At 41.9% G+C, this 144,179-nt stretch overlaps 1 protein-coding gene across 1 annotated transcript; it reads left to right on the top strand.

Annotated features, from left to right (window-relative positions):
• Nucleotides 1-54,207: 54,207 nt before the first annotated feature.
• pcsk1 (proprotein convertase subtilisin/kexin type 1) lies at nt 54,208-120,247 on the top strand. Its single transcript, XM_073067608.1, has 14 exons — nt 54,208-55,096; nt 72,268-72,372; nt 73,386-73,508; nt 75,558-75,704; nt 79,716-79,792; nt 85,311-85,399; nt 101,563-101,735; nt 103,037-103,249; nt 104,426-104,526; nt 109,032-109,265; nt 111,771-111,928; nt 114,581-114,714; nt 116,725-116,886; nt 119,021-120,247. Exons 1-14 carry the CDS (start codon nt 54,917-54,919, stop codon nt 119,390-119,392), a joined length of 2,268 nt encoding a protein of 755 aa, XP_072923709.1. The 5' UTR covers nt 54,208-54,916; the 3' UTR covers nt 119,393-120,247.
• Nucleotides 120,248-144,179: the final 23,932 nt, after the last annotated feature.

Raw genomic sequence — 144,179 nt, 5'->3', positions numbered from 1 at the left:
TTTCTATAGTTTCCACATCCTTCCTGTAGTGAGGTGACCAGAACTGAGCACGGTACTCCAAATGGGGTCTGACCAGGGTCCAAGATAGCTAAAACATTACTTCTTGGCTTTTAAACTCAATCTCACAGTTGATGAAGGCCAATGCACCTTATGCCTTCTTAACCACAGTGTCAACCTGCACAGCAGCTTTGAGTGTCCTAGGGCCTAGGACTCAGACCCCAAGATCCCTCTGATCCTCCACACTGCCAAGAGTCTTGCAATAAAACTAACCCATTAATACTATATTCTGCCATCATACCAAAATGAACCACTTCACATTTATCTGGGTTGAATCCCCATCTGCCACTTCTCAGCCCAGTTTCGCATCCCATCAATGTCCCACCGTAACCTCTGACAGCCCTCCACACTATCCACAACACCTCCAACCTTTGTGTCATCAGCAAATTTACTAACCCATCCATCCACTTCCTCATCCAGGTCATTAATAAAAGTCATAAAGAGAAGGGGTCCCAGAACAGATCCCTGAGTCACACCACTTGTCACTGACCTCCATGTAGAATATGACCCATCTACAACCACTTTTTGTCTTCTTTGGGCAAGCCAATTCTGGATCCACAAAGCAACATCCCCTTGGATCCTATGCCTCCTTACTTTCTCAATAAGCCTTACATGGGGTACCTTATCAAATGCCTTGCTGAAATCCATATACACTACATCTACAGTTCTACCTTCATCAACGTGTTTAGTCACATCCTCAAAAAACTTCAGTCAGGCTCATAAGGCATGACCTGCCTTTGACAAAGCCATGCTGGCTATTCCTAATTATATTATGCTTCACCAAATGTTCATAAATCCTGCCTCTCAGGATCTTTTCCATCAGCTTACCAACCACTGAAGTAAGACTCACTGGTCTATAATTTCCTGGGCTATCTCTACTCCCTTTCTTGAATAAGGGAACAACATCCTCAACCCTCCAATCCTCTGGAACCTCTCCCGTCCCCATTGATGATGCAAAGATCATTGCCAGAAGCTCAGTAATCTCCTCCCTCGCCTCCCACAGTAGCCTGGGGTATATCTCTTTTGGTCCCAGAGATTATCCAACTTGATGCTTCCAAAAGCTCCAGCACATCCTCTTTCTTAACGTCTATATGCTCAAGCTTTTCAATCCACTGTAAGTCATCCCTACAATCGCTAAGATCCTTTTCAATGGTGAATACTGAAGCGAAGTATTCATTAAGTACCTCTGCTATCTCCTCCGGTTCCATACACACTTTTCCACTGTCACACTTGATTGGTCCTGTTCTCTTATATCTTATCCTCTTGCTCTTCACATACTTGTAGACTGCCTTGGGGTTTTCTTTAGTCCTATTCGCCAAGGCCTTCTCATGGCCCCTTCTGGCTCTCCTAACTTCATTCTTAAGCTCCTTCCTGCTAGCTTATAATCTTCTAGATCTCTATCATTACCTAGTTTTTTGAACCTTTTGTAAGCTTTTCTTTTCTTCATGTCAAGATTTTCAACAGCCTTTGTACACCACGGTTCCTGTACCCTACCATCCTTTCCCTGTCTCATTGGAAGGTGCCTATGCAGAACACCATCAAATATCCCTGAACATTTGCCACAATTCTGCCGTACGTTTCCCTGGGAACATCTGTTCCCAATTTATGCTTCCATGTTCCTGCCTGATAGCTTCATATTTCCCCTTACTCCAATTAAACACTTTCCTAACTTATCTGTTCCTATCTCTCTCCAATGCAAGTCTGTGTCTTTATTGATGCTTTGCTGCATGCTTAAGTGCTCGGTGAAGGGTGGGAAATGCTTTTATTTTGCTGGTGGGAGGCTTTGGGGTTCTAACATTTTAACTGTCATTCATTCCTTCGGGCACTCCTCTGTGTTTCGTGGATGTTTGTGAAGAAAAAGAATTTCAGGATGAATATTGTATACATTTCTCTGACAGTAAATGTACCTATTGAAATCTAAAATGCACTTTCTTTGTTCTAATTGTGTTTTTTCTTGTAAAATTTATGTATAATTTATATTTAATCTGCTTTTTTCTCGTGAATGCTGTTTATATGATGCTGTATGATTCTGATATTGCTACAAGAAAGCTTTTCATTGTATCTGTGCATATGTATTTGTGGTTGTGCATTTGGCAATGAACTGAACTTTAACCTGACTTTAAGAGAATAAAGAGTCAGACAGTTCAATGCTTTCCATTATAGACAGCAGCCTTGACAGAATATTGGTGAAGAATCAGCTCAGATTATGTGTTTGATTGAGCTTCTCAACTGCTGTTAGAAACCACATGGCTTGCTTGGCTTAAAGGCAAGGGTGTTGCTATTAAGCCAAGTCTGACATCAAATAATGGTTAGAAAACTGTGTTACTGCTTGCTGAAGTATTCAATATATGGCCTTGTTTTGAGGTGGTGGGGTGGAGATACATCTCTACCAAAGGAGGTGTAAGGTGCTCCTTCCCTCAATTAGCCTGCAGGCCACCCATGGGCAAGATGTATGACCTACTTAGCCCCCATGTCCCCGGATTAGAGTTACGTAAAGCCATGGCAGCAGGTAGTGGATGGTCATATGAGTAGCCGGCGCATATCACAACGCCTGGTTATGTGACCACTGACGCCAGGCAGGCAATCTCTGAAGAGTATTGACAATGGCCGGGATCACCCGTCTTGTAAAGACACTGCCCGGAAGAAGGCAATGGAAAATCATTCCTGTCAAAATATTTGCTAGGAAGAATCACGGTCACGGAATCATGATCACCTCCGTCATATGAAACAGCGCATAATGATGATGATGGTCTTACTTTATACCTTGAATTTCTGTGGGCTGTCCTATGAATGAAAGGTTTGGCTTTCACCTAGTTTCTACGCAAAAAAAAATTAAGTGTAGAAGACAATCTGAGTGAGTAGGTTTCCAGCCTTTCATACAAGGAGAACTTTGGCAAAGTGCTCACGGAGCACAAAGTCAGGAGTACTTTAGTTCGGTCTTCCAACTAGACAGAGATGAAATATCAGTAATATTTAATATTTTCAATTTATTTCACAATTACCTTAGGCTAAGATAAAAAGTATCTGTTGTGTGCTGTTTTCAAATGGCTTCATTTGTAGAACAGTGTAAATCAGGCAGATTTATTATCCTTCTCTTCCCCATTCTCCTGCCTTCTGCCCACAACTGTTGATGTCCTGACAATCCACAGCATTAAATAAAAAGTATATATTTTTAGCAAAATGCCTTCGGATCAGAAGAGATGCTCTGCTTGTTTGCTTTCGAGTGGAGAAGACTGTGGTATTCAAAAATATGAGGCTGCTTTAGAATAAATAGTGAGAAATGTTTCCACTTAACAAGATCATCTAAAGCCAGAGGCAATGGTTGCAGATAAGGATATGAAATTGTTAGGGGATGTGAGGAAGATTTTTTTTCACTAAGTTGACATTTGGAAAATACAACCTAAGAGGGAGGAATAGGCAGGTATTCTTACAACATTGAATGGGTTTTTTTTTGGATTATCAATTTATGCCATTGTACAGGCTATGGGCTAAGTGCTGGGAAATGGGATTAGTACAGACAGCTGCTTGATAATCAAACATGGACATAGTGGATTATATGTCCTACTATTGCACTGCATGACTATGACTCCACATTGGAAACTGAAATATAGTGGAAAATGCTGAAATACTTAGCAAGACAGGCAGCTACTGTGGAGAGAAAATGAGTTAATGCTTCAGTTTAGCATCTTTTCATCAGAACTTGGATAGGCCAAGTTTGAACACAATTCTTTTTCTAACTCCTGCTATCTATTTTGACGAATTTTGTTCCTTACACCTACCATAATTTCTAGCAGTCACGTTAACCTTTATGTTGTGTTGGTTGCTTAATTCTTCAGTTGCATGCGTGAGGCGACAGGCAGAGGGTTGTAGACTCAACCATCTCCTTCACAGGCATAATCCTGCCCCTCATTAAGGTCACTTTCAAGTGGCAGTGCCTCAAGATGAAAGCATTCACAATAAGGACTCTTGCCACTCAGGGATGCAGAGTCCTCTTCTCATTAGTACCTTCAGGGACAAGGTACAGGATACTGAATGCCCACACTCAGTGGTCTAGGAACTGCTTCTTACCCTCCGCTATTAAATTACTGAATGATCTATGAACACTACCTTATTATTCCTGCATTTTGTACTAATAATTTATTTTTGTAAGTTATGTATTTTTATGTCTTCGCACTATACCACCACAAAGTAATAATTTCCATGTCATGTCAGTGATAATAATTCTGGTTCTGATTGTGATTCAGATCTATCATATTATGCTGTCCCTCTTCTTGGCCATTTTAGAAAGCTTGCTGCACCAATGTGCAGTGGCCGGCAGTCTGGAGCTCTTCAGATAGCTGTTAACCCAAAAGTCAGAAGTAACATATTTATTTTACCAAATGCATGCAGTCGATCTGTGGAAATTCTCATCCTTCTTCTCAGCTAGGGTTCCCTTACTCAATGCACATCAATCCGCATCTGATACCAGCCTCGTGCCCAGCACAAACTCATCAGATAGTCTTCTTAAAGTTTAAAAAGTTCAAAATAAAGTTATTATCAATGTGTACAATATAATGCATGCTACGCTGTATTACCTTGAGATTCATTTTCTTGCATGCTTTCGCAGTAGAACAGAGAAATACAACGGAATCAATGAAAAACTGCACACAAAGACTGACAAACAACCAATGTGCAAAAGATGATAAACAATGCAAATAAAAAGATAAATAAGAAAATGAATAATACTGAGAACATGAGTTGTAGTCCTTTAAAGGGAGTTCATCAGATTCTTAGAGCTCTCTTATGTTCTCTCATTTTATTACACGTAGCAATGTGGTAAGATCATAAGACATTGGAGCAGATATAAGCCATTCAGCCCATTGAGTCTGCTCCACCATTTGATTATGGCTGATCCACTTCCCTCTCAACCCCATTCTCCTGCCTTCACCCTGTAACCTTTCATGCCTTAATCTCCACCTTAAATACACTTAATGAGCCGGCCTCCACAGCCATCAGTGGCAACGAATTCCACAGGTTCACTACCTTCTGGCTAAAGAAATTGCTCCTCATCTGCATTCGAAATAGATGTCCCTTTATTCTGAGGTTGTGCCCTCTGGTCCTACACTCTCCCAGTATAGGAAACATTCTCTGCATGTCCATTCTATCTGGTCAATATGTTTCAAAGAAATCCCCCTCACTCTTCTAAATTTCAGTGAGTAGAGGCCCAGTGCCATCAAAGACTCCTCTTATTACAAGCCTTTCAATCCCAGAATCATTTTCCTGAACCTCCTTTGAACTCTCTCCAATGGCAACGCATCCTTTCTTGCTACCTGGGGGAAGCAACTGTGGCTGCGCCTCTGGCACAGAGTCCGGCCCTTTGGCTCAGAAGGGTAGGGAATGGAAGAGGATGGCAGCAGTGATCCTCTATAGTTAGGGGGTCAGACAGGTGATTCTGTAAATGCAGGAAAGAAGCATGGATGCTAGTTGCCTCCCAGGTGCCAGGGTCTGGGATTTTTCTGATTGTGTCCAAGATATCCTGAAGTGGGAAAGAGAACAGCCAGAGGTTGTGGAACATATTGGTACCAACGACATAGGCAGGAAAAGGGAGAAGGTCCTGAAAGCAAATTACATGGAGTTAGGAAGGAAGTTGAGAAGCAGGACCGCAAAGGTAGTCATCTTGGGATTACTGCCTGTGTCATGCGACAGTGAGAATAGGAATAGACAGGATTAAGGAAAACTCCAAGGCATTCTACAGGTATGTTAAGAGAAAGAGGATAAGACATGACAGAATAGGACCAATCAAGTGTGATGGTGGAAAAGTGTGTATGGAACTGGAGGAGTTAGTAGAGGTACTAAATGAGTACTTTGCTTCAGTATTCACTACGGAAAAGGATCTTGGCAATTGTAGGGATGACTTACAGCAGACTGAAAGCTTGAACATGTAGATCGGACAAGAGGTACTCTAGGCTACTGTGAGAGGTGAGGGAGGAGATTGCTGAGCCTCTGGCGATGATCTGCATTATCGATGAGGACGGGAGAGGTTCCGGAGGATTGGAGATTTGCGGATGTTGTTACATTATTCAAGAAAGGGAGTAGAAATAGCCCAGGAAATTATAGACCAGTGAGTCTTACTTCAGTGGTTGGTAAATTGATGGAGAAGATCCTGAGAGGCAGGATTTCTGAACATTTGGAGAGGCATAATATAATTAGGAATAGTCAGCATGGCTTTGTCAAAGGCAGGTCATGCCTTATGAGCCTGACTGAAGTTTTTTAAGGATGTGACTAAACATGTTGATGAAGGTAGAACAGTAGATATAGTGTATATGAATGTCAGCAAGGCATTTGACAAGATACCCCATGCAAGGCTTATTGAGAAAGTAAGGAGGCATGGGATCCAAGGGGACATTGCTTTGTTGATCCAGAACTGGCTTGCCCACAGAAGGCAAAGAGTGATTGTAGATGGGTCATATTCTGCATGGAGGTCGGTCACCAGTGGTGTGTCTCAGGGATCTGTTCTGGGACCCTTACTCTTTGTGATTTTTATAAATGACCTGGATGAAGAAGTGGAGCAATGGATAGTAAATTTGCTGATGGCACAAAGTTTGAAGGTGTTGTAGGTAGTGTGGAGGGCTGTCAGAGGTTACAGCGGGACACTGATAGGATGCAAAACTGGGCTGAGAAGTGGTAGCTGGAGTTCAATCCAGATAAGTGTGAGGTAGTTCATTTTGGTAGGTCAAATATGATGGCAGAATATTGTATTAATTGTAAGACTCTTGGCAGTGTGGAGGATCAGAGGGATCTTGGGGTCTGAGTCCACAGGACGCTCAAAGCAGTTGCGCAGGTTGACTCTGTTGTTAAGAAGGTGTATGGTGTATTGGCCTTCATCAATCATGGAGTTGAGTTCAAGAGCTGAGAGGTAATATTGCAGCTACATATATAGGACCCTGGTCAGACCCCACTTGGAGTACAGTGCTCAGTGCTGGACGCCTCACTACAGGAAGGATGTGGAAGCTATAGAAAGGGTGCAGAGGAGATTTACAAGGATGTTCAAACAACACACACAAAATGCTGGTAGAACACAGCAGGCTAGGCAGCATCTATAGGGAGAAGCACTGTCGACATTTCGGGCCGAGACGTCGACACTGCTTTTCCCTATAGATGCTGCCTAGCCTGCTGTGTTCTACCAGCATTTTGTGTGTGTTGTTTGAATTTCCAGCATCTGCAGATTTCCTCGTGTTTACAAGGATGTTGCCTGGATTGGGGAGCATACCTTATGAAAATATGTTGAGTGAACTCGGCCTTTTTTCCTTTAAGCAACGGAGGATGAGAGGTGACCTAATAGAGGTGTATAAGATGATGAGAGGCATTAATCATGTGGATAGTCAGTGGCTTTTTCCCAGGGCTGAAATGGCTGGCACGAGAGGGCAGAGTTTTAAGTTGCTTGGAAGTAGGTACAGAGGAGATATCAGGGGAACGTCTTTTACACAGAAAGTGGTGAGTGCGTGGAATGGGCTGCCGGTGATGGTGGTGGAGGTGGATATGATAGGGTCTTTTAAGTGACTGCTGGACAGGTATATGGAGCTCAGAAAAATAGAGGGTCATGGATAACCCTTGGTAACTTCTCAGGTAAGGACATGTTCGGCACAACATTGTGAGCCAAAGGGCCTGTATTGTGCTGTGGGTTTTCTATGTTTCTATAAAGGGCCCAAAGCTGCTCTCAATACTCCAGGTAAGGCATCATCAATGCCTTTTAAAGTCTCAACATTACATCCTTGTTCTTATATTAAAATCCTCTTGAAATGAATGTTAACATTGCATTTGGCTTAATGAAAAATATTTCAGGACAAAAGTGTTGCAGGAGTCAGAATATCAATACCTTGGGAACATGGACTCTCTTATTCTCCGTGTTGAACTTTTGCTTGTTAACTGAAGCATGAACAAATTAATTGAACACACAATGGAAATAGACTTCATTTCTAAGACTCATTTTCAAATCCTTATATAAGATCTTTGCTTGTAAATTGAAGAAGTGACATTGTGGATTGTCAAAAGGTCTTAAAAGATGAGCTATTGTGCAGAGAATATTAGAATAGAAAGAAATGAGATATGTTTTGGGTGACATAATTTGTGACCTACATATTTGAATTACATGAGGTGGACTCGTTTAAAATTCAAGTTGAATGCTTTGACTTTTGAGACTACTGCTGATTACTAAAATTTGTTTTAATGTAACTTATTTAAGCAAATAGATGGAATAGTTGAAAATCTAATGGTTTGTGTTTAAAATGTTAGTAATCAATATGCAAAAAATAGAGGATGGCATTGCTCATTAAAGACCTTCATCATCTAGAACACACCCTCTTTGTATTTCTGCCCTGGGGGAGGAAGTACAGGAACCTGAAGACCCACATTCGCCATTTTAATACCAGCATCCTCCTTTTTGCCATCAGATTTCTGAACTGACCATGAACCAATGAACGCTACCTCATTATTCGTCTTTTGCCCTATTATTTATTTTGTACTTAAAGTAACTTTAATTCTTGCACTCTACTGCTGCCACAAAACAACAAATTTTGCAATATATGACTATGACATGATAATGTTAACCAGAAGGTAGGAACAAAGGGGGAGCAAAGAAAAGGGGCAAACTCCTACGGTATAGGAACCTAACTGCATAAACCCTTCTCCATTCATACATTGATCAGAATCAGAATAAAGTTTATTAAGACTGCCAAGTTAAATTAATCAATCAGACAATAAGTAGATAGATATATAACTAGATGAAAAAATACTGTGGAATAGGAGTAGTAAGGTAATGTGGACTCATGGACCTTTCATAAATTTTATGGCGGTAGGGAAGAAGCTGTTTCTAAAACATTGAGTGTGGATCTTTAGGTTCCTGTTGGTAGTAATGAGAAGGGGGCATATCTTGGATGGTGGAGGTCCTTAATGATAGATGCCACCTTCTTGAAGCACTGTTTTTTTTGAAGATGTCCTCAATGGAGGGGATATTGTGCACATGGTGTTGGCTGTGTCTACAACTGATTGCATATTGCAGTCTCCATACCACACAGTGATATAACCAGTCAGAATGCTCTCCACCATACCATATAAGCAAATAACCATATAACAATTACAGCACGGAAACAGGCCAACTCGGCCCTTCTAGTCTGTGCCGAACACTTACTCTCACCTAGTCCCACTGAGCTATATAACCATATAACAATTACAGCACAGAAACATTTGTAGAAATTTGCAAGCATCTTTGGTAACATACCAAATCTCCCCAAGTTCTCATGGTATCTGCCTTATTTGTATTTATTGGGATTCTTGCCCAAAGTCAAAGTAAATTTATTATCGAAATATATATATGTTGCCATACACGGTAGCATCTTGACATTCAGTTTTGCAGGCACTTGCATGGAAAAAAAATTACAATAGAATTTATGAAAAAATACACATAAGCAAAAACTGACAAACAACCAGTGTATAAAAGACAACCTGGGCAAATAAAAAGATCAATAATACTGAGAACATGAGATATAATGAATCCCTGAAAGTACTTGTCCCTTAAAACCAGCTCCAAATCCTTGCGATTTTTCATTCTGCAACTACACATAGTGGCCACTTTACTGGGTACAGGAATGGTCATTTTTTTTGCTGCAGACCATCCACTTCAAGGTTCTATGTGCTGTGCATTCAGAGATGCTCTTCTGCACACCACTGTCGTAATGTGTGGTTATTTGGGTTACTGTCATCTTCCTGTCAGCTTCAAACAGTCTAGCCATTTTCCTCATTAACGAGGAGTTTCGCCCACAGAACAACAGTTCACAGGATGTTTTTTTTTAAACACACACTGTTCTCTGTAAACTCTCGAAACTGCCGTGAATGGAAATCCCAGCAGACCGGCAGTTTCTGAATTACTCAAATCAACCTGTTCGGCACCAACAATCATTCCATGGTCAAAGTCACTTAGATCACCTTTCTTCCCTGTTCTGATGTTTCATCTGAACAACAACTGAACACGTTGACCATGTCAGTGTAACAGGGGTGGTTGCCAGGCTGGATTTGAACTGTGGTTATTATTGGTGAAGTTCTGTATCTTTAATCAGTGGACCACCAGGAGAGACCTTGGCCAGGGGACCCAAGTGTAGAGAAGATCAGAGATGAGAATGGAATTGAACAAAGAATCCCCACTTATGGATTGTTTAGTAGTGAATGCTGAGACTGAGCAAAGACAAACAAAACAGAGGGACCTTACATAGAGAAACCAAACAAAGTACAGGTACACTGATAACTAAAATGAAACACAGATAAAAATATTCAACTAATAAACAGAGGAGGAGCATCAGAGCCTAGAAGAGTTTGACACTCCCTGATGATTGAAGCATGACAGCCTGAATGCTTTTATGTACCGAATCGCTGCCCTATGATTGGCTAATTATATATTTGCATTAATGAGCAGATGTACAGGTGTTCCTAATAAAGTGACCACTGAGCTTATTTGTGTGTTTCTTAATGTTTTAATCTTATTCTTTCTATGTTTCTAATTTTAAGTTCATAGCTTTTGCTTTCAATAGGTAGCTCTTAAACCCACTCAAGTTTGAGCTTTGTTAGTTTTGGTCCCGGTACTTATTTTTATTTCTGCTGTTTCCAATGTTTCTGTTTTCTTTGCTGCCACTCCCAGATTTTCCAAATAAACTGCACACAGCTTTCCCTTTTTACCTTCATGTGGTCAGAAGCTCTATTTCTTTTCTCTTACTGCCTTCCTGCCATTTTCCTTCCTCAGTATTTGTCATTTTAAACCACTGACACTTTCTAAAAGCTTATTGCTCTTGGTTCCATCTAAAACCAGCCTGGAGTTTTATACGTTTTATAATGAACAGCTGCAATAAATCACTCATAAACTCAAATCCCCACTGCTTATAAAAATATTAGCCCATAAAATTCCCGGCAGAACTTGGTCTCTTCCCAGTTTCCTTCCCCTGCCAAGATTGTATCAGTAAGTGAATTCTAATCTATTTTTCAGCTTTCCTCCCTAAATTCTCCTTTTATTATAATACAAAAAAACCAGTTTCATTGGAGAGAGTCTCTGACCTGAACTATTAACTGTTTCTCCTTTCACAGATGCTGCCTGATTTGCTGAATTTTTCTGATATTTGCTGGTTTAATATTAGATTTCCAGCATCTGTAATTTTTTGAAGTTCTCTTCCTTTCTCTTTAGTCTGGCCTTCCTTGTGTTAGCTGCTGATCTGTCTCTGACCACGGCCGGGTTCTCAGAGCTAATAATCAGTGCTGGATGAGGTGGAAAAGGGAAAGAGGGAAAAAGGAATGTCTCAAATGAGTCCTAGAATTCAATTCTAATGTTCCCTTAATAAGAGCGCCAATCATCTGGCAGCCTGAATAACAGCAAGATGACATTTTGGATAGGAAATCTGCTTTACGTGGTTGAAACTGTTTCTGTGTCGTGTGGCTCTATAACTCTTTCACAGCAGGGAAGGGAAGGATGAGAACTTAACTTTGTAGCTTATTTGACCTTTTATTGGTTTACTGGTAAATCTATAAAGGCAACCCCAAGGATATAGTCCTTTCCACCTCTATTCACCTTTTAAGTTTCATGTGCTAGAAAATCTTGTTGATTAGAATGACTGGAAACTGAAGTCAGCCATCTTCAATCCCCTCACGAGAATTTTGATTTCCCATTCTTTGGTGACTCCTGTTAAAATTTGATCGCCTCTCTTTTGGCCAGATGTGCGGTCCTTCTTAAGAGGCGAGATGCTGCCCCACCCACTCATGCTCAATGGCTTAGAGACATTATGTCCTGCTTAGACCTTTAGAAGATTAATTATTCACTTCTTAATTTAGATATAAAGGTCCAAAAGGTGTGGGGACCTTCTCTTGAATATTTTCATAATTCCCATTTAGATTAAGGGTGCAATCCTCCCTTTTTTTCTTTTGCATTTTAATCCCTTACTCCCAGCTTCTTACGGTTAAGATCTATGTTTTTTTTAATGTGTAAACATATTATAGTTTAGGTAGTAGACAATATTCCTTCTTTTTATAAATACAGCTCTGTGGTGATATAGTTCTGATTAACTTTTTTATATATCGTAAGGTTTGCTTGGAGCTGGGTAATGGGAGGATGGGGTGGTAACTAACTTTATATGATTCTACTATGGGTGCTTTGCTTAATTGTTATGAATTGTACTTTAATATATTTGTTCTGCACTGTATAAACCTCTTTTTTATTTTTTTTTGTTTTGTTGCATTGTAAAAACACATAAGAAAAATTAATTTAAAAAAACTCGAAATGAGTAGCTTGGGTTCCTGTTTGAGATATTTTGAATTTTAGTCTCTCAGGTGACATTAACTTGACTGTTTTTGCCTTATAAAGAAAGGTTGAGTGAGCCAGGGCTCGTTAGACTGAGTCTGATGTAGCTGAACACTGGACTCACCTCCATGGGCTCCCACCAATGATAGTTACGGATTTTGTTTGGCCTGCCTAATTAAATAACCTTTAATGCACAATAGAAGTAAGTCTCCAATAAATGTACTATGCAATGAATCACACGTAATAGTGAACAAAATTTTAGTCTCCTTTCAACCTGTTCATTTTTTTCTTGATAGCGTGAAAGTGAGCGAAATGGCTGAGGTAAGCATTTGAACATAGAACACTGAATATAAAGCAGTGAACATCTTACTGCACATGACCATACCCTCAATTCCCTGCCTGCTCATGAGTTTGTCTAAATCAGGGGTTCCCAACCTTCATTTTATGCCATGGATCAATATCATTTAGCAAGGGACCACTGGTTGGGAACCCCCTCTAATGCTTCTTCAAACATTGCTATCATATCTACTTCTACCCCTCCCCTGGTAGTGTGTTGCAGACACCAAACACACTTTTGTGTTAAAATATTAACTTGCAAATCTCCCTTGAACTTTCCCATACTTTTTACCTTTGCCCTCTATTGAAGAAAAAGACTCTCACTATCTACCCTATCTAAACCTCCAGAATTTAATATACTTCTATCAGTTTGGCTTTCATCATCTGATGCGCTAGAGAGATCAATCCACATTTGTTCAACATCTCCTTATTGTGAAACGCTCCAATCTAGTGACTATCTTCTGCACCCTCTCCTAAACCTCTACATTCTTCCTATAATGTGCAATCAGAACTACAAATAACACTCTACATGTGGCCTAACGAAAGTTTCACGCACCTCCATCATGGCCTCCCAACTTTATACAAGATGCTCCATCTGATGAACACGAGCATGTTGCATGCCCGCTTTACAACCTTGTGTTACCACTTCCAGGGAGCTGTGGACTTGCACCCCAAGATTCTTCAGTATATCAACGCTCCCCAAGGACCCTGCGGTTTACTGTAAACTTTCCTCATGTATTTGACCTCCAAAAGTGCATCACCTCACACTTGTCTGAATTAAACTCCATCCTTCAATCGTTGGTCCAATTTTCCAACTCAGAATCAGGCTTAGCATCACTGACTTAGGTCACGAAATTTGTTGTTCTGCAGCAGCAGTACAGTGTAATACATTTTAAAAAACCTATAGTTTATAACTTTAAGTAAGTAGTGCTAAAAGAGAGCAAAAAATGGTGAGACAGTGTTCATGGTTTGTCTCATTATCCATTCAGAAATATGAAGGCGGAGGGGAAGAAGCTGCTCCTAAAACATTGAGCGTGTGTCTTCAGGTTCCTATACATCCTCTCTGGTAGCAATGAGAAGATGGTAGGTCATGGGTGATGGAGGTCCTTAATGATGAATGCCACCTTTTTGAGTCAACGCCTTTTGAAAATGTTGCCAGTGCTGGGGAGACTAGTGCCCATGATGGAGCTGGCTGCGTTTGAAACCCTCTGCAGCCTTTTTCACCTGATCTCTATCACATTGTATCCTCTGGCAACCTTCTTCACTGTCCAGAAATCCTCCAATTTTCCTGTTACCTGAAGACCTACTTAGATCACCTACATTTTCCTCCAAATCATATCTATTAAAAACATTAAAGATTCCAGCACGAATCCTTGTGGAACATCATTGGTCATAGAGCTCCAGTCAGAAAACAGCCCCGCCCACCATTACCTTCTGTCCAACACCATTGTTGGATCTTCTTCATCACCCCTTGAAAAAGTTCAAACAAATTCAGAACATAGAACATTATAGCATGTTACAGGCCCTTCGGCCCATGATGTTGTGCCAACATTTTAACCTTCACTCTGATCAATCTAACCCTTCCCTGCTACATAATCCTCCTTTTTCCTTTTATTTTTATGCCTTTCCAAGGGTCTCTTAAATGTCCCTAATGCATTGGTATCTACCATGACCCCTGGCAGTGCACTTGACATGCCGAGCACTCTCTATATAAAAACATTCACCTCCGACAAGCCCCCTATACTTTCCTCCAATCACAGTTTAAGAATTTGTGAGACGGAACCTCCCTGACAAAAAGCCATGCTGACAATCTCTAATAAGCCCATATTTTTGTAAATGCAAGTAAATTCTTGGATCCCTAACTAAGAGTCTCTTCCAATAATTTTCATTCAACTAATGTAAGGCTCACCAGCCCATAATTTCTTGGACTATCCTTCTTAAGAATAACATTAATGATTGAACATCTGCCAAAACCCCAGCAACCTTCCTCCTTGTCTCTCTCAGTATCCAGTGACAGATTCCAGCAGACCATGAGGACTTGTGCACCTTAATGTTTTTCAAGACATCCAACACCTCCTTCTTTTTAAAATCAACATGCCCAAGAATATCGACATCCACATCACCGATCTCACATTCTTTCAGCATCCTTTTCCCTAGTGAGTGTGGATGAAAAGTACTCATTTAGGAACTTGCCCATTGCTTCTAGCTCCATGCATAAATTCCGTCTGTCGAGCTTGAGGAAACCTTTGCTACCCTATTGCTCCTATTGTATATAAAATACCTTGGCTTCTACAAGCAATAGAGATACTGCAGCTGAAGCTATTATGGGTACATAAGCATATGTAACCACTGTTACTGTCAAGAGGACCAAACCACATGGTTTGGAGGCTTGCTTACCTCAATGACCTGGAGAGCTATGTCGGCTGGAGTCAGGGCTTTATGCTTTGGCTCTTGGTAGGGTCACCCAGGCCAAACCGGTCAAAGGGTAGAGGACAGACTAAGAGTGATCCATCAGTCCTCCAAATCTGGGGGTTCAGCTCAGGGCTAACAACCCTGACTGGTAAGACAAATTTGCTACAGAAACAGCAATGAAGGATCCTTTTAAATCTGATTGCGACAGTATTCCTGAGTCTCCAGCCAGGACTTGCGTGACTGACAATTGTGAATATTGAGCAGAAGCTATTGACACAATGAAGGAAGCCCTGAACACCCCCAGAGATGGAGGAGCTTCATTGCTGCAGTAAACACCAGCAGCATATTAGGCAGTAAGAAACATATATAACTGGTTGCTCTTTGGTACTGAAACTTTAAAATGTGTTATTCAAAAATGGACACATTATTTAATACAATTGCCAATGCCAAATTAATGTCATATGATAATATACCTTTCACATTTTAGAAATAAGATACATTAGGAAGCATATATTTTTATTCCTCAAAGTGCAGTTTGCAACGATATAATTTGTGGCTCTTTATTAGGTACACCTGTACACCTGCTTGTTAATGCAAATATCTAATCAGCCAATCATGTGACAGCAACTCAATGCATAAAAGCATGCAGACATGGTCAAGAGGTTCAGTTATTGTTCTGACCAAAACATCAGAATGGGGGAAGAAATGTGATCTAAGTGAATTGTGACCATGTACAGATTGTTGGTGCCAGACAGGTGGTTTGAGTATCACAGGAACTGCTGATCATTTTCACGCACAGCATTCTCTAGAGTTTATAGACAATGGTGCAAGGAACAAAAAATAACATCCAGTGAACAGTTGGTCTGCCGGTAAAATTGCCTTGTTCATGAGAGAGGTCTGAGGAGAATGGCCAGACTGGTTCAAGCTGACGGGAAGGTGACAGTCATGCATTTTGACAGTGGTGTGCAGAAAAGCATCTCTGAACGCACAATGTATTGAACCTTGAAGTGGATGGGCTACAGCAGCAGAAGGCTATAAACATACACTCAATGGCTGCTTAATTGGGCACATGAGGTACTTAATAAAGTAGCCACTGAGCAAATAAATAGTGGGTCAAATCTGTAAGGAAAGAAATTAACTTTAAACTCGTCTGTGGAGCTTATTGTGAGTTATAAACCTGCACACCAAAGCATTCAGAATCACGTGTCGTGAAACTTGTTGCCTTTAAAATAAAATAAGTAGAGCAAAAGTAGAAATAAAAATGTAGTGAGGTAGAGTTCATGGGTTCAATGTCCATTCAGAAATCAGAGGGCAGAGGGGAAGAAGCTGTTGCTGAATCACTGAGTGTGTGCCTTCAGGCTTCTGTACCCTCTTCCCCATGGTAGCAATGAGAACAGGGCATGACCTGGGTGACGGGGGTCCTTCATGATAGATGCCGCCTTTCTGAGGCATCGCTCCTTGAAGATGTCCTGGATACTACGGAAACTACTGCGCAGGATGGAGTTGACTGAGTTTATAACTCTCTGCAGATTATTTTGATCCTATACAGTAGCTCCCCACACCCACCCCCCATACCAGACGGTGATGCAGCCAATTACTGAGTAGCTGCCGTTCACTGTGCATAAAATGAAAGACCAGCCTTTCCTATTTGATTTACTTTATGCCCAGTGAAATATGAGCTCTAGGTTACCTGGGTAATCTTACACAATGTAAATAAGTGCAGCTGCATTATTAGAATATTTTAAATGTCATATTCCACAGCAACCGATTTGATCAAAAATTTATTGTTTCAGTGTGATAACATGAGAGGCACTCAAGGAGCATGTATTAGAAAATGAGAGCTTAATTATTCCTGCAAATTAAATCATTAGGCAGATAGGAAGAATAGATTCATTTTATTCCAAAGGGGAGACAAGGAATGAATAGCTAAAGCCAGCACTCATCATACCAATATTACTAGAATAGTACAAAGAGCTTAATAAACTGATATATTCAGATCAAGGTTAGACAATCGCAGAAAATATATTATGTAATTTTAAATGTTGATAGGTTATTTCCAATAGCAAGGATTTTTCAAGATTATAAACTTAAATAGATTTTTTTTAAATTATTTTTCCACTTTTGAAGTCACTAACGATCATTGGCGGCTGCCTTTCTCGATTTGTAATTCCTTGTCTAAAATGTCATTTTTGATGCTGCACGTCATGGCAGTATGTGTTGGCAGCTGATTAACTTGTGGTCACGTTGCAGTTAAGCCAAACCCCGTTCCCAGCCAGTATCCACGCAAGCACTCAGCACATTGTATTTAATGGAAACAGAATCCTTAACTTCTCTCTTTTCTCCCCAGCCGAGGCACACATTCCAAGTGTACAATTAATACTCCGACTGAGATCAGCTAACTTACTCACAGCCTGGGTTGTGAGTCAACTCTGTAATGCACAGTGCAGTGATTTAGACTTCTTGGGGCAACTGGAATTCTTTGACCTATAATTCAATAAGATAGCTCTTTCTGATAGATCAGATAATTAAGGTAGGGAGGTACAGGCCCTTCAGCCCACAATGTTGTGCTGACCTTTTAACCTGGATGTCGAACACGTCTTATGAGGATAGGCTGAGCAAGCGAGAGCTTTTCTCTTTGGTTGGATAAGGATGAGAGGTGTACGAGGTAAGAAGAGGTTTAGCTTGAATGGGTAGCCAGCGACTTCTTTGCCGGGGTGGAGATGGTTAATATAAGGGGTAATAACTGTGGATAGAGCTAAGGAACTGCAAGGATAAAAAGACCTTGATGGGAGTTGTATACAGACTCTCAAGCAGTAGTAAGGATGTGGTCTACAATTACAACAGGAGATAGAAAATGCATGTCAAAAGGGCAATGTTACAACAGTCACGAGGGATTTTAATACACAGGTAGATTGGGAAAATCAGGTGGTGCTGGACACCAAGAGGGGAATTTCTAGAGTGCCTGTGAGATGGCTTTTTAGAGCAGCTCATGGTTAAGCCCACTGGAGGATCAGCTATTCTGGATGAGGGTTGTGCAATGAACCAGAATCAATTTGAGAGCTTAAGGTAAAAGAACCCTTAGGGGAGAGTGATCATAACATGATCAAGTTCACCCTGAAATTTGAGAAGGAGAAACTAAAGTCTGATGTATCAGTGGAGTAAAGAGAATTACAGGAGCATGAGAGAATTGATTGGAAAAGGACACTGACAGGGATAATGGCAGAGCAGCAATGGCTGGAATTTCAGGAAGCAATTCAGAAGGCACAGGATATATACATCCCAAAGAGGAAAAGAGTATTCTAAAGGAAAGATGACATGACCATGGCTAACAAGGGAAATCAAAGCCAACATAAAAGCCAAAGAGAGGGCATACAATAGACCAAAAATTAGAGCGAAGTTAGTGGATTGGGCAGCTTTTCACTGGCAACTAAACAATTCATTAGAAGGTAAAGGTTGAATATGAAAGTAAGTTAGACAACAGGATTGAGTGGCTTGTCATTTGAAGAGCGTTTGATAGCTCTGGGCCTATATTCGTTGTAATTTAGAAGTATGAGGGGTGACCTAATTGAAACCTATCAAATGGTGAAAAATCTTGAGAGAGTGGGTGTGGAGAGAATGTTTCCTATAGTGGGAGCGTCTAAGACCAGATGACACAGCCTCTGAATAAAGTGTGTCCCTTTAGAACAAAGATGGGGATGAATTTCTTTCGCCAGTGAACAGTGAATCTGTGGAATTCTTTGCCACAGGCAGCTGAGGAGGCCAAGTCTTTATGTATATTTAAGTCAGAGGTTGATAGATTCTTGATTGGTCTGAGCATGACGGGATATGGGGAGAAAGCAGGAGACCGGGGCTGAGAGGAAAATTGGATCAGCCACAATGAAATGGCAGAGCAGACCTGATGGGCCAAATGGCCTAACTCTGCTCCTCTGTCTGATGGTCTTATGGTTTTTGGAATGTGGGAGGAAACTGGAGCACCCAGGAGAAATGCACGGGAAGAACATGCAAATTCCTTATAGACAGAAGTGGAAATTGTACGTGGGTCATTGGTATTACCCTAACCACTACACTACCATGGTGGCAATCCGCTCAGGAGTGAGGACATGCTATTTTCAGTGCTTTAATAGGTATTAGAGCTCAGATTAGGTTTAATTTCAACATAAATCATCAAGCAACTACTTGGGAAGAGAGAAGGAATGCTTGTCCAATCATAGAAATAAATGTGACATCACCCCTTCACCGATTGCAAAAGAAGCATATTAAACCGGCTGTATCAATAAGTAGAAAATTATTACGTAGGAATGGGTAGATGTGAGAGAAAGGCCTCACCCTTGTGTTAATCTTCTCAGTATATTTGAATTCATCCAAATCTGGTCTCCAGGCCATCTCTGAATTTAATTGCTCCAACATTATTGGCTGCCTCACAACTCTTGGAATTCACATCCAACACTTCCCTGACTCACACACATCCTCTCCCTCTCCCCCTCCCACTCCCCACTCCCGCCTCTCATCCCCTCTCTCTCTCAATTTCATGCCCTCTCTCTCTCACTTTCTCTCTCTCTGACTTTCTCATTCTTTCTCTTCATGTCTGTGGTCTAGCAACATTATCTTCAAGTAACAGATCTTGCAGCCAGAGCAATCAGAATCAGGTTTATTATTGCTTCTTATATGACATGAAATTTGTTGGTTTGTAGCAGCAATGTAGTGCAAAGGCATTTAAAAATTGCATAAATCATAAAAGAAATAAATAGTGTAAAAATAATAATATCACCAGGTACAGGAACAGTTATTAGCCCACAACCAGGCTGCTGAACCACCTCAACTGAACTGATTCCATCATCTATGGACTCACTTTCAAAGACTCTACAACTCATGTTCTCAGCCTTATTTATTTACCTTTTTATTTATTATTTGTATTATTTATCTTTTTTATATTTGCACAGTTCATCTTATTTTGCACATTAGTTGTTTGTCCGTCTGTCTGTGTAGTTCTTCATTGATTCTATCGTACTTCTTTGTTCTGCTGTGAAATGCCTGCAGGAAAATGAATTTCGGTTGACATATACGTACTTTGATTATAAATACTTTGAACTTCTGTGTTCAGTGATCATTCAAATCTAATGGTGGGGGAAAAGAAACTCAAGAAGAGTCGTTGAGCAGGGGTCCTCAGGCTTCTGTAGCTCCTCTGTGACGGTAGTAACAAGAAGAGGGATTGTCCTGGGTGGCAAGGGCCCATAATGGTGAATGTGACCTTCTTGAGGCAATACCTTTGGAAGGTTGATGGTGGGGAAGGTTATGCATGAGATAGGGCTGCCTGACTCTTGGCAGTCTCTTGTGATCCTGTGCATTGGAGACTCCATACCATGTTGGAAGGCTCTCCACTGTACACCTGTAGAAATTTTTAAGTCTTTGGTGACCTACTCAGAGCCAATAGCATTTCACCTTTGTGATTGCATCAGTATGATGGGCCCAGCATTGATGCTCTGAGATGCTGACACAAAACAATAGAAAGATGCATTCCATGTCCACCGTTGACCCTTTGATAAGCACTGGTGTGTCTTCCCCTCCCTGAAGACGACAATCAATTCCTTGGTCTTGCTGATATTGAGTGGAAGGTGGATTTTTTTTAAAATTCTAGTCTTAGTAATTGTAACTCGGAAATTGTCAAAGTCTATCTCCTTCACTATTTCCCTCATGGAAAGGAATCTGCCATCCTTACTTGGTCTCGCTTCCAGATTCACTAATACAGTTGACCTATGGGGAGAAGGCAGGAGAACAGGGTTGAGAGGGTTAATAAATCAAGCATGGTGGAATGGTAGAGCAGACTTGAAGGACCAAATGGTCTTATTGTCTTCAACTACCTCTTTAATTCAAGGGGAATTACCACAACCCACAATCACGATTAGTACAGGCTGCATGATCAACCCCCTGCTCTAGTCTCTTTATACTTATGATTGTGAGGCTAAGCACAGCTCCAATGCCAATGTTGTTTGCTGACAACACCACTGTCATTGGCTGAATCAAAGCAGGTCATAAATCAGCTTATCGGAGGGAGATTGAAAATTTGGCTGATTGGTGCCACAACAACAATCTCTCACTCAACATCAGCAAAAGCAAAAAGCTGATTATTAACTACAGGAGAAGGAAAACAAAGGTCCACGAGCCAATCCTCAACAAGGGATCGGATTCAGAGAGGGTCGGCAACTTTAAATGCTCGGTGTTATTTCAGAGGACTGGTCCTGGTTCTAGCACAAAATTGCCATCACAAAGAAGGCACAACAGTGCTTCTACTTCCTTAGAAGTTTGCAAAGATTTGGGATGCTATCTAAAACTTTGACAAACTTCTATAGATGTACAGTGGAGAGTATACTGCCTGGTTGTATCACAGCCTGGTATGGAAGCACCTGATGCCCTTAAATGAAAAAGCTTACAAAGAGTAATGTGTACTGCTGTCCACCATGGGTAAAGCCCTCCCCACCATTGAGCATGTCTACATGAAATGCTGTTGCAGGAAAGCAGCATCCATCATCAAGGAGCTGTACCATTCATGCCATGCTCTCTTCTCACTACTGCCATCAGTAAGGAGGTACAAGAGCAGTTATTACCCCTCAACGATCAGGCTCTTTAATCGAAGGGGATAACTTCGCTCACCCCCCACTAACCCCAACTCGGAACTTTCCTACAACCTATGGACTCATCTTTGAGGACTCTTCATCTCATGTCCTCGATATTCATTGCTTCTTTATTTATTATTATTATTTATTATTTTGTTCATTTTTTTTTCTCTTTGTCCTTTGCACATTAGTTGTTTGACCATCTTGTTGTGCATGGGGTTTTCATTAATTCTATTGTATTTCTTTGCATTTACTGTGAATGCCCACGAAAATGAATTTCTGTGTAGTATATGGTGACATATATGTACTTTGATAATAAATTTACTTTGAACTTGAAATTTTGAATGAGGAATAATCAATTAATGTCTTCAGTACCTATATTCCTTGAACAAATAAACACTCCTTAATACGAATAATGCGGCCACATTTTTTATCATAGCACTCATCACTTGAAGTGGTTTGTCACCAGATTGTTTGTTTCAAGCCTTTTGGTTAATTTTTATTATATTAAGGCATCAAGCAAAACAGCATTCATTGTACTGTTGTTGAACGTATGCCAGTTAAAATGAGCACAAGAGATTCTGCAGATGCTGGAAATCCAGAGGAACACACACAAAATGCTGGTAGAACTCAGCAGGTCAAGCAACATTTAAGGAGAGGAATAAAGAGCCGACAGTTCATCATGGTTTTATCATCAGGAAAAATGAATTTTATCTTGAGTAACAACAAATTTAATGCTTTTCCGATAGATATCTGCTTATCTGGTTTAATGAGCTTTAGTCTAAGGCAAGGCTTTTACAGGGAAAGATTAAAATTCAGACTGTTTGCTTTCGTCTACAGAAGGGGTTCCCAACACGGGGTCCACGGACCCCCTGCTTAACAGTGTTGGTCCATGGCATAGAAAAGGTTGGGAACCTCTGCTCTACAGTATGTTTATCTGTTTTAGATTGCTTTATTGAAGTAATATTGAAATTTCCATCTGCTTCTGAGACTGTTAGTACTGGTTTGCATATAGCTATGCCCATGATTTTACATATGTTTCAATATTTAAATGTGTTTGCTTCATCGTTGGAAGGAGCTGGATAGCAGTTTATGGTACTGTACTCAGCTTAGCGCTTCCATATGACTCAGGAATGTAAACTACAGCCTGAGCCGCAAGAAGACCTCTCTGTGACTCATTGACTTCTGGGCTATTCAGAACGTTGACATGAAGTGCCTTCTTTCGCTTGCCAGCTGGCGTGATGACATCACCGGCTTGTGCAGAAATATAAGGGGCTTCAGTATAACCCTGAGTGCCATTTGCTAGTTCAAATTACATGTTCCAGTCACGTAGGAGACCCATAATGGCTTATATTTATTTTCAGCTATAAAGCAATAGAATCAGCAATAAACTAGCTGCGAATTGAAGCCCATGAGATGTAAGAAACATTAGCAGCAGGGGAGAAATTAGATGAAAAGGAGCCATGAGTGATTGTATTTCAGACTGTAGTGAACATTACATGGCAGACTGATAATAAACATGACTCAGTTTCTGTGTGCATGTCTGACAGATGATCTGAGATACCAAAATGTGGTAATGACTAGAGCTGGATGTCATCTTGCATATGGAAACTATGTGTTTCAGATGATGTAACTCAACAGTTACAAAGCAAGTACCAGAACAAATATAAAGACAATGAGACCATAAGACATAGAAGCAGAATTAGGCCATTTGGCCCATCAAATCTGTTCTCCCATTCAAACATGGCTGATATACTTTCCCATTCTCCTGCCTTCTTCCTGCATGATTCCGGAAATGAAAGGGTTATCATACGAGTAATGTTTGATCATTCTGGGTCTCACTTGCCAAAATTTAGAAAGATGAGGGGGGGATCTCATTGAAACCTTTCGAATGTTGAAAGGCCTAGACAGAGTAGATGTGGAAAGGATGTTTCCCATGGTGGGAGAGTCTAGGATAAGAGGGCACAGCCTCTGGATAGAGGGGTGTCCCTTTAAAACAGAGATTTAGCCAGAGGGTGGTGAACTTGTGGAATTTGTTACCACAGGCAGCTGTGGAGGCCAGATCGCTGGGTGTATTTAAGGCAGACCTTGACAGGTTCTTGATTGGACACGGCATCAAAGGTTACAGGAAAAAGGCTGGGGAGTAGAGCCGAGAAGGGGGGAGAAAAACAGCCATGACTGAAAGGCAGAGCAGACTCAATGGGTCAAATGGCCTAATTATGCTCCTTTGTCTTATGGTCTTATAACCTTTGTCCCATTTACTTATTCAAGAACCTCTGCTCTAAATATACCCAATGACTTGGCCTCTGTGGTAATGAGTTCCACGGATTCAACAACCTCCAGCTTAAGAAATTCCTCCTCATCTCTGTTCTAAAGAGACCTCCTCCTAATGTGAGGCTGCACCCTCTGGTCCTAGACTGTCCCATTATTGGAAAGTAGGAGATTGGCTATTGCTGAAGAAGAGTACGAAAATGAAAAGTGAATTTGGAATGGCTTATCCTATTTTACAGTCAACACTAAAAGTTGATTCTCTTCCCACCTCTGCAAGGATTCTCTGCCAAACTAGAAACGTAAGCATAGAACAGAGAATATACTGCTACATAAGGTATTGTCATAGATGGACAAATGAGGAATACACTGAGGCTCTCCGGGAGTGGTCTTGTGGTTTGATACCAGGCCACAGGCTTTTGGCAAGATGTCTGCTGTGGTTGGAGAGGGTGATTGGTCAATATTGAATGCTGGAAATCTTGAATGGCCCTGAAGATGCTGAGTGATAGCAATGGGTCTGCAGTCTCATTGTCTGGAGGAGCACGAGCAGCCAGCAGACAGAGAGTGGAAAATCATCAACATGAGATTCTGCAGATCCTGGGAATCCAGAGTAATACTTTTGATTGTATTTATTAATTAAAGGGTTTAATGAATACAGTACAACAAAGAAAATCTTTAGCAATATACACATATTGGTGGTGAACGCAAAAGATCAGGCAGCATCTATGGAGAGGAATAAGCAGTTGACTTTCCAGGCCAAGGGCCCTCTTCAGGACTGGAAAGGAAAGGTGCAGAAGCCAGCAACATCTGTGGAGGGAAAGGAATTGTGGATGTTTCGTGTGAAGACCTTGCCTCAGTATGGAATGATTGGTGTCCCCAGGATTGTCTTATACCATGAGTTTTTTGAAAATGCAGTTCCTAGGTCGGGGGCTCCCAACTTGCTTAATGGTATTGGGCCATGGTATAAAAAACATTGGGAATTCTTGACCTAGGCCCTCATGTTAATGCATACCATATGCAGAAAATCTGAATGTTTGAACATTTCTGTCTATTCTGGACTAATTAGCAGATAACCATTCCTTTGATTAATGAATAAGTCCATTCACAAGACCTCATGGACTACAGGAGGACAAGGAGAGTGAAACTTGGAGAAACTTGGAGATGGAATTTAATGTGGTAAAATGAGACGGTTTTCATTTTCATAGAGAAAAGAGAAACACTATAGGCAAAGTAATGAAAATCAAAAAGTCTGGATAGAGTGAATGTGGAAAAGATGTTTCCTATGGTGGTGGAGTCTAGGAGAAGAGGGCACATCCTCAGAATTGAGGGACATCCATTTAGAACAGAGATGGGGAAACATTTCTTTAGCTGGAGGGTGGTGAATCTGTGGAATTCATTGCAACAGATGGCTGTCGAGATCAGGTCATTAGATATATTTAAGGTAAAACATAGAAACATAGAAAATAGGTGTAGGAGTAGGCCATTCAGCCCTTCGAGCCTGCACCGCCATTCTGTATGATCATGGCTGATCATCCAACTCAGAACCCTGTACCTGCTTTCTCTCCATACCCCCTTTCTCTCCACACCCCCGATCCCTTTAGCCACAAGGGCCATATCTAACTTCCTCTTAAATATAGCCAATGAACCGGCCTCAACTGTTTCCTGTGGCAGAGAATTCCACAGATTCACCACTCTCTGTGTGAAGAAGTTTTTCCTCATCTCAGTCCTAAAAGGCTTCCCCTTTATCCTTAAACTGTGACCCCTCGTTCTGGACTTCTCCAACATCGGAAACAATCTTCCTGCATCTAGCCTGTCCAATCCCTTTAGAATTTTATATGTTTCAATAAGATCCCCCCTCAATCTTCTAAATTCCAGTGAGTATAAGCCTAGTCGATCCAGTCTTTCTTCATATGAAAGTCCTGCCATCCCAGGAATCAGTCTGGTGAACCTTCTCTGTACTCCCTCTATGGCAAGAATGTCTTTCCTCAGATTAGGGGACCAAAACTGCACATTCTAGGTGCGGTCTCACCAAGGCCTTGTACAACTGCAGTAGAACCTCCCTGCTCCTGTACTCAAATCCTTTTGCTATGAATGCCAACATACCATTTGCCTTTTTCACCGCCTGCTGTACCTGCATGCCCACCTTCAATGACTGGTGTACAATTACACCCAGGTCTCGTTGCATCTCCCCTTTTCCTAATCGGCTACCGTTCAGATAATAATCTGTTTCCCTGTTCTTGCAACCAGAGTGGATAACCTCACAATTATCCACATTAAATTGCATCTGCCATGAATTTGCCCACTCACCTAACCTATCCGAGTCACCCTGCATCCTCTTAGCATCCTCCTCACAGCTAACACTGCCGCCCAGCTTCGTGTCATCCGCAAACTTGGACATGCTGCATTTAATTCCCTCGTCTAAATCATTAATATATATTGTAAACAACTGGGGTCCCAGCACTGAGCCTTGCGGTACCCCACTAGTCACTGCCTGCCATTCTATGTTTCTGTGTTTCTATATTTAAGGTAGAGGTTGATAGGTTCTTGGATAGTCAGGGTGTCAAATGTTACGAGGAGAAGGGGGTCGAGAGGGATAATAAATCAGTTGTGATGGAATGGTGGAGCAGACTCGATGGGTTGAATGGTCTAATTCTGCTCCTAGGTCTTATGGTCAATATAATTTTAAAAGGGGTGCAGGAATCCATAGAGGTATGTGTACACAGGGATATAGGTGTACAAATTGATGACGATGGCAGTTCAAGTGTAGGAGGCAAAAACTAAAGTGTGTCCATGGCTTGTAAATAGAGGAGCTGAGTACAAAAACAAGAACTTCTTTTTTAATATAGATTGCTAGTTAGGTCCCTCCTGGGTCAAGGTAGCCAAATCTTTATCTTATTTTTCATTTTATTGAGATACAGTGCGGATTTCGAGCCACATCACCCAGCAACGCCCTATTTAACCCCAGCCTAATCACTGGACAATTTACAATGACCAATTAACCTACCAACTGGTACGTCTTTGGATAGTGGGAGGGAACAGGAGCACCCAGAGGAAACCCACACAGTCACGGGGAGAACATACAAACTCCTCACAGGCAGCAGCAGGAATTGAACCGGGGTCGCTGGTACTCTGAAGTGTTCTGCTAACCACTACGCTACCGTGCCACACTTTTCTAAGTGTGATTTGGGCATCACATTTCAGAAAAGATAACATGGCTTTGAAGAAGGTACAGTGCAGACTGTACTCATTAGACTATCAGATATGTGAGATTGCATTTACAGTGAAGAATGAAAAAATAGGTTTCACCTCTTCTAGCTAGAAGGTCTGTAGCATTTATTAGATCCAGTGCAAGATGCATTCAAATCTCTTGTTCACAGTTATAGCATTTGTCCAGTACCTATCTCATGTGCATTGTAATCATGCAAATCTATGGAAATTTGGTGCCAATTAACACCTAATTGAAACTATGAATGTTCCTCACTGAAAGCCAAACCAACATTTTGAGAGCTCCTTCGAAATGATGCTGTAGCGTTAAACATGCTGGAATTCTGATTTTCAGATATAATCCTCTTGTATATTCATGGATTAAATGGAGGTAAGTACATCCATATCTATATTTGAGCAGAGTGGGCAGGAAGGTAGCGTAGCAGTTCGTGTGACACTTTACAGCACCAGCTTTAAGACTGGGGTTCAATTCCTGTCACAGCCTGTCAGGTGTTTGTACGTTCTCCCCATGACTGTATGGGTTTCCACCCGGTGCTCTGGTTTCCTCCCACATTCCAAAGACCAGTAGGGCTAGTAACCTGTGGCCATGCCATGTAGGTGTTAGAATCATGGCGACAGCTGCGGGCTTCTTAGCTTCATCCGCACTGATTTGATTTGGGGTCTTTTGGCGGGAGCTGTGGAGCAGGACAGAAGGGAAGATGCCACAGAATGTCATTGGAAGGAGAGTCCCTGTTGCAAGAAGTGCTTTGTGCAGATAAATGGCTCCCAGGAGGAAGGGCCTGAGAGATAGCCAGTTTGTTGGAGATGGACTTGGAGGGAAGTTTGGGCTGTGGTGGGTTCAGCACTGTGAGTAACAGTTATACCCAATTCTGAAAGAGATGGTCTCCAACAGTCATGTGCACATTTAGCCCGTAAGGGGTCCTTTTTTCCTTTCTTTTAATAACTGTTTAACAAAGCTGAAATTGGTAACTATACTTTCTTTATAATTTTATGCAGTGTACAATCTGTTATCTCTTGCTGAGTGATAATTGTGTCTGGGCAGTAGTTACACAGCATTTGTTCAATTCAAGGTTTCTTTAATCGGTACATCATGATGGTATTATTTGGCAGAATCCGAAATCATACCAACCCTAGACGTATATTGTTCGTGAAAGGTGGCCTTCTCACCACTGAGTCATGTAGCTGTTAGTAGAGTTAGCTCCTGAGCTGAGTTTGTATACGAGCCCAGTGAGAGGGTTACACTTGTATAGAATAATATTTGGATATTGATTTGGATGGGAAAGTTGTGAAGGACTGTGGTCCAGGAGAGGTTGATAGGACAAGGCAAATTAATAGGCCAGCATGGCTAGATGGGCCAAATGGCCTGCTTCTGTGCTATAGTGTTCTATGACTCTATGATGGTTATTTGACAATTATCAATGCCATCCTGAATGTTTTCCAACTCTTTCTGCTTTGAGGGATTGTGATTCATTGGCTCACAAAGCTTTGGCTTCATGCAACTTGGCAAATAGGGCACTTGCCTATGCCTTCCTTCATATTATTCTACCTCTTCCTCCTCCTGCTCCTCCCATTCCCCTTTGTCCGTACACTCCTCCATTCACCTTATTTCCTAATGACTTTGTATGATGCCATTTGTCCCTTTAAGCTCAACCTGGATCACAGATCCATCCCATTTCCCCACTAATTTTTCCAGTAAACTATTGTCTTGGCATTTCCATCAGCTCCTCAGGTGCAGTGCTATAATAAAACCATAAGATATACAGTAGGTGCACAATTAGGCCATTCAGCCCATTGATTCTTCTTTACCTTTCCAACTTGGCTGAATTATTATTCGTCTCAACCCTATTCTCCTGACTTCTCCCCATAACCTTTGCCATCCTGACTAATCAAGAAATTATCAACCTCTGCTTTAAGTATACCTAATGACTTGGCTCCTATGGCTGCCTGTGGCAATGAATTCCACAGATTTAGCAGCCTCTGGATAAAGAAATTCCTCCTCATCTCCATTCTAAAGAGGATTCCTATACACTGCCCCTAGACTCCCCCCACTATAAGAAATATCCACACCACATCAACTTGATCTGAGTCTTGCTACAAGCAAGATAATACTGGCATGGTCAGCAAATTGTTTAGAATGGAGCTAGCGATGGCAAACATGAGACTCTAATGAGTAAGCTTCCAGATGAGTCAAGAACGTCTAAATCTTTGTTTGAGCCTCAGCGGTCATGGTCTTCAATTTATTTCTCGTGATTGTGTGGTTCTTAGTTTTAAAACCATCTCCTTGTGCTTGGACTCCTGACTGAAGTTTGGATCCAGATAAAGTATATCAGCAAGCATGTAGCAAATAGAGTTGACAATGACAAGAGAAAGAATTGATCTAATTCCCCAGGATTCTTGTATAGAGTGATAGAGTCCTAGAGTACTGAGCACAGAAACAGGACTTTTGGTCTGTCTAGTTCATGCCGACCCAATCTTCTTCCTAATACCTGCTTCCAGACCACAACATCCAAACACCCCCCCCCCATCCATGTACAGTACCTATACAAAATTCTCTTACGCATTACAGATAAACCCACATCTCCACTTCTGCTGACAGCTTGTTCAACTCTCACACAAAAAGTTTCCCTTCTGTTTTCCCATGAATATTTTACATTTCTCTCTTAACCCTTCACCTAGTCTCACCCAACTTCACTGGAAAAAGCCTGCTTCCATTTACCCTATCTATACACCCCTCATAATTTTGTATACCTCCCCCTCATTCTCCTGTGTTCCAGGGAATAAAGTACTAACCTGTTCATCCTTTCCCTATAACTCAGGTGCTGGCCATTTTATCTTTCTGAGCACACTTTCTACCTCAAGCAACTGAAGCACCTTGTGGTTATAATGAAGCCTTTAGTGCAAAGTGGACACAATCTATCATGATCTGCACCACTAACTCTCCATACCCAGAGTCAAGAGAGTGGCTGGGTGGGAGTGAGCGACGAAAGGGGCTAGTTTTGCTGTTGTGGTTTTGCTGCTGTTGCTCTGCTATGCTGCTGAATGCCATGGACATGGCTATTTTGGTGCTAGAATGTGTGGTGACACTTGTGGGCTGCCCTCGGTATACCCTTGGATTGTGCTGGTTGTTTAGATGGAATTACTTACTGGCCATTGTGCCACTGGCATTTGAGGGCAGCAATGAAGGTCCTCCATCCCTCTCTCTCTCTCCTTGGCCAATTTAGATCTTAGTCTTGGCATTGTCAGGGTTTCCTTCATCATGCCAATAGCATCCTTTTTGTTTTTACTGTCAGCCATGCAAATCCCGGGTGGAGACTCAGGAATACCATCTCACACTCAGATGCAGAAGGATTCTTCAAAGGTTTCAGAGGTACATTTAATGTCAGAGAAATGTATACAATATACATCTTGAAATGCTTTATCTTCACAACCATCCACAAAAACAGAGGAGCGTCCCAAAGAACGAACAACAGTCAAATGTTAGAACCCCAAAGTCTCTGCCCCCCCAACAGCTCCCCCCCCCACCCCGTGCATAAGCAGCAGCAAGCAACAATCCCCCCCCCCACCAGCAAAAAAAAGCATCAGCACCCACCACTGAGCACTCAAGCATGAGCAAAGCAACAGCAAAGACACAGAACACAAAAATACAACTGCAGATGCTGTGGATCAAAGAATACGCACATGACGCTGGAAGAACTCAGCAGGTCAGGCAGCATCCGTGAGAAAAGAATAGCCAACGTTTCGGGCCGAGACCCTTCATCAGGAAACCTGACAAACCCTTCCTGATGAAGGGTCTCGGCCCGAAACGTTGGCTACTCTTTTCTCACGGATGCTGCCTGACCTGCTGAGTTCTTCCAGCATCGTGTACGTAGCAAAGACACAGACTTTGCAGTTACCCCAAAGACTTTGCGTTTCACCCAGTATTCAACATACCACAGGTTCTCTCTCTCCCTAACAAGGGAGAAAGAGGTGTTTCCGTTTTCCCATTGATGTTTCCGTAACAGTTTTGGTTAACCAGTCAGGGTTGTTAGCCCTGAGCTTAACTCCCAAACCTGGAGGACCGGTGGACCACTCTTAGACTGTCCTCCACCCTTTGACCTGTTTGGCATGGGTGACCCTACCAAGACCCAAAGCATAAAGCCCTGACTCCAGCCACAAAGTTCTCCATCTCATAGAGGCATGCAAGCCTCCAAACCCTACGACATGGTTGTGGTCCTCTTGATGTACATGCAATAAATAAATCTGACTCTGAATTTGAATCTTCTGCTCAGTACCTGAAGGAACGAAGATGAATTCCCTTACACAAAAGAATAGTGAGTCTCAGCCTTAACACCACAAAGCATTTCCTAAATGAGAGAGATAATTAGTGCCTATTAATTAACGATGTAGTAGGGAGACCACTTTGGTGAACACCTATACTCCGTCCGCCAGAAAAAGCGAGATCTCCCAGTGGCTACCCATTTTAATTTCACTTCCCATTTCCATTATGACATGTCACTCCATGACCTCCTCTACTGTCGTGATGAGGCCACACTCAGGTTGGAAGAGTAACACCTTATATTAGCCTCCAACCTGATGGCATGAACATTAATTTCTCTAACTTCTAGTAATGCCCCCCTTTCACCACTCCCCATCACCTTGTCTCTCTTTCACCTTATCTCCTTACCTGCCCAACACCTCCCTCTGGTGCTGTTCCCCCTTTTCTTACTTCCAGGGCCTTCTGTCCTTTCCTATTAGATATCCCCTTCTACAGCCCTGTATCTCTTTATCCAATCAACTTCCCAGCTCTTTACTTCACCCTTTCCCCTCCCCCAGTTTCACCAATCACCCTGTGTTTCTTCCTACCCTCCCCCACCTTCTAACTCTGATTCCTCATCTTTTTCCCCAGTCCTGATGGATCTTGGTCCGAAACGTTGACTGGCCTGCTGACTTCCTCCAGCATTGTGTGTGTGTTGCTTGGCTTTCCAGCATCTGCAGATTTTCTCTTGTTTGTAATTAATGCCTGCTGCTTCTGCCTGAAAAGAGCCAAATGTCAAAATAAAGGGCTTAAGGCCCCTGTTACTGGCAAAGCTGCTCAGTCCCATCACTGGGTCAGCAGCCGTTCCAACAACATGTGGCACGTCTCGGTGACTAACTAGCTGGAAGCTATTTGGCCCAGTTTTACAGCTTATGTGCTTTACTCACTTAAACTACATCCCTAATCCAAGGGCAACTCTGAACTTTGTACAACGCTGATGAAATTTTTCATGGCGCACATTATCAAAACCACTTCATGTCACGGTATTAAGCGTCATTAATTTAAGAAAAGAAGCAATCTTTGTAGTGCAATTTGCTCGGTTAAATAAATGACAAAGTCTATAAATAGCTTAGAGTCATAGACAACTAAGCACAAAAACAGGCCCTTTGGCCCATCCAGTCTGCGCCAAACCATTTAAACTGCCTAGTCCCATCAACCTACATAAAAATAAATAAAGTGTTACGGTAATTTTAAAACAACTTCGTGATGAGTATTATTGATACAATTCACAACATGAATAAAGAAGCAGCCAGGTGTATGAAATAATTTGCAGAAATGGTTAAAATTGCAATGAGATATTTATAAATTACAGTGAAATATTCAATAAGAATGGAATAAATTAGGGGGACAATACAAGATGCACATTGTAACGTATTCTATTTTTATACCCATTTCAGCAGTGTCTAACTCATTTTTCATCCAAATCCCTTTATTATAAGTGATCTGCAGTTTCTATGGATACTGTCTCCACAAACCAGATGAAATCCTGCGAGCAAGTCAATTTAATTGAAAACAGAATGATGCCATCCACTTTCATTAATGGTCTAAACTTTTCTTAACACCCTGGATTAAATAGATTTCGTTGTGCTATGAGGCATTCAAACTGCTGACAGAACAGAATGCGTACACACACTCTGTGGACACTTTATTAGGTACCTCCTGTGACTAATAATGTGGTCTCTGGGTGTGTGCTTGTGGTCTTCTGCTGCTGCAGCCCATCCACATCAAGATTCAACATGCCGTGTGTTCAGAGATGCTTTACTGCATGTCACTGGTGGAACTGGTGTATATTTAAATTACTGTTTCCTTCCTGTCAGCCTGAAACAGTCTGACCATTTTCCTCTAACCTCTCTCATTGACAAGGTGTTTTCACCCACAGAACTGCTGCTCACTAAATGTTTTTTTTTGTTTTTCACGTCACTCTCTGTAGACTCTTGAGGCTGTTGTGCGTGAATATCCCTGGAAATCAACAGTTTCTGAGATACTCAGATCACCCCATCTGGTACCAACAATCATCCCACAGTCAAAGTCACTTAGATCACATATCTTCCCCATTCTGATACTTGACCTGAACAACAACTTGCCCTCTTGACCATGTCTGCATGCTTTTATGCATTGATTTGCTGTCACATGATTGGCTGATTAGCTATTTGCATTAACAAGCTGATATACAGGTGTTCTTAATAAAGACACCGCTGAGTAGATTTAGTTCTTTCCTAAGTTGAATGTTAAGATTTCCCCATTGGATTTACAGATAAATATTGGGTAAAGATTGAATGTATTTGTCACATGTACATCAAAACATACCGTGTAATGCATTGTTCGCATTGAATCAAATCAGTGAAGGTTGTGCTAGGCAGCCCACGAGTGTCACAATGCTTCCAATGCAGCGTGCCCATAACTCACTAACCCCAAGCATACATCTATGAAATGCAGGAGGAAACTGGAGCACATGGCCACAGTGAGAAGATACAAACTCCTTCCAGATAGTTGGCGGTGTCGTGGCATTAGGCTAACCATTACACCACCATGCCACTGATTTAAAAAACATATTAACACACTTGCAATCTCTATTTTAATTGTTTTAAGCGCATGCTTGTAACTGTAAAAACTAGTGCAAATTTTGTCTGTACAACATGGTTATGCGATAGTCCAACTTTTCTTCTCAGAATACTGAGCAAGACATTCCTCCTACTTTCATTTTACTTTGGTCAATGTTTTGCTGAGTTATCTTCCCCCCGGACCAACTTTCTTTTGTATGAAGAAAAAAATACATCTTCATATCATCATTTTCAAAGAATTATTTCGATTGAATAGATGATCTCTAAATTACCTTCTTAACCACCTGGGCATCTGCTGACACTAAAGTTTAGCCCTTACAATCTCATCTCTGCCTCTGACCTCCGGCCCTATTCCAGTGAAGCCCAATGCAAGCTTAAGGAAGAACTCCTCATCTTTCAACTGGACAAGTACAGCCTTCATGACTCAACACTGAATTTAGTGATTTCAGACAGCCAGTTTATTTCAGAACTGACAACCTCGAGTGAAAGGTCATCTACATGTAATGCGAATTTTGTTATTCCTCTTTCTACAATCCTAGCTCACCTGCCAGTTGTTTCCAGCAATCTGTTTTGTTTCAGATGTCTGTCATTTGCAGTGTTTTTGCATCTTACAGTTCCTTTGATTGTATTTCTTCTCTGTTCTTCATTATCTTCTCTGTTTGATTCTCCCAACCTGCTGCACCACCATGTGTGTCATTCATTCTCTCCTGCTCTCCACCCTATCATAAACATCCTTGTGCTCTCTCTACCTCTCAACCCCACACCCTACTTTGCATGTTAAACCATCTGTGGTTTCTAACCTTTTCTGGTTGACCTGAAAAGTCAACTCTTTCATTCTCCAAAAGTACTGTCTGGACTGCAGAGTGTTTTGAGCTTTCACAGGCACTATTATTGGTCCTTGATCTCTCTACATTTGCCACTTCTAATTGTATAAAAGCCAGTAGTCTTCACATTTATTAAAGCAACCAAAAAACGATAAGACTTGGGAGCAGACTTAGGCCATTTGGCCCATCAAGTCTGCTCCATCATTTCATCATGTCTGATCCGTTTCCCTCTCAGCCCCAACCTCCTGCCTTCTCCCCAATTCCCTTCAATTAAGAATCTATCAATCTCTGCATTACAAATACTTAGAGACTTGGCCTCAAGATTAAGGATTAGCTTTATTTGTAACATGTACGATACATCAAAGCATATAGTGAAATGCACAATTTACATCAACGACCAACAGTCGCCCCTCAATCTTCTATGTTCCAAGGAATAAACTCCTAACCTATTCAATCTTGCCCTATAACTCAGGTCCTACAGTCCCAGCAAAATCCTTGAAAATTTGCTCTGTGCTCTTTAAACGTTATTTACATCTTTCCTGTAGGTAGGTGACCAAAACGGCACTCAATACTCCAAATTAGGCCTTACCAATGTCAATTTCAACACAACATCTCATCTCCTGTACTCAGAACTTTGATTTATGAAGGCCAGTGTGCCAAAAGACAGTTATCACCCTATCTACCTGTGACGCCACTTTAAATGAATTATGGACTTGTAATCCCAGATCCCATTGGATGTCCCCACATTAGAAATCTTTCCAAATCCACCCCTGGCCTCGCCAGCTCTGGACATCACCATACTGATGACGCTACCATCACCAACACTGGCCAATAGTGGGTCCAAACTGAGCAGCCTGAAAACGAACCTGGAAGCCATGTGACATGAGATGGCGGCAAAGACAAGTTCTTCTCGTGGCTGGAGTAGCTGGTCAGGGTGAGCACATGGTCAAAGAGCCAGAGAACAGTGGAGATCGCCAAGGAGGAACAGTGAGAGAGTATTTCACTGAACAGCCATCGAAGGGAAGATTTAAACTTCTTCAGAGAAGGCATCCCTGGATGAGTCTTCACAGAGGAACAGTAAATCACAAAATGAGAAAATCTGCAGATACTGGAAATCCAAAGCAATGCACACAACATTTCACTTTTGAAGTGAAATTCCCACTTACCAAGTACATGTTTAACAGAAAACAGCCTCCCCCAATCCACACTTGCCAGACCCTTTCTGATATGATCAAAACTGGCCTTTCTCTAATTTAGTACCTCATCCCATGGACCAAACCTATCTCTTTGCAAATTTACTTTGAAACTAATGGCATTGTGATCTACGATCTCTCTACAAATTTGTTCCTCTATACCCCTCAGACTGTTGGCTGGTCTGTAATACAGCCCTGTTAATGTAGTCATACCTTTCTTATTACTCAGTTCCACCCATCGTGCCTCACTAGATGAGTTCTCCATCCTGTCCTGACTGAGCACTGCTGTGACATGTTCCCTGACTAGAAACACCACCCCTCCTCCTTTAATCTGTCCCACTCTGCCGCATCTAAAACAGAACCCGGAACGTTGAGCTGACAGTCCCTGCCCCTCCTGCAACCAAGTCTGACTAGTAACTACAATATCATAATTCCAGGTGTGGATCCATGCCCTGAGCTCAACTGTCTCTGCCACGATGCTTCTTATATTGAAATATACACAGCTCAGGACACTGGGCACATTATGCTCAATCTATTGATTCCTGGCTGTCTCAGGTCTTACCAACATTTATCTCCACAACCTCTCCACCATCTGTTCTGGCACTCTGGTTCCCATCCCCCTGCAAATCTAGTTTAAATCCCCCTCCCCTACTGTGCAGCACTAGCAAACATTCCCACTAAGGTATTAGTCCCCCACCCCCAATTCAGGTGCAAACTGCCTCTTCTGTGCAGGTCCTACCTTCCCTGGATGAGAGATGCTCCTTCTCCTTGGAGTGACGGAGGATGAGAGGTGACCTGATAGAGGTGTATAAGATGATGAGAGGCGTTGATCGTGTGGATAGTCAGAGGCTTTTTCCTAGGGCTGAAATGGCTGCCATAAGTGGACACAGGTTTAAGGTGCTGGGGAGCAGGTACAGAGGAGATGTCAGGGGTAAGTTTTTTTACTCAGAGAGTGGTGAGTGCGTGGAATGGGCTGCCAGCAACGGTGGTGGAGGCTGATATGATAGGGTCTTTTAAGAAACTTTTGGATAGGTACATGGAGCTTAGAAAAATAGAGGGCTATGGGTAACCCTAGTGATTTCTAAGGTAAGGACATGTTCGGCACAGCTTTGTGGGCTGAAGGGTCTGTATGGTGCTGTAGGTTTTCTATGTTTCTATGTTATGTTTCAATGAGAGTCTAATGATCCAAAAATCTGATGCTCTCTCTCCTACACCAACTCCTTGGCCACATGTTAAACACTATAATCTTCCTATCTCTGGCTTGTATTTTACCATCGAAAAGTAGTCACTGGGCAGCACCCCACCATCTTAATCCGGAAACCCTCTCAGCCTCCCAAATTATCCGGAGTTCATCTAGTTCCAGCTCCATCTCCTTAGTGCGAAGTGTTGGAAGCTGCAGCTAGATGCATTTCTTGCAGGTGAAGATATCAGGGACACTGGAGGTCTCCCTGCATTCCCACATCCCATCAGAGGAACATTCAACCATCCTGCTTGGAATTACAAGAGGAGCGTTCAATTATCCGGCCTAGTGTCTGTAATCCAAGTGGTCATTTTTTTTTTACCTTGTTCGATTAATTTCAATGGAAGCAATGTCGTATTTTGTATACTGATGGTTTACATTAAGATTTATCTTCAACCACCAGCTATCAGTGTGTCATGAAGTGCTTTTCTCTCTGAATCATATACTTCCCGATGTTTACCAGTGTCTTTTTAATACCCCTCTGATGCACTTTCCACTGCCATGGCTGCCTGAGCCAAAGATCTCAGTAAACAATTTTCAGGCTGGTTGCTAGGATAAAAGATTAGAGCTTCTCTTCCAACTGCTTCCTGTTTGCAGATGGTATACAAAAAGGAATGAATTTAATCTGCGCAATCCACTTCTACTCAATTGCACGTTTTCCTGTAAGTGCATATTTGCGTTCATTTCACCTAGATACTAATAGGCTGAGTTGTCTCTTTGAGAAGGGGCCTAAATTGAAAATGCATCACAGATATATCAGACTGCAAATGTAATGTCCGGAAGCACCTGAAGACCATTAGGTAGTAAGAGAATTCTGTATAACACGCTGCGTTTGCTCTATATTAGAAATGCATAATAAAACTAATCCACTTTACCTCCACTCACCTTTTTCGCTCTACGTGCAGTGCTGTGCCAGAGTCTTATTTATTTATTAAGATTCACACGGATAGTCCCTTATGGTCCTTTGAATCGCACTGCCCAGTAACCCCTGATTTAACCCGAACCTAACCAAGGGACAATTTACAATGACCAATTAACCCACCAAGCTGTACGTCTTTGGACTGTGGGAGGAAGCCAGAGCAGCCGGAGGAAACACACACGGTCACGGGGAGAACGTACAAACTCCTTACAGGCAGCTATAGGAATTGAGCCCTTTTGCTGGAACTGTGAAGTGTTGTGCTTACCACTACACTATTGTGTCATCGGCGCATATATAGAGCTAGGGTACCTAAGACTTTTACACAGTACTGTAGGAGTTTTATGCATTGCATTGTACAGCTGCTGCCTAAAAAAAAGCAAATTTCATGACACATGATTCTGATGTGGGTCTCTATTGTGAACTAAGAGTGGGAAGGGGGTAGGGAGAAGGGTACCATGTTTAAGAAAAGGGGAAGGGAGAACTGGGGGAGTGGGAAGCACCAGAGAGACATTCTGTAATGATCAATAAACCAATTGTTTGGAATCAAATCACCATGCCTGGTGTCTCAGGGCCGCCTGTATCTGCACCTGCGCCACCCCACCCCCTCCCCCGGCACTCCTTCTTTGCCATCTGTCCCACATCCCTCCCAAGGCACTCCACCCTTGCCATTCCCAACAATGGCACTAGATTTACAAATTTGCTCTCTACTCCACATTGTCAAATACAGTATTGTGCAAAATAGCTGTGTGTGTGTGTGTGTGTGTGTGTGTGTGTGTGTGTGTGTGTGTGTGTGTGTGTGTGTGTGTGTGTGTGTGTGCGCGCGTGCGCGTGTGTGTGACCTAAGACTTTTGGACAGTCCTGTAAGTGATGATAAACCGGATTCTGATATGGGTCTCTATTGTGGACTGAGAGTTGGGAAAAGGAGAAGGGAGAGGGGAAGGAGTGGGAAGCACCAGAGAGAATTAGTTATATAACAGTGCCAAAGACTTTTGTACAGTACTGTACTTTATTGCTATTTTCCACTTTTTCTTCTGAAAAATTAAAGAGCCAGAAGCTCATGATCCATTGTAATTTCAGCTGTGTATATTAGTGAGTGCAGTAAAAAATTTTAAATCATCTTGATTTAATGGTATAAACTCAGTAGCCACTTTATTAAGTACATCTGTGCACCTTCTCACTAATGTAAATATCTAAGCAGTACTGATAAAGGACCTCAGCCCAAAATGTTGACTATTTATTCCTTTCCACAGATGCTGCCTGAGGTGCTGAGTTTGTCCAGCATTTTGTGTGAGTTCCTATTTGCAGGTAGCTGTAGACTTCCTCAGGTAATGAAGCTCTCCTTGCCTACATGCAGCAAGATCTAGAAAACAGCCAGACTTGGTTAATAAATAGTAAATTGTTTATTACAGATTGAGCTCCTCTTATCCAAAATTCCCAAACTTGAAAACCTCCAAAATTAAAAGTTTTTGAGTGCTGACATGAAGTCACAAATGGAAAATTCCACAAGGTTCCTGGGCAATGTGTAGATCTCTGCATACCATAGACAGTTCTGAGAAGTGACCTGACATATGTAATGAACAGAAGTTAATGAAAAATAGAAAAAAAACTGCATGGAGTGAAACATGAAGATCTCAACTGTGTTTTGAAAGAGTGGACTCTTCAGTGTCAGAGTGAACATCAACTGTTTAGTGGCACGTTGATCATGAAACAGGCAAAGATCTAACACGATGAACTGAAAATTAAAGGTAATTGTGAACATTCAGCAGGCTGGTAGCAGAAATTTAAGAAAACACATGGCATCTTTTTTAAGATTTGTGTGATAAAGCTTCCGCTGAACGCAATGCAGCAGAGAAATTCATTGATGAATTCGCCAAGATTGTCGCTGATGAAAATCTAACACACTGAACAGCTACATCAGTGCGTATGTGTGGTGAATAGGCGTAAGACAAGGACCGCTTACCAGTAGCACATAAATTCAGAGTCAGGAATGATGGCGATGTCGAACAGTCACTGACTGTCAACCTGGTGACACCAAGGTAGTGATAACTTACTTTTCTGATAGTTCAATGTACACATTATGGTTTCATTCACAAAATTATTAAAAATATTATATAAAACTACCTTCAGGGTCTATGTATAAGCTGTATGTGTGATGTAAATGGATTTCATGTTTAGACTTGGGTTCCATCCCCAAAGTATCTCATTATATAGAGATGCAAAAATTCCAAAATCCAAAACACTTCTGGCCCCAACCATTTCAGATAAGGGGGCCTCGAACTGTAAATTGTTAATTTGTGTTTATGGATGACAATAAATAACGATCAATAAGAGTTAATCTATTCATCTCTGTTGTTGTTTAATGGTATTATTATTGCTGAGATCCTGTGGTGTCAGCTCAGAAATGTCACGACTGACTAACCACATACACGCACCAAAAATCATACCTATTCATGAGCTGGCTGTTCTGCTCCAAGTCACTCATCTCTCGTCATGACAAAGGCTCCCCATAATTTACAAGTGTGGAGTGAAATCAAATATTCTGCTCTTAAGCCTGAATGGTTTCAGCCACAACAATAATGAACACATCAAAGTGTTCCATTTGATTACTATGTCATAACATACGGTAAATCTCCATCTACAGGTGTGGACTAAATACAGGATTCATCAAATGTCGGGAGTACCCTGCTTCTCTCTGTATAATTGAGTGTGAAAACTGCTAATATTGATAGGTAGGGGATGAAATGGTCATGTGATCTATTTGCCACCCTTCAGACAGGACATCGTGAGTTAATTGTTCATTATCCTTCCTCTAACGAGTAAACAATACTTGAGACAGAACTCACCAGAATCAGGATCAGGTATAATATCACTGGTTGATGTCGTGAAATCTGTTGTTTTGTGGCAGCAGTACATCCCAATACACAATAATAAAAACTGTACATTACTGTAAGTATATTTATTTATTTATTTTATTGGCATACAACATGGAATAGGCCCTCTCGGCCCTTCAAGCCATGCTATCCCAGCCTAATATTGGGAGCAATTTACAATGACTAATTAACCTACCAACCAATAATCACCAGTAGTGCAAAAAAGGAAAAAAAATGGTGAGGTACTGTTCATGGGTTCAATGTCCATTCGAAATCTGATCAGTGGTAAACGTTGAATGAGACGTTCAGGGTTCTAAATAAACAAAGTTGTGATGCAGACAATAATAACAGAAACTGCTCAAGTTGCCAGCTGTAACTCAGTTAAATCTAATAAGATCTTTATGCTATGCATATGTCTGTCATAAATCAACTTCAATAAGAACCCTAAGAACAGGATGCTTCTGGTGGCTTATTGAAATGTGCATATTTGTTGTAGCATATGACAAAATGTTCTGGGGATAGTTCTTCACAGCAGCAGTTATTTTGGACTGCATAGCAAGTAAATATTGAGGTGAAGTTTTCTATCCCCTCTTAGAGCAGCACAACACAGTACAGGCCATTCAGCCCACAATAGGGGCAGGAAGAAACCTAAAATCATACAGGGCTACACACTTTCCTTCAGACATGCAACAGGACCAATTTGGAAGCTAATTGGCTGGTACTAAATGGATCATTTCGGAGAAGAGACATAAATTAACAATAGTCATGGAAAAAATATCAGAAATGCTTCTTCCAGAACCTATAGGAAATAACTGCTTTAACAAATGTACTTCTTGACATTATATTTCAGTTCAAGATGAAAATTCCCTACTAATGATCCACATTATTTTTGCTGAACACACATCTTAATTATGTATGTATCAATTTGAAGTAAAAAAAATTTGCAGCTTATTCATTCCTGTTTGCTTCTGACTCATGTGTTCAAATATGACTATTGCCATTTCTGTTCCCCTGCCTCTGAGCTCACCATGGGTTAGTAACACGGTCTCTATGGCTACTGAGCTAAAAACAGTGTTATGCTAACATCGACAGCAGGAGCAGTGTTTCATTTATTTTATAAAATATTTAAAGGTATAGTGCAAAATTTGTTTTTTACAGATAACTGACAGTTTAACAATTTGTTCTTAGTACTTTCCTTCACCTCGGAGCTGGAGTCATAAAGATTGCAGTGTGGGCAGGACAAATCTCAGTAGCCATGCTCCGTGCAGAATTTCACAAAATAATTATCTTATTCTCATAAGAAATGCCTCAGTATTTGTAGCAGACTGAAACTTACACACAGTAGCCACTTCATTAGATACCTCCTGTACCTAGTAAAGTGGCCACTGAGTGTATATCTGTGGTCTTCTGCTGCTGTAGCTCATCCACTTCAAGTTTCGATGTGTTGTGTGTTCTTCTACACGTAGTTAATTGAGTTACAGTCAGCTTCCTATCAGCTTGAACCAGTCTGGCCATTCTCCTCTGACCTCTCTCATTAACAAGGCATTTTTGCTCACAGAACTGCTACTCACTGGATGTTTTTTGTTTCTCGCACCATTCTCTGCAAACTCTAGAGACTGTTGTGCATGAAAATCCCAGGAGATCAGCAATAGTTTCTGAGATACTCAAACCATCCCATCTGGCACCAACAATCACTCCACAGTCAAAGTCACTTCGATAACGTTTTTTCTCCAATATGGCATTTGGTCTGAGCAACAACTGAACCTCGATGAAACCTATTGAATGGTGAAAGGCTTTAATAGAGTGGATGTGGAGAGGATGTTTCCTATGGTGGAATAGTCTAAGACAAGAGGACACAGCCTCAGAATATAGGGGAACCCTTTTAGAACGGAGATGAGGAGTAATTTCTTTAGCCAGAGGGTGGTGGATATGTGGAATTCGCTGCCACAGACAGCTGTGGAGGCCAAGTCTTTATGTATATTTAAGGCAGAGGTTGATAGATTCTTGATTGGCCAGGGCATAAAGTGATGTGGGGAGAAGACAGGAGATTGGGGCTGAAAGGAAAATTGGATCAAACATGATGAAATGGTGGAGCAGACTTGAAGGACCAAATGGCCTAATTCTGCTCCTGTACCTTATGGTCTTAACCGTATCTGTGTGTTTTTATACGTTCATTTGCTGCCACGCCACTGGCCGAAGAGGTATTTGCATTTACAAGCAGGCAATTGTTTTAGTGATCATTACAGATGTCTCTCTTGTGCTTCCTGCTCCCTTCCCTGTCCCTTTCCCCTTTCCCAATTATGATTCTCCTTTTCTTTCCCCCTTCCCACTCTCAGTCCTCAATAGAAACCCAAATAAGTTTCGGGTTTATCATCACTCACATATGTCATGATTTGTTTTCTTTTTTGCAACAGTAGTATAGTGCAATACACAACATTTCTGCAGTACTGTGCAAAAGTCTTGGGCACTCTAGCTATATATAAGTGTGTGTGTGTGTGTGTGTGTGTGTGTGTGTGTGTGTGTGTGTGTGTGTGTGTGTGTGTGTGTGTGTGTGTGTGTGTGTGTGTGTGTGTGTGTGTGTGTGTGTGTGTGTGTGTGTGTGTGTGTGTGTGTGTAAGATCTTGGCACAGTACTGTAATTTCTGTTGAGCAATGGAACAGGGGTCACCTCAAAGGTCTGGACCCTTCTGTTTGACTTTCAAGATCACATTTCCTGCACTCTTCGCAATAACTAGATACATTTGGGATCAAGAGGCCTCATCTGCCAAACAGTCCACAGGAGAAAGAACAATGAAACACCTGAACTATATTACGTCACTATTGTTTCAAAGTTTTGGAGTTGCCAATTGTCATTTTGTACTGCAACAATTAGCTAGTTATCTAAACTTTTTTTTATTGTGGCAAAAGCATTGCAGAGAGTCCAGAGGAGATTTGTGAGAGTGATCCGGGGCTGAAATGGTTAACATATGAGAAATGTTTGATGGCTCTGGGCCTGTACTCATTGGAGTTTAGAAGAATGAGGGGTAACCTCAATGAAACCTATTGAATACTGAAAGGCCTAGATAGAGTGGACATGGTAACAATGTTTCCTGTAGTGGAGAAGATGAGGAACAGAGGACACAGCTTCAGGATGTCCTGTTAAAACAGAGATGAAGAAGAATTTAGCTAGAGGGTGGTGAATCCATGGAATTCATTTCTGCAGATGAGATGGCTGTTAAGACCAAGTCATGGGATATATTTAAAATGGAAGTTGATAAGTTCTTAATTCTTCAGTGCATCAAAGGTTACAAAGTTAAGGCAGCCTTAATGGAATGGCAAAGCAGACTTGATGGACTGAATGGCCAAATTTTGCTTCTTTTTCTTCTAGTCTTATGGAAAAACAGTGTATTAACAGATATGTGTTAAAATTTGGACATAATAAAACATAATGTATTCTGAAAATTAATAATATGGTTGGAAATTCTGAATTAGATTGTACAAGTTTATTTTATGAGGATATTTTCAGACAGCAGTCACACCATTCAATCTGAAACAGAGAGTGCAGTACTATAAAATGATTTATATACACTCAGTGGCCAATTTATTAGTTACTCCCTTACATCTGCTCATTAATGTAAATATCTAATCAGCCAATCATGCGTCAGCAACTCAATGCATAAAAGCATACAGACATGGTCAAGAGCTTCAGTAGTTGTTCAGACCAGACATCAGAATGGGGAAGAAATGTGATCGAAGTTGGTGCCAACTGGGGTGGTTTGAATGTCTTAGATGCTGCTCATCCCCTGGGATCTTCATGCACAACAGGCTCTAGCATTTACAAAGAAAGGTGTGAAAAACAAAAAAATAACATTCAGTGAGTGGTGGTTCTTTGGGTGAAAATGCCTTGTTAATGAGAGAGGTTAGAGGAGAATGGCCAGACTGGTTCAAGCTGACAGGAAGGTAACAATAACTCAAATAACCATGTGTGCAGAAGAGCATCTCTGAATGTAAAACATGTCAAACCTTGAAGTGGATGGGCTACAGCAGCAAAAGATCATGAGTGTACAGGAGGCACCTAATAAAATGCCCACTGAGTGTAGATCTATAACTCCAGAAAATGCAGTATGGTTTCAGTATATCTGCATCTAATTCTGCTCCTATGTCTTTTTTAAACTAGCTCCTCATAGAAAGAGATGCCTCAAGTATGGTAGAGCTAATATTCAGCAGAAACAACGAAGCAAAATTCCTAAATGCCAAAAAAACCCACCTCAGGCAGCATTTCACTCTTCCTGACCTGAAATGGAGATTTGGTTTATCTCTCCATCTACAGCACCTGACCTTCTGGCTCTGACATACTCGGTTTGCATTCACTACTGATTTTCAGCATCAGCAGTTTTTAAAACTTGAATATTCAGCTGAAGTTGTGTAATTTCCTTCCAGCAGTGGGAGATTTGGGCAGGTGAAACGTATTTACACTCCTCAATGTCAGACTTAGTAAAGTGGTTGATTCAGGAGTAAATTGTGTGGAAGTAGATGTTCCATGACATAAATGGAACCTAAAGCACTTGAGAAGTTAATTGGCAATGGTAATGGAAATAATCATATATATGGTTCTCCGTGTTTACTCACTACTTACCGTACAATGGCCTAGTGGTTAGCACATAAGATTTCCCATGTCATTAATCAGGGTTCAATTCCCAGCACTGTCTGTCAGGAGTTTTGTACGTTCTCCCTGTGATCAAATGAGTTATCTGGGTGCTCCTTCCACATTTCAAAGGGGTTGGAGTTTAGAAACAGAGAAGAGTGTTGTTAGAATTTGGGTGGTGGGGTGGAGGTACATCTCTACCAATCTCTACCAAAGGGGGGTGTAAGGCGCACCTGCCCTCCACTAGCCTGCAGGTCACCCTTAGGCAAGGTGTAGCACCTGCTTAGCCCTCATCCCACCTCCCCAATCAGGGTCACGTGAAGCCATGGGAGCAGGTGTGGATAGTTGTATGAATGCATATCACAAGTCCTGGTTTTGCACGGACTGATGCCAAGCAGACAATCTCTGAAGAGTATTGATAATGGCTGGGATCACACGTTTTGTAAAGATACTGCCTAGAAGAAGGCAATGAGCAACCACATCTATAGAAAAATTTGCCAAGAACAATTATGGTCATGGGACCATGATCACTCACATCATATGACATGGCACATAGTGATGATGACGACTGTTAGAACTGAAAGGAGAGTTGATGAGGCAACACACTTTGGTCACCTTAGTTAAGAAATAGGCAATCCAGAAGAGATTTACTAGAATAGTTCTTTGGATAAGGGGGTTATTCTACCCAAAAGGGCACCATAAGGTCGTGGGCATAGTGTGTTGGTTGCAGGATTGTTGCAGCACTTGTGGACTGCCCCCAGCACATCCTTGGACTGTGCTAGTCATTGACGCAAATGAAGGGTTTTGCTGTCTGGTTCAATGTTTTGATGTTCTTGTGACAAATAAGCTAAACTTCAATCTTTTATTATAATTTAAGAATCATTGGGCATAAATTTATTTTCCAAGTACAAAAGTACCAGTGGACAATGTGAGGATTTGACAATTCATGAATAAAGAGATTAAAGGTTTCCTAACATTCTGACAAGAGTTATTGTAAGGCAAGTTTAATATGCTGAAAATTCAATTCATCTGGACCAGAGGGATAAACCAATACTACATGTATACACTAACTTTTGATTTATATTTATTACCTAATATTGGGATGAGATCAAATTAGCTAAGCTACTGGTTATTGTCCATACTTAATGGTCTTTGATGACTTGTCATTTGGAGCCTCATATATCAATGTGTGAAAGCTATGGTTAGTTAGGAGATCTGAAGTGTTGAATGCATTACATTGTAAGAATGATGTACATTCACATCAGGATGTCCTGTGGATCCTGTGGACTGATGATGGATTACTTTTTTCACTTTTCACTTCCAGCCTTTCATGCTTTCCTTTAACATAGATTCCATTATATTTCCTGCCTCTGACTGGTCCTTGAACATCTTTTATTGCCCTTCTTAAATGTAGGTTTTACATGAGCTGTCAGCCAGTTTTCTGATAGTACACCTTGTTCTAATGAATTATTGATCATATATAATACTCCCTCAGGTACACCTTCTTTAGAATCTCTTAACATGAATGGAAATAATACATCTAGACCAGCAGTTTTATCCTCTTTAGGTTTTAATAGCTTATTTAGCACTTAATGTATGTCTTTTCTTTATCCTCAACTATTCTTTTCTGTCTTTATTTCATAATGTATGAAATCTTATAAAACTTTAGTCTGCTCCTTCCTTCTAGCAGAACATACTCTTCGCTGCCGCCCGGTGAATTACATTTTAAATGTTTCAAAATTGGCTTTACTCCAATCTAGTATTCTGATCTTCATCGACAAGTGTGAAGGTTGTGAATTTACAGATGTGCTTTGAGGGCTAGATTTAACATGGACTTCAGCAACAAAACATGAGCCTGCTGAATTCCCCTGAACTCCTGCAGTTATGCATTTGAATGAAGATTTTCAGCTGCAAGGAAGATGGATAAGGATTTTTTAAAAGTATTTTTAGATTTCCTTCTCTATGCTTGTTCTATGGATTCTAACTATTTTAAATGTCTTATTATTGCTTTCTATCATTTTAGATTTTTTAAAAATATACAGTCATTGTTCATTGACTTTTAATAGTTTATGAATATTGTGATAGTGAAGAACATTCAGAAGCATTTAAAATACTTGATAACCTTAACAAATGGTAAAGCTGGGAGCATATTTTTCCATCAAATAAAGATTGTTTGATCCATTGCATGAACAGTCAAGGCACTGATTTGAATAAATGGACTGGACCATAGTCAGGGATTTTTCTTCAGATTTGAATGGTCATTACAGACTTCATCAAGGCCTACCTGGAGTAGGGTGTGCCTTCAAGAACATGCCAAGTTCATCCAAAGCAGAAGCCCTGGATGCACTAGAAGATTTGCAGCTTGCCAAGGGCTAGATCTGTGGGCATTCAAGAGCATCAATCTAGAATCCTGTAAGCCCAAACACAATCTAAGAAAGGCCATCTTGAGAGTGATAAGGCAGTTCTGCATGAAATTAGAGACGTGATCCAAGCACAGCAGCTGTGGCAGGATTTGGATGTCATTACTTCCCACATGGTGAAACATAACAGCATAAATGGCAGTGAAGTTCCACTCCCTGATGAGCTCAATGCTTTTTTTGCACTACACGTTCAAATCCCCACAGCATCCGGCAACCCTGTCATCTTTGTCTCTGAGGCTGATGTCAGAACATCCTTCAAGGGGGTAAACCCTCGCAAGGCATCAGATACTGATAGTATACCTGTCCATGTACTGAAAATCTATGGCAACCAATTGGCTGGAGCTTTCAAGGACATGTTCAGTCTCAGTAGGTTGTGGTCTGAGGATCCCGCCTGCTTCCGAAGAGCAGCAAACATACTAGTGTTAGGAAACAGTCCCTGGGTGCCCATTCAATCTATGCCCATTATCATCTCATACACCTCTATCAAGTCACTTCTCATTTTCCTTTGCTCTAACAAGACAAGCCTTAGTTCATTCAACCTATCCCCATAAGACATGCTCTCTAATCCAGGCAGCATCCTGGTATTCTCCTCTGCACCCTCTCTAAAACATTCCCATCCTTCCTATAATGAGGCAACCAGAACTGAACACAATACTCCAAGTGTGGTCTAACTAGAGTTTTATAGAACTGCAGCATTACCTCATGGCTCTTGAACTCAATCCCCTGATTAATGAAGACCAACACACCATATGCCTTCTTAACCACCCTATCAATTTGCATTGCAACTTTGAGGGATCTCTAGATGTGGATCCCTGGGATCCCTGTGTTCCTCCACACTGCTAAGAATCCTGCCTTTAACTCTGTATTCTGTCTTCAAATTTGACCTTCCAAAGTGAATCGCTTCACACATTTCCAAATTTAACTCCATCTGCCACTTCTCAGCCCAGCTTGGCATCCTGTCTCTGTCCTATTGTAATATATGACAACATTCTACACTATGCACAACACCACCAGTCTTTGTGTCATTTGCAAACTTACTAACACACCCTTCCATGTCCTCGTCAAAGTCATTTATAAAAATCACAAAGAGGAAGGGTCCCAGAACTGGTTGCTGCAGAACATCACTGGTCACTGACCTCCGGGCAGAATTAGCTATTAGGAGGGGTTGAAGAGACTTGGATTATTCTCTCTGGAGCAATGGGGGCTTAGAGGAGACCTATTAGAAGTTTATAGTCTTCTGAAAAGCATAGATATAGTAAATAGTCAGAGTCCTCTTTCAAATATTGGAGGATATAGCTTTAATGTGAAAGGCAGAAAGTAAAGGAAGATGTGCAGTGCACATTTTTACCTAGAGGGTGCTAGGTACCTGGACTGTACTACTCAGGTTGGTGGTGGATGCAGACACAGCAATGGCACTTAACCAGCATTCAGACAGAAGGGAATGGAGGAACATAAACTCGGTGGCCACTTTATTAGGTACACCTGTACGCCTGCTGGTTAATGCAATATCCAGTCAGCCAGTCATGGGGCAGCATTAAACATGCAGATACGGACAAAGTTCAGTTGGATTTTCTGTTCAAAGGTATTAGTGTTTCCGTACCAGGATGTGGTGCTGCCGGTTATTATACCTTCCACTAGTCATCTATAGAAGTTTGTCAAAGTTTTAGACATCATGCTGCAACTCCGCAAACTCTTAAGGAAACAGAGACACCACCGTGCTTTCTTCATAATTGCACTAATGTGCTGGGTCCAAGACAGCAATAATCAAAAAATTACTGCTAGACCTGTAGATAATCATTTTACCCTGTAATCGGGATCTAATCTGTAACTTAATTAAGTCTTCCTGTTGCCCCATTCTGAAATATAGTTGTACTGGTGAGCTCGGCAACTGAGAAAATAAAGTAAAAGCTGCACCATGTTCATAAACAGGTAGATCAGCTTTGACTGGTTCCTGGTGCACACCTATTTTTAATAAATTGCCTGTTCTTCAAACATCATCTCTGAATAATCATTCCATTTGCTCCTACAAAACATATTGCAGTCTAGACATTTTTTCTAAAAAATAACAACTGTATTTATAATGCCAAAGTAAAATGGAAATGATGAATAAATAATAGATAAAGCAAGCACTGCTGTGTTGTTCATTGTAGATCTGTCTCTCATCGACAGTAACACACGGAAAATACTAGACAAACTCAGCAGATCAGGCAGTATCTATGGAGGGAGATAAAGAGTCAACATTTCAGGCTGAGACCCTTCATCAGGATTGGAAAGGAAGGGAAAATCAGGAGGTATGTCGTCTGCTGAAGGCTAGATCTGTGGCATTCAAGTCTGGCAAACCAGGCCTGTACCAGAAAGTCAGGTATGATATGCGAAGGGCTATTTCAAGGGCAAAGAGACAATTTCGAACAAGGTTGAAGGTGATATCAGATGCGCAGCAACTCCCGCAGGGTCTGCAAGATATTACTTCCCGCAAGGCGAAACCCAATAGTATGAATGGCAGCGATGCTTCACTACCAGATGAACTCAATGTCTTCTATTCAAACTTTGAAAGGGAGAACACAACTAGAGCTGTCAAGCTCCCTGCTACACCTGACGACCCTGTGATCTCTGTCTCAGAAGCCGATGTTAGGCTGCCTTTGAAGAGAGTGAACCCTTGTAAAGCAGAAGATCCCGATGGAGTATCTGGTAAGGCTCTGAAAACCTGTGCCAACCAACTAGCAGGAGTATTCAAGGACATTTGCAACCTCTCACTGCTACGGGCAGAAGTTCCCACTTGCTTCAAAAGGCAACAATTACACCAGTGCCTAAGAAGAATAATGTGAGCTGCCTTAATGACTATCACCCGGTAGCACTCACATCGACAGTGATGAAATGCTTTGAGAGGTTGGTCATGACTAGACTGAACTCCTGCCTCAGCAAGGAACTGGACACATTGCAATTGCCTATCGCCACAATCAGTCAATGGTAGACACAATCTTAATGGCTCTCCACACAGTTTTAGACCACCTGGACAACACAAACACCTATGTCAGGATGCAGTTCATTGACTATAGCTCAGCATTTAATACCATCATTCCCACAATCCTGATTGAGAAGTTGCAGAACCTGGGCCTCTGTACCTCCCTCTGCAATTGGATCCTTGACTTCCTAACTGGAAGACCACAGTCTGTACGGATTGGCGATAACATATCCTCCTCACTGACGATCAACACTGGCGCACCTCAGGGGTGTGTGCTTAGCCCACTGCTCTACTCTCTGTATACACATGACTGTGTGGCTAGGCATAGCTCAAATACCATCTATAAACTTGCTGATGATACAACCATTGTTGGTAGAATCTCAGGTGGTGACAAGAGGGTGTACAGGAGGGAGATACGCCAACTAGTGCAGTGGTGCCACAACAACAACCTGGCACTAAACGTCAGTAAGACGAAAGAGCTGATTGTGGACTTCAGGAAGGATAAGATGAAGGAACACATACCAATCCTCATAGAGGGATTAGAAGTGGAGAGAGTGAGCAGCTTCAAGTTCCTCAATGTTAAAATCTCTGAGGATCTAGCCTGGTCCCAACATATCGATGTAGTTATAAAGAAGGCAAGACAGCGGCTATACTTTATAAGGAGCTTGAAGAGATTTGGCATGTCAACAAATACACTCAAAAGCTTCTATAGTTGCACCGTGGAGAGCATTCTGACAGGCTGCATCACTGTCTGGTATGGAGGGGCTACTGCACAGGACCAAAAGAAGCTGCAGAAGGTTGTAAATCTAGTCAGCTCCATCTTGGGCACTAGCCTACAAAGTACCCAGGACATCTTTAGGGAGCGGTGTCTCAGAAAGGCGGCATCCATTATTAAAGATGTCCAGCACCCAGGGCATGCCCTTTTCTCACTGTTACCATCAGGTAGGAGATACAGAAGCCTGAAGGCACACACTCAGTGATTCAGGAACAGCTTCTTCCCCTCTGCCATCCGATTCCTAAATGGATATTGAAGCTTCGGACACTACCTCACTTTTTTAGTACACAGTATTTCTGTTTTGCGCATTTAAAAAAATCTGTTCAATACACCTAATTGATCTACTTGTTTATTTATTATTATGTTTTATTTTATTCATTATTATTATATTTTTTCTCTCTCTGCTTAATTATGTATTGCATTGAACTGCTGCTGCTAAGTTAACAAATTTCACGTCACAAACCAGTGATAATAAACCTGATTCTGATTCAGAAGACCCCATCTCTGGTCTCCTGGTATGGTTTGTGAATTTGAAGTTTGGATAGTGTGTAAAAAAGAGCCACTAGGTTGTCCTAGTGCTGTCTTGTTTAAACCATTGCTTATTATATTATACATTTATGGGATGGCAGGGTGGAGGTACGTCTCCACCAAAGGAGGCGTAAGGTGCTCATTCCATCCGCTAGCCTACAGGTCACCTTGGGAAAGGTGTAGCACCTCCCCCTCTCCCACTGATCAGGGTCACATGAAGCCATGGGAGCAGGGGGTACATATGCGACTGCCAGTGCCAGGCAGACAATCTCTAAACAGGACTGATAATGGTTGGGGGGTCACTCATCTTGTAAAGACACTGCCCAAAAGAAGGCAATGGCAAACCACTTCTGTAAATTTTGCCATGAGCAATCATGGTCATGGATAAGTCCATGATTACCTACGTCATACAACATGGCACATAATTATGGTAAAGATGATTATTATATTAGCTACCAAGATAAGTTAAAAAAACTGAATTTTACTCTTTAGAGGAATGAAGATCTATTAATCAAATTGAAAGATCTCATGGAACCCAAAAATTAGAAGGATATCCTTAAAATACCTGTGGGGGAAAAATGTACTGCAAATTTAAGGAAGAGTCTTAAATTGGACAGGTTAACTCTGATTGTCTTTCTGCAGAGGCTGCCTGATGTGCTGAGTGTTCCCAAGAAGTTTTGGTTCTGTTTCAAGTTATGGAACAAAGTGATATCAGATTAGGAAGGAATTGCCTGTTTGGCTTTGTGGGATCAAATGTTAGATTAAAAAGGGTAGTTCTGTAGTAAAGTAAATCTCGTTCAGCTATTTGACTAAACAATGATTGGTATTTTGTATAAGTCAATTGGACATATGATTCGTTTGGATTAAACTTCATTGAGCCACAAATGGAAATCTATAAAATACATTTCCGAAGAAAACACTGACAATGGAAATAAAATCTGCTGGGAAACGGTTTTTTTTTAAAGAGAAAACGCTAAAAAGTACTTTAAATCAGAGCAATATTTTAGATCAGATCATAAGATCATGAGACCCTAAGACAGAATCAGAAGTAGGACATTTGGCCAATTGCGTCTGCTCCGCCATTCCATCATAGATAATTTATTATCTTGTTAACAAAATCACGTTCTATATTTTGTTAAAAGTGTGGTTACATATGGTTTATTAGCATTTAACTTTCTAAATGCCCCAAAGATACATTTTAAGTATGAGCCGGGTGGATATATCTTAAATTTATAATTAAAATAAAAGACCGGTTAAACTTCACGACGGCAGATATATATATTTTCCCTAAGGGTGTATCAATATGAAGGAACGGTGTAACAGAAATGGGTATCACACTGGTGTCTCGTTTAAGTTACAACAGTGAAATAAACTTTTGAAGGTTATCGTATGGTCTGTTTAGTGCCAATCGGCTGCAAGTTTCATTCTCGCGCAAATAAAGGCCACGAAGAGTTTAATTCGTGAAACTGCCTGTGATTGCCTCGGCTGAATTCACCAAAAATGCTCCCTATTACAGCGAACAGTCTGCTGGAGGAACTCAGCGGCTCGAGCAGCATCGGGAGGCGGGAGGAATTGTCGACGTTCTGGGGACAAAAGCCTTGCATCCGGCCGCTCGACCGCGAGTTTCTCCTCCAAACAGACCAGACTCCGGCGTCTGTTACCCCATGTCTCCGCGCTCACTGTTACATCTCTTAATCTGTGCAACCATCCGACTGAGCCGAATGCTTAAATCACCCCGGCTGCTCATCATTCTGACACCCCCTCCCCCCGGTTTTAGTGAAACTAAATGCAACGTTAACACTGGTCACTGTGTTCATTCCAATTATTTGGCGAGTAACGATATCCAGTTTATAGGAAGGCCCTAAGATCTTTCAATGTCGATCCCTTATCTGGCCATTCAAGGCTGGCGAAGAGCTGTAAGCGTTGTTTGATGTCAAACTGAACCAGCAAAAACAACTGTGGCATCGTTTTCCGGAAGCGACCTTTCTCTGGAGATGTTTTTTTTTAACGGTATTTTATTTGCAGGGTACTCACTCCTCAAAGGCATATCTTCCCGAAATTGGTAACCAAGCTGGTGTTGTATGGGTGATGTCGGTCCGCTAACTCTACCCTGTGAGAGCTGTCATGCTCTAATTTCAGCAGTGGACAGTTCCCGTTGGAGATGCGTCACAACACTTGGCAAAAATGAATTCCTCCGACCGCTTTTAGCAATTCCCCCTTGGGAGCATTTGATCGATATTGTTGTGGAAGGTACAGCGATTTGACGTCAGGACGATGCCCTGCGTAGCATTTGGTGCGTAGACACTGTTTTCTATTCATGCTCAGAGGTACCGCTTTCATTTCGCCTGACAGCATCCAGCCCATTGGAAACGCAGTTTACCGTCTTCGCACCTACTACAGGACCAGCCTGAAGTCCCCGCACTTCTAGCCACCACCCTACGGCGTCCTGTTTCTCCAAGCCCCTCTGTCGTGCGGTGTCAACACAGCGATGAAACGGGCATGTCTTTGGCGGAGATTTGCAGCTTTCCTGGTGTTGCTGGCGTGCACCATCCCGGACACTGCCAATGCAGACAGACAATATGTTAATGAATGGGCAGTGGAAGTGGTCGGAGGACCCGAGGTGGCGAGAGCTCTCGCTGAAGAATTAGAATATGATTTTGTGGGCCAGGTGCGTATTCTTTCGTTGTACTAACACTTATACTGAGAAATCTAATTCCTTAAATGCGCCGAATCGCTTGTGGGGTTGGTTTACTACATGATCACTCTCTCAGCCAGGAAACAATAGAATTCCTTTCAAAATGTATTAGCGGGGATAACGGACATTATGTGCGCCTTTAATGAATGTGGAGCGGAAGCAACAGTGACGGGCGAAACAACATAGAGTTCTCTGGGACATTTACTCTTAATCATCAATCGTTTTCCTTTTACTTTTTAATTTGTTACGACGTGAAGTCTCGTTCTCAACAAATGACTGTTTTAGATGTTGGTCGCAAGTGGATATATTAAGAGCCAAACACAGTTGCAATTTTGAGTAAAAAAAAAGTTGGAAGAACTCAGCCGGTCAAGCAGCATCTATGGAGGCAAACTGGAGTTAGATTCCAGCACCTGTAGAATCTGATGAAGTCCTGGTGAACGGGTTCGACCAGAAAAGCCGACTCTATTCATCTCCATAGATGCTACCTGACCTGCTGAGTTCCTCCAGCATTGTGTGTGTGTGTGTGTGTGTGTGTGTGTGTGTGTGTGTGAGAGAGAGAGAGAGAGAGAGAGAGAGAGAGAGAGAGAGAGAGAGAGAGAGAGAGAGAGAGAGAGAGAGAGAGAGAGAGAGAGAGAGAGAGAGAGAGAGAGAGAGAGAGACAGACAGACAGACAGACAGAGACACTTCGGATTTCCAGCACTTGCGGAATCTCTTGTGTTTATGATCGGTATCTCAATAATTAGGTTTTTCTGCTGCGTGACAATGCGGTCGGGTGCTCTACTTAGTTTGCATGCGCGCTAAGGTATTTTGGTCTATCCTTAATCATTAATATAATGAATATTTCCGATTTTAATCCATTTAAAATAGGATATATATTGACCCACTCGTGCGTTGTGTTCATAATAATGTAATCAGTTTCCAGCACACTTGGGTAACAGAACACAATCATTTAAATGGATGTTTGGGGTAGCGTGAATGAACTGATCAACTACAGCGATGTGGGTGGCAGAGAGGGCAAAGCGCTTCAAAACTGAAAGGGCATTATAATCTGCATCACACATTCATTTTTAAATTAATGCAAGGGAATTTTAGAAACTTGTGCCTCTTCTGCGCTGCTATTAACTTCAGTCACCCAAAACGATGGAATAGTGAAGAGGTCTGCGCACATTTTTCTTGAACAGAGAATAACAGAACACAAATTTCAGGTGTTGCGAGGAGACTTTAATGAAGGTGTGTGCTGGGTAATACGGTTGCAGAGTATATCCTGTTCCTAAATACGATTATTCTCAACGGGGATCCATCCGATTGTAGATATGAATGCAATTTAGAATTACTTTTTAAAAAACATTTAAATTACTAAGCACAAGTGATGGAGAAACCCTATTCGGTACGGTTAAAAAAAAGAGCGACTTAAGAAACACCGACAATGCACAGCTGATTAGTCAGCAGCTGAGAGAGTGCTGGGTACATACTATTGATAGAACGAAGATTGATGTATTAAACTAAATGAATAAGACTTCACTGTCTACTTGTCGTAAGTACAGCTCTTTAAATTGTCGGGCGATAGATATATCGCGCACCATATTTTTAAAAACTCCCAGTTGGTAGGGATCAAAAGAATTCCAATTCCTCAGTATATCAGAATTTTTATACCAATAAAAACTTGATCAATAAATATCAAGTCTTTAAAACGAAAGAAAGCAGTATTTAAATGACTCAACAACTTGAGTCCGTTGGCATTTTGAACTATCCACTCATACGATTTGATATTTAATCCTGATCCTATTGATCGGATAAATCTAGTCCAGTAATCTGTTTCATCGCTCTACAATATTGACAAATACAAGGCTACCTGTAACTGTTTCACTCTTGGTAGGATATGGTTGTAGCCATTCAAAGGAAAGATTTATTTGAAAGTGGCGTCTCCCTTCACTCAGTGGTGGCTCTTTACATACAAGTCTGGACACAATATTTAGGGTCCTGTTGTGGAGGTTAATTGTTGGGGGGTGCGATTGCACAGCAGAACAGGTTAGTGAAGGACCATTGTTTTGGTGATGTTGAGAATAAGGTCCATCTAGCCATTCACCATTTGGTTCATACCTTCTGGTCAATTTGTTAACAAAAAAACTTGAGACTCAGCCTTTAAACACATGCAAATATAAACATTATCTCTGAACTGCAGTTGGATTTAGGAGGTTGGGGGGGTGAAAATGTCCTTGAGTGCAGGTCATCATACTAGAACATGTTCCTGTTAGTCCTGTAAGTTAGCTTGGTCTACTGTGAAATTGGAGATGAGGTATAACATTGCGATGATGCAGGCTTGTTTGATGTCACTGTTCACTGAGGTTTGCGAAAATGATCCTGGGAATGAAAGGGATAATGTATGAGGAGTGTTTGAGGAGTACTGACTGGAATTTAGAAGAATGGGGGAGAAGAATCTCATTGAACCTACCAAATATTGAAAGACCTACATGAAGTGGACATGGAGAGGATGGTTCCAGTAGTGGGAGGAATCTAGGACCAGTCAATAGGACATCCCATTGGAACAGAGAAGAGGGGGAGTTTCTTTAGCCAGAGGCTGCTGAATCTGTGGAATTCATTGCCACAGACAGTTGTAGAGGCCAGGTCATTGGGTATACATAAATAAGAGGTTAATAGGCTCTTGATTAGTAAGTGTGTCAAAGATTGTAGGAAAAGGCAGGAGAATGGGGTAAAGAAGAACAATCAATCAGCCATGGCCAAATGGCAGAGCAGACTAAACGGGCCAAATGACCTGGTTTGCTCTTATGGTTTTATGGTCTTATGGTGTGAGTCAATATGTGGGTCAGTTGTTGAGAATCAAAGCTCACCTGCCAACATGAAGCAAATGTAAAAAGGGTGCTCCAACCAGTCTATTATTGACCAGCACAATTGACAAAGATGTGTATATGGCTATTCTGAACCTAAGTTCCTGTCTTGATGGTTTTGAAAGCTATTATCCTATTTTATATTGATTATTGATCGTAAGTCTCTTTTTGAATCTTTCAGTTCATTCTATTCAATGAAAGACCATAAGACATAGGAGCAGAATTAGTTCATTCAGTGTTTCAAGTTTGCTCTGCCAATCCATAATGGCTGATTTACTATTCCTCTCAAACCCATTCTCCTACCTTCTCTCCATATCTTTGTCATCCTGAATCTACCAAAAATCTATCAACCTCCGCCTGATCTACAGAGGGTGTGCCCTCTGATCTTAGACTCACTCAATATAGGAAACATCCTCCACCCATCCACTCTATCAAGGCCTTTCAATATTTAATAAGTTTCAAAGACATCCCCTTCATTCTTGTAAATTCCAGCAAGCACAGGCAAAGAGCCATCAAACGCTCCTCAAATGTTAAATCCTTAATTCCCGAGGATTATTCCAATGAGCCTCCTCTGGACCCTCTCCAATACCAGCACATCATTTCTTAGATAAGCAGTCCAAAACTGCTCACAATACTCCAAGTGCAGTCTGACCAAAGCCTTATAAAGCCTGAGCATTACATCCTTGTATATATTCCAGTGCTCTCAAAATGAATGCTAACATTGCATTTGCCTTCCTTACCCCTGAGTCAGCCTACAGTTTTAAGGGAATCCTGTACAAGAACTCTCAAGTCCATGTGCACCTCAGATTTTTGAATTTTCTCCTCATTTAGAAAACAGTCCATGCCTTTATTCATTCCACCAAAGTGCATGACCATGCACTTCCTGACACCATATTCCATCTGCCACTTCTTTGCCCGTTCTCCTGACCCATCTACATCCTTCTGAAGACACCCCGCTTCCTCAGTACTACTTGCCCCTTTGCCTATATTGTCCACAAACATGGCCACAAAGCAATAAATTCCTTCATCCAAATCATTGACATATAACATGAACAGAAGCAGTCCCAACACCAACCAGAAAAGGTCCACTTTATTCCCATTCTTTGCCTCCTGCCAGTCAGCCAATTTTCTATACATGCTAATATCTTCCTGTAATTCCATGGGCTCTTATTATGTTAAACAGACTCATGTGCAGCATCTTGTCAAAGGCTTTCTGAAAATCCAAATAAACAACATCTACTGACTCTCTTTTGCCTATCCTGCCTACTATTTCCTCAAAGAATTCCAACAGATTTTTTTCAGATAAGATTTCTACTTAAGGAAACCATGTTGATTTTGGGCTGTTGTGTCTTGTGCCTCCAAGTACCCTGAAACCTCATCCTTAATAATCGACTCCAACATCTTTCCAACCGCTGAAGTCAGGCTAACTGGTCTATAGTTTCCTTTCATCTGCTTCCCTCCCTTCTTTAAAAGTGGAGTAACATTTGCAATTTCCCAGTCCTCTGGAAACATTTCAAAATCTAGAAATCATTACTAAAGCTTGCACAATCTCTTCAGCTACCTCTTTTATTACCCTGGAGTGTAGTCCATCAGTTCAGATGACCTATCTACTTTCAGACTTTACAGCTTCCCAAGCACCTTCTCCTTCATAATAGCAGTGACACTCACGTCTTCCCCTGACAATCTGCTGGTATCTTCCAGAATGAAGACTGATGCACAATACTTATTAAGTTCATCCACCATTTCTTTGTCCCCCATTACTACCTCTCCAGCATCATTTTCTAGTGATCCTATAATCCATTCTCATCTCTCTTATGCTCTTTATTTATCTGAATTTGTTCTCTTTTATATTGTTGGCTAGCTTACTTTCTTATTTCATCTTTTCTCTCTTTATGGCTTTTTAATTTGTCTTCTGTTGGTTTTTAAAAGCTTCCCAATCCTCTACCTTCCACTAATTATTGCTATATTTTATGCTCTCTCTTTTGTTTTCATGCTGTCTTTGACTTCTTCATCTTTGGGATGTATCTTTTCTGAATTATTCCCAGAAGCTCCAGCCATTTCATTCTGCCATCATCCCTGCTAGTGTCCCTTCCAATCAATTTGGCCAGCTCCTCTCTCAAGCCTCTATAATTTCCTTTACTCTGCAATTCCTTTTAATACTGATGCATCTGGTTTTCGGTTCTCCTTCTTAAACTGTAGGGTAAATTCTGTCTTATTATGATCATTGCCTCCTAAGGACCCCTTTCCCTTAAACTCCCAAATTGAATTATTACATTACACCCAATCTGGAATTGCAGTTCCCCTAATGGCCTTGACCACAAGCTGCTCTAAAAAGCCATCTCATAGGTATTCTACAAATTCCCTCTCTTAGGAAACTCCAACTCGAAAATTTCCACAATCTACCTCCATATTGAAATCCCCATAACTATCAAAACATTGCCCTTTTTAAATGCCTTTTCTATTTCCCATTGTAATCCATAGCTCTCATCCTGATTACCGTTCGGAGGTGTTATATAACTCCCATCAGGTTCTTTTTACCCTTGCAGTTTCTTAATTGTACCCACAAGAATTCTATATCTATTGATCATATGTCACCTCTTTCTTTCATCTACCTTCTTTCGTGTATGACATACATTCAAATATAGCAGCTTTAGTCTGGTATTCATCACACCTATCAATTTTGACCCATCTGTTACACTTAAACTCATTCCACTAAATGCAATTTTGCCCTATCATTTCCTGTCCTTCCTGACAGTCTCATTACACACTGCATCTAGTTGTATATCATCTGCCCCATCTTCAGCACTATCACTCTAGTTCCCATGCCCCGGCCAAATTAATTATAATTTCCCCAACACCTCAAGAAAATCAGACCACAAAGATGTTAATGCCCCTTGAATTCAGGTGTCACCCATCCTTTTTGTACAGGTAAGAGCTCCCATTGAAAAGATCCCAATGATGCAGAAATCTGAAACCCAGCACCCTGCCGACATTAGCTGATATCCTTTGCAGGGAACTCTGAATCTAATACAAGGAATCTGGCAGAGGGCAGAAGGAACCTTTTTCAGCAGAGGACCTGAAGAAAGAGCCTTCCCCCTCAACAGTCTTTCTTTTTTGCTTTTCTGTACAGAACTTCCCCCACATTGCATAGAGGTTGTGGGAAGGAACCCCAATTACCTGCTCCTCCAGAACTGCAGTTTTAAGCAATGCTAAGAACATTTCTTTACGAGGTATGCAGGATCCCCCCACTCCCCGACACTTACATAACTTGTGTAACTGTCTACGCACACCTCTTCTACATACTCGAAATCTTGTAACAATGGAATCGCTGTACTTATAGAATGACCAACAGCCGGTGCTATTAAACAGCATTATTCCTTTTATTTGGAAAGCTGCCGCCATAACCATGTGTCCTAACATTCTAGAAGTTAATTCAATATCCTCTGATGGGCTACCACTATGGCGGTTTATTTCTGTGGTAATAGCCCACTGGCGAGGAACTATAGAAGCCTCCTCTACTGAGTTCCACTTCACTTGGCTTTTAAATTTCATTCAGTAAGAGTTTAACTGCAGCTTTTTCTTGAATAGTCATTCATTACACTCAGGAGAAGCAGACGGTGTTCTACGGGCATTATTGATCATGTGTTGGGATGATTGGCTCCCTGTGGAACCCCTCTCTCTCTTAGGATCACTCCAGTACCTTGTCATCTCATATACTCAATAACTATGTGGCCAAGGACTCCCCAGCCTTTTGTCCGTCCCTATTCCCCTAAACTTGCTAATTCCTTAATGGAGAATCCCCTGAGCTCTGTTGTGTCGGAGGTGTCCATTACACCATCTTCTTAAAATTCCTGAGCCTCTTCCCCCTCCCCCTCCTGAGAGGAATAAGCTGAAGGCCCATGCCCCCACGTCAGGTTAGAGAAAGTTTAATCATTGGCCTTGCCTAGACTGTTTCGGACACACAAGGGGGAGGGCAATCATCTCAAGGGTTAGACCAAGGGGTCCACTCTACTCTCTCTCCTTCATATTCGTCATCCAGCCAGATATCCCCATCTCCCAGCCCCACAGTAGGATCATTGCTCCGTCTCAACGTGGCTTGAACCTTAACAGGATAAGGTTCCCAACAGGCCCTTCGAGCCACCTCTAAATTCTGTACTTTCATTAGCCGACAAGTTATCTGTATATTTGTATCTTCTAACCTCCTAGCCTTACTCTGAGCCATCAATAGTGATTCACTCAGAATAATATAGCGCTGACTAAGATCTTCCACTTCATTCTTAAAACTTGCTGTCATTCTGTACTGATGCCTTATAATTGCTGCCAGAGCTGGAAAACATATTGCCGGCAATCTTTCTTCCTGGGAGCTAATTATGGAAACCTAGTGAGTTAAGCATGGAAACAACGTGAAGTTCCATTTCAACCCAGGTGAAATCTAACTGGTCTGACCAATCTACCGGCATTCCTTATCCCATCAGTAAGTTAGCGAGAACTTCCAAAGCCTGCGCTATTATTTGTCCAGCCTGGGACCCTGCATCGCTCAAACGGAGCGTCCTCTCTTATAAATGACCTCTTAAAGAAATGCATTTCTGCTCAAAAAGCAGAACATTTCTCCTCAAAAATTTCTGCTCACTGTAGCTTTTCCCGGTAGGTTATCCCCTCAACCTACCGGGAAAACATATACTTATTATTGAGGGGAACAACCAGTGTGGTACTCTGCACTGGCTGTCTATACCCTTTCTTCTTCCTGACAGTCACCCATGCGTCTGATTCCTAGTACTTAGGGGTGACTACCTCACTGAAGCTCCTACCTGTCAACTCTTCTTTTTCCCAAAGGGCACCAAGTTGCAGCTCCAGTCCTTAACACGATCTCTAAGGTGCTGCAGCTCGATGCACTTCAGGCAGATGCAGTTATCAGGGAGACTGGAGGTCTCCCAAAGTTCCCACATCTTACATAAGGACCATACCACTAACTCTGTACCCACTCTCTGTGCACTAGCTATGTACTAACAGAAAATTAAACTTACTAGAAACTTACATAGAACCTCCATCTGTGCTTGCCCAAGCCTGTTCTTGCATAAGCCCCTTGACCCAAAGCCTGACCACTCTAAAACTGTCACTCCGATTACACCTTGCTCCTTTGTATTGGCCCCTGCTGAGTGCCTGAGAGATCGATATGATTGCAGCCCATCAAACGTCCCTGAAGCACCCGCGCCATTTTTAAACCTAGTACTGCGTCACCAGCAAACGTCCTGTTGCGCTGATTGCAGCCCACCATTGTCTATCCACCAACTCCTCACTTTTCCATGTGTGATTAACGTTAACGGCACAGCTAGTGGATGAACAGCTCAGTGCTTCAAGTTCAGTCCTGCCCTCCAGTGCAGCCTTTATGGTATTTGTATATTCTCCTTAGAGTCATAGAGCACTGTAGCACCGGAACAGGCTCTCTGGCCCTTTGGCCCATCCAGTCCATGCTGAACTATTAATCCACCTAGTCCCATTGATCTGCACCTGGAGATTGCCCTCCGCACCACACCCACCCAACTACTTAGCTAACCTTCTCTTAAGTGTTGAAATTGAATCCACGTCCATGATTTCCACTGGCAGCTTGTTCCACACTCTCACCACCCTCTAAGTGGAGTTCCCCCTCATGTTCCCCTCAAATATTTCACCTTTCATCTTAGCCTACGACCTCCAGTCTCCCTCTATGTGCTCCAGTCTTCTCCCACATCTCAAAGATGCGTGGGTTGGTAGGTTAATGCAGGTGAGTGGCACAATACAGGGGGAAGTTGATGGGAACATGGGACTGAAAAGGGATTAGTGTAGGATTAGTTTAATTGAGGATTTTACATTCAGTGCAGACTCATTGGGGTGAAGGATCTGTTTCTATTTTGTTCGGCTGAATTTCTATCCATGTCTAATATTATGTAGAATTATCTAATGCTTAGGTACACAACTTTAATGGGTCTTTGTCTAGTAACGGAGATAATTGGAATGGGGCATTCTCATACTGGTGGAGGAGTGAGGAGTAAGGTTGCAGTTAGAAGCTGTGGTGGATTATACAGAACTCCAGAAAGGCTCATTTGAGTTGAAAGGGTACCATCCAGTGTATAGTGGTGATATTAAGTTATAGTTAAATTATCAGATTAATAATCCAAAAATTGTGGACTACCAATGATCTGAGAGCGAATCTCAGCAAATGACCAATGACATTTAAGTTCAGTTAGTTATCTGAAATTTAAGGGAAAAAAACAGAACCAGTCATTGGTTAAATTGACCACAAAAGCACTGGATTGGTGTAAAAAGTTGTGTAGTTTATTAATGTCCCTCAGGGAACGAAATGTCCTGTCCTAACTGGTCTGGTCAAAATGTGCTTTCAGACACATTGTATTTGCCTTCTGAAGTGGGCTGGAGAAGCATTCAGTTTTAGGTGTCTCACCATCATCCCCTTTAGGGATGGTTAATAAATACTTACCGTACCTTATCTCTGATTCCCAGCACATGAAAAATAAAACAAGTGTGAGCTTAAATGGACCTGTAGTCCGAAAACAAATGCACATGAAATTGGTGTGAGAAGCAAATTAGTCAAATCCTGAAGGAAAAAAGATGAAGGGAAGCTACTGAATGATTTGAGAACATTCACAAGTATGTAGAAATGACAAGTGCAAACTATAAATAATTATGGGCTAGGAAACTACCGGAAGAAATGTTCACAGTATTTTAACAATGTGAGTGTCATTAATGAAGAAGTTAGATCTTTAAAGATGTGCCTCAGAATAGCTAAGTATAGTTTACATGCTGTTTCTGGGGTGTGGAAGACTCTGTTCAAGTTAGATTAATTGTTGTATTATTGGGCAGTTTGCTCCGCTGCCTCATGCCATATTAATTCCAGGAAAAGTGCATTAAAATACAGTTATAACTTTTATGTAGTATATTTTAAGTTGTTTGACTCTATGTGGAGTCAAAAAAGCTAAAAATTAACACATTCCCATTAACAAGTAAAATGCTGTATATGTAAATTAATGACAGAAATTTTGGTACCTGCGCTGATCCGGGGCATAGGAGAAAAGTGGATTTCAGAAAGAAAGTGGAGTTTCTACTGTATTTCAAACAAATCCAAAAGAGGGAACAAAATGAACTTGGGTAATTGTAGATCTAGAAGTTTATTCCAATAATTTGTAGCATCATGGAGTGGATGAGTAGGTAGACAATGTCCAGTGTGTTTTCAAGAGAGGGATATTGGTTTCATGTCTTGTTGATATTTGGAGAATGTGATGACATTATGAAACTTGCCAATGTAGAGCACGTGATGTCCAGTTAACTCATATCAAATTCACCTTTGAAGTTACAGCAATGGGAATTCAAGGTAAAACTTGTCATTGTACAAAACAATTTGCTGAATCTTGGGTATTGAAGTGCATAGAAAGTGGCAAGGATGGGTGTCGGACAGCTTACCGTTTCCAAGATCTCGAAGTGATCTGAATTTAAAAATAAAATTCTGGCTGATTTAATTTGCAGATTATTTAAATTGCAGGTGAAGAAGAGGAGGGAATATGAGTCTAGTAATACAGTGAAACAACTCCAGTGGAATCTAGAGAAAACTAATAAAATATGGAATTATTGAAGGAGTAGGTGTAAAGTGTTGCAAAATAGAAAAGTAAAAGGAAAACAATAAGGATGTTTGAAGCTGATTGAACCCAGCATGTATAGACTGAACTTGGGATTGTAGAAATCACAAATGGACCTTCAATCCCTAGAGCTTCACTATTATAACAGAGCTAATGTAACCTCATTGCTCCACAATTCTCCAAAGATGTATTTACCTAGATTGTGAGTCACAGGGATGCTTTGTATAGACAGAATATTTTACCCAGTGTGTATCAATAGTAATTGTTTAGACCACATATAAAATGCCAGTCAGGGTGATTATCTTGTTCTGAATGATGCTGAGCTTGTTGATTATTTTTACAGCCAGTCAAGGAATCAAATGATCTCATATAGCAGGGGTCCCCAACCTGGGGTCCACGGACCCCTTACTTAATGGTATTGGTCCCAGGCATAAAAAAGGTTGGGACCCCCTGTCATATAACATATTCAATGAAATGTCTAATGAGACAGACATATCAGAAACTTTAACTGTCAGAAGCAAATGCTGTAAAGAAACCAGTTATTAACATTCAATATCATGAACTTTAAATGAGGAAGCTCTGATCGGATTTTATAGTCTGAACAGGTTATATTTTAATAGTTAAATATTAACTGTCCATTTGTAGCAGAACACACTTCATAGCAATGTCAGTTTCCTTTGTGCTGGAACCAATCATTCTACAACCATGAGCAATCAAACCACAACTGAAATCCCATTGCAGAAGGAGGTAAGAGGTCCAGGTTGATTGTAACCGATGATTATATCATCACAAATTATGCCGAAATAAAAACTGTGACAGCAATGCAGCTTCTATGATGATATTCTGAAACCTCGTACTGGCTCATTTTGTTGGTGTGCTTCAGACTGCTGCATTGCACATATGTCAAGGTGCTGTTCATTGGCTATAACTCAGTGTTTAACACCATCGTTCCCACAATATTGATCGATAAGCTATAGAACCTGGACCTCTTACCACCTTCTGCAATTGGATCCTTGACTTCCTAATCGGAAGACCATTATCTGAGTGGATTGGTGATAATATCTCCTCCTCGCTGACATCAACACCGGCGCATCTCAGAGGTGTGTGCTTAGCCCACTGCTCTACTCTCTCTATACTCATGACTGTGTGGCTTAGTATACCTCAAATACCATCTATAAATTTGTTGATGATACAACCATTGTCGGTAGAATCTCATATGGAGATGAGAGGGCGTACAAGAGTGAGATATACCAGTTGGTTGAATGGTGTTGCAGCAACAACCTTGCACTCAATGTCAGTAAGATGAAAGAGCTGATGGTGGATTTCAGGAAGGGTAAGACAGGTGAATCCTCATAGAGGGATCAGAAGTGGAGAGAGCGAGCAGTTTCAAGTTCCTGGCTGTCAAGATCTCTGAGGATCTAACCTGGTCCCAACATATCAATGCAGCTATAAAGAAGGCAAGATAATGGCTATATTTCATTAGCAATTTGATAAGTTTTGGTTTGTCAACTAAAATACTCAAAAGCTTCTATAGATGTATCGTGGAGAGCACATGACAGGCTGCATCACTGTCTGGTTTGGGGGGGTGGGCGGCACGCTACTGCACAGGACTGAAGAAGCTACAGAATGTTAGTCAGCTCCGTCTTGGGTACGAGCCTCTGTAGTACCCAAGACATCTTCAAGGAGCAGCACCTCAGTGAGGCAACGTCCTTTATTAAAGACCCCCATCACCCAGGGCATGCCCTTTTCTCACTGTTGCCATTGGGAAGGAGGTATAGAAGCCCGATTCAGGAACAGCTTCTTCCCCAATTCCTAAATGGATTTTGAACCCATAAACACTACCTCACTTTTTTTTAATATATATTATTTCTGTTTTTTGCACTATTTTTAATCTATTCAATATACTACAAGGGGCGATTGATAAGTTCATGGCCTAGGGTAGAAGGAGTCAATTTTAGAAAACCTAGCACATTTATTTTTCAACATAGTCCCCTCCTACATGTACACACTTAGTCCAGCAGTCGTGGAGCATACGGATCTTGGACTTTCAGAAAGTGTCCACAGCAGGGGTGATTGATAAGTTCATGGCCTAAGGTAGAAGGAGATGAGTTACACAGCTCTCGTTACATGTGCATGCAGGTCAACTCTTTGAGCGATTATGCAGAAAGCTTGAAATTAATAACATCTCTTTCTACCTTAAGCCAGGAACTTATCAATCACCCCCCCCCCCCGATGAGTTATTAACTTCAAACTTTCTGCATAATCACTCAACGAATTGAACTGCATGTGCATGTAATGAAAGCTGTATAACTCATCTCCTTCTACCTTAGGCCACGAACTTATCAATCACCCCTGCTGTGGACACTTTCCGGAGGCCCAAGATCCGTATGCTCCATGACCACTGGACTAAGTGTGTAAATGTAGGAGGGGACTATGCTGAAAAATAAATGTGCTAGGTTTTCTAAAATTGACTCCTTCTACCTTAGACCACAAACTCATCAATCATGCCTTGTATACTGTAATTTATTTACTTATTTATTTATTATTTCTTTAGATATTATTATGTATTGTAATGAACTGCTGCTGCTAATTTAACAGATTTCACGAGATATGCCAGTGATAATAAGCCTGATTCTGATTGTAAGGCATTTCTGCTGTGAGGGGTTTTCTGACAGCCTCGATTTATGTTTATTGCAGATGATAATGTCAAGGACCAAATAGCCAGAAGAAAGATGTCCAGATTAGTTGTCAGAGTCTGGATCAGAGTATTTCAGTGAACAGTGATCCAAAATCTGCATTCTGAAATAATCAGCATTACGTACATTTACAATTCAGAGACGTGTTGGAAAGGTCTCTCTAGTGAAGGAAAGAAATGGATGTAAATAGGTAAATAATGCAGGTTTTTAATAAAATACACAGTAGCTATGCAAATAAGGAAATGCATATTTTTGGCCAAAGGATTCAAAGTACATTTATTATCAAAGTGTGTATGCAGTATACAACCCTGAGGTGCATCTTCCCACAGACGGACATAAAACAAAGCAAAACCATGGAATCTGTTCAAAGAAAGAACAATAAACCACCTCACCTCCCACACAAAAAAATCAAATCTCACAAATGGCAACAAAATATAACACAGAATATAAAACGCAACATCAAAAAGCGTATTTCATTTCAGCTCAGTGTTCATTATCTGCAGGCTGCTCTGATTCAATATAGATAAACTAATCTGGCTGGAGGGAGGGAGGGAGGGAGGGAGGGAGGGAGAGAGAGAGAGAGAGAGAGAGAGAGAGAGAGAGAGAGAGAGAGAGAGAGAGAGAGAGAGAGAGAGAGAGAGAGAGAGAGAGAGAGAGAGAGAGAGAGATGCAAAATCATTCAGTTAGTAATGTCTCCAGAATTTGAATATACTTGGAAGCTAATGATGCTTTTAGTGGAAGCTTGAAAACAGAAACACTAAAGGATATTGGACCAAGATGGAAGAAACACTTATGATGTTTATAAAAAGAAAATTGATCTGAAGATTCTCTACCCTGGGCATGCTCGTTGTTTGATGAAAGATATGAAGGACAGAAGTTTTACACACGTTCATAATTTGGAAATGCACTGGTAAAATACAAAGATCAAAGCTCAAAGTAAGTTTATTATCAAAGTACACATGGACTGTATCACCATGTACTAGCATGAGATTCATTTTCTTGCTGGCATTCACAGTTATCATCATCATCATCATCATCATCATCATGTGATGTGTCATATGATGTTGGCGATCATGGTTTTATGACTTTGCTTGTTCTTGGCAAATTTTTCCACAGAGTGGTTTGCCATTACCTTCTTCTGTAAAACAGAGAAATACAATAGAATCGATGAAAAACTGCACAAAGACTGGCAAACAACCAATGAGCAAAAGAAGACAAACTGTGCAAAAAAAAGTAAATAAATAATACCGAGAACGTGAGTTGTAGATCCTTGAAAGTGAGTCCACAGGTTGTGGAATCTGTTCAGAGCTGAGGTGATCACTCACATCTATTTAGTGTTGACTTCAAGGTAACTTGCCACTGCATGTGTTGGCTGTTACAATTCTACTACGCTGCTAAGTTCACCGCATTTCAAGTTTGTGAGGCAGGATCTCCCTGCACAAAGCAGGATGGACAGATTGGAGAACTCCTTCAATGGACCAGTATCAATTGTTGGGCCAAATGGCCCCTGTATGCCTTTATGATTCTGTATTTCTCAGTCCCACTTTCTCTAATTCCAGGCAGACTTATTTTCCTTAATAACATATTGATCAAAACATGAACAAATGTATTCACAAAGTTGAACTTGAAAGCAGCATTCATCATCAGGGACCCCACCATCCAGGGCATGCTGTCCCCTCACTGCTGCCATCAGGAAGGAGGCAGAGGAGACTCAGGACTCACACCACCAGGTTCAGAACCAGTTATAACTCCACATCCACCAGGCTCTGTGTAGCTTTGCTCACCCCAACATGAACTGACTCCACAACCAATGCACCCACTTTCAAGGACTCTTCCACAACACATAGTCTCAATATTTGTTATTTATTTATTATTATTTTGTTTTTATTCTTTTTGTGTTGCACAATTTGTTGTCATTCGCACATTGGTTATTTGTCCATCAGCGTGTAGTTATTTTTCATTGATTGTAGTGTGTTTCTTGCACTTACAGTGTATGCCTGCAAGAAAAAGAATCTCAGGGTAGTATATGGTGACATATATATGTATTTTGATAATAAATGTATTATAAATTTACTTTGACATGGACAACACTCTCTAGGTCTGCCCTACCTCACTATGCCTCATTAGGTTGAACTAAATTAGACAGATGTAAACTCCTCCACACAAACTGCTCTGATTTTTTAAATATTTGCAGTCGCTGTGGTCTGGATGCTCACTCCTTTTTGGGGGTAGATTGGGAGCAATCAGACACTAAATGCATTGAGTATACAGCATTCAGGAAGCCGCCCCCAAACCAATGACATATACATTTAACCCAAATGTGTCAGTTTGCCTGCAAGCAACACCCTTGGGAGAGGCAGCTCGCCAACTCTAATGGGCTAGCAGCTCTTAGCAGGGACATTAACAGGAGTTTTGAACTTTAAATCTATGTGCACAAGTGCCAATGAAAATACAACAAGGGTGCTGAGGGGACTGAAGATTTTACAGCCAAACTTTTTCAGTCCATAAATTAACCTCAGCATAACTTTCTTGAGTGACTGTCTGAAACGTTCACTTTGCAGAATATATCAGAAGAAGTTGTGTAAAAATCTTCGAAGCCAAGTATGTGAACTTTGTTGCTTAATTCAAAAGCTTTAGTGACTATTACTTGTGAATTGCATACAGTAGGTCACAAAGGGTGGATCAAAGTGCTTTAAGAGTAATATTTTATGATTCAAAGCAGGACTAGAATGAACCTCAATTTCAACAGTACACTCTTCCTGATTCTACCTTTAGTTCTATAGATCAGTGGAGGTGATCTTAGAGATTGATTCATTTATTGCATTACATCAAAACATACAGTGAAATGTGTCATACATACATAGATACTTATTGTAATGCATTTTGGAAGGACAAACCAGAAGACTGAGTACAGGATTAATTGTCAGTTACTTAAGAGTGTGGATGAACAAAGGGACCTTGGGGTTCAAATCTGTACATCCCTCAAGGTCGCTGCACAGGTTGATAGGATAGTTAAGAAGGCCTATGGGATGCTAGGCTTCATTAATAGGGGGACTGAGTTCAAGAGTAGAGAGGTCATGTTGCAACTCTACAAATCTCTGGTGAGACCACACTTAGAGTATTGTGTTCAGTTCTGGTCACCTCATTATAGGAAGGATGTAGAAGCTATGGAGAGGGTGCAGAGGAGACTTACCAGGATGTTGCCTGGACTGGAAAACAAGTCTTATGAGGCAAGGTTAGCAGAGATGGGACTTTTCTCTTTGGAGCATAGAAGAATGAGAGGGGACTTGATAGCGGTCTACAAGATTATGAGAGGCATAGATAGGGTGGATAGCCAGGACTTGTTTCCCAGGGCACCAATAGCAAACGCCAGAGGGCATATGTACAAAATTAAGGGAGGGACGTTTAGGGGAGACATCAGGGGTAAGTTTTTTACACAGAGGGTTGTAGGTGCCTGGAATGACTTGCCAGGGATGGTGGTGGAGGCTAAAACATTAGGGGTATTTAAGAGCATCTTGGACAGGCACATGGATGAAAGAAAAATAAAGGGTTAGGGGGTAGTGTGGGTTTAGCACTTTTTTTTAAGGAATATATGGGTCGGCACAACATCAAGGGCTGAAGGGCCTGTACTGTGCTGTAGTATTCTAGTGTTCTAGTATAAGTCACAGTTCTGTTCATGTATTGCATTGTACTGCTGCCAGAAAGTTAAACAAATTTCACAACATATCATGGTAATCCACCCTTGCTCACTTCTAATGTGAGATTCTCCACCTGAAAATACGATTGTTCTCAGCAGTTGACTCCTGAAGGGTGACACCTCAAGCTTACTCAGAAGGAGAAAGAATCAACCATTTACATGAGTTGTGAACCTAGAGAGATCAGCAGTAAAATCAGTAGCAAAGCTACACGAGTGGAATCCTATGTTACTGCTTGATGTAATCTAAATCAATCATTCTCTTCCATCTTTACCCCCTTAGATCGGAGAACTTAAAAATCATTATCTACTTCGACACAAAGTTCATCCAAGAAGATCTCGAAGGAGCGCTGACCACATTACAAAACGATTATCTCAAGATGAACGGGTATAATTAATCTTCTTAAATATTAAAATAAAGCATAACAGATTATATGTCATAGTGGTTGTATGAAAATACAGATGATTGATATTAAGATCACAAAAATGGTCCTGTATGTTTGAGTAATGCCAAATTTGCAATTATGTGATCTAGTTTTGTATTCACCTTTTGGAGACTCATTTTCAGAGCTAATCCTTTGAGGTGAATGGACCATTCACTTAGAACAGGGATTCCAAACCTGCTTAATGTAATTGGTCCATGGCATAAAAAGAGTTGGGAGCCTCTGACTTAGAATACATTTGATTGTTTTTCCATTGGAATCGAAGAAGTTGGCTGCTTCTAACCAGGAAGAAATAACTTAGCTTACCACTTACCACTATAATGGAAGCCCAAATGTGTGGACAGCTAGGTAGTAGTTGATCAAGTTCTGTCATGTCAGCCCCTCCACCCACCATTGTGCATTTTCAGCTTGGATACTAATTAAAAAGGATTATGAGTTTGTTATAGGATAACTCAAAGGGAAATTCTGAGGAGATACCCAAATCAAGTGAATATTTGCACAACTACCCTTAATTGCTTATGTCTGCATGTGGTCTGCTGGAATTATGCACCATCAAGTACTTCTACCTTTAACTTATGAAGTGTGAGAAGATCAGAGGGAGAATTGAAGAAGATCAAAATCAAAGCATTTTGACAGACCTGGTTTATATTAATTATTGGTGGTGTTTTGAAGCCCTGATTCATGCATATTAAAATAATATAAACCAAAACTTCTTTCCACTCACAGAGATTCTGTTTCAGTTGAAATGCAAACATACAGATGAACGTTTTTCCAAAGCCCTCACAGTGGGGCTTTGCTGAGGAAGTTCCCAGTACATGTATTTTTGTCATTATCAGCAATACCAACAACAAAGGAGGAAGTTTTAAACAAAAGTGAATTGTGCTCCACCTCCTTTGTGAACAGTAACATAATTAACCGTCACGCCCATGTTCTGTTTGTGTTCCTTATCTCTCTCTAGGTGTCTTGGGCAGAACAACAATACCAGAAGCAACGAAGTAAGCGTTCTCCACTAAGGGACTGTGCAGACTGCACGGCAGAGAAACTGTTTAGTGATCCCATGTGGAATCAACAATGGTACCTCGTGAGTGCTTTGATTAGTATCAGTAAAAATGTAAGGTATAGGAATACTTTAAGTCACAGCTTAAGGTAATTCTTTAACATTCTATTTCCCTGAAAAATTCCTCAGTTTCATCCCGCCTTCTGATTTTCCAGTGTTTGAGGATGAAACAAAATGGTTCTTAGCCCTTGATTTTGTTTCTGGAATAACAGAGAGATGGCATGGTGGCATTGAGTTACTTGAGAAAATGAATAGAAAATCATGTTTGATCGGTTGGCATGAACAACAGAAGGTGCAATATTTTTGTTGTGTCTTATTGGTTGTGTAGGAATAGGAGGAGGTCCCTTAAGTTATGTGAGATATGTAAACATTAGCTCCTCCATCCTTCTTCTATCAACCCATGAGTGCAACCAAACGTTTTTCGATTCCCATTACCGTTCTTGTGCAAAGCGGAGGCCACCCTCAGAACAGAGGAGCAACACCTTTCATTCCTTTCCTTTCCACAGCCAGTTTCACCCATGGTCTACCAGACCCTCCCTCAACACTCCCTCTCACCTCTTTATACCAGTTATCTTCCCTCAACACACAAAGTCCTGAGGCAGAGTCTCGACCCAAACCATCGAATATCCCTTTATCTCTACAGATGCAGCTCGACCTGCAGAGTTCCTTCAGCACTTTGTTTTTTTGTGGCTACAGATTCTAGCATCTGCAGCCTTGTACGCCTCCAGCTTAATTTACAAACTCCATTTCAGAGAAGGTCGCTAGTTCGAGCCTCGCTCAGGCAGCGTGTTGTGTCCTTGAGCGAGGCACTTAACCACACATTGCTCTGCAACGGCACCGGTGTCAAGCTGTATCAGCTCTCGCCCTTCCCTTGGACAACATCGGTGGCGTGGAGAGGGGAGACTTGCAGCATGGGCAACTGCTGGTCTCCCATACTACCCTGCCCAGACCTGCGCCCTGGAAACTTTCCAAGACACAAATCCATGGTCTCTCGAGACTAACGGATGCCTAAAAAAAATTTCAGAGATATTGGCACCAGTCATTGATAAATGATGTCTTGCTTGCCAAAGGGTCTCAGCCCAAATCGTCGACTGTACTATTTTCCATAGATGCTGCCTGGCCTGCTGAGTTCCTTCTGTGTTTTGTATGTGTTGCTTGGAGATCCGCCATCTGCAGATTTTCTTTCGTCTGTGATGTTGTCCATGTTGTTGATTATATTCATCAGGTTTTCTCTGAAATTGAGCAGCAAAGCACCAAAATGAAGTTAAGAGCATCTATTTTGTCATATCTGCTGATGTTTTTTGAATCATCTAGTAGTGATCCATATTTGGAGAACATGTGATGCATTCTGTTTTGCCAATATATTTCAAATCTTTCTCGACTGAGCAATTATCACACACCGGTGTTATATTTCCATTTCCCCGGCAGGCAATAATGTGTTTTCTGATCGTCCGTGCTTTATTTCTTGTCACTTCGCAGGATATTTGGCTGTGCTTTGGGCCTCTTGTTGAAACAAGGCTGAGATTACAAACTCGTCATTTGGAGTCACTGACTCACCCAAAGTGATGAAAAATTAAGCAAATAGGAAGGGTTGTGCGGATTAGCTTTGGGCTTTGTTTATGTACCTCAATATATTTTACTCACCGAGGATTAGCAGTTGCACCGATTTCAGTCAATTGCATGAAACGGTTCCAATAATACAGTGCACAGATCGGCAATGACAGAAGAATTGATTTGTTATTGCAAAAAAAAAAGAGGCTTAGAATATTCTTGAATGTGAAATTGGGAAGGAAATGATCCTATATCTTTGTAAATCCATCTGACAGCAGAGCAGAGACTGATGAGTCATTCTTCCTGGTAATTTCTGCAGAGATCAAGGTACATTTTTGTAAGCTATGATTCAACGAGCTCTCAACATCCACCCACAACTCTCAATTATTTGTCTACAAATAAATTGCATGCTGCTCAAAGGTGTTAACTTAAAAGAGAACTCACCTTGAGAGAAGGTACTTGTTATAAAAGCTAAAAGTAAACGGCAAATATATAATATTTTACATATCCTTGTTCCTAAAGCAAGATACAAGGACTTCATCGTCCCTCCCAAAATTGGACCTTCATGTAATCCCAGTGTGGAAAAAAGGCATAACTGGGAAAGGAATTGTGCTTACCGTGCTGGATGATGGATTGGAATGGAACCATACAGATATCAAAGCAAATTATGTGAGTCAAACTGAAAGTTTTGTATTTAAAAATAAAAGATCTTAAAGATTAGCTTTATTTGTCACATGTACATCAAAACATACTGCATGTCATTTGCTTCAAATCAAATCAGTGAGAATTGTGCTGGGCAGCCTGCTTCCGGTCACCAGCATCGCATGTCCACAACTTAATAACTCTAACCCGGCATTGATATACAGTGCTGTGCACTCTTGATTTTTTAAAATATAGTTTCAGATGGTATGGCCTCCGCAGGGCCCTGATCTCAACGTCATCGAGGCTGTCTGGGATTTCCTGGAGAGAAGGAAGCAGGCAAGACAGCCAAAGATTGCAGAACTGTTGCAGGTTCTCCAAGATGCTTGGAACAACCTACCAGACGATTTTCTTATAAAACTGCATGACTGTGTAATTTTAAAGGCAAAGGGAGGTCACACCAAATATTGATTTAATTTAGTTTTTATTCTGTTTACTACTCTTTATTGTAATTGTTTTAATATTTAGAAACTTTTCATATCATTATTTTGGAAAGCATCTTCACTTTACAGAATTTTTACATGTGCATAAGAATTTTACACAGTACTGTATATACCTTCTTTACTTATATGGGAAGTAAATTTTGAGGAACTCACTTTTAATTGCATTTTATTTTTTCAGTGTGTTAAAAGATCTAGAGCAATAATGAACAGTTTAACATGTATTAATAATGTATAGATAACTATAATATTAAATGGTTTTGATATTGATATTTGTCATAAACTAAGTTATTTTAACATTTCAAATACAATTGAGGCAATAATAATTACAAAGTTATTGTATTGATCTTTCCATGTCTATTACTCCATTTTGAAAATGCATTAGGTTAGATAAGCTATGTTTAAAATTATCTGTCAGAAGCAAAGTCTAAAGGTATAAACACAAGGAACATGTGGGGTTTTTTCAGCAAGTTTATTGTAATCCACATCCACATCATCATTATTATGTGCCACGTCGAATGACGTAGGCGATCATGGTTTCCATGACCATGATTGTCCTTGGCAAATTTTTCTACAGAAGTTGTTTGCCATTGCCATCTTCTGGGCAGTGTCCTTACAAGACGGGTGACCCCAGTCATCATCAATACTCTTCAGTGATTGTCTGAGTGGCTTCAGAGATCGCATAAGCAGGTCTTGCGATATGTACCAGCTGCTCATGTGAGCATCCACCATCTGCTTCATTGGCTTTCTGCTACACCTTGCCCATTGATGACCTAAAGGCTAGTGGAGGGAAGGAGAAGTCAAGGGAAAACACACCAGTCCTCGTCAAGAGATCAGGGGTGGAAAGGATGAGTGGTTTCAAGTCCCTGGCTGTTACTATCTCTGCAAACCTGTCCAGGGCAATGACAAAGAAGGCACGACAGCAGCAATATTTCACTAGGAGTTTGAGGACATTTGGTATGTCACCAAAGATTCTTCTGCAGATGTACCTTGGAGAGCATTCTAACTGGCCACTGAGGGGCCACTGCACAGGATCAGAAAAAGCTGCAGAAAGTTGTAAACTCTGTCAGCTCCATCATGGACATCAGCCTCCCTAGCACTGAGAACATCTTCAAAGGCTGATGCCTCAAAAAGGTGGAGAGCCAGAAGCTGAGTAACCTGAAGTAGAACACTTGGCCTCCAACCTGCTTGTCCTGCTGAGAGGTTTATTCAGCAGCTCCCGTTAATGTTGTGGTGATTGCCGGTAGGGGCCTAACTGGTCGTGCTGCTAAATATTAAAGGGAGGTGGCTAGACTCTCTCTTGTTGGAAGTAATCATTCCCTGGCCCTCTTATGACAGGCCAGCAACTTGTGGCCACTCACAAGATCTGTGCCAAGTTCAGCCATTGCTAGTTAAGGGTCTGAAAGTTATCGGGGGGGTCAGGACAGCAGGAACGAGGTCTGATGAACCCCTGGGTTTGGGAATTAGGTGGATCAGAGTTTGAGGCCTCGTGTTTGGGGTCGCATCACCAACGTGTATGGAGCTTGAGGCCCAATATTCAGTGATCGGCAGGTCACCGGGTTGATGACGAGGGTTGAATTAGAAGCTGAGGCTCATTGGTCGCAACCCCGAGTCTGTGAATCCCTGTGAGTCCACTGGGGTAATCGAAGGCCCAATGTCTGCCAATCTGAGTACACTGAAGGCTGGAGACCAAAGAAGGAAATTGGACGACTGTGAATGTGGGTGGGTGGGATGGAGGAGTGCGGCTTGTCTTGCTGTTGTTGTTTTGTTGCTTGTTGTCTTCTGTGTTGTTCTGCCAAGCATTGTGGGCAGGCTATGTTGGCACTAGAATACGTGTTGACACTTGCAAGCAGCCCTCAGGTATGTTGGTGTACGTTTTGATGTCCAAGTGAAAGATAAATTTGAATCTTGAATCAGCCTAAGCTAAGTGCAGTCCAAGTTTTGCCACGGTTTGCGACAATCTGCTTTTATTTGAATGGAGCAAACGGAACAAAGATTTATGATAGAGGAAACGAATAAAAACTATTCACAACTGTACTTTTTAAGGTCCTCTCTAGGCCTGGGCTAAGATATTTCACCCTGATGGGAGAGGTGTGTGATGACCCGTGGGTTAAGGCAAGTTTTGTGCATGATGCCCAATGCAAACTGGAGTGAGGATGGACTGGCAATCGATCCAGCAGGTCTGAACGTCAGAGCAGAAGGTGAAGCATCGGTGGACTAGGTTTTGTTGGACCTCTCCATTGATGCAATCACGAAGAAGGCATGTCACCTCTCCACTTCATGGGAAGCTTAAGAAGATCTAGTATGCCACCAAAGACTCTTGCACGTTTCTGCAGATGTACCGTGGAGAATATTCTGAATGGGTACATCACTGCCAAGTATGGAGGGACCAACGTACAGGGTTGAAAGAGGCTAACGGGGCTGTAGACTCAGCCAGCTCCATCATTGCCTCTATTAAGGACGTCTTCAAAAGGTGGAGTCTCAAGATGATGGCATCCATCACATACCCTCTTCTCACTACCACCTTGGTTTGGGGAGTAGGTACAGGAGCCAGAAGACCCACACTCACCATTTCAAGAACAGTTCCCTTCCCTCTGCCATCAGATTTCAGAATGGCCCACGAGTGCCACCTCTCTATTACTCTTTTGCACTATTTATTGAAAGTAATTTTACTGTCTTGCACAGTACTGCTGCCACTAAACAACAGATTTCATGACATTTGCCAGTGCTAATAACTGATTCTGAATCTGAGATCATGACTATTGGTCAGCGGAGCAAGTGAAGTTACAGTCGGTGGAATTTGCAATGGGGTACGTGGCCAAGGGAATCACGGCAAGAAACATGTTTATAATTTGAAGGTACACCCACACCCAGTTGCTCAGGCAGCAGATAAGCTCACATTCATGAGCAGCACAGAGGTGCGATCGCTTTACAGCCCTGGCAATCACCTTTCGGGGTTTGATTCCTGTAAGGAGATCGCATGTTCTCTCCATGGACGTGTGGGGTGCCGCTGGGTGCTCTGGTGTCCTCTCACATTCCCAAGATGGGCGGTTAGGGTTAGGGTTCGTGAGCTGTGGGCATGTTAAGCTGGCACCAGAAGCATGGCAACACTTGAAAGCTGCTCCCCACCCAACACATCCTCAGACTGGATTAATCATCGAGACAAAACAACACATTTCAGATAAATGAAGCTAGTCTTATCTTTAATCTTCAGCAAGGCTGCACCATAGATATGGAATTTAATCTGGTGGAGGTATCTTCAGGCTTGTGTGGCCTGTACATTTCTCAGTGCCTGTGTTTGTGAATATGCAAAGTAATTGATGCTGTGACACATAATAAATGATTGCCGTGTGATTCAGTTTTCTGAAGAAATTTTATGTATTTCCCACAGAAATAGTGCAGCTTTCTAAATAGATCTTCTGGGCCCTGAACTTGAAATCTAAGCAATAAGCTACGTCAAATATATAAAATTCCAAAATTGAGCAACAACTGGTGATAACTGATGACTAATGAATTTATTCTCCTCTTTTTCTTTCTATAGGATCCAGAAGCAAGCTATGACTTTAACGACAACGACCCAGATCCCTTTCCTAGATATGACCCAACTAACGAGAATAAGTAAGTTTGCCAGTATAAGAACTCTGAAGTTACCCAAATGCCAAGATGCTGAGATAGTCTGAAATGAGATTAATTTGAAAGAGATTCAAAGTTCGCTGGAACATAAAACACAAAGTTATTGCAGTTCCGAGAAACTCCCGAAGCATTTGTTTTTGCCTATTGACCATAACCATAGAGGGACATTTCTTTCGTAAATGGGGGAAAATGTTGTTGTTAGCACTAAATGAAATCTTTCTCTCATCTTCATATTAAAAATATATTTAATCTTTTAGCAGGAGAAAATTTAAATTCATTTGAATTACACAATGTTCTCCAAATGAAAAGATAAATCCTATTATATTTTATTTTTTATTGAGATACAGTGTGAAGTAAGCCCTTCTGGCCCTTAGAGTCGTGTCACCCAGCAATCCCCCAATTTAATTCTAGCCTAATCATGGGACAATTTACAATGATCAATTAACCTACCAACCGTTACGTCTTTGGGTTGTGGGAGGAAACCCGAGCACCCAGAGGAAACCCACGCAGAGAGCGTACAAACTCCTTACAGGCAGTGGCAGGAATTGAACCTGAGTCACCTGTTACTATAAAGAATTGTGCTAACCACGACGCTACTATGCTCAGTAGCCACTTTACTACGCATGTCCTTTACTTAATAAAGAGGCTGCTGAGTGTAAGGGGTTCTGCTCCTGCAGCCCATCCACTTCAAGGTTCAACGTGTTGTGCATTCAAAGATGCTCTTACCACCATTGTAATGCATGGTTCTTTGAGTTGCTGTTTACTTTCTGTCAGCCTGAACCAGTCTGGCCATTCTCCTCTGACCGCTCTCATTAACAAGGCATTTTCACCCACAGAATTGCTGCCCACTGTATCTCTTTTTGTTTATCACACCATACTCTGTAAGCTCTAGAGACTGTTGTGCGTGAACATCCCTGGAGCTCAGAGGTTTCTGAGATACTCAAACTAGCCAGTACGGCACCAATGATCATTCCAGGGTCAAAGTCACTCACATCACATTTCTTCCCCATTCTGATGTTCAGTCTGAACAACAGTTGAACCTCCTGCCCTTGTCTGCATGCTTTTACACATTGAGTTGCTGCCACATGATTGACTGACCAGATACTTGCATTAATGAGCAAGTGTACCTAGTAAAGTGTCTATGTCAAGAATCAGAAGTACAGGTTTCCCCCGCTATCCGAAGGTAGAGCGTTCCTATGAAATGGTCCGTAAGCCGGAATGACATAAAGTGAAGAAGCAATTACCATTTATTTATATGGGAAAAATCTGCAAGCATTCGCAGACCCAAATAATAACGTACAAAATCATGCCAAATAACACATAAAACTTAAAATAACAGTAATATATAGTAAAAGCAGGAATGATATGATAAATACACAGCCTACATAAAGTAGAAATACTTTTCTGTAATCATTGCAGCCACTGTCCACCATAGTGAAAATCTCACACAGGGGCTCTTGGTACAAGTGCTCTCGGCAGAAGCACTCTCTCCAGTAATCTTTAATCTATGAAGCTGCCAAATTATACCAAATAACACATCAAAATACACAGCCTATATAAAGTAGAAATAATGTATGTACAGTGTAGGTTCACTTACCGGAATCGGGGAGACAGCAAGCACACTGATGATGGTGTGTTAGGCTGAGTCATTGGAGTTTGGGGTGGTGGGAGGTAGAGGAGACTGGGGTGTCATCTCATCGTCGTCTGTTTCCATCAGGGCAGGCAGGTCACCTTCTTCTATGTCTGCCTGCCACGATGTCGAAGGTTGAGGTTCATCATCTGCTGTAGCTGATGTGAAAATCTTGAAAAGTGACAGTATGCTTGACTGCTTAGCCTCGTGCATTTTTCTATCATACATTTCTTTGTAAGCACTCAAACCATCCTGCAAATATGCCCTAAACCTACGTACCCTTTCAAAATTAAAGTCATACTTTTCTGCAATCTTTGCAGCGTTGTCAATCGCAGCGAAAATCTCACGCAGTTGCTTCACGTTCAGTTTCTGGACAACTTCACTTTCAGGCCGTTCGCTACTGCGTTCGGTTTCGATTGTTATCCTTTCCTCTTGCAATTGCATCAGCTCTTCATCTGTCAGTTCTTGGTCATGGAATGCCAAAACCTCTTCAACATCATCTTCATCAACTTCCACAAACCCTTAGCCAAACTCATTATGTCCTTACTTCATTGACCACGATCGAAACGCTTAATTATGTCTAGTTTTACGCTAAGTGTAACACCCTTGTGAGCTCTTTTAGGCTTTTCCGATACCTTAGAACTCATCTTGCTAAGGGATGCACAAAATAAATCGACATAAAGCGCAGATGCTCACAGGCACGTGTTTAAGCAATGGCAGCTAGAATGAAGTTCCAGGGGAGGAGTTTGGCTGCTCGGCGCGCGCACTGCCTTTTCTCGTGTGCTACCTTTTTTCGTAACAGTGAAAACACCTTCTGTTAGTGAAAACAGGTAACTAATGTAGGTCTTTCGTAACAGCGAGGTGTCGTAAATTAATCTACTACTCAGCGTGTGTGTGTGTGTGTGTGTGTGTGTGTGTGTGTGTGTGTGTGTGTGTGTGTGTGTGTGTGTGTGTGTGTGTGTGTGTGTGTGTGTGTGTGTGTGTGCACCCTTAAATCCTGGTGGAGTCATCGTGGTGTCATCATGACAAGCTTTGCACCGATCGTTTCGGTGTGCTCATCGTACGGCGAGTCTTGGGCATCTGAAACCTGGCGGAGACCATCCCTCTCCAGGTTTTTTTTACGAGGTCGACTTGCTAGCTCGACACTCAACGCAGGCATGGATGGAGAGTGTGCAAGGGAGCCGGCCGGATTCGAACTCGGGACCTCTCGCCCCGGAGTCCAGCGCTGATGCTATCAGCTGGCTACTCAGCAAGTATTCATGCCCAAATACATAATGGTGTGGTAGCAGAATTATTCATATCTCACTTGAACCGTTTCTTGTATCAGACAGAGACAATTAGATTCACTGCAGGGCTTTCTAACTCCCACAGTGAATCTCTGGACCTGCTGCCAGCGGTATGCAAACAACCAGTAATATCGCTATTTCCTTGGGCTTTTAACCACAGCCTTGTTTGCTTCCTGTTACAAGACAGAGTGTTCTCGGCAACAGTGATGTTTGTTGAGTTTTGCATCATTTGTATGGGCATTGATAAACTTTAAACAGGTGCTTGTCCCACTTGCAGTCTAACTAGATGAACCCTCCCCCCCCCCCCCCCCCCAGCCCCCTTCCTCGGATCAGTTGGGTGAAGGAGTAGCCCTCTGCTACACCACCAGGAGTCAAGTTAGGCCATGCAAAGATTTAGAGAATTTGCCAGGACCTGCCTGGGTTAGAATATCGCACGCACAAAATGCCGGAGGAACTTAGTGGGTCAGGCAGCATCCAAAGAGAGGAATAAAGAGTTAAGTCTTGAGCACAGACCCTTCATTGGGACTGAGAAACCCAGACTGCATCACCATCTGCTGCCCCTCCTCCTTTTCTTTCTCCCAGGGTCCACTCTCCCCTCCTATAAGATTCCTACTTCTTGAGAGCTTTACCTCTTACACCAATCACCTCCCAGCTTCTTACTTCATTTTCCCTCTCCCACCCACCTACCTTCCCCCTCATCTGGCTTCTCCTATCAGCTGCCAGTTTGTACTCCTTCTGCTCCCCGCCACCTTGCTCTGGCTCCTACACCTTCCTATCCAGCCCTGATGAAGGGACTCGGCCCAAATGTCAGCTGTTCATTCACCTCCATAGATGCTGCCTGACCTGCTGAGTTCCTCCAGCATTTTGTGTGTGTTGCTCTGGATTTCCTGCATCTGCAGAATCTCTTGTGTTTAGAATGTCACAGTTGTCCCACTTCAATTTCAGCTGTTAGGAAAATAAACTTCTAGTTCCTCTCTAAAGCTCTTGGCATTGCTGAATGCCAGAAATGCTCAACTATATTTTCTGCCTGCAGCATTGGTAGTAAACAGAGGACATGCTGGAAACAGGTTCTGTTTGCCTCTCTTCATGTGGGATGATGTTAACTTGCCTATATGAAGGACAAATGCATAATGTCCACATCCTGATTCCAGAAATCCACCAAAGCCGTTCTCACAAGGCACCTCAGTGCAGTGATCTCTGTGAGGAGGTGAATGAATACCATCTTAGAGAATGATTGATGATTCAGTCAGCCATTGTACATTTGAGGAGAAGGAAATTTTTTTAAAATTTACTTACATAAAGTTCTTTTCTAACACACAGCACTGAAGGGTTTTAGATTCTGGTCACCTACCTACAGGAAAGATATCAGTAGATCTGAGAGAGTACAGAGAAGATTTACCAATGTGTTGGTGGGACTTGAGGACCTGAATTAGAGAGAAAAAAATGAACAGGTTAGGATTTTATTCCCTGGAGTTTAGGAGAATGAGGGCAGGTTTGATAGAGGTATACAAAATTATGAGGTCATGGGGCAGGAGTGAAGGGTGGAATGTTTAAGGGGAACGTGAGGGGGACCTCTTCACACAGAGGGTGGTGAGAGTATGGAACGAGCTGCCAGCGGAAGTGGTGGACATGGACCTGTTTGCATAAGAACGTATATGGGAGGGCTATGCTTCAGGTGCCAATCAAAGGGACTTAGCAGAATAAGAGTTTGGCATGGACTAGATGGGCCAAAGGGTCTGTCTCCATGCTGTAGTGTCCTACAACTCTGTGATTCTATAGCTCGGAGGAAACTAAATAATCTTTTATCGCCATGAGGTGAAAAACTTCTACAAAGATCCAGAGGCAAATAATGGAAACTCCTCATTCATTTTCCTTGATTGTTTGAGGAAAGAAGGCTTTCCTTGTTCCTTATTCTTTCTTATCTTCCTTTATACAAACATTGCCACAATCTGAAGGCTTCAGCTGCTCGTTCAGGTTTACCTGGGGCATAGAATTTCGTGCCCATGCAAAACCTTTGAAGACATTTCCATGACATTCATGTAAAAAGATGAAAGATGCCAGCTTAAGTGTTGGACCCAACTTCAGCAATGCCACTGGTTACCTGCCCGTCAGCAAATGTTCTTGACGCCAACCACAAGGGCGGCTCGGCAGTGAAGCATTTTTCAGCGACTGCGGCTTGGGTTCAATTCCCGCCACTGTTTGTAAGGAATCTGTACCTTCTCCCCGTGACTGCGTGGATTACCTCTGGGTACTCCAGATCGCGTCCACTTTCCAAAGGCGTACGGATCAGTGGGTTGTTTGGTCACATGGGTACAATTGGGCTCATTAGATCCGAAGGGCCTGTCACTGTGCTATATGTCTCTTTAAAAAAAAGTTAGCTGTACTTTTGCTGCCAGAGCGTTGTTTCTGTTGGCTCACAATCAAGAGAAGCATTTTACATTTCTGCGTTGAACTTTATGTAAATATGTGCGGCGTTACCCTCGAGTACATTTTGTGCCCTAAGCTGCGTATAACACAGTGACAAAATTAACCGGCTACCATTTCTTTTCCAGATTTGACTGATTCCGATCTGCTTTATTTGTTGCAGGCATGGCACCAGATGTGCTGGGGAAATCGCAATGCAGGCCAACAACAAGAAATGCGGAGTAGGGGTGGCGTTCAATTCCAAAGTTGGAGGTACAAAGTTGGAGAAATACTCCTGGTCCAAGAACCTGTGTACATAACTCCATGACTCTATTTGTAAATGGAGAAAAATATGTAGATTTTCTTTACTCTTGGACTCTCGTCTAAAATTAATATTTACTTGCTCGAATTCCACTCAGTTCTGCTGGTGACACACTTTTTTAATAACTGTACAGCCCAATCATCCTGTGTGCACTTTGGAATGTAAAGTCCAGAGTGTTAGATCCTGCGCCAGGTCAGGATGGGTTACCCAATTGTTTGCAATGGGAATTAGAGGCCTATGGATTAGGAAGTAAAGGAACAAATGAGTTTTGGTAAACACGAGAAAGTCTGCAAATGCTGGAAATCCAAAGCAACACACACAAAATGCTGGAGGAACTCAGCAGGCCAGGCAGCATCTGTGGGAAAGAGTAAACAGTCGACGTTCCGGGCCATGAGCCTTCATCAGGACTGGAAAGGAAGGGGGAAGACACCAGAATAGTAAGGCAGGGGTAGGGAAGGAGGATCGCTAGAAGGTGATGGATGAAGCCAGATGCGTGGGAAAGGCAAAGGTCTGGAGAAGAAGGAACCTGATAGGAGAGGAGAGTGGACAGTAGGAGAAAGTGAAGGAGGAGGGACCCGGGGGAGGTAACAGGCAAGTGAGAAAGGGTAAGAGGCCAGAGTGTGAAATAGTAGAAGAGGGGAGAGGGAGGGAAGAAAATAAGTTTTGAATTAATTTTGGTTTAGCCTTCTGCTTTTGGTAAGTATTCATATATGTTCCTTTGAATGTTTAAATTAAATGATGCATATCTCATTGAAAATCTGTCAGGCAGTTCAATACTTACACCCATTAACACACCCAGCCACCCCTATATACACCACCTAAAATCACTTTACATACGTACATACAATCAGTCTATGTATAAAAGTTAGTCATTTTTTATGTTTCATATGATTGCCTTTATTGTGTTTTTTTGTTTTTTTATTGTGTTTTTATGTTCACTGTGTTTTAATGCTGCTTTGGGCCCTGATTAACAATCATTTCATTCTCCCTACACTCGTGTACTACAGAACAACAATAAACAATCTTGAATCCTGAATCAAACATTTAAATTGCTTAATCATTTACAGATATATTTTCTTAGTTTTTAAATATCTTTGAATATGGGGGATATTTTAAAACTTTTAAAATTCATTTACAGCTCTTTCCCTGATTTTTGCCATCTGTTAGGGTCACAGATTATGCACTTTGCCACCAGCAACTTGTGTCATTATTTGGCCTTGCCTTGAGGGTGTGGAGGACCAGTGGGATATCCCATCTGCCTTTGCTCCAGGGAAGTTCAGACTGGCATGAATCACATTTGGTAAATCTGGGCCTAGGGCCTAGACAGCACAAAACTTTATTGACCATCCAAGCCTATTCAAGATGGTTGTCTTTATAATAAGTACTTACAATAAGGACTCCATTGTTTTCTCCAGTAATAATTAGTTACTTGTCTCCCATTTGAGTGAGCCCTAGCTAAAGAAATTAATTAAATAGCTTCATCCAAAATGGATTAATTGGTCACTTCCAATTTGATGTCCATGAGTGGGTTTTTTAAAATGCAGCTCAGAGTTGCACTCACTCACACTACTACCATAGAGACGACACTTCAAAATAAGCTTTTTGGCAGAAATTTTTAATAACCCTGTTTTAATTTCCTCTTCCCAGAACTAATCCAAGAAGTTTGCCCATATAGGTAAATATCTGTAGTTTCCTTCCTGAAAATTATAGGAATGATGATGTAAAAACTCATTTAATTTGATTGATTTTGTGGTTTTAATAAGAAACTTCAGCATTCCAAATGTCAGAATTAATTTATTATCGAAGTACAGATATGTCACTATATACTACCCTGAGATTCAGTTTTTGCATGCAATCACAGTAGGACAAAGAAAATATAGCAGAATCAATGAAAAAATTAAACATAAGCAAACACTGACAAGCAACCCATGTGCAAAAGACACATGGTGCAAACAAAAAAATTTAATAAATAATAAGTAAATAATACTGAGACATGAGTTGTAGAGTCCTTGAAAGTGAGTCCATAGGTTATGGAATCGGTTCAGTGTTGAGGTGACTACCCTCTTCAAAGTCTCATCATATTTTTGAACATCGCTGTCAAATTTCCCGTTCTCTGTTTTCAATATAATTAATTCCTGGCATTGTCCTATGGAACTACTCTTTGGCTACTCCAAAAATCAGTCCAGTTGCCACTGTTGGTCACTGCCATATAACCATATAACAATCACAGCACGGAAACAGGCCATCTCGGCCCTCCTAGTCCGTGCCGAACTTTTAATCTCACCTAGTCCCACCTACCCGCACTCAGCCCATAACCCTCCACTCCTTTCCTGTCCATATACCTATCCAATTTTACCTTAAATGACACAACTGAACTGGCCTCTACTACTTCTACAGGAAGCTCATTCCACACAGCTATCACTCTCTGAGTAAAGAAATACCCCCTCGTGTTTCCCTTAAACTTTTGCCCCCTACCTCTCAAATCATGTCCTCTCGTTTGAATCTCCCCTACTCTCAATGGAAACAGCCTATTCACGTCAACTCTATCTATCCCTCTCAAAATTTTAAATACCTCGATCAAATCCCCCCTCAACCTTCTATGCTCCAATGAATAGAGACCTAACTTGTTCAACCTTTCTTTGTAACTTAAATGCTGAAACCCAGGTAACATCCTAGTAAATTGTCTCTGCACTCTCTCTAATTTATTGATATCTTTCCTATAATTCGGTGACCAGAACTGTACACAATATTCCAAATTTGGCCTTACCAATGCCTTGTACAATTTTAACATTACATCCCAACTTCTATACTCAATGCTCTGATTTATAAAGGCCAGCGTTCCAAAAGCCTTCTTCACCACCCTATCTACGTGAGACTCCACCTTCAGGGAACTATGCACTGTTATTCCTAGATCTCTCTGTTCCACTGCATTCCTCAATGCCCTACCATTTACCCTGTATGTTCTATTTGGATTATTCCTGCCAAAATGTAGAACCTCACACTTCTCAGCATTAAACTCCATCTGCCAACGTTCAGCCCATTCTTCTAACCGGCATAAATCTCCCTGCAAGCTTTGAAAACCCACCTCATTATCCACAACACCTCCTACCTTAGTATCATCGGCATACTTACTAATCCAATTTACCATCCCATCATCCAGATCATGTATGTATATTACAAACAACATTGGGCCCAAAACAGATCCCTGAGGCACCCCGCTAGTCACCGGCCTTCATCCCGATAAACAATTATCCACCACTACTCTCTGGCATCTCCCATCTAGCCACTGTTGAATCCATTGTGTTACTCCAGCATTAATACCTAACGACTGAACCTTCTTAACTAACCTTCCATGTGGAACTTTGTCAAAGGCCTTGCTGAAGTCCATATAGACTACATCCACTGCCTTACCCTTGTCAACATTCCTCGTAACTTCTTCAAAAAATTCAATAAATTCAATAAGGTTTTATTGAAAGATGAGTGAAAGATGCCCTGAAAGGTGAGTGGAAGATCTTGAGAAGGGAAAAGTTGGGTTCAGCTGAGTTAACCTCTAGTGTGCAGTCATGTGGTAATGTCTACAGAGGATGCCTTTTTAAGCCAAGACACACGTGCAACCAAGCACATTCATTCCTGCCACTGTAACCGGCAGGCAGTTGTCTGAGATTACAAGAAAAGGAAAGAAATTAGGAAAGTGAAAAATATCAATAACCAAAATGATTAAGGTGGCACAGAGGCACAGTGGTTCCTCCTGATGCCATCCTGATTTGATGCTACTTCTGTGTGTGTGTGAGAGAGAGAGAGAGAGAGAGAGAGAGAAGTGTAGAGAGAGAGTTGTAGAGAGAGAGAGAGAGAGAGAGAGAGTTGTTGTAGAGAGAGAGAGAGAGAATTGTAGAGAGAGAGAGAGAGAGAGTTGTAGAGAGAGAGAGTTGTAGAGAGAGAGAGAGAGTTGTAGAGAGAGAGAGAGAATTGTAGAGAGAGAGAGAGAGGGAGAGAGAGAGAGAGAGAATTGCTCTGGATTTCCACTATTTTCAGAATTTCTTTTGTTTAAAAATCAAAGGGGAGCTGATGGATATGCACAGTACTGTGTAGAAGTCTTAATCATGCAGAATATTTGTAATCCATTATGTGCAAAAGTCTCAGGCACAGATATATATAGCTAGGATGCCTAAGACTTTTGCACAACACTATGTTTAACAATGTTCAGAGAATGAGTTTGTAAATCTGGTGGGAGCCAAGGATGTTGGGAATGGTGAGGGTGGAGGGGTGCTGGACAGGTGGCAGAGAAGGAGTGCCGGGGCACAATGCTAGAGAGACTCAGCAACCATGGAAAGAAATTTATGGTTGTGATGAAGGGTCTCGGCCTGAAATGTTGACTCTTTATTCCTTTCCATTGATCCTTCCTGACCTGCTGATTCCCTCCAGCATTTTGTGTGCATTTCCCTTTGATTTTTTTTTTTTTGCTTTTAACTTATACTGGTACTAATTTACAGTCACAATTAAATCCATCAGTAAATATTTGTACTGAAGGCCACAGGGAGAAATTGGGGGCTCCACACAAGTAGCATCAAATCAGGATGGCATCAGGAGGAGCCACTGTGCCTCTGTGGCAGCCCTGAGACACCAGGCAGGGTTGTTTGATTCCAAACAATTGGTGTATTGATCATTACAGAATGTCTCTCTGGTGCTTCCTGCTCCCTCCCCTCTCCATTCCCCTTTTCCCAACCATAAGACCATAAGACATTGGAGCAGAATTAGGCCATTCAGCCCATTGAGTCTGTTCCGCCATTCCATCATGGCTGATCCCAGATTCCACTCAACCCCAAACATCTGCCTTCCCGCCATAACCTTTGATGCCCTGACCCCTCAGGAAACTATCAATGTTTGCTTTGAGTTTACCCACGGACTTGGCCTCCACCACAGTCTGTGGCAGAGCATTTAACAGATTGACTACTCTCTGGCTAAAAAAATTCCTCCTTAACTCTGTTCCAAAAGGTCACCCCTCAATTTTAAGGCAATGCCCTCGAGTTCCTCTCCACATCCACCTTATCTAGTCCTTTCAACACTCAGTAGCTTTCAATGAAATCCTCCTACGTTCTTCTAAATTCCAGTGAGTACAGGCCCAAAGCTGCCAAACGCTCCTCATATGTTAACCCCTTCATTACTGGAATCAACCTAGTGAACCTCATCTGGATTGTCTCCAAAGACAACACATCCCTTCTAGCACTTTTTCCTTTGTAATAGCAATAGTATTCACTCCTGCTCCCTGACACTTATGGATCTCTCACACACTGCTAATGTATTCCACAGTGAAAACTGATGCAAAGTACTTACTAAATTCATCCACCATTTCTTTGTTCCCCATTACTACCTCACCAACATCATTTTCCAGTGGTCCAATATCAACTCTCAGTCCCCTTTTACTCTTTATATAACTGAAAAACCTTTTGCTATCCTGTTTTATACTATTGGGCTAATTGCCCTCATATTTCATCTTTTTCTTTCTCATGGCTTTTTAGTTGCCTTTTGTTGGATTTTAAAAACTTCTCAATCATCCATCTTCCCGGTCACATTTGCTACCTTATATCCACTTTCCTTGGCTTTTATGTAGACCTTAACTTCCTTTGTCAGCCACGGTTGCCTAGCCCTGCCATTTGAGAACTACTTTTCCTGTTGGACATATCTATCCTGCGCCTTGTGAACTATTCCCAGGAACTTCAGTCATCTCTGATCTGCCTTATTCCCCGCCAGTAGCCCCCTCCAATCCACCTGGGCAAGTTTCTTTCTCACGCCTCTGTAGTCCCTGTATTCCATTGTGATACTGACAGATGTGACTTATGCTTCTCCTCTCAAATTGCAGTATGAATTCAATCATATTATGATCACTGCCTCCTAAGGGATCCTTTACATTAAGCTCCCTATTAAAATCTGGATTATTACACAACACCCAATATACGATAGCCTTTCCCCGAGTAGGCTCAAAGCACAAGCTGCTCTAAAGAGCCATCTCATAGGCAATCAACAAAAACCCTCTCTCGTGATCCAGCACCAACCTGATTTTCCCAATCTCCTTGCATATTGAAGTTCTTCATTACAATTGTGACATCACCCTTATTACATGCCCTTTCCAGCTCCTTTTGCAATCTCAACCATTCATCTTGACTACTACTTGGAGGCCTATATATGATTCCCATAATGGTTTTTTTTATCCTTGTAGTTTCTTAACTCCACGCACAGATATTTGACGTTCTCTGACTTTATGTCACCCCTTTCTAAAAATGTAATTCCATTTCTTACCAACAGAACAGCACCACTGCCTATGCCTTCCTGCCTGTTCTTTTGATATTAATCTCCCAACTATGACCTTTTTTTAGCCATGACTCAGTGATGCCCACAACATCTAATTGCGCCACGAGTTTGTCCACCTTATTCCAAATGCTACATGTATTTAAATACAACACCTTCAGTCCTGCATTCTTTGACCTTTTGAATTTTGCCTCTGTGGTACAACTTAACTCTTTGCTCTGACTGCAGTTATACCCAATCATTGGCCTGTCCTTCCTTACATTCATATTACATATTACATCTTCTACTTGTAAACCTGTTGGCTCCTCCTCAGCTCCATTATACAGGTTCCCATCCCCCTGCCATATTAGATTAAACCACTCCCTGTGGCTCTAGTAAACCTGCCCGCAAGAATATTGGTCCCCCTCAGATTCAAGTGCACCCTGCCCCTTTTGTACAGCACACCTGGCCCAGAAGAGGTCCCAATGATCCAGGAGTTTGAATCCCTGCCCCCTGTTACAAATCTTCAGTCACACTTTTAGCTGCCACCTCATTCTATTCCTAGCCTCACTGTCATGTGGCTCAGACGGCAGTCCCAAGATCACTACCCTTGAGGTCCTGCTTCTCAACTTCCTTCCAAACTCCCTGTATTCTGCTTTCCGGATCTCCTCCCTTTTTCTACCTATGTCGTTGGTACCAATATGTACCACGACTTCTGACTGCTCACCCTCCTTTTCCAGGATATTGTGGACACGTTCAGAAACACCTCGGACCCTGGCACCCAGGAGGCAAACTACCATCCGTGTTTCTTTTTTGCATCACAAAATCACCTATCTGTCTTGCTAACTATAAATATTCCCTATTACTGCTACCATCCTCTTCAGTTCCCTAACCTTCTGAGCCAGAGGGCGAGACTCGGTGCCAGAGGCACAGCCGCTGTTGCTTCCCCCAGGTAGGTCGACCCCCCCCCCCAACAGTACTCAAAATGGAGTGCTTATTGTTCACGGGGATGGACCAAGAGTGCTTTCCATTATCTGGCGTTTTCCCTTCCCTCTCTTGACAGTCATCCATTTCTCTGTCTCCTGTAGCCTTGGGGCAACTACCTCCCTGTAGCTTCTGTTTATCACCTCAATAAGCTGAGAGTCATCAAGCCACAGCTCCAGTTCCCTAACACAGCTTCTAAGGAGCTACAGTTTGATTCACCCGCTGCAAATGTGGCCATTGGGGAGGCTGGAAGTTTCCTGGAAATCCCATATCTGACACCCAGAACAGAGCACTGGTCCTGCAGGTATACTCCCTATTCTTTCAAGAGTTAAATAAGAAAAAGAAATAAGAAATAAACCTACCTTCTTACTTTGCCTCCACCTGTTTTTGCCAAAGTCTGTTGAGCCAAAGCCTTAGCACTCTGACTCAACCCACTCTCACGACGACCGCTCCGCTAGATGGTACTTTTCTTTTATGGAGACTGGGCTTTTCAAGCTCCGCGTTGAACCTGCACAGGAATGCCCCTACTGCATCTATGCCACTGTCCAATCAAAGACCCCCGCTGAAGAGCGGCTGCTTTTTAAAGCTCCTCTCTGGACCTGTGCAGGAACACCTCTACCGCTTCTGCGCTGCTGTCCAATCCATGATTCCCTTCTCTCTGCCCCCTTCCCACTCTCAGCTCACAATAGAGACCCATATAGAGTTCGCTGATGACACGGCCATAGTGGGGTGTGTCAGGAATGGACAGGAGGAGGAGTATAGGAAACTGATACAGGACTTTGTGATATGGTGCAACTCAAACTACCTGCGTCTCAATATCACCAAGACCAAGGAGATGGTGGTGGACTTTAGGAGATCTAGGCCTCATATGGAGCCAGTGATCATTAATGGAGAATGTGTGGAGCAGGTTAAGACCTACAAGTATCTGGGAGTACAGTTAGACGAGAAGCTAGACTGGACTGCCAACACAGATGCCTTGTGCAGGAAGGCACAGAGTCGACTGTACTTCCTAAGAAGGTTGGCGTCATTCAATGTCTGTAGTGAGATGCTGAAGATGTTCTATAGGTCAGTTGTGGAGAGCGCCCTCTTCTTTGTGGTGGCGTGTTGGGGAGGAAGCATTAAGAAGAGGGACGCCTCACGTCTTAATAAGCTGGTAAGGAAGGCGGGCTCTGTCGTGGGCAAAGTACTGGAGAGTTTAACATCGGTAGCTGAGCGAAGGGCGCTGAGTAGGCTACGGTCAATTATGGATAACTCTGAACATCCTCTACATAGCACCATCCAGAGACAGAGAAGCAGTTTCAGCGACAGGTTACTATTGGTGCAATGCTCCTCAGACAGGATGAAGAGGTCAATACTCCCCAATGCCATTAGGCTTTACAATTCAACCGCCAGGACTTAAGAACTTTTTAAAAGCTATTATTAATGCTTTTTGAGATAGTGATTTAGATGCATATCATATTTTTTTACTGAGTTAAGTATTGTATGTAATTAGTTTTGCTACAACAAGTGTATGGGACATTGGAAAAAAAGTTGAATTTCCCCATGGGGATGAATAAAGTATCTATCTATCTATCTATCTATCTATCTATCTATATCAGATCAGATTTTTCATCACTTGTATATGTCACAAAATATGTTTTTTTTGTGGCAGCGGTTCAGTGAAATACATAAAATTATTAAAGTTTTGTGCAAAAGAAAACAAACAGCAAAGCTATAGGGAAATAAGCGAGAGATGGCTCTGATGGGTGCTGGCATGAGACCAATGGGCCAAGTAGCCTCTTCTGAGACATTGTAAATATATCATTGCATTAATCATTCCAATATATTAACAATATTCAGCTGTTATTTTGCAAGGTTTTTTTTAACTTTGCCCTCTTTTTGCAATGTCATTACCAGACCAGATGTAGCTAGCAATTACATGTTACTGGAATCATTAAAGAGCAAACAGGAGCTGGTCCTGTCATATAACAGATGGAGATATAAAAGGGAAACACTCACCCTGGATAAGGATCAAATTGATTTACATGGATGATTTAATATGGGGAGTCATAGCACCTGTTCGATTTATCCAGACAGCAGTGGAAAGAGCGAAAACAGCTCATAATCTGGGAGCACTGCCTATGTGCATTTCTTACTCTCTTTATGAAAGTCTTGTGTGAATGCCGAAATCCCATTAAATGCTCCATTTAATGCAGATATCAGGTCTACCATCTCTCTAAGTACTTCCAGACAAGGGCAAGGAAGGGAATAACATCACTCCGAATTACTTTTCTTGCTGCTAAGCTTCATTTGAAAAGCTCTGTACATGGAATGGTTGCCTTTCAGATGATATATGCCTAATCATGTCTTAAAATAGTCAAGGCATCCCTCCAAGGTGGGTTAATATTTGTAAGTCAGCATTGCTCTGGCTTCAGCCAGTGTACTGAATTGTGATTCTTTTCTGTTGAAGATTAGCTTTAATTGTCACATGTACATTGAAACACACAGCGAAATGCATTGTTTGCATCAGCGCCCAACACATTCTGACAAGTTTCCAGTGGCAATGTAGTGTGCCCACAAAGTAATATCATTAACCAGTATGTTTTCTTTTACAATGTGGGAAGGAATCAGAACATGTGGAGGAAGCCCATGCAGTCATGGGGAGAACATACAAACTCCTTAACCCAGACCAAACTTCAAAGTAAATTTATTATCAAAGTAATGTACACACTGTTCTGTGCAAAAGTCTTAGGCGACAGTGTCGAGGCTGTCTGGGATTACCTGGAGAGACAGAAGCAGGCAAGACAGCCAAAGACTGCGGAAAAACTGTGACAAGTTCTCCAAGATGCTTGGAACAACTTACCAGTTGATTTTCTTATAAAACCGCACAACAGTGTACTGAAAGAATTGATGTCGTTTTAAAGGCACTTTTGGAGCTTATGCCAATTATTCATTTGATTTAGTTTTTTTTCACTGTTTCCTCCTCTTTATAGTAATTTTTTTTGATATTTAGAAAACTTTTCATCATTTTGGAAAGCAACGTCGCTTTACAGAATTTTTTTACATGTGCCTAAAAACTCTGCACAGTACTGTATACATCATCGTATTAGAGATTAATTTTTTGCGGGCATTCACAGTAAATACAAAACAGAATAGAATTAATGAAAGACCAGCTGCAACAGGCCAGACATGCAATCAACGTGATTCTTGATCTGCAGTTTGTTTGTTGGTTTGACGAAAGTGGTGGAAGACTAATTTTGATGGCAAAAGGCAGGAACTTGCAACGGTTAATTGGGAGAGGCTATTTGCAATTGGGGTGGCAGCGGGGGGGGGGGTGGAATGCATCTCCACCAGAGGAGGTGGATGGCGCTCCATCCCTCTGCTAGCCCGCAGGTCACCCTCGGGCAAGGTGTAGCACCTGCTTAGCCCCCAACCAGGGTCACGTGAAGCCATGGGAGCGGGTGGTGGATGGCCGTATGAGCAGCCGGTGCACATCACAAGTCCTGGTTATGCGACCACCGTTGGGATTAGGGAACCAAATGCTGATGGAGAATATTAAGGCTCAAGTCAACAAAAAGAAAGAGGCAAAAGTGAGGAATAGGTAGCTGGGATTGAGCGAAGAATATAAAAAGAGGAAGAGTGACCAGGGAGCGAGGAGGGTCATTACTGACCATTGTGGTTTCCATTTCTCTGTAGCTTTATTCTGAATTGTCATTGTTTACCCTTGTACTAACTTAATGATCTGATCTGTATGCAAGTAAAAGTTTTCACTGTATCTCAGTACATGTGACAATAATATACCAGTACCAATACTGGAATCCCTCTGAGTCCATGTCAATGATAAAGAACATAAATGTTCTAATCCTGCACTTTACAAGTTAAACTGTTGTACAGTTTGGTAGCTTAGCGGTTAGCGCAATTGCTTTACAGTACCCGCTGTCATCAATCTCCATCGCTGTCTGTAAGGAATTTGTTCATTCTCCCTGCTTACGCGTGTGTTTCCTCTGGGTGCTCTGGGTTCCTCCCACAGTCCAAAAGCATACGTGTTAGTGAGCTGTGGCGAGCTACGTCGTTGGCGCCAGAGCACAGCAATGCTCCCAGGCTGCCCCTGGAATGCTCGGACTGTGTTGGTCGTTGATAGAAATGACACGTTTCACTGTATGTTGCAAATTTTCAATATACATGTGACAAATGAAGCTAATCTTTATCTTCACTCTCAGCTTGTAATCAGCCTCATCAGCCCACTGGCTCGATACTGAACATCTCATGCCCAATTACACCCATTTACACTCATTCCATTTTATTCCCTTACATTCCCATCAGCTTCTTCCTGATTCCAAAATTCACCTGCATACTAAGTTTAATTTACTTAAATAACTGCACCCAGTTTCCATTTTATTAAGTACACCTAATAATGTTAATACAAATATCGAAGCAGCCAATCATGTGGCAGCAATTCAATGTATAAAAGCATACAGACATGGTCAAGAGGTTCATTTGTTGTTCAGAACAAACATCAGAAAGTGGAACGAGTTGTGATCTAAGTGACTTTGACAGTGCAAAGATTGTTGGTGCCAGACGGGGTGGTTTGAGTATCTCAGAAACTGCTGATCTCCTGGGATTTTCACGCACAACGGTCTCCTGAGTTTACTGAGATTGGTGTGAAAAACAAAAAGCATCCGGTGAGTAGCAGTTCTGCAGGCGAACATGCCTTGTTAATGGGAGGGGTCAGAGAAGAGTGGCCAGACTGGTTCAAATTGGCAGGAAGGCGCCAGCAACTCAAATAAATAAATGTTGCAACAGTGCTGTGCAGAAGAGCATCTCTGAACGCACAACACATCGAACCTTGAAGTGGAAGGGCTACAGCAGCAGAAGACCATGAATGTACACTCAGTGGCCACTTTAATATGTACAGGAGGTACCTAATAGAGTGGCCACTGAGTGTAAGCATCAACCAGCAATTTCTTTTGGTTTAGGAGGAAACCTGAGACCTGGATGTGGCACATGCTGTCATGGGAAGATCATACCTATTCCACACACTAAGCAGCAGAGGTCAGCATTGAACCCAGGCCACTGGAGCTGTGGGCACCAGGTCCACAAACTGCATCATTACGTCAACATTTTATTTTCTACATTTCATTTGGCAGACTTCAATTTCATCACAAAACTATTGATAGATTATTTTCCACACAAATATGTAATTCTAACTTTATATTATTGGAAAATGTGATGACTACTGTGCAGAAGTCTTTAGGACATGTATGTAGCTAGAGTGCTGAAGACTGTTGCGCAGTACTGTGTTTGTCATTGCGGAATGGGGAGCGAGTTTGTAAATCAGGTGGGAGCAAAGGATGTTGGGTATGGTGACAGTAGAGCACTGTGGGAGGGGTGTGGGACAGGTGGCAGAGAAGGAGTGCCAAGGTTGGAGGGGGATGGCGTGGGTGCAGGCACGCCCAGCCCTGAGACACCAGGCAGGGCAATTTGATCCCAAACCATTGTTTATTGATCATCACAGAATGTTGCTCTGGTACTTCCCGCTCCCTCCCCTCTCCCTTCCCCTTTTCCCAACCATGATTCCCCTCTCCCTGCCCCCTTCCCACTCTCAGTCCACAATAGAGACCCATATCAGAATCAGGTTTATCATCACTTACATATGTCATGAAATCTGTTTTTTTTTTGCTGTAGGAATACAGTGAAATTATTACAGTACTGTGCACAAGATTTAGGCACCCGAGCTATATATATGCCCAAAACTTTTGCATAGTATTTCCAGTGGAATGACATTTAGATAGGTCTAATGAGGTTGATTGTTATACAGTAGTGAAAATGGAAATTGGTTTCATCATACTAGAAAGGGCTGATATAATTAAATCCAGAGCATTTGTCAAATTACACACTAATTACACACATTTCATCCTCCTAAGAAGAAAATTATCTGTTATTTAATAATCTGCAACACATGGCAACACCACGGGCTCTTGTAGACTGAGAAGTGTGTACTTTATCTCTTTTCCAGCTTATTATCTACAACTGTCATGCAGAGTTTGATATCCGTGCTGCTGTGGCAACCTGTAACATTTAATTTTCCATGTTTTAACACAGCGAGGAAAGGCACATGCTCATTGTGTCAAAAAATGCAATCTTTATTTGTTATGGTAACAGTTGAGATAATGACCTCAACTGTGGACGTGGAGAGGGTTTCCTGTAGTGGGGGAGTCTAGGACCAGAGGGCACAACCTCAGAACAGAAGGACGTGCCTTTAGGACAGAGCCGAGGAGAAATTTCTTTAACCAGAGACGGGAGAATCTATGAGTTCATTGCCACAGGCTGCTGTGGAGGCCAAGTCATTGGGCGTATTTAAAGTGGAGGTTGATAGGTTCTTGATTAGTAAAGGTGTGAAAGGGTATGCGAAGAAGGCAGGAGAATGGGGTTGAGAGGGATAATAAATCAGCCATGATGGAAAGGCAGAACAGGCTCAAGGGGATGAATGGCCTAATTCTGGTCTTATGGTCTTACAAATATAGAGTCCAATGTTTCAATATACTGCTATTGGTATAGCAATGATTCATAACAGACATTGTAATTAGTATAGAAAACTGATACATACATGAAATGTCACTTTGTGGATTAACAGTTGTTCCTACTAAACAATGCTAAGAAGGACTTCAAATATATCACTTCAGACTAATCAGTCATTCAGTGGTACAAAATGTAGGGAAGTCTGTGAGGATTTTACCTGTAGAACCCATATGTGCTGTTCTAACAGTCCCAACAGTTCACGGAGATAAATAAACCAGCTAATTATTTCAAATGTGTTGTCTGTATTTATTTAGTGAAGAGGAAAAAATTATTACAAACAACAACTTGCATTTATACTATAGCCTGGTAAACAGGCACAGGCAGTTAATTTTTACAGTAGAACCAAGGATCAACATTTATTTGCAGTCTAATAGTGAGTGATTGTCCTCGTCACTTTTCTTTTGATTGCAAGGCCTTGTTGGCCATTGTCAATGTGGAATGCTGCAAGTCCGATCCACTCCATTGGCGGACAGCAGGGGAGCTGCAGGGTTTCGGAAGGACTAGGCCTCAAGCTGTGGTATCGTCTATTTACAGCCGCCCAGGGGAGAGTATGGGCAGTGCCACGGACAATGTGGCGTGGTGTCCAAGCTAAATTTGGTGTTGCCCCCTAGTGTTTGTTTGGCAGAAGACAAGCTATATTGTGTTTGACTGCCGACTGCAGCAGCATTCACGGACTCAGGGCCTTGGACTGCTATTTTCGTATGATGGTATTTCACCGATATCTTATAAGTGCTTGCTGTTTTATATGTGTCTTGCACTGTGTGTGACTGCTGGACTGTGCTTTGCACTTTGGCCCAAGAGAAACACTCTTTCATTTGGCTGCACAGTATTCACAAATGGTTGAATGTCAATTCAACTTGAACTTGAATATTTGCATGTATTAGAAATTTACTTAGGTAGGTTAATGTTAAAATTAGGTGTAATGTTAAAATTGTACAAGGCAATTTTAGGGGGCAAAAGTTTAAGGGTAACACGAGGGGGAATTTCTTTACTCAGAGCGTGGTAGCTGTGTGGAATGAGCTTCCAGTAGAAATGGTAGGGGCAGGTTCGGTATTGTCATTTAAAGTAAAATTGGATAGGTATATGGACAGGAAAGGAATGGAGGGTTATGGGCTGAGTGCAGGTTGGTGGGACTAGGTGAGAGTAAGCGTTGGCACGGACTAGAAGGGCCGAGATGGCCTGTTTCCGTGCTGTAATTGTTATATGGTTGGTCACGGCACGACATGCAACAAAAAATAACATTCAACAATTAGGGAGAATAAAGAGTTATATAAAAACGTTAGAGGTAAAGGTACAGATTTGGAATAAAATATTTATAAAATTGTTAGGTATTTATAATTTAATAGACGAGAGCATTCCACTTGTAGCTTTGCATATCCTCTTCCACCTCTACCCTTGCCTAGTCCCTCTACTGCTCCCTGAATGAAAGATCAGTTACCTGTTCCCTGGCTTTTGATTTTAATTTAGTATAATGATGGGGTCTGGAGGGACTCATTTTCTTTGAGGGAAAATACCAAACAGCATGTGACAGAGGACAGGAGTTTGTTATTTATGGAACTATAACCACAAGTGTATAATTATCACCCAATTATTACAATATGTTGAAGGTACAATGTTCTTTATTGCTCATAGCTGGTTAATTAGATTGAAACAGGTTGGTAAGCAGTACTGTGCAAGTGTCTTAGACACATCTGTATAGCTAGGGTATGTAACACTTCCGCATGGTACTTAGCAATTTTATGTTTTGCACTGTATTGCTGCCACAAAAGAAAAAACCATTTTCTTACATATGGGTGATCTGATATGGGTCTCTATTGTGGACTGAGAGTAGGAAGGGGGCAAGGAGAAGGGGAACATGGTTGGAAAAAGGGGAATGGAGAGGGGAGGGAGCGGAAAGCACCAGAGGGACATTCTGTAATGATCAATAAACCAATTGTTTGGAAACAGCTGCGCTCGCTCCCCCCACCCCGGCTCTTCTTCTCTGCCACCTGTCCCAACCCCTCCTGCGGCGCTCCACCCTCGCCATTCCCAACATTCTTGGCTCCTGCCAGATTTACAAACTTGCTCTCCGCGTTGACAGATACCATGCGGAGAGAAGGTCTTAGGTACCCTAAGTGCATAAGAATAAGACTTTGGCACAATACTATACCTTGAAATTATTTTAGCCAAATATTATCCTCTGTTCTCTGTTCAGACAATTTTAACACATTAACAAACACAATCTGATTGAAGTGAAATCTCAGACCAATGCCACCAGCTAGTTTATTCAGACATCTGGATTTTCCTCTAGGTATCAGGATGCTGGATGGCATAGTAACAGACGCAATTGAAGCTACTTCCATTGGATTCAACCCACAGCACGTGGACATTTATAGTGCAAGCTGGGGACCAAATGATGACGGGAAGACTGTGGAAGGTCCTGGACGGCTTGCACAAAAAGCATTTGAATATGGCATTCAGAAGGTGAGAACATCATTGGAGATTTAAAAGTTTGTCCTTCTAGATTTTAAAATTTCTGGTAGTCTTTACTCTGGAATGTGAATAAGAATAATTATTAAATAGCAGACAGTGTAGATTCAATCCTTCTCAGAAGAAATGAGGAAATGATGTTACCTTTATTAAAGCAGCAGGTTTAAACACATTACTTACTAGATATTTTAAGAGCTCAAATAATCAGATTATTAACGAGTAAGTACAGACATGAAGGGGAATTCCCAACTGGGGAAGATATGACAGCAGTATCAAGAGGTTATGAGGAAATATGAGGCTTCTGAAATGAAGCGGTGGAGGTTATGAAGAGATTTAATACTCTATTATAACAAGTTTTAATAGTGCGTGCAAACTTGATAATGATGGGTTATCAATTTGAAGTTTTGATGAAGATGTGTAGAATTGTTTGCAGGCAGAGGATTGTTAAATGTGGAATGTTGAATATGGAACAAAGGGGAAGTTGTGCCAGAGTGTTTTTGTGAATATTCAGTACTGTGCAAAGACTTTTGCACATATATATATATATACATATATATAGCTCGGGTGCCTAAGACTTTTGCACAGTACTGTAGTAATTTTACGTATTGCACTGTACTGCTGCCACAAAAATAAAACAAATTTCATGACGTGTGAGTGATGATGATAAACCTAATTTTGATTTGGGTCAGCAACAAGAGAAAATCTGCAGATGCTGGAAATCCAAGCAACACCCACAAAATGCTGGAGGAAGTCAGCAGGCCAGGCAGCATCTACGGAAAAGAATAAATAGTCAACGTTTCGGGCCAAGACCCTTCATCAGGACGCATGATATGGTCCCCATTGTGGACTGAGAGTGGGAAGGGGACAGAGAGAGGGGAATCATGGTTAGGAAGAGGAGAAGGTGGGGTAGAGGGAGAAGGGAAGAATCAGGGGCATTCTGTACTGATCAATCAACCATTTGTTTGGAAATAAAGGACCTTGCTTGGTGTTTCGGGGCTGGGTGTGTCCGCTCCTCCCCAGCAATCCTTCTCTCTCACCTGTTCCTCATCCCTCTCGCTGTGCCCCACCCTCACCAACATCCTTTTCTTCCGCCAGATTTACCAACTTGTTCTCCGCTCTCCATTGACAAATACTGGAATAGTGGATAAATATTCTGATGTGAGGAAGGTATAAGTCTAAAGATTGATTCATTGACATGTAAGGTGTCAACACAGACTTCATGGATTAGCTTAAATAATTGCCATGGTTCTGCGATATATTAATGATAAAATTGACTTTAAATTATGCTTTTCCAGGGTAGAGGAGGAAAAGGGTCTGTTTTTGTCTGGGCTTCCGGGAATGGAGGTCGTCAAGGTGATAACTGTGACTGCGATGGATATACAGACAGTATTTACACAGTGTCCATAAGCAGTGCTTCACAACAAGGGCTGTCTCCATGGTATGCAGAAAAGTGTTCCTCGACACTGGCTACAGCCTACAGCAGTGGAGACTACACCGATCAAAGAATTGTACGTATCTCGCTCAGCTGACAACTTGTTTTTTTGTGATATAAGAATAGTTATGTTATTATTAATGCAAAATCTATCTTTTTATGTAGGAATAGTTATGTTATTACTAATGAAAATTTTATATTTTTAGCTCTCTTTATTACTGATTTGAAGTTTGTAAGGATCTCTACATTATAAAGTGATAGAACTTTTCAGAATTCATAAGAAAAAACTGTAGATCTTATCATTAGTGATATTGTATACAGGAAAGGATGGATCTAATTAAACTTCAGGGAGACCTCAACTGGAGCAGTGTCAGGGCAATATTGATGCTTTACAGTGGGGATCATTGAGACCCAACCTGTAATATTGATGCTTTACAGTGGGGATCATTGAGACCCAACCTGTAATATTGATGTTCTACAGTGGGGATCATTGAGCTCCTACCTGCAATGGGAGATGTTTAAGATATTAATGTACAGAAGAAGGACTTGGGAAAATAGATTTTGTTTCTAATTATTGTAGATTTGAAGATTAACATCTTTTCAGCTGATGATATTCAAAATATGTTAGAGCACACAATTATGCCAAGGTTTCCACCATAATTAGTCAATTTCATGTATATTGGTGTTAATGAGGAACTGAAGAAACGATATGAACCCTCATTGTTACAGATAACCACATTGAACATGAAACATTACAGCGTAGATCAGGCCCTTCGGCCTGCGATGTTGTGTCAACCTTTTAACCTACTCTAAGATTAATCTAAACTTTCCATCCATTATTCTACCATCCATGTGCCTATCACAGAGTTTCTTAAAAGGCCCTAATGTATTTGCCCTCTACCACCACCCTGGCAGTGCATTCACACACCCACCACTCATTGAGTATAGAATTTATCTCTGACATTCCCCATGTACTTTCCTACAAGCACCTTAAAATTACACCCCCTTGTATTAACCATATTAAATGTCTTCCCTCATGACAGCAGAGTCAAACCTCAGTCCCTTTTCAACATGTTAGTAACTAGGTGCTTTTAAGAACTAGTAATGATACATTTTTGAAAAATATAGTATGTATTTCACAAACTGAGGGCTGTATATATTTAATCTGCTTTATCATATAAATTTCTTTAAGAATTCAGCATGGTTCAAATCTGCAACCATGGCAAATGTGCTTCTTTCCAATGTGTTTCAGACAAGTGCCGATCTTCACAATGACTGCACCGAGACTCACACTGGCACCTCAGCTTCCGCTCCGCTGGCCGCTGGGATCATCGCCCTTGCTCTGGAACAGAAGTACGTCAGTACTCAGTAAAATAATACCTTTGAAGTGGGAAACTTGATTATCTTAAAAGTCACAATAAGTACATTGAGATTGAGCTAACACACACAAAATGGTGGAGGAACTCAGCAGACCGGGCTGTGGAAAGGAATAAACAGTCGACATTTCGGGCTGAGGACACTTTATCGGGTCTGGAGAGGAAGGGGGAAGATGCAGCTAGGGGAGGGCAAGGAGTACTAACTGATGGGTGATAGGAGAAGACAGGTGAGGGGATGGTGGGTGAGTGGGGGAGGGGGATGATGAAGTGAGAAGCTGAGGGGTGATAGGTGGAACAGGTAAAGAGCTGAAGAAGGAGGAATCTGATAGGAGAGGACAGTGGACCATGAGGGAAAGAGAAGAAGGAGGGGCAACAGAGTGAGGTATATTCTGGCTTCTTTCCACTTCCCTTCCAGTCACGATGAATGGTCTCAGGCCAAAGAATTGACTGTTTATTCCTCTCCACAGATGCTGCCTGACTTGCTGATTTCCATCTGCATTCTGTGTGTGTTACTCTGGATTTCCAGCATTTGCAGAATCTCTTGTGTTTTCAATTGAACTGTTGCCCGATGGAAAGGCAGTTTTAAACAAAGCATGAGCTCAGTGTAGATACTATCCTCATCCAACCATATGAGAAAAATCATTCAAAGTGTTGAAAGGGAGCTAATGGAAAAACTTTGCAAATTACAGTGACTTTGGCAAATATGGCTCAGTTGTAGAATACAAATCTGTATACAGGAATTTAGTGAACTCAACAAATACTGATGCTGTTGCAAGAAGGATCTTTTCCAAAAAAAATCAAAGTGAATAATTTGTAACATAATTAATCAAAATAAAAGATATTCGATTTAATAATGGAGTTTGAGATCAATTAGAAAGCCCACGTTATTGACAAAGTGGTCAAGTTTTGACATGTTTTAAGGAATTAAATTTTTTGACCTTGTTAAGTATTGTCACCAAATGGTGTGGCTTCAGTTATATCTTGGTAGCTGTAAGTACCTCAGAATAAGTGTCAGATATTTCCTGGAAAATGTAGAAAAGAGTAAGATAATCATAGTAAAGCAAGGGAAATAATGAAATACTGTAATCGCACTGTCAAATGAATAGAAGGATGTTCCCTTAGAACAGAGATTAGGAGGAATTTCTTTCGTCGAACCGTGATGAACCTATGGAATTCATTGCCACAGATAGCGTGGAGGCCAAGTCATTGAGTGTATTTAAAGTGGAGGTTGATAGTTTTTATTATTAGTAAGGATGTGAAGAGTTACAGGGAGAAGGCAGGAGAACAGGCTTGGGGGGGGGGGAAGTAAATCAGCCACGATGCAGTGGCAGAACAGACTCAATGGGCCGAATGGACTAATTCTGCTACTATGTTTTCATGATATTGTGGAATGGAAGTTATAGTGGCATATTTTATATTGTTGAAGACAAGATGTATATTGAATGGTTGGACAAGGAATGAAATAGATGGTACATCAGCAAAGAATATACAATTCACCAGAATATGAGCTGTGTGTGATATTGTTAGTTGAAAGGCTCCCAGCCTTCCAGGTACATGGATAAAATATTTATAGCATGTGACTATCCCACCAATATTGATGTTTTATAGTATATCTATTAGAAATAATTCAGCCATGGACAAATGGTAGAGCAGACTTGATGGGCCAAATGGACTAAATCTGTTGCTATAGGTCTTATATTTTAAAACAAAATTTAAAACTTCAAAACTTCAAATATTTGTGTGCTCTCTCTGCACTAATAGTGTCTGACTTGCTGAATATTTCCAATTTTTTCTATGTCTATTTCAAATTTCAGCTTTTACAGATTCCTCACCTTCCCATAACTAACTTCATGCTTTCTACTTCATCTGGATTTAAAACAGTTAACACACAATCATCTTTCCAAGTGCAGTGATTTGAAGTCTGCCTGCCGATAGGTGGAAGATGATGTGTGACATTACAATGAATGTGTGACAGAAGGCAATCCATTGAAATATTTATATTTTTTTCCCTACTGGAAACTGTCCCGGCCCCCAACCATTTCAGCAGATAAGCATCAGAATTTCATGAATTCTGTTTGTTATGTGCCTGTCAGCCTGCTGTCAATTTGTCATTGCAGCTGACCCAGCATGGATAACTTCACTCACCTCAGCACTGAACTTCATCTACAACCTATGGACTCACTCAATTACTCTAATCTCAGGTCCTCGGCATTATTTATTTATTTATTTATCTATCTATCTATCTATTTATTTTGGTGCTTGCGCAGTTTATCTTCTTTTGCACATTAGTTGTCGGTCTTTGTGTGTAGCTTTTCATTGATTCAATGTGTTTTTTGTTCTACTGTAAATATGAATGAATGAATTAAATTAATTTATTTTGCTCAGTACAAACATAACAAAAAGCATTATTTACAACAATGATTTCATAACGATGATTTCATAGGACAAAATTACAACAAAAAAAACATAGATATTCTTTAAAACAGGGTGTAGGCTGAAGCTACAGCTTATTACGCCTACCCCGTTTACTTACACAACAACATGTTTGGCATCAATCATCACATCGAAAACAAAAATTTTCATAGTCTTTTAACACAAAATCCAATTCCAAATATCATTTATTTACAATACTCCTATTCATTTAAAATCATGTATTTTATATTTGTTCATTAAATAATTTTTTAAACTTGTTAAGTATGGTGCATGTTTTTAAACTGTCACTACAACTGTTCCATAGATTCACCCCTCTGACTGAAATACAATGATTTTTTACATTTGTTCTTATCCTTTGTTTTTGAAATATACACATTCCTCTCAAATCATGTTGACTTTCTCTCATTTTAAGCCACCCTTGGATACTTTGTGGTAGCTGTCCATTGTTTACTTTATACATAATTTGTATTATTTTAAAATCTACAAAATCTCTGGATTTTAAAGAATACTTACTTACTGCCCGTTACGCTGCTGGCAGTTAAGGCAGCAATGAAGGTCCTCCATTCCTGGGGGCGTTCAGGGCTTCCTTCGCCATGTAGTAGCTTCATCTCGGTTTTCACTACTGTCAGTCATGCACGTCCCGGGTGGAGACTCAGGAATACCGTCGCACTCAGATGTGGAAGGATTCTTCATTGCTGTTTCATACAATTTTGTTTTACCAGTCAGGGTAGTTAGCCCTGAGCTGAACCCCAAACCTGGACCACTCTTAGTCTAGCCTATACCCTTTGACCTGTTTGGCATGGGTGACCCTACCAAGAGCCAAAGCGTAAAGCGCTGGCTCTAGCTAACTTAGCTCTCTGGATCACTAAGGTACACAAGTCTCCAAGCCACAATAAGGTTGTGGTCCTCTTGGGGGGGGGTTACTGTAAATTCCTGTAAGAAAATGAATCTCTGGGTAGTACATGGTGACATATACGTACTTTGAACTTTGAGCTTACATGTACCTTTACATTTAACAATAAACATGAATAAACTAATTTAAATATTATGCAAGTAATGGGGCATCTTTGTGCACTTTAAAATATAAAAGATCAAGATAAATGTGCTGGAGTTCAGGACACAAACTGTAGTTTATAGGACACTGAAAATCTGAGTGCATTTCATTTCAAGTACTGATGTAGGTTGAGCCATCAATTAGTGTAACACATACAAAATGCTGAAGGAACTCAGCAGGTCAACACTTCGGGCCGAGACACTTCATCAGGAATCCACCCAGTCCTGATGAAGGGTCTTGGCCCAAAACATTGACTGCTTATTTGTTTCCATAGATGCTGCCTGACCTGCTGAGTTCCTCCAGCATGTTGTGTATGTGTTACTCTGGATTTCCAGCAGCTGTGGAATCTCTTATGTTGATGAGCCATCATTAACTGCCTATCATTATGGCTTTGAACTAGATGATCCTCAGGGCTGTATTGGAGAACAGGTAATAGTTGACATTCATTGAATTAGAGTCATAAGTAGACCAAACCCTGAAAGGATAGAAGAGTTCTTTCCCTGAGGACATTCATGAACTAGATGGATTTTAATTACATGATTACCATTATTGATGTTAGATGTTTATTTCCAGATTTACTTAATTACTCAAGTATAAATATCCTGGCTGCCATGATCAATAATCTTGTGTTCTGAAAATTAGTGCAGTAGAACTGTTAATAAATTCCATAATAATATGCGTCAGTGAAAATCAAACAAGAAGCTGCAAATGTTGGAAGTCTAATAAAGGGTCTTTGACCTGAAACAGTATTACTATTTCTCTTTCCACAGATGCTGCCTGGCCTGCTGAGTGTTTTCTGCTGTTATTTTGGGTTTAAATAGGGTCAGGTTCACAGTTTTATGTGGACTGAGAAGGAAGATTTTGAGGGAATTTGACTGGAAGGACCATCCAGATCAGTAGTAATGCTATATAAAAATTAAGTGATAGGGTTTAACAATGGTTATTTCATGACCATAACATATTTAAATTATTCATATTAATGTTTTTTACAACAGTCCAAATCTCACTTGGAGGGAATTGCAGCATTTAATTGTCTGGACGTCCGAATATGATCCGTTGGCCAACAACTTGGGCTGGAAGAAGAACGGAGCTGGTTTAATGGTGAACAGCAGGTTTGGGTTTGGCTTGCTCAATGCCAAGGCCTTGGTTGACATGGCAGACCCTAAAACGTGGAAGGGTGTTCCAGAGAAGAAGCAGTGCATTGTCAAAGATAATACTTTTGAATCCAGGTCAGTAAATACGTTTTCCTTTCATTCCACTTAAACAATTATTGTCGGCGGCATAGTAGCTTAGCAGTTAACACAATTGCTTTACAGCGTCGGTAATAGCCAATAAGTTCGATTCCTGGTGCTGTGGTTTCTACGTTCTCCCCATGACCACATGGGTTTCCTCCAGATGCTCCACTTTCCTCCCACATTCCAAAGATGCATTTCACTGTATGTTTCAATGTTTCGATGCACATGTGATAACTTAAGTTTTAAAGTTCATCTTTAACTCTTTATTTTATCAAAAATAATACTTAATTTCAGTCTTCAATGATCTCAGTAATAGGGATGTTGGATTATATATATACAATATATACATCAAGTGTTCGGAGAAATTGAAAGAAGATGGATTGACCAAAGGCCAAACAATTTTTAATCAGTACCTTCTTCCTGAGTGGGCATTCGTTAGCCAGATAGTGATGGATCTGTGGAATTCATTGCTACAGATGGCTGTGGAGACCAAGTCATTGAGTACATTTAATGCAGAGATTTATAGGTTCTTGATTGGTAAATGCATCTAAGGTTACAGGGTAGTAAGGAGACAGTAGACAGGAGAATGGGGTTGAGATAACATGGCAGAGCAGACTTGATGGGTCAGGTGGCCTAATTCTGCTCCTATGTCCAATGGTCTTACACTGAAGATCTACATTTTGTTACATTTGCTTCCTCCAAGTGAGTTTACACAGTTTCAGGCTCAACTCTGAGTTCAACAATTTGGGATCATTATCACTGTTGCTTTTGTTTCCCACCTGATAACATTAGAGAATCATTCCATTTGTTTCAACTTTTTTTTTGCAGTTTATTTAATTATCATTGCTTAATTCGCATTTGCCTATCTTTATTAATCCATTTTTGGATGTGATTACCACTCATGATATTTATTGACCATCTCTAACTGTCCTTGAGAAGGTGGTCATTGTTACATACCAGAGGGCTTGCTTTGAAGGTGAGAGGGGATAGGTTTAATGGGGGATGTGAGGGTGTCAAAGAATTTTGCACAGTACTGTATTTGTCAATGTGGATCAGTGAGCGAGTTTGTAAATCTGGGTGGAGCAAAGGATGTTGGGAAACGCAAGGGTGGAGCATCTTGGGAGGGGTGTAGGGCAGATGGTAGAGAAGGCGTGTCAGGGGAGGGGGTGACATGAGTGCAGACACACCCAGCCCTGAGACACCAGGCAAGATCATTTGATTCCAATCAATTGGTTTATTGATCATTACAGAATGTCTCTCTGGTGCTTCCCACTCCCTCCCCATTCCCTTCCCCCATTTCCCAACCATGATATCCCTTTCCCTGACCCCTTCCCACTCTCCGTCCACAATAGAGACACATATCAGAATCAGGCTTATCATTACTCACATGTCATGAAATTAGTTTTTTTTTGCAGCAGCAGTACAGTGCAATACATAAAATGACTACAATACTGTGCAGAAGCCTTAGGCAGCCTAGCTATATATATGTGCCTACGACCATAACACCATAGGATATAGGAGTAGAATTAGGCCACTTGTCCCATCGAGGTTTCTCTGCCATTTCATCATGGCCGATCCATTTTTCCTCTCAACATCTTCCCAACTACTGACGTCAGACTAGCTGACTTATAATTTCCCTTCTTCTGCCTCTCTCCCTTCATGAACAGTGGAGTGACATTTGTGATTTTCCAGTTCTCTAGAACCATTCCAGAATCTAGTGACTCTTGAAAGACCAGTTCTAATGCCTCCACAATCTCAAATTGGCCAAATTTGGGGAAATGGCACAAAAAACATCAACAATCCAACTGTGTGAAATAACAATTTTAGCACAATGTGCCAAACAAATCAATTTTTGTTGTCATTCCATTATTTCAACAATGTCATTTGCTTGACATTTGCAATGATCAGTACAAAGTTATTACAGCTTGGGCCTTCTGGAGTTTGGAGGTGATTTCTGATGCTGTCTGTAAGGGGTTTGTACATTGTCCCTGTGAACCGTGTGGGATTCCTCCCATGGTCCAAAGACGTACCAGTTAGTAGGCTAATTGGTCATTGTAAATTGTCCTATGATTAGCCTAGGGTTAAATAGGTGGGCTGTTGGGCAGTCCAGCTTGCTGGGTCAGAAGGGTCTGTTCCACACTGCATCTCTAAATAAATGAACAGAACTACTCAGTTGAAGGTCAAAACATGTAGTAATATATGCTCATAAATATTTAATTAATAAGTGGACAATCTTTCAACAACCTACCTGCTCTTCGAAACTGGTGCTATTGATTCAGTGGCTCAGAAGATTGGTCACAGACATAAACAAAGGAGAGTGACAGCTTTGTAAGAAGGTGCCATGATTACGTCTCTGTTAGCTTACTTCACATCGAAAATTGTATCCGTGCCTCAGATTCGGAAAATGTTTCAGAGTAAAGAAATGGCATGGCAAGTGGGAATCGCAGATCAAACATGTGGATCATTGTCTTATCTCAGTTATTTAATACATTTCCGCAGGCCTTTGAGAGCTGGTGGAGAAATTACAGTGGAAATCCCTACGAAAGCTTGCGAAGGCCAGGATGATCACATTAAAGCTTTGGAGCACGTACAGCTGGAGGCGACCATTGAGTACACCCGGAGAGGAGACCTTCACATCACACTTACATCTCCAGCAGGTACGTCAGCCCTGCGGACTTGGCCAGCTCAATCCAGCATCGAGGTGATACCTCAAAAAGGCATCATCCATCATTAGGGACCTCATCACCGAGGCCACGCCTTTCTCTCATTGCTACTATCAAAGAGGGAGTACAAGAGGCTGACAAAACATACTCAACGTTTTAGGAAGAGCTTCTTCTCCTCCACCATGAGACTTCTGAATGGACAATGAATCCATAAATACCGCCTCACTATTTTTTGCTCTCTTTTCGCTCGACTCATTTAATTTAATTTAAAATATATATATTTCTTATTGCAGCTTATAGTATTTTTATGTATTCCCCTGTACTCCTGCTGCTAAACAACAACTATCATGATATTTCAGAAGAGAAAGAGGAGAAATTGCTTAAGCCAGCGTGTGGTGAATCTGTGGAATTCATTGCTTCAAATGGCGGTGGAGGCCAAGCCATTTGGCATATTTAAAGCGGAGGTTGATAGGTTCTTGATTAGTAAGGGTATCAAAGATTATGGGCAGAAGACGGGAAAATAGGGTTGAGAGGGATAATAAATTAGCCGTTAAATGGCAGAGCAGACGATGGGCTGAATGGCCTAACGCTGCTCCTACTATGTCTTGAGGTCTTATATGTCAATGATAATAAACCTGATTCTGATCCGATTCACTCTATATAACCATATAACAATTACAGCACGGAAACAGGCCATCTCGGCCCTTCTAGTCCGTGCCAAATGCTTACTATCACCTAATCCCACTGACCCGCACTCAGCCCATAACCCTCCATTCCTTTCCTGTCCACATACCTATCCAATTTTTTTTTTTAATGACAATACCGAACCTGCCTCCACCACTTCTACTGGAAGCTCATTCCACACACCTACCACTCTCTGAGTAAAGAAGCTCCCCCTCGTGTTACCCCTAAACTTTTGCCCCTTAACTCTCAACTCATGTCCTCTTGTTTGAATCTCCCCTACTCTCAGTGGAAAAAGCCTATCCACGTCAACTCTATATATCCCTCTCATAATTTTAAATATCTCTATCAAGTCCCCCCTCAACCTTCTATGCTCCAAAGAATAAAGACCTAACTGTTACTGAAACTAAGATCAAAACAAGTTGTGTGGTAATGGTGGGGTATCTGAAAAGAGCATTAATGGGTCTCACTGGAAGTGGCAACACAGGTAGTTAAGGTTGCGGGCTCACAGGAGTTGGGATCCTATTACTCCTGGGGAAGGTGGATGGTGGAAGACACTAGAAGAGGTGTTAATATATTAGTGAATAGATTACAAGGAGATAAATGTGAGGAAGTGGATTGCTCTGAGAGCTGGCATTAGAACAAGGACAGAAACAAGAGTTTATTCATCGGAACTCCAACTGAACTTCAGCGGCTTGACCGAGTGACACCGCGAGACCAATCATTCTTGATACACATGCGAGGACCCACAACGGGCGCCAATCAAGAGTCTGCTTTAAGTAGTGACAGAGTGCTGAAAATCCGTGCCAGTCACAAGTAACGATGAGATTAAGCAGAAAGCACAAGTGCTGAACAACTCTAGTTAAGACAACAACTTGAAAACGCAGGTGCTCGAAAAATCTGGAGGCCTGGCACCCTGAGACCTGCCGTAGGGGCCTGCAGGGCTCGTGACAATACATTTTAAAAACACATTGGCGAGGTTTGCCATTCTGTGAACTGGAAGTCACATTCCCTTTCTCTTTTTAGTTTAGATTAGATTAGCTTTATTTGTCGCATGCACATCGACGCATACAGTGAAAGTGCCCTTTGCATCAAATCGAATCAGTGATGATTGCAGCCTGCAAGTGTCCCCATGCTCCCAGTGCCATCAAAGCATACCCACAACTTACTCACCATAACCTGGATGTCTGGAATGTAGGAGGGAGCCAGTGCACCCGGAGGAAACGCATGCGATCACGGGGAGAAAGTACAAACTCCTTACAGACCCCAATCAGTGATTGCTGGAGCTCTAGAGTGTTACACTAAACACTACCTGTAGGAAAGGTCACCTACCTACAGGAAAGATGTAAGTGAGGTTGAAAGAGTGCAAGGATATTGCTAGGTCAGGAGGACCTGAGTTACAAGGAAAGATTGAATAGGTTCGGATTTCATTCCTTGGAATGTAGAAAACTGAGGATAGAGTTGATAGTGGCATACAAAATTATTAAGGGTATAGATAAGGGTAAACACAAGCAGGCTTTTTCCACTGAAGTTGGGTGGGACTACAACTAGAAGTCATAGGTTAAGGGTGAAAGGTGAAAAGTTTAAGGGGGGAACATGAGGGGACTCAGAGGGTCGTGAGCGTGTGGAATGAGCTGCCCGCACAAGTGGTCAATGCGAGCTCAATTACAACATTTAAGAGAAGTTTGGTTAGGTACATGGGTAGTAAGGGTGTGGAGGGCTATGGTTCCGGTGCAGGTCAATGGGAGTAGGCAGTTTAAATAGTTCATCATGGAATAGATGGGCTGAATGGCCTGTTTCTGTGCTGTACTTTTCTATGGCTGCCCAGTTCATCTTGTTCATGAGGCAAAATGTCCAATGAATATATGAGATTTTATCTTCCTTGTGCTTTTCTTCCATTTTGCTTCCTGTTAATCTTAGAACAGAGCCTCTGTAATGCCGTCTTGTTCTTTTTATTAAATTCAGGAACCAACACTGTTCTGTTGGCTGAACGTGAGAGGGACTCCTCGCCTAATGGTTTTAAAAGCTGGGCCTTTATGTCAGTGCACACTTGGGGAGAGGATCCAAGAGGCACGTGGCTTCTCACCATCACTGACATGGTATGTACGGCCGTTCACTTCCATCATGAACCTCTCAATCTATTGTGTTAATTGTTTAGTGAGCTCAAAGGCAATGGAGATGGAGTGTCATTAAAAAGAAGACCATACATGACGCATCATCTTGTTAGTATTATGTTACTTTCATAAAATGATTAACAAACGATAGTTATAATCAAAGTACAGATACGTCACCAACAACAACTCTGAGATTCATTTACTTGTGAGTATACTCAACAAACCTATGGAATAATAACTATGACAGAATCAAAGAAAGGCCGCCCAACTTGTGTGTTCAACCCAAGTGAAGAAGAAAACAAACTGTGCAAATGCAACAAGAGAAACAACAATAATAAATTGCCGCTTCTTTCTTGTTCCTTTTCACGCCTCATGGTGCATTGGGCGGCATTCTTTGCCCTTTCCTGTTTTTTTATGAGGCCGAGTAGCTAGCTCGATGCTCAGCCCAACACGGATGGAAAGCGTGCAAGAGGCCTGCTGAATTCAAACCCAGGACCATTGGTCTTGGAATCCAGTGCTGATGCCACTACACCACCCACCGAACAATGATAGATCAATAAACAATAAATATGGAGAACATGGGAGGATGAGTCCTTAAAAGTGAGCCCATAGGCTGTGGGAACAATTCAATGATGGGGCGTGAAGTTGAGTAAAAAGCCTGATGGTTGATGGGTAATAACTGTTCCTGAACCTGGTGGTGTGAGTCCTGAGGCTCTTGTACCTTAAACAAGGCAGCAGTGAGAGGAGAGCTTAGATCTTTGACATATTAGTGCTTTAAATGAAAGTTGGATCAGAAATTTGCCTGTAATCTACTGAAAATTACTTTCTAATACCCTGCAATGATGGTCTTGTGATGGGTGATACAGACAAAAGCCCATTGATTCTGTACTGACCATCAACATTATTACAAAGGAATGGTGCATACATCTGTGAATATATTATCAAAAAGTTAGAAATAAATCACGCTCAATAATAATACCAAAGGAGTCATTTTCATGATTCTGCAACTTCTCTGCCCTGTGGAAGTTTATTTCAGGAACTTAGAGGGATATTTACAATTTTTATTTCCTGCGTTGAATATTAATTTTCCTGTATGTACTTCATAGGTTATGTCACAGTACATGTCATAGTTTGGGCTAACCAAATGCAGGTGTTATTCAAAGAGTAACACATACAAAATGCTGAGGAACTCAACAGGTCAGGCAACACCTGTGGAGTAAAGGATCTTGGCCCGAAACATTGATTGTTTGTACCTTTCCATTGATGCTGTCTGACGTGCTGAGTTCCTCCAGCATTTTGTATGTGTTGCTCTGGATTTCCTGCATCTGCAATCTCTTATGTTTATGTTATTTAAAGATTAATACTATTACCCCTTGGGTGGCAGGGTGGAGATATATCTGTACGAAAGGGGATGTAAGGTGCTCCTTCCCTCCACTAGCCTGCGGGTCACCCTTGGGCAAGGTGTAGCACCTCACCCCCACCACCACCCCCTCCCCCGATCAGGGGGCTATAAGATCAGGTGGTGGATGGTCTATGAGCAGCTGGTGCCTATCACAAGTTCTGGCTATGCCACCACTGATGCCAGGCAAACAATCTCTGAAGAGTATTGATAATGGCTGGGGTCACCGTCATGTAAAGACACTGCCCAGAAGAAGGCAATGGCAAAACACTTCTGTAGAAAAATTTGCGAAGAACAATCATGGTCATGGAAGGTGGGGTGGGGGCTAAGTAGATGCTATGCCTTGCCCAAGGGTGACCTGCAGGCTAGCAGATGGAAGGGTGTCTTACATCTCCTCTGGTAGAGACGTATCTCCACCCCACCGCCCAGGACCCACCATTGGATGTCCATATGGGCTTGAGCTGATAGGCCACATATTGTGACAAACAAGCCTTTTAACTTAATCTATTGAACAATTTGCCAGCAGAGTATGTCTCACGGGTACAAATATTCATTTGTAACATTTCCAAATATTTTCTCTTATTTTATACTCAAAGTCAGGGAGATTAGAAAACAAAGGGGAAATCGTCAATTGGAAGCTAATTTTACATGGCACCTCCACCAGACCTGAACATATGAAGAGATCCAGGGTGTATACTCCATACAACGCTGTGCAGAATGATCGGAGAGGTGTGGAGAAGACGGAAGAGCGAATTGTGGTAAATAAGACCTCTTACTGAGGATGTTCTCAGACCTTTAGTGAAGCGGTTGGTGTGGCTAAATAAGAAGAGTTTTGGCACAGAAGTTTGACGTTTCAAAGTTGTACCAGTGTTGTGTGTCGAATTGTTATGGTGAACACGTTGGGAGGATTGGTGTTAGCTGGCTGATTCTTTCAAAGGCCTAGCATGGACAATGGGTAAAATGTCCTTGTTCTAGAGTAATAAGTTTCAATGTATGGAATAGGTCACTGGATGATTACATTATCATAATTAGTTGCAAGGAGTTCACTTACCATTCCAAATATTACAGAGCCTGAAAACACCCCACCTGGCTTCTGTCCCTCCTCCATCGGATTGCAGAATGGCCCATGAACCCATGAACACAACCTCATTTTTCCCTTTTTTGCATTATTTACTTATTTTTTTGCAATTTATGGTAGTTTTTATTCCTTTGCACTGTATGGCTGCCACAAAACAACAAATTTCACATCATCTAAGTCAGTGACAATAAATCTGATTCTGGCATTCATAGCAAAGTTTAGTCCCTTTGAAGGAAATATTCATCTGTTCTCTATCTGCACTGTATTGTGTGTAGTGAGTTAATTATTTTTAGCATGGTACCTAGTCAAGTGGAAGACAAGTGAAGGGAATAAGTTACGTATTTGTGAAAGCGAAAGGAATAAGTTATGTATTTGTGCTTTGTTCTGGGCATTTTAATTTGGCTGTGGCTGGGCATCATATCTTTTGTTGACCACTTAACTTACGCTTAGTTAGACTTAATTGCGTTGCTTCAAGACTGTATGTTTTGTTAGATGCTAATAAAGGATGGAATACATCTTTTCAACTTTGTGAACTGGAGTGATTGGAGGGTGTGCCATACAAGGATAACAACCTGTGTTAGGTCGGCAACAGCGGCAATTGATTCATTAGAATTTGCCCACTGCACCATTGAAAAAACATAAGTAATAATATTCAAACATTATAAGTAACTATTGCAATTAAATTTGATAATTTTGTAGTCAGTATCACAAAGTAAAATGACTTTCAGTCTCAGGCAGGTGTGTTTTAAGGACTGTCCCAGCTCCATTCTTTAGAATGACTTTAACAGGTGAGGCCCAATCCTCACCTGATCTCCTGGTTATTTTGTTTTTTGGCTTTGGTTTATAATTGTCATTGGGATACAGTGAAAAGTCTGTCTTGCATACTGTTCATACAGATCAGATTATTGAGGTAAAACAAAGTAAATTAATAACAATGCAGAATAGTCCATGTCAGAGGTACGTTTTTTTACACAAAGAATGCTAAGTGCATGGAACACACTGCAGTGCTGCTGTGGTAGAGGCAGATTTATTAGGTACATTGAAGAGTCTCTTAGGTAGGTACATGGATGACAGGAAAATAGAGGGCTCTGTAGGAGAGAAAGGTTAGATTGATCATGGAGTAATTTAAAAGGTTGGAAGAACCTTTTGTGTACAGTTCTGGTCACCAAATTATAGGAAAGATGTCAACAAAATAGAGAGAGTACAGAGGAGATTTACTAGAATGTTACCTGGGTTTCAGCACCTAAGTTACAGGGCAAGGTTGAACAAGTTAGGTCTTTATTCTTTGGAGCGTAGAAGGTTGAGGGGGGACTTGATAGAGTTATTTAAAATTATGAGGGGGATAGATAGAGTTGACGTGGATAGGCTTTTTCCATTGAGAGTAGGGGAAATTCAAACAAGAGGACATGAGAGTTAGGGGGCAAAAGTTTAAGGGTAACATGAGGGGGAATTTCTTTACTCAGAGAGTGGTAGCTGTGTGGAATGAGCTTCCAGTAGAAGTGGTAGAGGCAGGTTCAGTATTGTCATTCAAAGTAAAATTGGATAGGTATATGGACAGGAAAGGAATGGAGGGTTATGGGCTGAGTTCAGGTCGGTGAGACTAGGTGAGAGTAAGCGTTCGGCACGGATTAAAAGGGCCGAGATGGCCTGTTTCCGTGCTGTAATTGTTATATGGTTATATTTATAACACAGTGTTGTTTTATGTTCTAAGTCATGATGAATGTTCTATTGGTTACACAACTGTTCCCTAACAAAGTACAAGCTGATATAAGTAAGCAGGGTAATTGATTGGGATTGTCCATTTTGTTTTACAGGATGACATGACCAACCACGGCGAGCCAGAAAATCTTGACACAACAGAAAACACCAGCAGAGAAAATGGGAATATGGAAACGACTGAAGAAGAAGTGGCCCTGCATCCTGGCCAAAAAACATTTATCCAGCAAGCTCAAAATAATAACGCTCTGCACTTTTTTCATAACAGTATATACCACAAGGATGCAGACATCCCTGTTCAGAGCTTGCATCAAGCCCTGGAAAAATTAAGCCAACAGTCCCAGTGGAAAGACATTGAGGACAGTGAAAACAGAGATTTTAGTGACCAGCTTTATGACAGCAAACCATATAAGCACAGAGATGATAACTTGCTCCAAGCTTTATTAGAGATGATGGCAGAGAGTCAATAATTGTTAGCATGTGGTTAGATTTTGTGTTCGGTATTTAATTGTTTAGTCCTGGTATTTTTGTGACACTGTGTAAAGCAAATGAATTTGACAAGAAATAATCTTGACAAAGAATTTAAATTATATTTTCATTATTTTTTATTCACAAGTTCCATCGTACAGTAGCATCTGTTTCGTGACTCAAGTAAGTAGGCTACAGACCTAAACACAAACACCAAGATCACTAAGCGATTTGAACTATGATCCAAACAACATATAGTTTAGTAGATTCAGGAAATCATTAATGACTAATGATTAATGATGGTATAAGCAAATTATTAATATTTAACTACCAAAAGATTGATAGTTTATTTCTTTGGCAAATTATGAGAATGACATTTAGTGCTGGTTTCAAAGAACGACAAGTTATTAATGGTTTCATCATCCGGAAACCTTGACAATCAATAACATTTTTACACAAAACATTTTATTTAAAAGTACAAACAAGAGAAAATCGGCAGATGCTGGAAATCCAAAGCAACACACAGAAAATGCTGGAGGAACTCAGCAGGCCCGGCAGCATCTATGGAAAAGAGGACAGTTGATGTTTTGGGCCGAGACCCTTCAGCAGGACTTAAAAATATATAACCTTAGCCCTATCTTTTGTACGGTAGATGTTGTTTCTTGACGGAAAAGTAAACTATGTGCCAGAGCACAAACCTTAAGATTTCTATGCAACAAGGTTAGCTCTACAATCAAATGGCCAAAGCTCATGGTCCCAGAGTAGTTTGTCAATTTTATCTACTGTTATGTAGAGATGAATTTAAATTCCATTTAATGATTTAACCAAATAAAGAATACCTCATGATCTTGAAATCACCTTCTATGTGCTGAGTCCTGAGTGACATTAGTCACATTCACAGGACCAACTTTTAACCTGGAGTTGGGTTCTGTATATGATATGGAGGCCACATTGAGTGCAAGTGCAAGATTTTCTCACAATAGTGCTGGAAAAAAAATGTTGACTACATTGTCCTTGACTGGTTTGATACATGGAACATGGACCAAAGGTTTGCCTGCTGTCAAACTAGTCAAGGGCAATATTCCTGAAGGCCCTGTCATTGCAAACACATGCAAAAGGGATTGAAGCAACATTCAAAAGCAATAAAAATTAGGAAATTCACTGTTCTTTATTCAAAACTTAAAATGAAAAGGCTGAAGTTATGGAAATGTTTAATTTTGTTTTAAAAATTGATGGTTATTACTTTATTGAAAGTAAATTATCTAATCATTCTCCTTCATGATCAGCATTGAAATGAATGAGCTAGACAGATATTTAGCCCGTGAGAGGATTAAGGTTCAGCAGATATATTTCTTAGCCTTACTTCAGAGGAAGTGCAATAACATTCAAAGTTCAAAGTAATTCTGATACCAAAATACGTACAGTTTAGGTCACCATATACTACCTTGAGATTCATTTTCTTACAGGCGTTCACAGTAGAACAGATAAATACAATAGAATCAATGCAAAGCTACACACAGAGACTGACAAACAACCAAAGTGCAAAAGACAAACCTAGGCACAGACTTAGAAGATATTCAACCACCGGTCTCTGGCCAACATAGTTAGAACTTAGAAAAATTCCAATGAAGAGTATTCCAATGCAAGATTTCTGCATTCCCAGTGGAATACTTACATTTCTGACACTTAAAAGGTTATTGCCAACAGTACTTGGTGGAACACTAATATTTCTTGACAGGTTCTGGTCAATCATGTGGGTATCTGCGCTTCAGCACTGAAGCTCTCGCGGCTACTGCCACTTGCTGTCATCACAACAGCAATTTACTGTCAATAGTTGTCCAGGTGACGAACATAATTAACTATTATTGTGGTGAACTACATATACCTGTCAGGACACGCCCCCCACTGACTGCTCCCGTGGCTCCTCCCACAGGTATAAAGGCGATTGAGGCCTGAGCCCGGCCTCATTCTCCAGGATGTAGTATGGTGGTCAACCACTGCTTGTTCCTTCTTCCAGTCAATAAAAGCCGATATCTCGCCTTCACGTCTCAGAGAGAGTTATTGATGGTGCATCAATTTTATTGACTGGAAGTTTTAAAACATGGAAAGCGTTTTACGTCCGGAAAGATTGGATTTGGACCCCCAAGACCCTGAAGCAGCTCTTGCCTTTGAACTCTGGCTTGCATGCTTTCAATCATACTTGGAGGAGGTTAGTGCAACTGAACCCACTGTTATGCACCGAATTCTCCTCTCGAGGGTCACCCGGAAAGTTTACTCACTTATCAGGGGCCAGCCAACCTACGAAGGGGCACTGAACGCCCTCAAAAGACAGTACCTGCGGCCGGTGAATACCGTCTACGCAAGACATCACTTAGCTATGCAACGACAGCGGCCTGCAGAGTCGAGCGCCCAGTTCCTCCGAGCCCTACAGACACTCGTCAGGACTTGCGATAGCAAAACACTCATGGCGGAACAGCATGCAGAGCTGCTAGTACGAGACGCCTTTGTTACAGGAATCAGGTCAGTGTACGTACGCCAGCGGCTGCTGGAAAATGCCGATCTTACCTTACGCTCGGCGATCGAGATGGCCGACACGCTGGAGGCTGCTCTGCACAATGCTGATGCTGTCCAGCCGCGCGATCCCCCACCAGTTCCGTGGACACCTCAGACCCCGCCGCTGCCGGTTCCCGCGAGCGAATTCACCAACGCCGCTGCCAGTCGCGATTCCACGAACTCCCTGAACCCGACCTCAGCTGCTGCCAGTCGCAAGCCCGTGCAGTGCTACTTCTGTGGACTCGAAAAGCACCCCCAAAAATGCTGCCCGGCCCGAGAAGCAACCTGCTCCAGCTGCGGGAAGAAGGGCCATTTCGCCAAGGTCTGTAAGTCTAAACCATGAGCGGGGTCAGACAGCACTGCGTGTGAGGCATGGGGGCCGCCATCTTGCATGCTCGGATGGGGCGGCCATCTTTGTTGGCGCCACCTCGCCCCGCCCCGACCCACCGGTGCTTACCGGGCACCAAGACGGCAGTTCAACTCTGGCCACCGTAACCCTCGACCAAAGCGCTCTGCACCAGCTCGCAAGGTCAATGATGGACATTCAGGTGGAGGGACACAGGACTAGCTGCCTGTTTGACACAGGCAGCACTGAGAGTTTTATTGACCCGGACACAGTGCAACGCTGCGGACTCGTGACACGGCCGGTAAGCCAGAGGGTCACCTTGGCTTCTGGGTCGTATTCCACAGACATCCGGGTGGGTTGTGTAGCGACATTGGTGGTGCAGGGCACAGAATATCGGAACTTTGCGCTACTGGTCATGCCTCAACTGTGCGCGCCTGTGCTATTGGGGCTGGACTTCCAGAGCCACCTCGAAAGTGTGACTATGGCATATGACGGGCCCCTCCCACCGCTCACTGTCAGGAATCCTCAGTTTTGTGGGACCTCGCCATATACCCCGCTACTGACCACACACACACACCGACCCGCACATCCCACCCAGCACCATGCCGACAGCTGCGCTACTGACACCACTTGCAGCCTCTCCACCCTCAAGATCCCTCCCCCACCGCTGTTCGCCAACCTGACCCCCGACAGTAAACCTGTGGCAACTAAAAGCAGGAGGTACAGCGTGGGGGACAGGGCCTTCATTCAGTCAGAGGTGCAGCGGCTGCTCAGGGAGGGGATCATTGAGCCAAGCACAAGTCCTCGGAGGGCCCAGGTGGTTGTTGTTCGGACCGGGCAGAAAAATAGGATGGTCGTGGACTATAGTCAAACCATCAATAGGTTCACGCAGCTTGACGCGTACCCCCTACCCCACATCGCGGATATGGTCAACCAGATAGCTCAGTACAAGGTGTACTCGACAATAGATCTGAAATCCGCTTACCACCAGCTCCCAATCCGCCCAGAGGACCGCCCCTACACTGCCTTCGAGGCGGGCGGCAGGCTCTATCACTTCCTGCGCGTCCCATTCGGTGTCACAAATGGTGTCTCGGTCTTCCAGAGGGAAATGGGCCGGATGGTGGACCAGTGCCAACTGAAGGCCACATTTCCCTATCTGGATAACATCACCATCTGTGGTCACGACTAGCCGGATCACAACGCCAACCTCCAACGATTTTTCCAAGTGGCCAAAGCCCTGAGCCTTACTTATAATAGGGACAAGTGTGTGTTCGGGACCACCCGACTCGCTATCCTTGGGTATGTCGTGGAAAACGGGGTCATTGGCCCTGATCCCGACCGTATGCGCCCCCTGTTAGAACTCCCTCTTCCCACCACCCTCAAAGCCCTCAGACGGTGCCTGGGCTTCTTTTCCTATTACGCCCAATGGGTCCCCCATTACGCAGACAAGGCCCGCCCCCTGGTCAAGTCTACCACTTTTTCCCTCTCTGCCGAGGCCTGCACGGCCTTCAGCTGCATTAAAGGGGACATTGCCAAAGCAACGATGCATGCGGTGGACGAGACCATTCCCTTCCAAGTAGAGAGTGAAGCCTCCGATTTCACGCTTGCCGCTACCCTCAATCAGGAAGGCAGACCAGTGGCATTCTTTTCTCGTACCCTTCAAGGCTCTGAACTTCGGCACTCTGCGGTGGAGGAAGAAGCCCAGGCCATAGTGGAAGCTATTAGGCACTGGAGGCACTATCTCGCCGGCAAAAGGTTCACCTTGCTGACCGACCAGCGCTCAGTTGCGTTCATGTTTAGCAACCAACAGCGGGGCAAAATCAAAAATGATAAAATTTTGCGGTGGAGAATAAAACTCTCCACCTACAACTATGATATCCTGTACTGGCTTGGAAGGCTCAATGAGCCCCCTGATTTCCCTATCTAGGGGAGCGTGTGCCAGCGCACAGCTCGACCAGCTATACGTCCTCCATGCACATCTTTGCCATCCAGGGGTTACCCAATTTTACCATTTCATGAAAGCCCGGAACCTGCCGTACTCCCTTGAGGACATCAGGACGATGACCAGGGACTGCCAAGTCTGCGATGAGTGCAAACCGCACTTCTACTGTCCTGAAAAGGCGCAACTTATCAAGGCCACCCACCCCTTTGAGCGACTGAGTGTTGACTTTAAGGGCCTCCTTCCCTCCACCAATCGCAATGTCTACTTTCTCAATATTATCGACCAGTACTTGCGGTTCCCCTTTGCCATCCCCTGCCCCGACACCACTACCACGTCCGTCATAAAAGCCCTGTGCCAGCTCTTCACTCTGTTCGGATATCCCTGCTATATCCACAGTGATAGAGGGTCCTCCTTTATGAGTGATGAGCTGCGCCGGTACCTGCTAGCTAGGGGCATTGCTACTAGTCTTACCACGAGTTATAATCCCCGGGGAAATGGACAGGTGGAGAGGGAGAATGCCACAGTGTGGAAGGCCACACTTTTAGCCCTTAAGTCAAAAGGGTTGCTGGTCTCTCGATGGCAGGAGGTCCTCCCTGAGGCACTCCACTCTATCCATTCCCTGTTATGTACGTCCACCAATGCCACCCCTCACGAGCGCCTATTCTCTTTTCCCAGAAAGTCTATCACTGGGACCACCCTACCGGTTTGGCTGACGTCCCCAGGGCCAGTGCTGCTCCAGAAACATGTGAGGAGCAATAAATACTCCCCGCTGGTCGAGAGGGTTCACCTTCTACATGCGAACCCCCAGTATGCCTATGTGGTCTTACCTGATGGGCAGGAGGACACGGTCTCCGTCCGCGACCTGGCGCCCGCAGGAGCAGCAGACCACTACCCCGAACACTCCACGGTAACTATGAACCCTGTACCCGAGGTGACACCGCGCACACCGAGCCCTACACAGACTCTTCACGACACTCCTATACCGGGCGTCTCGCACGCGCATATGCCAGGCGCCTCGCACACGCATGAGGGATCACTGACGCCTAGTGGGCTGACACCTCCAGTTAGGCCGGAACCAGCACAACCTCCGTCTCCGGTGCAATCACCACCGGCATCTGTGCAATCACAGTCGGTGCTACGTAGATCGCAGCGACAGATTCAACCACCTGATAGACTTAACCTGTAAATATACTTGTAAGAAACTTCGCCCCATGGGGACTCTCTTTTAAAACAAAGGGGGGGTGAATGTGGTGAACTACATATACCTGTCTGGACACGCCCCCTGCTGACTGCTCCTGTGGCTCCTCCCACAGACCCCTGTATAAAGGCGATTGAGGCCTGAGCCCGGCCTCTCTGTCTCCAGGATGTAGTATGGTGGTCAACTACTGCTTGTTCTTTCTTCCAGTCAATAAAAGCCGATATCTCGCCTTTACGTCTTAGAGAGAGTTATTGATGGTGCATCAATTATGCAAAGTACTCTTTCCAGATTAGAATCATTTACATCTCACAGTCTGTGTAAGGGAAGCTATCGAGTCGCTCTTTTCAAAGAGAGTTAATTATGCTTTAGAATGGCCTGCTTGAGATAACAAGAGAGAGAGAGACCATGTAATTTTGCTGATTGAACACACACCACTTTGCATCTGCTCCACAATGGATTTTAAATGATTCCATTAGCTTTTTGTCCAGCCAGAGTTGACAGTTAGCACGAGGCCTTACAGCATGGCAGCTCTAAAGGGGTTTGATTCACACTGCTGCCTGTTGGCGCATTCTCCCCTCGATTGCGCGGTTTCCTCTGGGTGCTCCGGGTTCCTCCCACATTCCAAAGATGGACAGTTAGGGTTAGTGAGTAGTGGGTGTGCTATGTTGCCGCTGGAAGCTTGGCGACACTTGTAGGCTGCCTCCAGCATAATCCTCACAGACTGATTTCACTGTACGTTTCGATGTACATGTGACAAATAAAGTTAATCCTTATCTAATATTTCTTTCAATCATTGACGACCAGGCAACTTCCTGCACCAGATTCCCATACAAAATCCCATAGACCCGCAACTGACTGGTGGGAATTATACCTTTCCAAATCTCTGTAAGGCTACGAAATGTTCCATACCGCCAGCATCAGGAAAACAGGATCTGACCACCATCCTGGGGTTCCTAACCTGGAGTCCAAGGTCTCCTTGGTTAATGATAAGGGTCCAAGGCATTGAAAAGGTTGGGAACCCCTGATCTATATGGAGAACAACAGAGGAGCAGGATCATTAAGAGGATGAAGGAGAAAGAAGAATTCTGAAGAGTCCTTTACTTCTCATCTCTCTGTGAGAGCTCAAACATGTTTCCCACATTCTGGAATTGTATATTTCTCACTGTAGGTGAACATCATAGGGCCTATTTGCCAATCCCTTTAACAACATTATCAGCGACTTCACTTATGTTAATTATATGGACTACTTTTGTCTTTATTTTCTTCATCAAGTAAAACAATATTAACAGTTTTTCACTGGCAAACCATCTTGCCTTCAGCTGAATTCTGAAGAATGGTTACCTGGTACATATGCAAGCTACACACTAAATGCTGGAGGAAGGCAGCAGCGAAGGAATGGAATAAGCAGTCGACACTTCAAACTGAGACTCTTCATCAGGACCGGAAAGGAAGAAGGCAGAAGCCTGAATAAGAAGGTGTGGGGGATGGGGTGAGGGGAAGGGAAGGAGTACAAGACTAGGTGAGGGGAAAGATGTGTGGCTGGGGGAGGGAGGATGGAAGCTGGGAGGTGATAGGTGGAAGAGGTAAGAGCTGAAGAAGAAGGAATCTGATTGGAGAAAACACGGGACTATGGAAGAAAGGGAAAGAGGAGAGACACAGTCACAGAAAAGTACAGCACTGAAACAGGCCCTGTAGCCCTTCTAGTCCACTGAATCATTTAAGCTGCCTACTCCCATCACCCTGCACTGGGACCATAGCCCTCCATATCCCTACCACCCATGTATCCATCCAAACTTCTCTTAAACATTGATATCAAGCTTAAATGCACCACTTGTACTGGCAGCTCATTCCATACTCTCATGACCCTCTGAGTGAAGAAGTTTTCCTTCATGTTCCCCTTAAATTTTTCACCTTTCATCCTTAATCCATGACCTCTAGTTGCAGTCCCACCCAATTTCAATGGAAAAAGCCTGCTTGCATTTACCCTATCAATACTCCTCATAATTTTGCATACCTCTGTCAAATCTCCTCTCAATCTCCTATGTTCCATGGAATAAAGTTCTAACCTATTAAATCTTTCCTTATAACTCAGGTCCTCCAGTCCTGGCAGCACCCTTGTAAATTTTCTCTGTACTCTTTCAACCTTATTGACATCTTTACATCTTTCCTATAGGTCGGTGACTAAAACTGCATACAATACTCCAAACTAGGCTTCTCCAATGTCTTATACATCTTCAACATAACATCCCATCTCCAGTACTCGCTACTTCGATTTATGAAGGCCAATGTGCCAAAAGCTTTCTTTATGACCCTATCCACCATTTTCAATGAATTATGTATCTGTGTTCCCAGATCCCTTTGTTCCATTGGATACCTCAGTACCCTACTGTTCACTGTGTAAGACCAACCCTAGTTGGTCCTACCAAAATGGAACACCCCACAGAGAGGAACCAGAGAAATGTGATGGGCAGCTGATGAGAGTGGGGGAGGAGAAGAGAAGGGAATGGGAAACGAAGAAGAAGCAGAGGACAGTGATTACTGAAGTTAGAGAAAGATATGTTCATGCATCAGGCCGGTGGCTACCCAAACAGAATATGAGGCATTGCCCCTCCAATGTGAGTTTGGTATCATCGTGGCCATAGAGGAGGCCATGGACAGACACGTTAGAATGGGAATGAGAAACTGAATTGAAATGGGTGGCCTGTCAGTTGAATTATCTCATTTAGCATGAGAAATTCTTTGTGCTTTATCCAGTCATTTGGTTAGAGCCAGTCAAAGTAACCACAAGTCATGTTGGCTCACTGGATGTTTTTTCTGTTTTTTGCACCATTCTCTATAAACTCTAGAGAGTGTTGTGCATGAAAATCCCAGGAGATCAGCAGTTTCTGAGATACTCATACCACCCTGTCCGGCACCAAAGATCATTCCAAGGTCAAATCACTTAGATCACATTTCTTCCCCATTCTGATGTTTGGTCTGATCAACAACTGCACCTCTTGACTATGTCTGCGTGCTTTTTTGCTGCCAATGGCTGATTAGATGTTTGCATTAACAAGCTGGTCTTTAGGTGTACAGGTGTACCTAATAAAGTGGCCACTGATTGTAACCAGCTGCAGAGACAGCAGATGCAGAGTTTATGATCTCCAAAGTTCACTAGGTTCTGGAAAGGTCCCTTCAGATTAGAAAACTGCAAACGTAATGCTGTACTCAAGGATGGACTGGAATAGAAAGCACAAAGTTCTATGCCAGTTGGGTAAGCGTCTGTCATTTGGGAATTTGCTGAAAAACTCTCATTGATTAAGTAGTTGTACGGCATTAGAACACAATAATAAAATCAAGCAGTAGCTGAATGATTGTCTGGAAGGGAAATTTTATTGACAAATTCACTGAAGTTTTTTGAGAACGTAACAAGCAAGGCAGGTAAAGGAGAACCAGCAGGTGTGGTGTATTTGGATTTTCTGAAGGCATTTCATAACGTGCCACTTACAAGAATTCTGCACGCTAGTAGCTCTTTGCTTTGGGAGGAATATATCAGCATGGATAGAAGACTAGCTAACTGACAGAACATACAACTGGGACAAATAGGTCACTTCTAATTTTAAACGTGAGAAGATCTGCAGACGCTCGAAATCCAAAGCAACACACACAAAATGCTAGAAGAACTCAGCAGGGCAGGCAGCAGCTACTGAAATTAATAAACAGTTGAATTTTTAGGCCGATTGGCAAGTTACCTTGGGGGATCAGTGCTGGGAACTCAGTTCTTTACTATCTATATTAATGGTTTAGATTAAGGCGCTTGTAGCCAAATTTGCTGAAAATGCAAAAGCAGCTGGGAGAGCCAGTTATGAAGAGAAAACGAGGAATCTGTAAAGGTATATACCTAATTCAGTGAAAGTTCATCCAGAGCTGAATGCACTTCTCGTATTTGTAGTGGTTAGAGATACTGGAGGTCTCTCTGCCTTCCCACATCCAGCAAGGGCAACATTCCACTATCCTGCCTGACATCTCTACTGTCCTAGCTGAGCAGGTATAAAGAAAGTAGGAAAAACTTGAGCTTTTCTTTCCTTTGCTTTCTTTGAGTGAAGCCTTCCTTCGCTGAAGCCTAAAAGAGCTAAAGCCTTACGATTACCACTCCATGTCCGCTCTGAAGATGGCCACTATGATGGTGGCCACTGTGCTTGCCCTTGTTTTCCTTTAATTTTTTTAATTTGCTCTTACTAATCAATCCCAAACACCAATTAGCCACAGATCAAAGCTCTACTATGCTGCCTCAATCCCCTCCTTCCTTTAATCCTTGGGCAGTGGACCTGATTAAAGTCCTTTCCTCGCCAAACTTCTAATGTCTGGATTGGCCACTTGTCAAAACTCTATAATGTGACAAATAATGCTAACGCTAATCGGAATATCGTTCAAGTGGGCAGCAAGAACAGAACATTGTGGTAAAGAAGAATATAGGTGTAATTTAACAGAAAAATGAAATACAACTGCAAATATAAATAAGCAGCAATAAATAACGAGAATATGAGATAACAAGGTAAAAGATCCTTGGCTATGGAAGCATCTCAATGGATGGGCAAGTGAGTGTAGTTATCCCCTTTTGTTCAAGAGCCTGATGGTTGTGGGGTTTAACTATTCTTGAACCTAGTGAGCTGAGTCCTGAGGTCCTTGTACCTTCAACCTGATGGCAGCATTGAGAAAAAAGTATGGCCTGAGTGATGAGGGTCTCTGAAGATGGATGCTGGTTTCTACGGTAGCATTTCATGAAGATGTGCTCAATGGTTGGGAGGGCTTTGCCCGTGGTGTACTGAGCTAAATCGGCTACTCTTTGTAGAATTTTCCATTCAAAGGCATTGGTGTTTCCATACCAAGTCGTGATAAAGCCAGTAAATACACCCTCCAATACACATCTTTAGAAGTTTGTCAAAGTTTTAGATGTCATGTTGAATCTCCACAGACTCCAAAGGAAATAGACACTACTGTTCTTTCTTCATGATTGCACTGACATGCTGGGTCCAGGACAGGTCCCACAAAAGAAAAACACTCAGGAATTTAAAGTTCAGACCCTCTCTACCTTTTTCAAAAGGAGTGTAAAGGCATGGAGAACTTGATATACTAGTTTAATCCTCTTCTGTGAATATGTATTACTAGAGGGCATAGATTTCAAAAGGGAAGACCATGAAGAGTAATTTTCTCTCTCAAAGGTCTCGAGTCTTTGAAGTTCTCATAGAGATGTGGATGTTAAATCAGTTAATATTCAATCAGAAATAGACATACTTTTCGAGCATAGGAGAATCAATAAATTTTATTAACAAGTGGAAAATCAGAAAATAAAACTGCAGAAGCTGGAAACCTGAACTAAAAACAGAAAATGTTGGAAAACTCCACAGGTCAAATGGCATCTGTGGGGAGAGGAAGAATCAATGCTTCAAGTCATTTTCTGTTTTAATTTTAGCATACAGATTTCTGAAAAGGTGAAATAATAATCAATTGTGTATTTTTATCTACTCGTAATAGTTTATTATTTACACTACCCACCCTAAAAACTGCCTTTTCCAAAAGTACCCTTCTGGAAAGCACTATATAGGGTCAATAAATCATCTTAAAAGTTCCTTTCCCTTAGGGGTTTGAACCCTGGGGTCCTCAGACAGCTTAGTTAATGATTGAGATCCATGGTATAAAAATGTTGAAAAGCTCTCCTGCCCTACCCAGTTAATCTGATCAACCATTCTAGTTAGAACACCACCCCAACACCCCTCTATTACCCCATCACTGCACTGTAAAAACTTTAAAACACTGTTTATAATTCTATTTTCATTGTAAATGCATTCTGGTATTTATTTATTAGTGCAAGTTTATTCCATATCCATACTTAACCCTCTAGTTTTGTTTTATAAAATGCTTTATTCTTTATCATTGTTGAATGTTATTGCCTTTTTGTCACATGTCACACACTGACCAGCACACTACAGCAAATTCCTAGTACACGTAAATGTATATGACAAATAAATTGATCCTTGAACCTTGGTGCTTGATCCTTATTCAAACTGTGTGGTGTACAGAATTATTTTTAAGTTTTATTTTATTTAGAGATCAGCGTGGAACAGACCCTTCATGCAGGCCCACTGAGCCACACTGCCCAGCAACCCACCAATTTAACCCTAGCCTAATCATCAGACAATTTGCAATGACCAATTAACCGGTACGTCTTTGGATTATGGGAGGAAACTGGAAAGCCCTGAGGAAACCCACATGTTCACGGGGAGAACGTACAAACTTGCTTCCAGCAGACGCCAGGACTGAACTCCAACCTCAGGCACCCCGAGGTGTCACAGCATCACGCTAACCGCTACGCTACTGTCTGCAGAATATGCAGGAAAGTCAGACCAAGCCCCAGATCGTGTCAGGCATCTCCTTATTGACGGCAGAAACAGGCTCAGGTGTGACGTGGTGTATTCCTGTCTTATTCACTCATGTCCCAAAGGAATGAAACGTGTCAATCTTTTCTAATGTTTCAACATTCGGCTTGATGTTTAATTGTGCCACAAAATTCTGTGCCAGCTGCTGATTTGAATCAACTTATTTTGGTAGCCTGAGGTTGGTAGTAAGGGTCTGCATTGCCTATGAATGTTGCAATTATAACAATGATGTTAACAATTACTCATTTATCCTTTCCCTGGTGGACTTTAGAATGGAAACAGTCGATACATTAATTTGCAGGCAAAGAGTGGGTGAGCTAATATGTATAATGCAACAACAGAGGAAATAGCTAATTAATTCTTTTGCATTGAATTTCACTAAATGTGTACAATTGAATGGGTTATAATCGTCAACAATATTCTTCGCTGAGTTGAACTATTGCAAAGCATCAGCACAGTTAGGCAATTAGACACATTATATTCAATAAAGTTGATTCCTTGCTTCTATGTGATACACATAGTCTAAAATTAGATTTCTGTTCCGCTTCAAGTGTTTTATCTAAAGATTTCTGAGGAAGCAACACTTTCAAAAAAAATTGCTGTCCAGTGTTATCAGTGTAAAAGGAGGGTATATTTAAGATCTGATCTCTACTCTCAGCAATTAAAATCTACTCTTTCTTTTAATACCTTTAAAGTTAATTTACACTGTTATGTACTCAAAATGTAATTGACCTAGCAATCAAACAGTAAGGAATATTAATGTTTACAGTATTCAGAGTAAGTGAAAACCTGCGACTGATTTTTATTCCAATTTCTAAGAACACAATGTGTCAATAAAATTTAGTCACTCATTTATGTTTTCAGACCTGGATTATGATCAAAGACACTTGTAGCTACCTCAATAAAGAATTTACAACATCAGCTGAACTTGTTGCTAGCACAGATGTTCAATGGGGGTTTCAGAGAGAAGGATGTAAACAGTATTTTTCAGGAAAGCAGCCTTCAGTCAGATGTGACAACTTCCAGAAATCAAAGGGCTAAAAGCCAGCACCTCATCAGAGGCATCAATCCCATTCCGAGGAAGCTGCTGTGCACTGGAAATATTTTAGGTTGGGATGTCTTCTACGTTGGGAGTTTTGTTGGGGTAGAACAACATCGATGTTATGGAAATGGGTCTGGTCAGATGGGATGTCCTTAGTCTCAGTTTCCATTCTGCTTACAGTGTGTAGTTAAAGTTAAGGTCTATCCTGAGCCTTCAGGCTCATCAGGGCCGGTGCTTATGCCGGTTTCTGTGGCGTGAAGTACTCCCCCCCCCCCCCCCCACTGGATAGGACGCCAGTCTATCCCGAGGTTAACCCCCAGCATTTTGTCGGTACCCATTTTCAGCTGGGTGGACTGGAGCAATATGTGGTTAAGTGCCTTGCTCAAGGACACAACACACTGCCTCGGCTGGGGCTCGAACTCACGACCTTCAGATCGCTAGTTCAATGTCTTAACCACTTGGCCACGCACCACAGTGTGTAGTAGATGTATGATAAACCGGCCCACCATCGAGGACATCTTCAGAAGGTGATGATTCAGGAAGGCAGAATCCATCATTAAGTACCCCCACCCCACCCTCTTCTCACTGCTACCATCAGGGAGAAGGTACAAGAGCCAAAGACACACACTCAACACATTAGGAACAGCTTCTTCCCCGCTGCCATCAGATTTCAGAATATTTCATGTACCCATGAATACTACCTTACTATTTCTGATGTGAGCTCAATTTCAATGTTTAAGAAATGTTTGGATAAATAATGGACGGAAGGTTATGGAGCGGGTCAATGGGGCTAGACGGAAATAACAGCTTGGCATGGACTAAATGGGTTGAAGAGCCTGTTTCGGTGCTGCAGTGTTCTATGACTCTATAGTTCAACTGGCCGGTGTCCCACCCATATACTCATAGACCTGTTCTCTATGATGAGGACGGAAATGGAAATGTTGACTAATAATTGCTGCATGTTTCATTATTTTTCAACTTCCTTGGAAGGGATTCAGACGCACAGATGCATGAATAATCTGCTCTTTTTTTTACAGCGAAGTCTTGTTCTTGACTCCCAGCTCCCTGTATTGCTGGAAAGTCATAATAGAGGCTACTTCACAGTTCAATGCAATGTCATTTTTAAATATCTCTGAACAGGCGTTATAATTTTTGTTAGCTTTCACAGAATCTGATGTAAAGCCTTTCATCTGTACTCATATTTAGACCATAAGACCTTAAGACATAGGAGAAGAATTAGGCCATTTGGCCCATCGAGTCTGCTCCACCATTCCATCATGGCTGACCCTGAATCCTACTCAACTCCATACACCTGCCTTCTCGCCATACCCTTTGATGCCCTGACCAATCAGGAAACTATCAACTTTGGCCTTAAGTATACCCACAGACTTGGCCTCCACTGCAGTCTGTGGCAGAGCATTTCACAGATTCACTACTCTGGCTAAAAAAAATTCCTCCTTACCTCTGTTCTAAAAAGTCACCCCTCAATTTTGAGGCTGTGCCCCCTACTTTCTCCAACTTCCTTTGCTCCCTGTTCAGTCATTATTCCAGCTGTTACACATCTGCATATATTCATGAAGGTATTTTGTTGATTGCAAGTTCTTGCTGGCTTTACTTCAGTCTGTTTCACAGAAGGATTTGAATATCTCTAGTAAACACACAGATATCATATAAAACATAATGCCAATGGTTTAAAAGTGTTCAAAGCCTATGATGAAGTTTAATTCGATATTCCAAACAGTAAATGGTTAAAGGATACAAAATAATAAATTTTGGATAAGATTAGCTTTATTTGTCTCATATGCATTGAAACATCAAAACATACAGTGAAATATGTCATTTGCGCCCATGAATTACATCGTCTTGCGTCAGATCTGACCAGCGAGGATTGGTTGGGCAGTCTGTAAATAGACTTGTCAAGGGAAATAAAGCCAAAAGCAACGATATTCATTTTCCAGTGGATGCACCACTTCCTCCAGAAGGAAACGAAGGCCATCGATGACAAAAAAAACTCACAATACTCACTAAACCTTTTTAGCTGCTGAACAACTATGACAAATATTCATCCTCCCACCAGGAGTTTTTTAAATGTCAATCTATAAACTAACAAGAGACGTGCAGTGACTCATAATTTTGAACAGAGGTGGTTGGTTTTTGGCTTGGAAGGTCAAACATGTCCTAATCTTTATAGCCTTATTTAGTGTGTTTTATTTAATGAGCTTTCAGTTTGGAAAAACTCCATAACAATCCATCTTTTTTCCTAATTGGTTGTGATTGTCCTTCCCAGCTCTGCCCACCTCTAAGTTCTGTCTCCAATAATTGTGCATTGTTGTTTAATGATTGTCACTCAAAGAACCCTTGTAACGTTATTTTCGGCACAGAAATACTGTAAATGCATTTCTAGCTCTCTCATCAGGTCTTATTTTCTTAATAGGCTTGATTAGCTGTGTTATCCTAAAGTTGATGACAAATTTTCAGTCTAACTTTAGAGCAGGGGTTCCCAACCTGGGGTCCACCGGCCGATTATTTCATGGTATTGGTCCATGGCATAAAAAGGATTTGGAACTTCTGCTTTAGAGAATACATGCAGCTCTGGAATCTCCCTGTAGAGAGCAACTGGAATCTGTATGATGGAAACTGAACCAGTACTGTTGTTTTGTAATATTGGCTGTGGACAATAGTGTTTTTGTTATTTTAAGGCTCTCCCCCTCCTCAGGATTTTACCACTTCTCCCTATTACTTGTGCTGTGGTGCTTTCCCTATTTCAATTGCCTCTTCATATCTTTCCCTTCCAGAATGGGTGGGACGAGGCAGCTGGGCTCTGAGAGATCTAATCCCTAAATTAATTTGTGAATTGTGACAAAGTCCCACAGTTTATGAAAGACGTTGTAACCTCATTTCCATAAATGCTGCCTGATGTGCTGAGATCCCCCAGTACTTTGTCTGTGTGGCAATTCCATGCTTTCCTGTGAAGTGCAATTCACCAACCATTCACAGCCAACTTTCTGGATGTGCAAACTGATTTTGTGCAGAAGCAATTATGTTCTTTTACTTGTAAAATATTACAAATCAATTAATGAATACAAATGGATAATTTAAAGTGAAGTGAATAATACGAAACTGTAAAAAATGTAAGAGTTTCTGTAGATACTGGAAATGTTGCACAAAAAAATAGAGGAACTTGTAAGTCAGGCAGCATCTATGGGGAAGAATAAACAATTGATATTTCAGACTGAGAATCCCACAGATTCACTACTCTCTTAGAAAAGCAGGTTCCATCCTAAATCTATTCCCCTCAATCTTATTGAATTATTTATTTAGTGGCAGAGCAAGGAATAGGTTCTTCTTGCCCTTTGAGCTGTGCCACCCAACAACCCCCGATTTAACCCCAGTCTAATCACAGGACAATTTACAATGACATCAAATCTACTCACCGGTACACCTTTGGGCTGTGGGAGAAAACTGGAGCAACTGGAGAGAACCCATTCATTCCACAGGGAGGACGTACAAACCGCATGCAGAGGACACTGAGACTGAACTCTAAACTCCGACAGCCCAAACTGAAATGGCATTGCGTTACCCGCTCTGTTACCCTGGCACCTGGGGCTTTGTCCCCTAATTCTAGTCTTACTTGCCATTGGAAACTACGATCCTGCCTTTATCTTCTTAATTTGTTCTTCCCTTAAGAATGTCTCTCATTCTCCTGAATTCTAGAGTATAGCCCCAGGCCGCTCAATCTCTCTGCACAGGCTAACCTCCTCATCTCTGAACTCATCCTGCTAAACCTCCTCTGCACTGCCTCCAAAGCCTTGCACACATGTTGCATGTCCTGACGCAGTGTAACAATGTCACCCATGATGTGGTGCCACATTGGAATCAGAATCAGAATCAGGTTTAATATCACCGGCATAAGTCGTGAAATTTGTTTTTGTGCAACGCCAATGCATTGCACAATAATAGAAGTTGCATAATAATAGAAAAAAAATGTAAATTACAGTACGTATATATATTTTGAATAGTTAAGTTAAATAAGTAGTGCAAAAATTTTTTTAAAAGTAGTGAGGTAGTGTTCATGGGTTCAATGTCCATGCAGAAATCGAGTGGCAGAGGGGAAGAAGCTGTTCCTGAATCATTGAGTGTGTGTCTTCAGGCTCCTGTACCTCCTCCCTGATGGTAGCAATGAGAACAGGGTATGTCCTGGGTGGTGGGGGTCCTTAATGATAGATGCTATCTTTTTCAGGCATCATTCCTTGAAGATGCCCTGGATACTATGGAGGCTGGAGCCCATGATGTAGCTGAGTAAGTTTACAATTCTCTCAGCTTACTTTGGTCCTGTGCAGTGGCCCCCCACCAATCCCCACCAGACGGTGATGCAGCCAGTTAGACTGCTCTCCACGGTACATCTGTAGAAATTTGCCAGTGTCTTTGGCGAAATACAAAATGTATCCATATTGATAGCAATTGCAGCATTCTGCTCAAGCACTGCGTTGCTTAGAAGACCTAAAGGATTCATTCCTGTTCACTTTCAAGCTAGTAATCAGCACGAGTGCCCGGAATAAGCAGAGTGCCTTTCCCTTAAAAAATATGTTCTTACCATAAAAATTTCCTCACGCCTACTGTTCCTTGCCAGCAGAACAAAATCCACTTCTTTCAGAACAGTGTTGGTCTCCTGTAGCTCTCATCTTTATCCATCACTTCACAGAGGACAGAAGTCTGAGAACTATATTTCATGAAAAGATACTTCAACCCATATTGAGTGACAACATTATCTTGGCAGTTTAACAGGATGAACATTTTCTTATCATCAGCAAGTAAATGGACAATACCAATGGTAAACCTGATCATATTTTAAATGTAGTTAAATTATATTTTAAGTCTTTGCTAAGTTTGTATGAATCACAAATATTCAGCCTTTTAGCACAATTTTATCCATAAGACCATAAGGCTTCGGAGTAGAATTAGGCCATTTGGCCCATTGTGTCTGCTCTGCTATTCTGTCGTGGCCGATTTATTATCTCTCTCAACCCCGTTCCTCTGCCTTCTCACTGTAACCTTGCACACCCTGATTTATCAAGAATCTGTCAGCCTTTCTCTTAAATGCACCCAATGACTTGGCCTCCACAGTCACCTGTGGCAACAAATTCCACCGATTCACCTCCCACTGATTAAAGAACCTTTCGACATCCGCCTGAAATATACCCAATGACAAGGCCTGCATAGCCGTCTGTGGCAATGAATGCTACAGATTCACTACCCACTAGCGAAAGGAATTTTCCTCCATCTCTGTTCAAAATGGATGACCCTCAGTTCTGAGGCTGATCGACGAGGAAGGCAAAGATAGATAGAGTACGAGAGGGGTGTGAGAAATTTATTTCAGAAGGGACGGTGTCTGTGAAAGAAGGAGAGACCCCAGTTCCAGTGAGAATCTGGAGAGATACTGGGGCTGATCAGTCACTGATCCTAAGTAAGGTGCTAGATTTTGGACCTGAGACTGGGGAGGTTGTGTTAAGAGGTATCGGAAAAGGGACAGAGGCTGTACCTTTGCACAGGATATTTCTGAAATGTGACCTGGTATCTGGACCAGTTAAAGTAGGGGTGCAGTCAGAATTATCGAGAGATGGTGTGGACGTCCTTCTTGGTAATGATTTAGCGGGTGGTGACGTGTGTGCAGCAGTGAAATTAACGAGCAAGCATGTGAGTGCTGAGGACCCGCCCCTGGATTCTAAGATCTATCCCGCTTGCGCAATCACTCACAGCATGTCGAGAAAGGCAGCTGAGAAAGAGGACAGTTTAAATGAGTCCAGTGTTGATTTGGCTGAGACGTTTTTACCGACCCTGTACCAAGAGGGGTTAGGGGATGGTAAAGCGGAGAATAAAGGAAAGGAGGTAGACCTACCCTTAGCCAAAAGAGAATGTATGGAGGCACAGAGTAAAGATGAGAAACAGATAAGGCAGTTAGAAAGTCCAGGGTTGGACATGGATGATCTGTCTGGCTTGACAGAGCAGTTTGAAGTTGAAAATTTTAAATGTGTTCCCAATAATGATATAAGGGCAGTCCTAGATGAAAAGGATGCCATTACCTTGAAGGAGTCTGCTGGGTTAGCAGATGAAGTTGTTTTAACCCGCAGGGTTGAGTTTACTCCGGATGGGAGTTGCCCAGAGAGTAACTGGGAGGATCAGGGGAACTTAGAAGTTGAAAAAGGGACTGGTATGGAAAGTCTGGAAGAGGTAGATGCCCCGTTTGAGTGTGTTCAAGATGTGGATGCACATGATACTGAACCTAGTATTGAAACTCAGGAAAAGTCTGAGGTATCTGATTTAGTTGAAAAGGAATGCAGTCCTTTTAGGTCAGATGGACTTGGTTCAGTGAAGAAAGGGTTAACCTTGGTACCGGTGGAGAGTGAGAATTCTCAGTTGTTTGTGTTAAAAGTTAGTGAGGAGATGAAAGGTAGTGATGTGAATATTATTGAAGGAGAAGGGAAAGGTGTTGTTCCTAAATTGAATAAAGAAAATTTAAAGTCTGAATTGGTTTTAGAAGCAGTAACCAGGCTGAAGCAACAATGGCTTGTTAACAAGGTGCCTGTGAATCAATTACAGTTTGTTTTGGAATTTAAAGGTAAACAACTCGCTGATGTTATTCAAGGCTGTGATTTGGAGGGACATAACCAAAAGTGTTGTTTTGACAAAGAGGGATCACTTGCAGATGTTAAACTGAAAACTAATAGAATGAAGGGTCCTGAAGATAAAATTAATGACTTGCTCAAAAATAAAGAATTGTGTGGAAGTTCAGAAGATGGGCTAAGTTTGGAAAACATTGGGGATAAGATAACTCCTATGAAAGGAGTATGTGAAAGCCTATTCCACACTGGTGAGCAAGCTAACCATGTGAGAGTCAAATGGAGAAGGGGCAAAGGTTGACAAATGCCACAGGATCTGGTTTTGAGGGAATTTGACAAAGCATGTGAAAGATAATAAAGACAACACCATGGAAGATTGAATGTTAAGTTTAAAAGTAAAATAAAGATTAGTATTTGCACAAACTTTTGTAATGTACTACAGTATAATCACACATGTGTTGGTTCACATTTTGTAATATACACTTAAGCTAAGATCATAACACTTCAGTTTTTTTTCTGACGAAAAGGAAAATAAAAACAGGTGGTTGTTAAATTGGAGTCTGATGCTACAGGAATTTATTAAGATACAAGATATTAAGATATTAAAATACATCATATTAAAGGAAGTGACAATGTAATCACTGACTGTTTATCTAGATACTAAGTGAAGGTATATCTGTATTGTTTTATAGTTAAGAACACTTCTGTATTTTTTTTTCTAAACTCTGTAATCCTGTAAAACGCTGTACTAGTTAATTTTCCCCTTTGGTGAAAATTCCCAGAAGGATGGGGGTGTTATGAAGGATGAACAGCTCTGATGGGCAGAAGGGTGCAAGTTTGCCCATGTCCCCCTCCCCTGGGAGAATTACAAATCATTGCTGTTGCCAGGCTGTTAATGAGAGAGAAAGAGATGGAACAAAAACATACTGGGACTGGAACATTTGCTTCAGACAAGGGAGAGATAACACCAGGGGAGAGAGACCATATTATGACTCCTGTAAGACTCACGGCTCCGGAGAGGGCTGTTTACTTGGTACTACTCTGTTCATTAAAATTCCTCAGTGGACAGCCGGAGTGGGCTGGTTTGATGGACTAAGCCATTCAAAACTGATTGACACCTGAGACCCCGTGAGTAGGGATAAAAGTGAGGTCTGGGGAGACACCCCTCAGACACGCCAGGAGACACACTAGAGAGCACTGCTTAAGTGTTGGAACCCACGAGAAAGTGTGGGGGCATCGGAGACCGAACGAAGGATCGGTCAATTTTAACTCACAGTGTTTATAGCGAGGCCAGTGGGGGCTTGTGTGTGTGTCCACCCTTGCCTGGGTGATGAGTCCACCATAGAAGAATGGTCTAGCTAAAGGACAGAGGGGTCATACCTGAATGGCCACAACAACACATCGACGGATCAAGAACGTAAAGGAAGGTTTGACTGGCTGTCACTATTTGCTCGCTCTCTCTCTCTCTCTCTCTCTCTCTCTCTCTCTCTCTCTCTCTCTCTCTCTCTCTCTCTCTCTCCAACAATTACAACACATCGACCAACAACTACCTCAGCCTGTATGAACTGAACTGAACTTTATATTCACATATGACAATTCATTATCCCCTAGACAACGATAGAGCTTGTTTATTATTGATTATTATTATACCCACACTTTTAGGTTTAGTATTGCTAACGTGTATTATCTGTATATTTGCATTGTTGATATTGATTTGTATATTTTACTAATAAACACTGTTTTGAAAATAGTACCAGACTCCAACGGATACTTCTATCTTTGCTGGTAAGACACCCAGTTACGGGGTATGTAACACTAATCAGCCAATCATGTGGCAGCAACTCAATGCGTAAAAGTATGCCGACATGGTCAAGAGGTTCAGCTGTTGTTCAGACCAAACATCAGAATGGGGAAGAAATGTGATTTAAGTGACTTTGACCGCAGAATTATTGTTGGTGCCAGACAGGGTGGTTTGAGTATCTCAGAAACTGTTGATCTCCCTGTATTTTCACACACAACAGTCTCTAGAGTTTACAGAGAACAGTGCAAAAAGAAAATACACATTCAGTGAGCAGCAGTTCTGTGGGCGAAAGCGCTTTGTTAAAGAGAGAGGTCAGAGGAGAATGACCAAACTGATTGGAGCTGACAGCAAGGCACCAGTAACTGAAATAACCACACATTACAACAGTGAGGTGCAAAAGACTATCTCTGAATGCACAACATGTCGAATCTTGTCTGCTGCAGCGGGAGACAGCAAACAGACGCTCTTTACTAGGTACAGGAGCTACCCAATAAAGTGGCCACTGAGTGTCTGTGTTTACATTCCACTGAGAATCATAAAGAGTGTGGGAGAAATTTTAGAAAACTTTGAAGCATTGAATTATTTAGTGCTGTTCCAGGTAGCTGGAAAATTCTGACTCATCCTCCTTAGTTAGAAGTCATGATGCTTTCAGAGAAGCACATCATTTCACCTGCAGTTAAAGGACTGAGAAGTGACTCACTTCCTGCATTGTTCATTTTAATAATGAATGGTTTTCTAATTACAAGTCTAACCTCATTAACACAACTAACAATTTAGGGATTCAGTCACTCTTTTGCAGCTGCTGGCATCCATTACACTTCATGGAGAGTTTGTGGATGCTGTTGAAACGCAAATGATAGTGTGAATATTTGCTGTCACCGTTATGTTTGCCATTGCAGCACCAACCTAGCATTTAGACAAAGTCAGGCCGATAATTGTATTTATATTTCTGCTGTGTGACAATGTGACACAGGCAGCAAACGTGGTTACCATCAAGTCGGGTTGACTTGTAAATATAAAGGGCTCGGTTTCACTGTTCTCTCTAAGCTGTGCGAGTTTGCAGCCCCGCGGTAACTGAAGTGCACCCCCCCCCCCGCCGCACATATTCCTTGTTGCCACGGAGCTAGAATTCCAGTCCTTCGAGCCGTGCTGCTCAGTAATCAGATTTAATACTAGCCTAATTAAGGGCCAATTTACAATGGACTATTAACCCACCGGTACATCTTTGGGCTGTGGGAAGAAATTGGAGCCCCCGAGGAAACCCCAGGGAGGTCGTACAAACTCCTTACAGGCTGTGGCGGGAATTGAACCTGGGTCATCTGTGCTGTAAAGCGTTGTGCTAACTACTACACTACCGTGCCTCCTTAATGTTTTATTGACGAGCACGCAGTTTTCAGGAGGAATAAAAAAATTCCTGGTCGGAGCAATGATTGGTCCTTGCAGCTGTAAAAAAAAATCAGAGGAAACATTGCTTAGACTTATATACGCTATCAGCCTGACTTCCAATATCCAATTTTGTGTTTAAAATTCTTGTTCTGTACTTCGAGGAGCAATTTAATGAATGAAGGACGGTGAAACTCTCCTGAGGAAAGGTGAGTGTTAATTCAAAGTCATTTTAACCTATGGACCCATTATAGAAAATCTTAGGCCGGCTTCCTTCTCAGTTGTCTACAGAACCTCTGGCTCTGCAGTTAGGTGATGTAACAGCATGCACTATATCACTCTTCTTCATCTCCATATTCTCCAAGGGTTGTCACCTCATGGTGGTGAGGCTTCTGGGTCCCTGAGATCCCGAGAGTGAAGCTGTCCGGCGTTTAGCTCCTGGTCGGGGTCAAGGGGGTGGTTCCAGGCAAAGAGCGATCCAACCGAGCCCTCAACAGAGAAGCTGGCGGAAAACGATGACGCATCACAATGTCAGTGAAGGTGAAGCAACAGTCGTCTTGGATTCCCTGTCACTGGACCCTGACCCCGATCTGTCCGTTCATCAGCCTCCCCACATCAAACAAAGTCACACACAGGGGTTCCCCATTAGGAGAATCCACCCTAACATCCCAGATTAAATCCCGTGGAACATATGGATCCTGGATCGGGCTGTACAGCCACCTGAGGACACACTGATAGTCAACCCCTTTGAAGGACATCACACTCGACGTGTGAACCCACTACCAACGAGAAACATAGGGTCAATTTGCTGAGGACGGTTACCGCAATACTTGGGATATTTTACCCTGTTGCAGGTGCTGTACACATACCAGTTGTTGGTGTGCAGAGTCCTTATTATTGTGCCCAGAGCCATCAGATGCAACACAGTTTGTATTCACATCCAATGTCCCTGCTGTTGCCAGTTTGGAGGGCTGCCCATTGAAACTAACATTGAACACTGATGCCTCTGAAATTAACGCTGGCATTCCAAACAATGACCACACTATTTCGGAGGTCAGAGGGGTAACATTGGTAAAAGATTCTGCAGCCAGCTTCACATTTATTTATCTCATGTTGACAAGTTGCTATTTGTGGCGAGCAGTTTGTGGATGTTGATGCGTGTGCTAAATTAGTTAAGCTTATCATTGTCACAATGTGTGGTTAAAGGCGCACAATGTTATGAAGCACATGTTGACGTGAGTAACTCATAAGCTAATGAAGTACATAAAATGTCCTTAAAATTAAACTAATAATGTCTTAGAGAAAGACCAGTAGAAGCTCGAAAGGCAGAAGAGGTTTAAGGAATAATATGTCACAGATTCAAACCTTACCTCAGATATTTTCCTAAGTACAGTGCTGTTAGTTAGGTATGTTATGTTTCAGTGCCTGCCTATCCTGACCGATAACATAGGCACATTGCCCAGTAGTTAACTGTGCAGTAATGTCATCCAG

Source organism: Hemitrygon akajei, chromosome 2 (genome assembly GCF_048418815.1).
Source record: "Hemitrygon akajei chromosome 2, sHemAka1.3, whole genome shotgun sequence".
In the NCBI taxonomy this organism is placed as follows: domain Eukaryota; kingdom Metazoa; phylum Chordata; class Chondrichthyes; order Myliobatiformes; family Dasyatidae; genus Hemitrygon; species Hemitrygon akajei.
Note: the sequence above shows the minus strand (reverse complement) of the source record. Positions and strands in the feature narration are given on the sequence as shown.

Excerpts from the sequence above, each read along its gene's own strand:
- pcsk1 (XM_073067608.1), top strand. The coding sequence starts at position 54,917 with ATGAAACGGGCATGTCTTTGGCGGAGATTTGCAGCTTTCCTGGTGTTG. Across the intron at positions 73,509-75,557 it reads GGAATCAACAATGGTACCTC|CAAGATACAAGGACTTCATC; the intron begins GTGAGTGCTTTG and ends TTGTTCCTAAAG. Across the intron at positions 109,266-111,770 it reads GATAATACTTTTGAATCCAG|GCCTTTGAGAGCTGGTGGAG; the intron begins GTCAGTAAATAC and ends ACATTTCCGCAG.